This window comes from Castor canadensis, chromosome 4, assembly GCF_047511655.1.
Source record: "Castor canadensis chromosome 4, mCasCan1.hap1v2, whole genome shotgun sequence".
Lineage (NCBI taxonomy): Eukaryota > Metazoa > Chordata > Mammalia > Rodentia > Castoridae > Castor > Castor canadensis.
In genome coordinates, this window is record NC_133389.1 from 142638638 (window position 1) to 142782816 (window position 144179).

General features: G+C 37.3%; 1 protein-coding gene across 8 annotated transcripts; it reads left to right on the forward strand.

The window, feature by feature from the left end:
- The first annotated feature begins 9777 nt into the window (after nucleotides 1–9777).
- Nabp1 (nucleic acid binding protein 1) lies at nucleotides 9778–97028 on the forward strand. 8 transcript variants are annotated; one of them, XM_020158160.2, is made up of 6 exons: nucleotides 9778–9891; nucleotides 90356–90494; nucleotides 93201–93272; nucleotides 94821–94896; nucleotides 95299–95353; nucleotides 96066–97028. In XM_020158160.2, the coding sequence occupies exons 3-6, from the start codon at nucleotides 93211–93213 to the stop codon at nucleotides 96233–96235; spliced, it is 363 nt and encodes a 120-aa protein (XP_020013749.1). In that variant the 5' UTR covers nucleotides 9778–9891; nucleotides 90356–90494; nucleotides 93201–93210; the 3' UTR covers nucleotides 96236–97028. The 8 variants fall into 8 exon arrangements, with proteins under 8 accessions (XP_020013749.1, XP_073927404.1, XP_073927403.1 ...); XM_074071303.1 differs by lacking the exon at nucleotides 9778–9891 and adding an exon at nucleotides 53923–53947; XM_074071302.1 differs by lacking the exon at nucleotides 9778–9891 and adding an exon at nucleotides 56345–56456.
- Nucleotides 97029–144179: the final 47151 nt, after the last annotated feature.

Genomic DNA, 144179 nt, shown 5'->3' on the forward strand with positions numbered 1-144179 from the left:
AGGAATATAGCCCAGTATCATGGAGCACACTTGTAATCCCAGACCTTGGGAAGCTGAGTTAGGAGGATCTCAAGCTTAAGGCCAGCCTCAGTTACATAGGAAGAGCCTGTCTCAAAAAAAAAAAAAAAAGATTAGAATACAGTAGTTCTTCCTTATTCACAGTTTTGCTTTCAGGTATCTATGGTCAACTGTGGTCTCGAAATATTTCAGGAAGAAGTAATCATGAGTTTTAAATTTGATGCCAATCCATGTAGCATAATGAAATCTTGAATCATTTTGCACTTATCTGCCAGGGACATGAATCATCCCTTTGTTTGGTGTATCCCTATGGTATATGCTACCTGCCTACTTGTCACTTAGTGACCCTATTGGTTATCATGTCAAATGTCTCAGGATTGCAGTGCTTGTGTTCAACTGACCCTTATTTTACTTCATAATAGTCCCAAAGCACATGAAGAGAGATGCTGGAATTCGTAGATACCAAAGAGAAGCCAGAAAGTACTTCCTTTAAGTGAAATGAATTAAGGAAAGAAAAATACCATTTACTGAGGTTGTTAAGATCTATGGTGAGAACAAATCTTTTGTGAAATTATAAAGAAGTAAAAAAAAAATTCATGTTAACTTTGTTGCTTCACCTGAAACTGTAAAACTTATAGTCAAAGTTCTCAAGTGCTTAGTTCAGATGGAAAAGGTATTAAATTTGTGGGTGGAAGATATGAACAGAAAATGTGTTCTAACTGACAGCTACATCTTGTGCAGAAAGTACTAAGTCTCTGAAGAGTTCAGCAAGAGATCCCCTGAAGCGAGTGACACCAAGCCATTTATTCCAAGTAGGGAATGGTGGCAGAGATTCAGGAATAGGTTTTTATATTTGAAAAGTGTAAAAATTACTGAAGAGTAGCCAGGCGCCAGTGGCTCACACCTGTAATCCTAGCTACTTAGGAGACTGAGATATGGAGGATCGTGGTTGGAGGCCTGTCCAGGCAAATAGTTTGTGAGACCCCATCTCTAAAATAATCAGAGCAAAATGGACTGGAGATGTGTCTCAAGTGATAGAGTATCTGTTTTGCAAGTTGCAAAGTCCTGAGTTCAAATCTCAGGCCCACCAAAAAAAGAAAAAAGAAAAAAAGTTACTAAGGAAGCTGTTAGCTATTGTTTTTAAACCTTTTCTATGCCTACTTTATAAATTAAACATTATCATAAGTATGTCTGTGTCCAAAGAAACATACTATCCTCAGTTTCAGGCATTCACTGGAGGTCTTGGAACATATGGATAAAGGGGAAGTGGACTACTGTAACTAAAACACTATTCTGCTGGCTAATAGTCTTTGTCTTTGTAACTGATTATAAACTATGGATCTTGTTAATTCTTTATTTTGCATCCCCAATTCCCTTCTGAGCTTAGCATACAATGGGTACACAATAAAGGTTTTTTTTGGAAGAAATCATTGTTCTTAGACTTCGCTCTGCCTTGGAAACCCTGGAGTGCTTGTTGAAGTGCAGCTTTTTTGGGCCATCGCAGAGCTTCTGACTTGGGCAGCCTGGGAGGGACCCAGGAATGTACATTCTAACCTGTTCCCACCTGCTGCTGCTGGGGGTACCACACTCTGCCATCACTGGAATAAATAAAGTTTGAGTTGTTAAAGCTCAAATTCTTTTCTTCCAAAATGAAAAGTTTTATATATGTGGTTGGCAGATTTAAAACTTTTCCCAGGTTTTGAGTTGTCCTTACTTTTTCATCATTTCTCTTTTTTTCCCCTTTGAAAATGTTATCTTCTAGAAATTGAAAAAAGAAAATCATATTTCTCCAGTAATAGCTGTCCTATAATGTTTTATTGTTTATTCCTTCTCTATGTGAATTCTCTAGAGGCAAAACAATTGAAAAGATTTGGAGAGTTCCTGCTGACAAAAGAATGTCAAACTCTTGTCTTTGACATTGTGGCTACACAATCTAACAGTAAGTGATCTTCTTTCAGCCTGAAGTTACAGTTGGACTTGCAGTTTTGCTTCTTTGGTTATTTTCTTTTTCCTTTCATACTGCTTAAGGTGAGTGAAAATGTTAAAAACAAATACATTCATATATACATTATGAAGTCAGTCACTGCTGGAAACAGCAAAATTAAGAAGGGCAAATGCTACTGAGTTGATTTATCCTATTTACTTGAGACTTGGAAGTGGCTGATGCTTTTTATTATAAAAATAAATATAAAATTCATCCAGTGTATAGTTCTGAAAAATTGATTTCTTCAGAAGAAAAGCTGACTTACATTCAGAGGCTTTTATAAGAGCTGTCTATTCCTATCAGATTATATGTAGGAAATCAGACATAAACGGTCATATTGACACATAGAAATCAATGTGTCAATTAGCTTAGGGCATTGATAACTCTTATATGTACTTTTTCAACCTGAGTCCTTCTTGAGCTGGGGATGTGACTCAGGTGGTAGAGACTTGCCTTGCATGTTTGAGGCCCTGGGTTCAAGTGCCAATACCAAAAAAAAAAAAAAGGAAAAGAAATCCTTATTAAGATTTAAGGATAGATTTCCTTCTTCATTCAAAATATTAACAGGATTCTTTTCTGATAAGATACTCTCTAATATTTGGATCAGCCTTGTAGACAATCTTATGCTTTTGAATCTGGATGTAGCAATAGTTTCTGGTGGCAAAGTAATAAAAGGTACTGATTTTATTTATTGTACTCCCATGAAAAGGCTGTATAACTAGATTGATGGGATGGAGGATTACTAAAAATATTTTTATAGGACTGGGAACTTTTAATCTTGTATACATTGCTGAGTTTGACTATATTGCTGGGCCAAAAGGAGGCATCTTTTAAGCGAAGAAGCACTCTTTGTGATGAAGTAGCTCTCTTGCAGTGAGCTACTTTTGCATGGTTATTTGTCATAAATAGCATTTTTATTAAGTGCTTAAAATGAGCAGCACTGTGCTAGGTCATTTTCTATCTCATTTTTCTTTTTTTGTAGTTTACATACTTCTAAAAGATATAAATTGGTAAAATAAATTCTGTTATCATTACCCAAAATAAGCATAGTCAAGGTAAAAATTATGGTTTGAATTGCATACAATGATATGCATAGATCTCAATATACAATTAGATTGATTTTGGCAAAGACACGCATTCCTGTAGTGTGTACCCTTGCCAATCAAGACCTGGGCATTTTAATCATGTAGAACATTCGTTCCCTCATACAACTTTTGAATCAATCTGTCTCCCTTTCATTATTTGAGTGGTCTAACTTCCTTCAGTGCCCTGTGACTCCTTTCACCCAACATAGTGTTTTTGAGGTTCATCCCTGTGTGTGTGCCAGCAGTTAGTTTCTTTTATTATTGAGTAGTATTTCAACAAGCAAGGTGTAGGCAAATTTGCTATGTCCCACTGAAGTTTTCCCAACTGAGTGACAATGCAGACAAGATCTGTAATCTTTCAGCTGTTTCCTCTGCTTGTCATATTATAGGACTGAATGTTTAAGCCGTTTTTTCCTTTAAGTGCAAATGTTGGTCTTCCTTTAGCAGGAAGGAAGGACCCCACTATTAGATCTCATCTTAATAAATCAGAATTCAAATGTAGGGCAGATGATATTTCTGGCAGGCTCCCTTAGGATGGTTATAGATATTAACAATTGGCACTATCATGTTAAGCAAATATTTTGCAAATGTGAAGGGTTAAGGAAAGGGCTAGAAAAGTGAGAAAGTGGCCAAGTTGCTACAGGTATTTTTATTTTTTGCAATACTGGGGTTGGAACTCAGGGCCTCCTGCTTGCTAGGCAGGCACCCTGCCATTTGAGCCACAGATCAGCAACCAGTAATTAACACTGATGGATTGCAATGGGCAGCAGACTGTCTGGGTGAAAGGAGCAGGGTGCTGGGGGCTAGGCCTAATTAATTTGAGGGGAGCTAGAGAATGGAACTTGAACAAGTTAGTCACCTTCTTGTGCCCGAAAAGAGGTGTGTGCACAAAAACAGGAGAGGGAAAGGTAAGAGGAGAAGCAAGCAAACCTCTGTCAGACTGAGGTGTCTCAAGGAGGGAGAAACAGATTTCAATTTACCTAAAGAAGAACCAAAGCTTTTCTTACTTTCCTGATCACAGTCCTCCACCTGCTACCTCCCTGAGGGCTGCAGACCTTGCCTGTTTTCTGCTTGTTGCTTCCCAGTAGAAATGTGAGTACAGTTCAAAATTAATAGAGCAGCTTATCAGCACTCCTGAATCACAGGTTGAAAAACACAGCCATAAGAAATGGGATCTTTTCCCTCACATATGATGATAAGGTGCTTAAATGCCAGCATGATAAGAACAAGATAAATAATAGCTACAAGCTGTGTGATGCACCTAAGAATATCAGGCTGGTTCCCCAGCCTGCCCAGTGAAATGTCTTGGATGATCTGGCAGGGGGGAGGGAAGAATATACTTTTCATTTATACAATTTATTCTTTTTTAAGTGCCAAACTCCTGTGAAATATTTCTATCACTGTCTGGTTATCTCATGCTTGCAGTTGCTGTTAAGACACTGCACAGATAAACACACATCTTGTATTTCATCTGTCTTTGTTCTGTGTGTCTTGAGGCCCATCTCCTGGGCTGCCACCCAATGACTGTGAAGGGTGGGGTTCAGAGCTTCTCTGGCTAGGCAATGTCAGTAGGCTAGTGTGTCCCCACTCTTCACCTTGCGTCTTTCCCTCATCTCTTCTCAGGATTGAGGGAGGGGAGAGGAAATAAGGTAACTAAAATCAGTCACTCCTTTTCCCCTCCTCAAAGAAAAGCTTTTACCTCTTTTTAGGTCCATTGTGTAATTTTAGAATATAGGATGTATTACACATACTGAAATATAATCTAACAAAAATGCAAAGAAATCTTTGCTTTCATTCAGTGGCTTGTGTATTGGCAATAATATTGGCAGTTTTGCTTTTATATTCCATATTGATATAATTTTGAAACTATTGTGTGTATTATATTTATAAATAAGAAATCATAATGTCGTGATTGGTAGAAATCATAATTTTCACTGTAAAAGAGATAAGTATGAAAAGTAGGCTACTTCTTATTAAATTTGAATTTGAAGTATTTGAATAATTAAAAACCTGAAATTGAAATTTGATTTTTAGATATCAGATATAAAAATATCATTGAATTTGCAATATAATTATGAATTTATAATGTTTCAAAATATTTAAAAATACCTCGAAGCAAAGGCAACCCAGTAATAATGAGAATGGTCTCTGAGTACCATTCCCTACTAAATGGAACTGGCGATTACTGGAGGAATCAACGTTGTCAGGAATGGAGTGGGAAATGACAAACCAAGACCGGGTCATCCTGTTATGCTGGAAAGCAGGAAAGCTGATCACTGGCCAAAGGTAGACAATATGGCTATCTAAACTGGCAAGTGATTGGAATATATTAACTAAATAAAAATCCCATGAATTTGTAATGATACTCAAAAGAGAAACCAAGCAGCAAACCTAACCTAATTCATTGTTTCTCTAGGAGGCAGTCTATCAACTCTGTACTCTGAAAAGCAGCAATTAAAAGGAAAGAATTAAGTCTTGTTCTGCCTTTCTTGTGAAATTAAGTTACAAAATAGCCATAATTGATAAAAGACAACTTTCCGTACAGGCATGAAACAGAAAAAATAGCAGAATTAGAAAAATCACCATTTTACAACATGTAATGGAAAAATTGATTTAGTAAATAATATCAACAGATGCTAAAACAAAGAAATAAAGCGTCAATGAGGGAAATGGATGTTCCGAGGTCACCTGACAACTTTGCAACCAGGGATCAGGAAGTTACAACCTGAATCTACTGCTGAATTGTAGCATTGATAAAAGAAGGGCAAGTAGGTGTTGTACACTTCCTAATGTGACATAATGCAGTGTGAAACACCACCTGTTAAGCAGCCAGGCCCCAAATGTTAGACCTGAATCTAATCAAGTCTTTCTGTTGAAATTCTGGGTTACCCAAAAGGGGCTTGAAAAAGGATAGTGGGAGTGATAATCTTGATGGACAAAAACAACAACAACAACAACAAAAAAAACTTCATAGATACATCAACTTCAACAAGGCTGCAAAAACTCCCCTCTTTTAGTTTTATTTTGAATTTGCATGTGTATTCTCAGAAAAGAATGTGGCTAGTTTGTTGCTCATGAAGCAGGTAGCTATTCCTTCCCAAATTTCCTGCCCTCCCCTTCTCACCTCCACTGAAAGTCTGATGGGACAAGTTCTATCAACAAATATCCAGGACTATAAATAGCCAGAAGTTCAAGATAGAGCTTGTGTGAAGTAGTTGTAGATTCTGGGGGGTCACAGAGTCAAATGCTATTATAAAAACCGATAATTTTTGTGACCAATAATAAGTTACAGTTCCATCTACTGAGATAAAAGTAATCAGATCTCATGCTCTATAATGGAAATCAGTTGCCGTTCTATGCAGGGTTGTGCTGCAGGGGTCTAAAGGGGTATTTCCCCCTAACTGCGTACAGAATATTAGCAGTTGATTAGAGCTCACTCTATCAAATTTATCTATTTCTAATGGGAATAGTGGTTCAAAGTACAAATCTCATTTAATCAGGCTCTTCTGTTTAAAATTCAGAGCATGTTTATATATGTGTGTATATACTATATCCATTCATTTAACTTACAGTCATTCACTGTCAGAATTAGCCTGACTTCTTTTTATGAATTTTACATGAGTGAGTGTCTTAGTGAATCACAGCTAGTTGTGAACAATTCCAATTTAGTGGCGAAGGTTTGGAAATCCTTAAATCTTAATATTCCTTAAGTGGAATATTAGGGTATAAAATATATTTGACAGACTACAATTTACCTAGATCAAGGATTGTGTCTTTATTCTCTCTGCTCTTTCTTCCCCTCCCCCAGATCTCTTTGAGAATCTTATGAACAGTCAGGATTTCCTTCAGAGGAAGAGGTAAACAAGAGAAAAATTACTCCACAATTTCAGAGGGTTCCTGCCAACTTCCTCTCTGTGGCAGACGGTATTTTGGGAAGATGGCCACAATAAAACTTCCCATCCCACATGCTCTTCTGCAATGTGACTTGCTACTCTCTCAATGAGAGGCAGAGTCTAATTCTTCTCTTGCCTCTGGATAGCACTGACTGGTTAGTTGACCCAAAAAGAAAACAATAGAAGTAATATTCCGGGACTTCCAAGTTTATGTCATAAGAAGACTTACTGCTTCTATTTAGGACTTTTTTATAATACTCTTTCCTTGGTACATACACAAGATCACAGCTGCCATATTGTAGTGACTGCAAACTCCAAAGGGAAACCATGCATGACCATCCTGGTTAGCACACTCAGAGCTCCTAGTCCACAATGAGACCAATTACAGGTTGTGTGGAAGAGCCTCATTGGACAGTCAGCCCAGTGGAGCCTCCAGAGGACTTTGAGTCAACATCTTACTGCAGCTGCATGATGGACCCTATTTGAGAACTGTTCATCTTAGTGGAGTTAACCCCCAGTAGTATGAGACATTGAAACAAATCATGTAAAGATACCGAATTTGAGGGTGATTTGTCATGCAGCAATAAACTGTTGAGAGCCACTGCTCTACATGATTTGTAGAAAAGAGAAAAAGGTAAATAAATTTCAGCTAAAAATTCTTAAGCCTTATATTAGCTGCATATTTGTGTATCATATAAAATTACTCCCTAATTTTTACATTAGATAAGTTCTGATTTGAGGGTGTTATTTTGGTTCCTAGTTCATTTTCAAATCCATAAGAGTACAACTGACTGGTTGTATGCTTACAACCACATATGATCTTTTTGTAACTTCTGGGTATTATTGTTCATTATATTTGGATGACTCTCATATTAAATATTACAGATATAAAATAAATAATAAATAATGCATAACTCTGTATCTCTTCCTCTCTCCTCTCCTTCCTTTTCCTTTTTCCTCCCTTCCCTGTTCTTTTACATATATTTACATATATAAGCCACATATATTACTATATTACTTCTGTGTAGTCAATGTCCCCAATCTCCTTATCCTCCTCCAGCTACCTAATGTTGAATACCTTGATTTTAATACCAGAGAACATCGAGAAGGAAAACCTCTTATAAACAATATCTCATATACTTTGAACCAGAAATTCTTCTTTTAGATACTTTCCCCCTTAGAAATCAATGTTTAATTTAGGTAAAGATTAAGTTATGAGGATGTTTACCACAACGTTACAAATAGCAAAAGAAAACTGGAAATAACCTAAATGTACATCAGCGAGGGACTTAAGTAATGCTATTCCCATCCTACAGCACACTGTGTAAAAGTTAAAATTTGATAAATCTGTGCTATGGAAAGATATTCAGAAAATTTTGCTAAATGAAAGATGTTAAATTGCAAAATAGATATAATAGCATATTTTAATAATACCATACCATATACATATATACATAGAGAAAACTCTAGAATAAGGTAGCATGCTGTCAACAAAGGTTACCTCTGGGTGGTGGAACTATAGGGTGACTTCCTATAGTTTCTATTTTACACATTTTTATATCATACTGATGACGTTTGCCATACTAACAGTCTTAACTATAACTTTTATCTAAGTTGAAATTTACTGAGAAAGTAAATAACTGACCCCAAGCCCCATCTGCAAATTGGTCACCATGCATAGTGATTTGTTAATTTGATTGTTGTAATCATTTTACAATGTATACAGATGTCAAGCCAGCACTTTCCACACTTTGAATGTATATAATTTGTATTTGTCAATTAAATATTTAAAAAATATTATAGGAAAAGAAAAATTCACAAAATAAAATAGACTGTAGATTAGAACCCCTTACTTATTATTTCTAAATGATTTTTCCCTCTGTGTATGAAGAAGGGGTAATCTTTCAATGAATCCATGTCCTCACCTATAAAACATCTTCAAGGAGTTCTGTCATACTTATTTCTGAATAACTTCTTGGGTCTTCCCTTCTATCTTTGATGACTTAAGACTTGTGCTATTCACTATATATGTTATTTTTCAAAGATTCTTAAAAAGTTTTTACATGTATGTATTCTACATCCTCAGCTATATTGCCTTTTGTTCTAGTATTTCTATGATCAATAAATGGGAAGAGCTTTGCTGGCTCATGGGCTAATTCAGAGGTCATCAAACCATCGATTACAGATCAATCAAATTTGATCAAACACTTAAAGTATGTCTAATCTGAAAACTAAGAATAATTTTGACAATTTTAAATAACTAAAAAAAAATCGAAATAATAATAACATACTGTAATTTATGAAAATTACCTAAAATTCAAATTTCAGTGTCCTTATGCTGCAAGGTTTTATTGGAAGGCAGATACTTTCCTTTGCTTACATACTGTATATGACTGCTGTCATGCTACATCAGTGTCATAACAAAGACAATACAGCCCACAAAGCTTAAAGTATTGCCAGTTGGTTCGTTATAGAGAAAATTTGCCAGCCCCTGACTTAACATATTACATGTAAGTAGAACCAGAAAGCTTCTGCTATTGAGCAATGCCTTTTGTGGTACAGTACATGTTGTTCTCAAGTTCTTTCTGCTTCTGTGTAAGGGGATTACACATCCATGTCCTAGAGCACATGACATTGCAGTGTTACCCAGTAGACTAGACAAAATATGCATCCCTGCCCCAATGACTTCAGGCTTGGTCACTATGTGCTTTGGCCAATGGAATATTAACAGATGTGATGTGAGTGAGGCTTTAAATGTGCTTGCAGAGCTTGGCCTACATCCTGAGCTTCTCCTGATCTGCCATGAGGTAGCAGCCGTCTGTTCTGGTAGCCATTGGCCCCAGCGGGAGAGACATGTAGAGCAGATCTGAGCTTGAAGCAGAGTCAACCCAGCCAAGGCACAGGCCCGAGAGTGAGAAACGATGTTTGCTTTTGCGAATCACTGAGATTTGGGCATTGTTTGTTATGCAAAGGCCTAATACGGTGGGATTCATCTCTCATTAGTTATGGTGCTATTTGTGTAGCTCTTCTATGCTAAAAATATAGAAATTGGAAATCTCATTAAGTTTAGAAAAAAAAAGTGATATGGATTACCCCAGGTAACCTATAAATGTAATATATTTATGCTATTTTATGAGTACAGTCATAAATCTGAGAGAAGTCTATTTATCTTTCCCACAGAGCTATTCTAATGCCTTGAAATCACATTTTCAGTGGACTTAAACTGTTCTATATTATGAAAGTCAGTTGGTTGCTGTTAAAATGAATGAGCTGAACTATGCTTTTCCATTCCTCCCGCCTCTGGTCTGTGTTATGTGCAAATCTCTGTATGCATTTCTGTATGTGGTTTCTAAGTATTTAAATACAAATGTATTTCTACTTGTAAAGAGGAAATATTCTGTTGGTATAAAATTTTGTTGTAGTCAGTGTTTTAAACATATATTAAATTGGTACTATTTCCCAAGTATTTAGAATCTGATTGATAATAGTGAAGGTATATGATTTCTTTAATGGAAGACTTCTTAACAGTGACACTTTGATATTTTGGGCTGGATAACTGCTTGGTGTGGGGAGCTGTCCTGTGCTTTTTCTGATGCTTAGAAGCACTCCTGGACTCTACATACTAGATGTCAGTGTCACCTCTGCAGACTTCACTCCCCTCCAACTGTGCAGTCAAGATAATCAAAAATATCTGCAGATATTTCCAAGTGTACTCTATGAGGCAATATCACCCCCATTTGAGAAGCATTGTTTAATGAGGGATTTCTAACACAGTGGTTTTCATACCTGGTTACACCTTATAATAATTTATTAAGCTTTGTTATTTAAAATTGTATTAAAAAATAATTTCAAAATTTCTGAAAATTGCAATAATAGAACACAGAACTCTCATGTAACACTTGTTCATTTTGCCAGATATGTTAATTATTTCTCTATGTATACACATACTTTCTTTTTCCTGGATTATTTGGGGCTAAGTTGAATACAGGATTCTACCTTACTCCTTAATATTCAGGGTATATATTTTAAGACAAGGATATTGTCTTATATAATCCAAGTATGATTAACAAAAAAGAAAATTTAAGATTAATACATTATTATTATTTAATTCATAGTTCCTATTCAATCTTACCACTGATCACAAAAATGTCCTTTGTGACTCTTTTTTCAAAGTTCAGGTCCCAACAAGGGACATGCATTGTGTTGGGGTATCATGTCCCTTAGTGTACTTTAATCTCATTTACTATGACCTTAAGTTTTTCAAGAGTTATTTTTTTGTAGAATGGCTCTCAATTTTGATTTGTCTGATACCTCTTTACCATTAGCCATGTTCTGTAATTTTATCAGGAATGTTAGTAAGTAATATGGTGAGCTTATCAACACATCTCAGGAGTCACTTGATGAGATTCAATTCCTTTTTTGGTAACATTAACACTGTTTATATGGTTCTGGTGGTATGTTTGTTTCTGAGGTCTGTCATAACAGATTACCACCAACTGGGTGACTTACAACTATAGACATTTTTTTTTCTTGAGGTCTAGCGGTCAGAAGTCCAAAATCAAGGCATTGCCACAGCAGGTGTTGTTCCCTCTGGAACACATAGGAGAGGACCTTGCTTTGTGCTTTCTGGCTCCTGGTAGCTACCAGCATTCCTTGTGATTGTATCACTCCAATCTCTGCCTCTGTCTTTATATAGCTGTCCCTTCCTCTCTGTTCTTGTCTTCTTTTCTGTCTCTTTAAGGACTTTTGTCAGTGAATGTAGGGCCTAGCCAAGTAATCCAGGATGACCTCATCACAAGATACTTAGCTTACGTTTGCAAAAATCTTCTTTTCAAATATGGCCGCAATTGATAGTTCTTGGGATTTCAACAGGTATATACAATTTGTGGGCTGTCATTGAAACAAAGCCATGTTTTTCACTGTTAAGTTACTATTTTCCCTTTGCTATAAAGAAGTAATTTGTGGGGACAAATATTGGCGAGGATGCAGGGAAAAAGGAACCCTCATATACTGATGGTAGGAATGTAAGCTAGTACAACCACTATGGAAAACAATATGGAGGCTTCTTAAAAAACTAAAAATGGATCTGCCATACAATCCAGCAATACCACTCCTAGGGATATACCCAAAGGAGTGTGACTCAGGTTACTCCAGAGGCACCTGCACACCCATGTTTATTGCAGCACTATTCACAACAGTCAAGCTATGGAAACAGCCAAGATGCCCCACTACTGACAAATGGATTAAGAAAATGTGGTACTTTTACACAGTGAAATTTTATTCAGCCACAGCAAATGGATGGAACGGAGAATGTTATCTGAAGCAGTTAGTGAGGCTCAGAAGGCCAAAAATCGCGTTTTCCCTCGTAGGCAGATTATAGACCTAAAATAAATGCAGTAATATTATTGGACATGGATCACACTAAGGGAAGACTATGTATGGGAGGGATAGGGCAAGGGAAGAAAACCAAAAACTTGAATGTGGTTGATGTGCTCACTGTGTAGGATCAAATATAGAAATCTTAAACTGGCAGAGGCCACTATGGGAAGGGGACTAGGGAGTAGTGAAGAGGACTGGTAGAGATGAACCAATTTGAGTTGTAATACACATGTGCATGGTGTATTACTCAAGGAATCTCCCTTTATAGCTATCATTATCTCAAACTAGCAAAAACACCATGTTTTTTCCTTTTATGTTTTTTCTTCTACAAAATTGGAGAACAAGAGGGCAGAACCTCTTGTAGGGTGGGAGGAGGGTAGTGGTCCAAATAATGTATACACATGTAAGCAAATGCAAAAAATGATACCTGTTGAGAATTGGGGGAAGGAATGAAAGTGAGCAGCAGAGGGGGTGAATTCAAGTATGATATATTTGCTATATTTTAAGAACTTTTGCAAATACTCCAATGTACCCAACCCTGCAGAACAATAACAAAAGAAGTAATTTGTGGGAGATACTTTGAGGCTGTGTATATGTGATTTGTCATCAAACTCTCACCCATTAGTTTTAGCATCTATTGATTTCTTTTTTTTCAGTGCTGGGGATTGGGTCCAGGGCCTCATGCCTGGTAGGCAAGCACTGTACCCCTTGAGCCTTGTCCCCACTCAACCTGTGACTTTCTAATTCCATCAGTCCTTCTACGTTTATTAGTGGACATTCCTTCCTTCCCTCCCTCCTTCCCTTTCCCATATGTTGATTCTCATTTTATTCAACAGGTTATAATATTATTGTTTTTGTGTTTAGATTTTTCCCACATGTGGACAAAAGAGTGCCTTCAAGCAGACTTCTGTGTCCTTTGGAATCATCCCCATCATCCTTTGGATAGTTTGTTACATTTTGGTATAAGAAAAGAGTCTCAATTCATCTTATATCTTTCCTATCGAGCTCTAGAACTAGAACTTCCACCAAGGAGTGCTGATTTCTTTCAGTGGTATTTATTTTTGATAGTATCAGGGTTTGAACTCAGGACCTGTGTTTGCTAGGCAAGTACTCTACACTTGAGCCACACCCCAGTTATTTTTGCTTTAGTTATTTTTCAGATAAGGTCTTGAGCTTTCTGTCTGGGCCAGTCTTGTTCAGCAATCCTCCTACATTTGCCTCCCTCACAACTGGCATTATTAGTAAACACTACACACCCAGATTGTTTGTTGAGATGGGGTCTTGCTAACTTTTTGCTGGGGCTGGTTTGAACTTCCATCCTCTTCACCTTTGACTCCTGAATAGCTGGGATTAGCGGTATGTTGCATGGCACTTGACTGAGAAATGGTACTTAAAAAAAAAAGGTCTAGGTATCTGAGGAATTTTTTTATATAAAAACTTTGAGCCCATTTTCAGAGATTGTAATTAACAAGTCATAGGGTAGAATCCAGAGTTTTGTGCGTGTGTGTATATTAAGTTCCAGGTAGCTCTGTTACATAACAGTGTGTGAGAAATACTACTCTAGTATATTTAAATCATGATTTAGTTTACAGTAGTTTTTCAGGAGCACATTTTTACTTAATGGGACAAACACTGCCTCATATCTTAATTTCTGTATACCAGAAAACTAAACAAAATAAAACCAACTGTATTTGTCACAATTTCCTAGATACCAGATATGAGTGATGGCTATCTAAAATAGGCAATGTGCAACCAATAATATTTATTGGTTACAAAGCCAAGTCAAGTTAGATTCAAATCTAGATATAATCACAATCTCAATGAGAAGAAAAGTGGAATTTTCACTTTTAAATTGCATTTGTCTGATTATAATCCTCTCTATGTCTCTCTTGCACACTAAAGAACACATCACTTTGTGGGAAAGGATGTAGGGAACACACAGGTTTTCACAATGGAATAGAAAAATAATCTATTTCAATATCTGTTGCTTGAATATCTTTAATAATGGATAACTCAGTGAAGGAAAAAGTTGGTTCTTTGAAACCAACTGTACTATTGACTGACTATCACATTTGGTATTGAGTGTGAAAATGCATTTTTCCCATATGAAATTTAGGTTAATCTTTTTTTAATTTCTTTTTTAAAAAGAACATTCCAAGGGACTAAGATTCATATGTTTAGGAAAGTTTCTTATTTTAACTATAGATGATCAGAATATGTATTGCACCTTTGGTTCTATAAATTTACCCTTGTACAAAAAGGAATAATAAACCCCCTCTTTCAGAGAGCAGCACTTTTTCCCCTGAATATCCTCTGTAGGAGTGACAATTATAATTCTTAGCATTACAAATAATAATTGTCATTTTGAGTGTATATGAACAATTTCATATATTATCTTCATTTTACCAATAAATAAATGAGAGTTCAGAGAAAAGAAATAAACTTTCCAAGGTCACATAGTTAAGAAATGGCTAAAAAAGGACTTTAGACCAGCCAGGGTAGAAGGTTTACAGTACAGCAACAAATACACCTCAAATCTCGACTGCTTATAGCAAAGCTTATAGCTCTTGCTGCACGTGCATTGTGAGTCATGGCTCTACTCAATTTCAGCTTTGTTCTTGAACCTACACTGACAGTGAAGCCACTGTTTGCAGTTGTGGCAGAAGGGAAAGGGAGCATAGAAAACCACATACTGGTTCTGAACACTTCTGCCTGAGAGAAAGAACAAAATTGCTTTAGTGAAGCCAATTCTACTGTTCAATAATTTTATCACAACTTAGTATTGAACACTGGTATTTTGTATTTCAGTAGCCAGAGTAAGTTACAGCCAAACCTTTAACAGAGGTAGGGAAGTAGGATCCTCACACAATAAATATTGCCACAGACTGATATTAGAATGGTATAATTTAACCTGAAGTCAACATAGCTGTCTGTTAGCCTAAGCAATTGGTTGGTCCAATCAAGGAGAAGCAAAGAATGCTGCTTATGACTGGGCAAAATAACTGACTTTGCTCTTTTTCTAACCAATGTGGAGCTGCTAAGCCCATTTTTCTACCACAAGGGAGTAGTGTGACAAAAGCTAGACATACAGGAAGATAGAGTCAAGAGAAATGGAACTCACAACACTGAGGACCCCATGAATCTCTGGAAAGATTCACTGTATGGGTGATCCAACTTCTGACTTTCCAATGACATATCCCAATAAATTCTCTTAGGTTTAGCCCAATTTTTGTATAACCTTTTATTGTTACTGGAGTTTTAGGCCAGAGATCCAAATTAGGGGTTCCAACAGGTCTGGCCACTTGCCAATATGCCAAATAAAGAGATGGAGTGATGAAAGGCAGAGAAAGATTTATTATGTGGCATGGGGACACCATGGGAAGAAGCAAAGTAAGCATTTCAGTCCATTTTCTGGGTATAGGCATGGGCTTCTGGGTTTAAATAGAGGAAGAAATGGGGCAGGGAAAGAGGTATACAGAATTATGTTATTATCCACAGGTAGTCAAAGGTGTGGTCTGGTTGCTCATTTTCTCAGAATTGATCAGGCTGTGCATGGTCATGATAAGAAAGTCATTGTTGTCTATGGGGTAGCTTCAACTCTTGTCACAAGATGTTTATCCATCAGTACTGTTCCTCCAGGAGTCCAAGGTGGCTGCAAGGTGACCGTAGGAGAGAACAGCTCAGAGTAAAGAACACAGATACAAAATAGAGGCAGACATGCCAATTTTTATCATGTGTTTAGTTACATTCTGGACATTTGCAGGCTCAATAGGGAGTCAGTACTTTTTAGCAAAAGCAGTTTCTAAATACTTGTTATAGTACTCTAACAAATAATATGAAAAATACAAGACTTAGAAAAGTCCCAAACTGTCTTAGAAGAGGCGCATATGTGTATATGTACAATGTTCTTAATTATGTGTCAAAACAATGTAGCAACATGACAATTTCCAACAAATAAAAGGAGAAAATGACCTTTTCCCCTAAAACATCCACTACCAGGTTTTTTATACTCTTCTAGTTCCTCTCCCCCAACACCATGTGCATTTATTTTTACATAGATTGTATCATAGCATAGACATAATTTTGTATCCTGGCCTTTTCACTTAAATGTATATTTCAATGTAATATTTATTTATTTACTTTCGTATAGCCAGGGTCTCACTATGTAGCCCAGGCTTACTTCAAATTCACAATCCTATTGTCTCAGACTCTTTTTAAAAACTAGTTTTATCGTCTTTTTGTATTAGTATACATTAACATATGAAGGGGTTTCACTGTGGTAATTCCATACATGTGTACAGTTTACTTTGAACAAGTTCATCCTCTGTATTATATTCTCATTCCCCTCTTTTTTCTAATGGTGTTTGGTGGGTTTCATGTTCTCCCTGAGCATATATGTGCAGTATATTTCGATCTCTTCCCTCCTCAGTATCCTTTCATTTCCCCTTCCCTCTCTCTTTGATTCCTCCTGAGACTGTCCCCCTTTCACATTCATGTTCCCATCATCATCATCATTGCCACCACCATTTTAAGTCTAGGCCCTACAAATGAGCCATAATGTGATATCTGGCTTTTTGAGCTGTTTATCTTGCTCAACATAATAATCTCCAGTTCCATTCATTTTCCTTCAAATGACATTTTATTCTTCATTATGGCTGAGTAATATGACAAGGTATATATACCATGTTTTCTTTACCCATTCATTGGATGTTGGGCAGTTTGCTTCCAGTTTAGATATTGTGAACAGAGCTGCCATAAACATGGGTGTGCAGGTATGTCAGGTGTCTCTCTCTCTTGTATATTGTTAGTTCTTAAAAAGTCTGGCAGAATTCAGTACTGAACCCATCAGTGCCTGGGCTTTTCTTTTTTGGGTGCCCCAGTCTCTTGAGGATGAAATTATAAGCTTGTACCACCTTGCTCAACCCTCAACATATTTATAGGGATTATTGGACTATCTGCCAAAGTATTCTAGCAATGGGCTATAATATAGGATAGATGAAAAATTTCAAATTTTGTACATTTAGATTGTTTCTTCTTTTTTACATCATAGATAATAGTGCTAGGCATGTATAAATATATGTGCATGGAGAAAAATAAGAAGGATATACACTAAAACTGATACTAGTGGGCATTTCATTTAGTCCTTTGGACCGTTAGGTCATAAAAGGTGCAGAATTAGGAAATGATTTGATTCTGTCAACTGTAGATCACCCTTCTAGATATCCATGTGTGCAACTCTGGTGTTATTTATCATTCAAAGCTAAAAAATGGCATAAACATCTTGAAATTTTTACTAGAATAATGAATTCTGATTTGGAATAGTAGATTAAAATTAAGAGAATAATAGCTTTTGGATGGAAGCTGGTAGGATGGGAGATTTGTGGACATGTTGGTGATAACATGTCAGAAGGAAATGCGACTGGAATAGGTTAATAGCAATTAAAGGCAAAAAAATTATCTTTTTGTATTGGGATCCTCCACTGGTATGAGCTGCTTATGCAAATCTGTTTGTCTGATAAACTCCAAGGAGACAATGCTAAAGGGGTCCAACTCTTTACTGTGCTCTGAGAGTGTGTTTACAGCTCTGCCTGGCTTTCCTGCTCTGGGCCTGGTCACTGGCCACCAATGACTCTGTCTCTGGGCCAGCATTCCTTTGTAACTCCATAGCTTGAGCACTTTCCAGCAAACTTGAGATTTCCCTTGCTAGCTTGAGATTCATTTAGATTTATATCTACTTGTTATAAATGATTAAAAGGGGTTAATGTGGTTATTCAAGAGTAGTGTCCAGGTGGTTCTCCAAATCTAATTTATCTTTCTCAATCTCATTTAGGAATGAGAAGACTGGTGGGCCCTGGATTGGATGCTGAACTTTTGAGCCCTACTAATTTTGGTCTAGAGGTTCAGGGACATGGCTATTGATCATGTTACCTATTTCTAAGTTTAGGTCCCTAACATGATTTCTTGACAACCTATTAGTAAAAGCATTAACCTATGCCCACAGGAGCATTAAAAGCAGAGCCAGATTGTCTGTTTAGTGAATCTGAATCCCTAAATTAGGGAATTGTTTCTTGGCAGTGAATAGGCCGGTTGGGGACAAAGCTGTCATGTGTACTGGAGCCAAAAGGGTCTATCTATATAGTAACTTCTGAGCCAAGAACAACAAAAAAATGGGCCTAGCTCTTCTAAAGAAACCTAGTTATGAAGCATCTCCTGATAGTGAGGTTAGTAAAGCAAGTGTCAAGGGGATGTCACATGTCCTCAGAGACTATGAGAGTACTAGCTGGCCTAGAAGTCAGAGGATCTGTAGCATCTGCTCTCAGGAAGAGGGAGCAAGGATCAATGACTACTAATAAAAATTTGTTCCATCAGACAGCTGGACAAACTACAATCCCTACTTATAAACCTTACATAATTGCTGCACAAGTGAGCAATGGTACAATTACTTTGACTGAAATGACTTATTACTTTACATATATCTTTGACTAAATTTCATCCAAAGAATATAGAGATATAATGACTTATACTTTATTACCACTTTTAAAATGTTTTAATTTTTCAACCAGTGATCTTAGCATTATTTCATATACGAAGAGTCTTATTTTATAGAAATTATTTTCTTAAAAAAACTCCAGGATAATGCCAAGAGCATTTATCAACCATAATTCAAATTTGATACTATTCCAAAGCTTATTATAGGATTTCATTTTGCTACTTGATCTTGAATATGTAATGGAGACCAACATATCTTTATTTTTCCAACAAACACCAAGCTTCAAAGCAGCATTATACAAGTAAATTGTGTTATAAAGGCTTTGTTCCTCAGATCATCTCAAGAATAGAAGGCTTATGAGGGCAGGGCCAACCCTGGCATATTCAATAACTCTTCAAGCTTATTAAACAGTGTGCTAGCTCAAGGTAACAGGGGCTAATGAATTTCCTATATCTTATAGCTATATTTATGAAAAAAGTTATAATAATAAATAATACATCTTATGGGATGAAAGAACCTGAAGTTCCCATTTAGTGAAATATGTGCTGAGCACATAAACAAGGTGCTTACAGGGAGACAAGATGCAGAGAAATCTGTAGCCTATTTTCTTTTTTCAGAATTCTCTAACTATAGTGTATTATGTAAGATTTTCTTAAGGGTTTTTCTTGGCACTCTCTAATCACCTTTTGAAGACCATCAGTAATGGGTGAATGTGGCATTTCCACTTTCTGAACTAGTTCTAAAGATGAAATTCTCCAGCTTTTGGTTCCCATCTGATAACAACCTGTGTCCATTAAGTCTGGCTGGCCATTTATTGCTTTTGGCAGCAAGGTGAGGTCTGTGCACAGGGATGGCTAATAAGGGAAGCACTGTAGAAGGGTTCAGGTGTGAGAACAGCCTGGACTAGTTAGAGATGGCAGCTAAGGGAACTGGTGCAGTGGGCACTTGCCAACAAGGATAGTAACTCACAGAGTAGTGGATAACCCACTGGAATGTCCCCAAGCCCTACTCCTGAGAGAGCTGTTGTCCTCCACGTGCATTCTTTAGGTTGTCAATCCAGTGCTTGCTTAACAAGCATTCTGTAAAGGCAAAGCAGAGACTATGAGAATCATCCAGAGTATTTGGTAGAGAGAGAAAATCAGTCGTTATTATATAGCAATTAGCAAGCTAAGAGTCTGAGATCTTCAGGTTTCTTTCTGGACAAAAATTTTACTTTAAAGTAGAAATTATGAAGAAGGGTAAATATGGTTGGTGTGCTTTGTATATGTACATGAAATAAAACAATGAAACCTTTCTGCAAGTGTTTTAGGTGGGGTGGGAAAGGGCATGAGGGGGAGAGATGGTGGGGACGAACCTACCAATGTTCAATGTAAGGCTATTCAGAAATGTTATAATGAATTCCCCTGTACAATTAATGTGTGCTAATAAAAATGAAAAAAATAAATAAAATAGAAACTATACTTCAAAAACTAAAGTACAAAGCAGAAAAAATAAGGTAAAAATACATTTGACATGTTGGTTCACTATAAAATGGCCATAATTGCATGAACTTATGCCACGTAAGTTATAAAGATTAATAAATATTTTTAAGATATGGACTTCAAATCAAGAATATTTAAACTTGGACTAAATGAAAGACTCTTAAAATGACAGGCACATATACCTGCATATGAAAACACTAAAGAATTCCCTTTCTTTTTTCTCTAAAACTTAAAACCCCTAAACAATAGAATGGTTTCGGCCCTATGATGTAAGTATAGTCACTCACTGCAGAAACAATTCTCGTATAAATGAGACGGTGATTTCTTGCAGAATCTGATTCACCAGGGAAAAGTACACTTTGGCTATTTTAAGCACTTAGGTGCATTTTCTCTGAGTGTGCCTACTGCCATAGCAATTAGTTTACCACAGAAAAGCAAAGAAGTGCCTTAAACCAGGGGAGCTTTTCCTTCTCCCTTCATTTAGGAGTCTTTCCTTGGCTCTTAGAACTAAGCTTACTGACTTAAGACATCTGTCACGGAAAACTTCATTTAATGAATGATAATGTTGTGGCATTTTTCAAATTTCTAATGTGCCAGATTTAATGAATGTTCAGATGTTATGGTTTAACACCTAAGGTTTTGAGATCGTGCCAGAATACCTGAAAATCATGTAACAGATGAACAGTAAGATGAACACTGTGTGTCTGCATAAATGTATACAGAAAATTCAGATTGACTAAACCCACATCAGCTGGAAGTTTAAGGATCATATGGAACATCTCACTTTTTTTTAGTGGCACTGGGGTTTGAACTCAGGGCCTCACACTGGCTAGGCAGGCACTCTACCACTTGAGCCACTCCACCAGCCCTTTTTTGTGTTGAGTATTTTCAAAATAGGGTCTCAAGAACTATTTGCTTGAGCTGGCTTTGAACCTCCAACCTACTGATCTCTATGTCTGGAGTAGCTATGATTATAGGCATGAGCCACCAGTGCCCAGCTAGAACATCTCATATTTAATCACATCATAGTTAGTCTAACCTCATATGAGATTATAAAATACATATTCTAAAACAGTCAAATAAATAACCGGTGGCCTGAAAAGAAGTCTTCCACATTTAAACACTGTCTGAGCTAAAAAGAAAAAAAAAAAGGTCAATCCTTTGGAGTAAATGCTTTAGTGGCCCACAATCAATGAACAATGAAACAGTTGGCAGGATGTATTGTGTAAGGACTTATGTATAAGAATAGTGTTTTTAAAAAAAGATTGTGTTTCCAACATAGTGCTTGAATTTTCCAAAGTCACAAAATGTTTGTATAAAATGATCATAGACTATTCCATGAGAAAAGTATAAGGCTGGGAAAACAAGTATTAATTCTTAAAAAAAAAAAAATAAGGAGGAGGGTAAGGAAAGGAAATCACTTATCTGAAATCTTCCGGTCCCAAAAATGGTTCATAATTTAGAATTTTTTGGAACTTGCAGTGATAAAATAAATCTATCATATCATACATGGGACTCCAGTGGGATGTGGGCAGCACCCTATAATGAAACAAATTGAAATTGCTCCAGTGAAATGTGTGAACACTCACAATGACTGGGCCCAATGAAGACTAAAAATAGCTTCAAGTGCTGCCAGGGCAGGTTTTGTTGCCAAATGACTTATGAAAAGTCTTTCATTATCAAATCTCTTTGGACTTCAAAATTGGTGCAAAAGAGATTGTGATTCTATAGTGCTTTACACAGTAGCTAATATACTTCTCTCTCTGAAAATATGCACTTGTCCAAAAAAGAAAACAGATGGATTAAGAAGTAATGACGGTACAATAAGCTAGTAAAAGAAAACAGATATATTTGGAGCATCTGCCTTCTAGCAAAATATGCTTTCTGTTTTAAGCAAAAACAGGAAGTTGAATGGATCAAAAAACTGACCTGAGATCTATTGTGATGTTGGTACATAACTGGATAATTATAGGACAAAGTTTCACACAGTAATTGGATAAATAAGCAAAATAGGGAATAATGTTATATACATGCAATGTTTAGTAATAATAGGTATTGCTAGAAGAAAAATTTCAGACAGATTAAATTTAACAAAGTTTATTTGAGCAAAGAATTAAATCAGGCAGTACTCACAACCAGAAGAGGTTCAGAGAATTCTGCCCAGCAATGAGAGCACAGGGAAGAGAGGTCAAACACAAGGCAAGGTAGAAATATCCTGAATGGCTAGAAGTCTGCCTTATTTGGTCATGGCAGGATGAATTGGTTGCCTGTGATTGGCTGAAGCTCAGCTGTTTGTTATACTTCTAAATTAGGTTTTAGTTTATTTACATATAAAGTTAGGTTGCAGTTTGCTATTCAGGAGAACACTGTATGGAGAGTAATCCAGACTAAAGCCTCCTGCTTTTCAACAGTATGTTATGTGATAGACACAGTTGTAGAGAGGCAAAGAGTAAGGGATTTGGTATCAATTAATAACCTTATGAGTCAAATCCTGGCTCCTACACTTGCTTAACGTAGCCTCAGTATATCTATTTATGAAAGGGAGAGAGTTATATCATAGGGTTGTTGGGAGGCACAAATAAAAGTTCTGTAAAACACTTGGCATAGTGCATGCTACATGGTTAAAGAAAGGAAGACTGGAGGCGTGGTTCAAGTAGTAGAGTGCCTGCCTAGTAAGAGAAAGCCCCTGAGTTCAAACCCCAGAACTGCCCAAAAAAAAAAAAAAAAAAAGTAAGGAAGAAAAAAGTGAAACAAAAAGGAAAGGAAGGAAGAAAAAAACCTTACCTCTTGTTCCTAGTGGTAGAGAATCAACTACCTCATTCATCCACTATGCTTAGCCAACAGCAGTGGTGTCAATGTATTACATAGACATGGACAATTTCCTCTACAGCAATATGCCTCTGATGAGGCCTACTTGCTATAGTTTGGATCTGGAATGTCCCCTAAGGCTTGTATCTTAGAAGCTTGGTCCCAGCTTGGTGCTCTTGGCAGGTAGTAGAATCTTTAAGAGGTGGGGCCTAGTAATTATCTTTAGGTAATTAGAGATAGGCCTTTGAAGGTAATCCTGGGACCTTTTCTAGCAAGGCAGCACACATCATGGCAAAAGTGCATGGCCAGCAAAACCACCTACCTTATGACCAGGAAGCGAAAGAAGACAAGGAAGGGTCCCAGGTCCACCTCCAATACTGTCAGCAAAAATAAACCCTTTTCTATTCATAAATTGATTATCTCAGATTTTTCTTAAAGTTACAGAAAGTTGGCTAACATACCACTCTAAGGAGAAAAGCACACTTCAGTCAGAGATGTCTTTTGCATAGAAATTTTGTTTCAGTTATACTTATAATAAAGAATCTTGTTTGTCAAGATAACTAACTTTTCTACTCTGACCCCTACCCCCCAACCTGAACTTTGTACTTTATTTTGTGTGATAGTGAGCTAAAAATTGACCATCATATATACCCCAAGAATCCTTTCACATCTAGGTACAGAAAACTATTTATTTTCTTCTATAGCTTTCTGAATTAATCTTATTTCTTGGTTATCCTGTCTCATAAAAACTCACATTCCTCTATATAAAGAATTTGGGACTTTCTCTTTTCCCTTTAACATAAAGCAACATAACTGAAAGACAGCTTGCCCTTCCCTTTTGTTATTTTTCTTTACTTTCTACTGCAAAACTAATTTACATACTTTGTTAACTTCTTTAAAATTCAAAGTCAAATGTGTGTATCTGTACATGCATGTGTGAAGTAACAAAGGAAAATCTATTGTAAACTTTCAGAATCCCAGCACCTCAATTTCACTTTCTAGAAATAACTGATACTAATGTAAAGACTGTGTTCTTCCTAATAACTTTCTAGGTGTTCACATTTTATATGTTATATTTCTAGGTATTTGCATCTTATATGTTAGGGAGGAAATTACTGTCCATTTGGAAAAAGTAAAATAATTCTATACATACCATTCTGCAGCTTGTTTAATGGTTAATGTTAATGTTTAAAAACTCTCTTTAATGATGTACCATGGATATTTCAGAATATTACTGGTGCAACATTCTCTTTCTTTTATAGCAAGTTGAATTCTTTAAGCATAATTTTGTGTAGCATTGGATTATTCATTCTCTGAAGCAATATGTATTGATCATCAAAATGAGGAAAATATGACAGATTGCTATGGAAAATATAAAGTTAAAAAAGGGTCTAATTTTGCTCTCTGGATGCTTATTATGATCTAAAAAGATAATACAGGGTCACATAGAACAATGATCTAAGTGGGATAGAATATATAAACATAGGTCAGAAGAAATTGAATTAACTTTCTGAAAGAGGTAATTAGGAAAAGATTTTTCTTTAAGGAGATGTTAGATTTGAATTGGGACTAGAAAGATTGGTTGGATTTCAACCAATGTACAAGAGGAAAAAATACTTCAGCTAAATCTTGCAGATAGGAAAAAATAGGACTTGTTTAAAAGAGGGTCACCTTATTTCATCAAATCTTAATGCATGATCATAAAACTTTGTGATTTCAGATATCAAAAATGTATGAAGAAATGTTCAAGCTAAATCAGGAAAATACAATATTTAGTTAATTTGACTGGAGTAATATATTGCCAGAAGGTAGAACTGGTAACCAAGTCTAGGAAAGGAAGTAGGAGTCCCATCGTGGAGTTTTGAATGCCAGGGTAAATCTGAAATTTGCTCTTTTGAGGCTGAAGGCATAGCGCAAGTGGTAGAGCATTGCCTAGCAAGCATGAAGCCCTGGGTTCAATTCCCAGTACTACAAGAAAAAAAAAAAGAACTATATGAAATTTTCTACTCGATTATTTCACAGATCTTTATAGATGTTAGAAACTAGGATGAGGTCCGACAACCTAACCTTGGAACACTAAAGTCTGTATTCTGGAGTCATTCAGATAATGTCTTTAACTACTGCCCATTGCAGACTTTTTTCCTCATAAAGAAGTAAATGATAAAAAAAATCTATTACTTTACTCATATTTAATGTCATGTGCTCAGTACAATGCTAGTACTTCAGTATTGGTGGTGAACAAAATAGTTTTAGTCTCACAATACACGTGGCCTGCCTAATGTCTTACCTGTGTTTCTCCTCACCTTTCAGACACCATCAGTGTCAAATGTTGCTGGCCTATCAACCAATAAAATTAGATGTCACCTTCTGTCGCATTGACCTTGTTTCTAGTTTGTGGTTAGATTTCCTGTTCGCCTTGCTAAACTATGATTTGTTGAAATCCCCATGCCCTATCCTAACACACCATGCTTTCACATCAAGCAGAAATACTTACAAATGAACTTTTATTTGTTTTAGCATCTCCATAATTATTTCCTAAAACCCCCAAAATGTTGGTTTATGAATTCCCCCTGATGTTCAGATGTGGATGTGTAGTGACAAGTGTGTTAAATATCATATCATAACAGAAAATGTTCTGTTATAAACATGGGCCTTAGAATCAGGCACAAAAACTCATTTAGGATTCTTAAGTTTCTTGAGGAATAGGTCTCTTTAATGTCATGAATGTCTTCTTTATCTCTGATAATGTTCCTTCTTCTAGAATCTACATTGTCTCATATTAATACTGGTATTCTAACACTATCAGCCTCCAAAATGGTCTACAAGATCCATCTTCTAGTATATATGCCCTGTGTAGTCCTCTCTCACATGTGTCAAAGTTGGTCTGTATGACCAATAAAATAATGCAAAGGTGATGTTTCACTTCTGAGATTAGGTTATAAAAGACTATGGCTTCTGTCATAGGCTCTGTCTGTGTCTCTGTCTCTCATTACTTCCTCTCAGGGGAGTCATGTCGTGAGTAACCTTATGGAGAATCCAGGTGGCAAGAAACTGAAGCGTCCTGAAAACCACCACGTGGGCTTGGATGCAGATTTTCCAGACCAAGCCAAGCCTGCTTCCTAGATGGTGACATAGCCTGAGTCAGAAATACCCAGCTACAGTGCCCCAGATGCCTGACTCACAGAAAGGATGAGGTAATAAATGTTAGTTGGTATGCTAAATATGGGGTAATATGTTACATAACTATTGATAACTTACACATTTATCTCTCTTTTATTAGTATTTTTGTAGTGTTGTGAGACTCTCCCAAGTTCAGTGATTGGCTAAAAATACTCCTAAGACTCACAAGATGGTTATATTTGCAGCTAATGTTCACTATGGTGAAGGATACAGAGAAAATCAGCAGGACAGATATTTTTACTGAGCAAAGTCCAGGGAGGTCCAATGTAGGCTTAGAGTTCTTTATCAGAGGCGATGTAGGAAGTGCATTTTCTCTAGCAACAAATTACAAAGACACATGTGCCATGTCTCTACGCAAGAAATCCTGTTGGAGTCTTAGTGTACAAGGCTTTTGGTGTGCTGGTCACATAAGCATATCTTGCTATGCAATCAGCCATAGCAACTGAAATTTAAGACCCCAAAAATGAACCTGGTACCTAACATTAATCTTCATATTTGTGCAAAGCAACCTGACAAACTGCTGTGGCACAGCTCATTGCTCTAGTTGTACATGACAAAATCATCAATCCCTGACATTCAAGAACCATATTCCCAAGGTTGTACAAATGTCAATCATAGTTCCAGGTTGTCTTGAAGACATGCAAGGAATAAACAACCAGGCTGTTCTATTAACACCTTCCTCACAAAAGGTGGCTGATAGCCAGCATCAACTGCCAAATAGGTAGAGGAATGAGATTTCCGATAACTCCATCCCACAGACTTCAAACAAGTCTTCCAGCTTAGCCCTCAAACAATGTGAAGAAGAAGTATTCCCCTCTGTGTCCTGCCAGAATTCTTGACTTGCAGAAACCAGAAATGATTGCTGTTTGAAGCCACCAACTTTTGGGGTAGTTTGCTATATGGCAATAGGTAACACAGGGTAATATTTTCTTATTCTTTCTAAGTTTGGCAGTTTTTAATTGAATAACAACTGTAAATTTTATATCTTTGGGTACTGGATTTTTTTGTATTTTATTAAATAGTAGTAGGATCCTGTTGTCTTGCTAGCTAAGTTAGAAGGAATGCTATTAATTTTTAGGCTGGCCTCGGGACAGCCTTTATCATAGGGGTAATTTATTTCCTCTACTACTAAACTGATAACTTTCTTGAGACTATTTCAGGGATTGGCAAATAGTTTTTGTAAGGAAAGAGCAATAGTAAATATTACAGTCTTTGTAAACCACATACCATCCCTGTAGCATATATTTATTTGTTCTGACAGTCATTTAAAAATTTACAGATCAGTCTTGTGAGCTTTTTAAGAATAGTCTGTGGGCTGAATTTGACCTGTAAGATGTAGTTTGCCAGTGCATGATATACCTGATGTCCTTTGCATTAGTGGTTTTTCACTTTGGCTGACAGAACCAGGAACCATTCCCACCAAGCCTTGAGTTCCAAACAGTTTTCTGCCTACTGATTCTTATGTTCTTTCTCCAGTCTGGAGTGGGTTTCTCTCATGCTTGTGCCAAGTAGCACACATTCAAAGGCTTGAATGGACCTCACTGCAGATTTCCAGGACTCCATCTCTGTCTGTGCAGCTCCCTCCTCTCTGGTACTTAGAACTATAAATACTTGCTAACCTAGCTTCTCTGACTCCCATTATTCTAATTTTTACTCAGCTAGACTGCAGGTTCTGTTTAAATTTCCCCTTCTTATGGTATTATTTACTTGCCTATACTTACTCCTATGGGTTACTATCTCTATTGAACATAAGTTTGTAATAGAACTGTTCAGTCCTACTTAGTGTCTTCATTGTTAAATACAACACCACATCAACAAACAGGCAGACCATCATAAAATGCCATTAATGAAAGGTATGTCTCAATGGCCATAGACTCACAAAATTTCTAGTTGATTTTAGTCCAACTCTAATCCTTTAAAGAATTTCTCTCTTCAACTTTCCTGATAGTGAACATAAACTTTTGAGGGACATTCTCTACCTTTTAAGATGGCCTATTTCATTGTCAGACAGCAATAATTATCAGAGAATGTACTTTATAATGAGTTAAAATGTAAGTTCTCATCACATTGTCTTTCAGTTCTTACTGAATTTGTGGGTAGTCTAAATCTAGACAACTTTTCCTTATCAGTTCCTATTAACCTTGTTCTATGTAATTGATTCTGTTTACAAATATGTATTGAGTATGTACTGTGTGCTGGATTCTGTGCTGAGCTTGGGGTTGCAGAGGTGAGAAAAACAGGTGATGTGTGGGCTTCATGTACCTTCTGGCTTGGTGGGAGAGTTAGAGGGGAATGGAGTAAACATGGAGAAATGTGTGAAATTACAATGAGACATGGCCATGAAGAAGTATGATGTAATGACACTATGTATAAAGGGTTTGACCTGGTTTACAAAGTTAGGAGGCCATTCTTCAGGTGGTATGAGTTGAGATCTCAAAGCCATGTAGGAGATAATCAGAAAAGGAGATGGGGGCTTCTAGGACGATAAATCAGCCTAGGTAAATATATGGAGTAAAAGAGAGCAGCTGGTTTTAAATCTAAATGTAGAACTCTCAAATAGTCCTCTAGAATATTCTATTCACTCAATTCAATATACCTGATCTTAGAAGTATCACCATGTTACCAAAACTCTGTTTCTGACAATTTGTTAAATGTAACTTGCAGTGGAATTTGTATTGCTCTTTCCAGTGGTATTATTGTCCCTATCTCTGGTTTTCTGGGGCCAGAATCTTGGACATTTTGGGGCTCTCTTTAAGAAAAAATTACAAATGATAGAGCAAAATTGAGCACAGGGCTTAGAAAGGGCCCTTGGCAGTGAGGCACCCGCAAATGGGTATTTCACAAGTTTCAGGGTAAATAAATCTACATGCCTTCTGAGGTATTCAACCACAGGTATATGACTTTATGTTGGTAATGTTATCAAGAGATTTTATGTGTTGTGTAGAAATCTGGACTTGATAGACTTCTACATTTCTCTGAAGTCAAAGATTTCATGTTGAAGAAAATCTTGGCTTAGGTTTGAGAACTGAATAAATCAAAGTTTGAGTCTTTGTATCTTTACCCGCAAGCTGGCTTGTAGAATGAGTGGTGATAGCCATACAGTGATGTGGTGTCTGGGTCTGTGTGCATGGGAGTGAGCGGGTATATTATAAAGTTAAACCCCTGGCTTCAACCTCTAGTCAATTATTTTGTTCTAGCACTCAAAACTCAGTCATTGAATCAGAAATGAAAAGTCATGTGTATCAAAGTCTGGGTTTGAGCCTTTGCTAATCAAGGTGTAGACAGTGGTGGGCCAGAAATAGGACTCCACCCTGCCCTGACAATTCACCTCACACCTGAATCCTCTGCTCACAGAAGGCTGAGGAGAGAGTTTGGAGACTTAGGTTTTGCTTGCATCATTCCCACTTACACATGCCTGATGGTGCATTGTCTGGACCACTGTTCGGAGGTTGGTATATTAGAAATAAAGACTCCATACTCTACAAACAAAAACAAAAACAGAACCCTCAAAGGTAATTATGCTCTGACTCACTGTTATAAAACAGAAATGGTACTAACAACAAAATATTAACAGCAGCATTGAGAATGAACTCTTCTGCACCTCCAGAGTAATTGTCTGGGCAGATTATTAAGCTCTTAGCAAAATTTAAGTGGAGCTCAGGGGCAGGTGAGCTATATGGCTAAAATTCTTGCTAGTTCGGTCACCAGAAAAGTAAAATCAGGCCAGGTTAAGTGGTCAATTTATGGACACCTGGTCATGCTCATCTGTGGTTGCTTTTCCAGTCTGTCAGGATTTTTGGAATCTGACTTGTTAGCATCTCTGCCAGGCTCCATGCCCTTGCTTGCAGGTGCTCAGGTCTGGAGCAAATGTATTAGTAATGTCAGCTCATTGCCCTAAGGCTTGGCCATGCCAAGCTTGGACCTGCTGATTTGTTTTTGGATTCAGTCTACAAGGGAAAGATCTGGGTCTAGGGATAATAGTCCTGGAACCTAGTAGATTCCATCTGAGCACACAAGATAGGCATTGTGTGGAGTAATGCTTTTCTGTAGGAGGTAACTGACTTCAAAGGGGTGCAAGTTGGTTTAAGATTTTCTACTTTAATACATAAAGCAGTTAAAAATGTATTTTTGCTTTTAGTATATTCTTAGAAACTGATGCCATTTCTAAGAAGATAGAAAAATGTGGGGGATAGTAAGGAAGTTAAAAATAAAATCCCCTTGAGGATATATGAAGATTTGGAACTTCCCTGTCCTGTGTGTTCCCTACCTTCCCAGACTTCTAGGCATCTTGGTTCTGTGTACCATGGGTCACACATGAGCTATGTTTCAGGGAGGGCTCTGGTATCAATGGCGAAGGAGTTTGCTCATTCTGGATTCAGCTTCATATGTTTAGGCATTTCCAAAACCTTGACAATTTCCATTAATATTATCTAACCAGTAGTAACTTGATACAAATCTATTTTGTGTGTGTGTGTGTGTGTGTGTGTTGCATGTCTTTTGTCTGGCCAACAACTGGGAGGAGGGAAAATATAGTCTATTACTTACTTACTAGTCAGAGGTTGGCTGTCTTTTACCTATCCTAAGGAAATAACTTTCTTCTTTTTTTTTTTTACATTTTTCTTAAATTAGTCAACTCAGAATTTCCATATGTATCTGTCTTTTACTCTAGTTTTGTCCAACGATATTCTAATGATTTACATTTAGGCTTTAAGTTTTGAACATGTATAAAAATTCACAGCTTATGTTCCTTGTTTTGGTGTCAGCATGTAACTAGACTGATGTTTTTAGGAAAGTGTTAACAGTGACTCCTATTGCCTTTTTTTAGCTTTTAACTAAATAGCTCAGAACCCATGCTCCCACAGGAGAAACATCTTTTCCCTTAAATTTTTTATTATTCTGTACATCAAAGCACATAGCATTATTTTCTGAGTTCAGTGAGCTCTTCCTTTCCCTTTACTGAGTCCATAGCTCAGTACCTGGAGAACCTTACTGGTAGTAGTACTTACCAATAGGTTAAATAAAAAAGTTGTCCTGAGATGCAGGCATGGGGAGAGGAGCCTGTAGGAGAACTCACACTGTGCTTTACTCCAGGTGGATATAGTACCAGGCTGTGTGGGTAGTGTATTAATCCACTAGGATAGCAAAGGACTACAGACTAGGGGGCTAAACAAAAGAAAAAGATTTCCCTCACAATTGTGGAGGCTAGAAATCCATGATTAAGGGCTAGTTTCTCCTGAGGCCTCTCTGATTTACTGATGAGTCTCTTCTCCCTGGTCTTTACCTAGTCTTCCCTTTGTGTGTCTGTGTCTTAATCTCTTCTTGTAAGAACACTTGTCATTATTGGATCAGGGCCCACCCTCATGGCTCATTTTGGCTTAATCACCTTTTTAAAGACCCATTTGAATTACAGTCACATTCAAGGTACTGGGGACTAGGATTTCAATATGTATGTTTGGAGGGGATGGACACAGTTCAGCTCCTGACAATGTTAGCCTGTTAACTCCTCATATCGACTCCAGATTTCCAACAAAGCTTTATGGCATGGCCCAAGCCTACAAAGTCTGTGAAAAATCTGACTAAAGGGAGATTACGGAGCTCCGTTGTGGTTGGATGTTGCAAGCCTCTCTCTTTGCTTTACAGACTTTATAACAAATGTAAACAAGGGGGCTAATGTGATTTCCCAACTGCAGCAGACCAGGGTGTGGAGCAACTACCAACCAGAAGAAAGCCATGCTGCTGAAGGCAGAGGTGTGGTTGTGGGAGGAAGTGACTCCAGCACCCAGGGGGTGCAGCAAAATGACTGTAAATGGGCAAATCTGTGACAGGAAAACTGGATATCTGCATGAAGAAGACTGAAACTAGATACCTCACCTTGTACAAGTAACAACTCAAAGTGGATAAAAAACCTTATGTATAATTTAAAACTTTCCAACTACTATAGGAAAGAATAGGGAAAACACTGAAACACATAGGCATAGGCCATAACTTCCTCAATAGGATTCTAAGAGCTCAGCCAGCAATTAAGACAAATAGAATCGCATCAAACTAAAAAGCTTCTGCACAGCAAAGACTGAAAAGACAGCCCACAGAATGGGAGAAAACCTTTGCCAATTATCTGACATGGGATTAATGACAATTATTTACAAGGAGCTCAAAAACTAAACACCCAAAGAATCAACAACCCAATGAAGAAATGAGCAAATGAGCTGAACAATTTTCAAAGGAAGAAGTACAAAGTCTCTGGTCATAAAGAAAACACACACACACACACACACACATGACATGTTTGCAATAGTGGGAGCAATAGTTGACTGTGTCGAAGGGACTAAAGAGAGGAGGAAAAGAGTGATAAAGAATGAATAATATTGAAATACATTGTATCTGTGTAGGAAGATGGCATAATGAAATGCACTGAAAGATATAGGGAGAAAGGATAAAAGTAACGGGGGAACTGATCTGATTAAAGTATAATATATTCATGGGTGAAATACCACAGCAGAAAACCTATGAACAATGAATATACGCTTAAGAAATGAAGGGCAGGAATGTAAAACGGGTCCTGTTAGGGGTGAATACTAGTGGGAGGGTGAATGGAGAGGGTAAATGAAGATGAATATGGTCAATATACTTTATATAGTTGTATGAAAATAGAACAATGAAACCTGTTGAAACAGTTTTAAGTAGGGGGAGGGGGATGAGGGAGAATATGGTGGGGATGAATCGAACCAAGATGTAAGCATATATGGAAATGTCACAATGAATACCCTCTACCACTAACATATGCTAATAAAAATGTTAAGTAAAAAGGACAAGTCAATTCCCCTGAGAGCAGATAATAATAATGCTCTGAACTGTCAACAGCAGGTAACATTATTTTCAAAAACTTACAGGAGAAGGCTATAAGAAATTTCCCATTTATTATAGGTAAGATTGAGCACTGAAGGGAGGTTACACTTCCAAGCAATTAGGAAAACTGCTGAAAATTAAATGAAAAATTAAATCTCCCAGTTCTGCTGGATAAATGCTTCTTTCTTTATGTAACAGGCAAGGTACTGCTTGGAAGTCATGAAGACTTTGCTGTAATTTTACTCTGTTTGCAGAGGCTTTCCTGGCACAATAGTCCCTGAAATTCTCTAACAGTTTTCAAAGAAGATGTTCATCAGACTTTTAATTAAGCCACACTGTGTAGTGCACAGTGAGTTAATATTTCAGGAACTTATATGCTTTTATGATTACTGCAGTTGGATGACATTGTATTTTGTGGGCATATGTGTTAAAAGTAGTAATTTGTTTAGTGGAAAGATTTAAAATATATCACAATGTTTATAACCCTGTTTTGGCATTTCTTCATGTTTTGGTGAACCAGAAGCCTTAAAAATGCATGTGGCCTGCACCTTTCCCAGCATCGAGGGGCTGTACCCGAGTGCTGTGTGCTCAGCCTTGTATCCCTCTGAACAATCTCCTGGTTTGCACTTTGTACCTATTAACACCTTCTGTCTCATATCATAGTTATTTGTGAGGCTGATTTATCCATTTTCCAGGACTGTGAGCTTAGTTCTGTTGGCCACCTTCCACAGTAAATGTTAGCTGCTGTGTCAAATCCAGGGACACTCTATTGCTATCATTTTTCTAGCAAGAGAAGCCTAACTATTTCTGTCCTTCCCCCCCGCCCCCACCCCGTGGACTTGATGAACCATTTCAGTCTTTTGTAGTGCTGTGGCAGCTGCCTTCCAAAGTAACCCTCAGCCTTTTCTTTATGCTCAAATGAAGATCACCCAGAATGCCTTGCTGGAGAGTGTATACAATGCACTACAGTGCTGTGCTGAACATTTCTGGGTTGGGTTGTAAGGGGGTGAGCCCTTATTTCTAGTGTTTGTAGTGGGTGTTGTAGACTATACCCACTACAAAGCTAGGGGCTGATGCTGTGTGGTTAATCTTGATTGTCAATTTGATTGGATTGAAAAATTCCTAGGAGATTAGTAAAATACATCTTTAGGACTGTGAGGGAGTTTCCAGAATGGAGTAAGGAAAGAAGACCTACCCTGAATGCAGGTAGGTCTTATAGGCTGAAGGCCTGTATGGAAAAAAAAAAAAAAACACGAAAAGGAGAAAGCCAGCAAGCTCAGGCTCTGGCTCTTGCTCTCTTTCTCTCTCTGTGCTTCCTGGCTGCCATTGTGAGCTGCTCTGCTATGTCACTCCCTACCCATCATGGTGGACTGAACCTCTGAAATCATGAGCAAAAGTAAACCCCTCCATTAGTAGGTTGTTTTGTCAGGTATTTCCTCACAGTAACAAAAATCTGACCAATACAAACTGACATAATCATGTCTTGCTACTTGAACAGACTTCAGAGGGCTCTAGCATACCTCTGGTTCGCAGCTCAGGGACAGTAAGAAAGCTATTCTGTCAGAAAGAGAGGAACCAATTTTGAATCCTTCCCTACCTGTTCAAGGCAAGCACATAGTACTTACTTACAAAACATTCTTACATTCCACTTTGCCTCCTGTAAGCTCCCCCTCCCTCTTCCCCCCAACTAACTGCACAAGATGTTGACAAGCTCTGAAATAGCAATGAAGTCATGGGAAATGAGTCATAATGGGTCTGTTCAGAAGTTTCTTAAAGGGTCATTAATATGAATGCAGTTCAAAACTCTCAGAATTGATACATACAGGCTAACTTTGAGGTTATAATCATTAACCTTAAATTAATGTTTTTCAAGCATTTGCTCAATTTCCTACCCATTCACATACATACTCACTTCTCAGACACACATTGAGGTGACTATAACTCAGCAAGAAACAATAGCATGACCCCCTCCCCATCCTACTTCATTTTCCCACTTCTAAACATGAGTGAGAAGATTTTAAACTTTTTTCATAGAGATTTTGTTTTACTCTATCTCCCAACATGATGCTTTATTCATAACAGTGAAAAACTATTTGTTATGTTAAATTAAATCTTATTTCTGTAGTATGTGAGAAATACCCTTTGTGACTATAAGTGCTCATAAATCTAAAGGAAACTTGTAGTTCTTAGAAGAATTGGTGATCCTGCCTTAGATGATAAAGATTGGACAATGGATGTCTGGCTTTGCTCTACCCCTTCCTGTTGTAACAACAAACATTTAGTTTACTATATTCTACAACCACATTCTTCTCCAAATGACCACAGCCTCAAGACTCTCAGCCAGTTATGACTCAAGTCTTATTCTTAGCAATGCTGTTTTGTGGGTTTTGAAGGATGGGAAAAACTGAGACTTATACAACAAGAACCCAAACACTAAGTAACCCTATAGTAAAAGATGAAGGACAATAACAAGTGTGATTAAGGATGTGGAGAAATTGGACCCTTCATAAGTTGCTGGTGAAAATGTGAAATGGTACATCCATTTTGGTAGTCTAAAAAATTAGACATAAACTTGTCAGATGACCTGACAATTCTCCTTCTAGATATTTACCCAAGAGAAATGGAAATATATGTTCCTACAAACGTGTATAGGAATGTTCATAGTAGGTTTATTCACAATAAATAGCTTCTAAATGGAAATGATCCAAATGACTGGTGAGTAAAAAAGTAAAATGTAGTATTTCAATGCCATCACTCTTCAGCACTAAAAAGCAAAGAAGCAATGATGTACACTATAATGTCAAAGAACCTCAATAATGTTATGCTAACTCAAAGGAGCCAGGCACACAAAAACCCTACATAGTGTAAGATTCTATTTATGTGAAATTTCCAGGAAAGGAATATTCCAGAAAGCAGAATAGTGATTGTCTGGGGACTAGGGTAAGAACAGGGATTGACTGTAAATGAACACAGGGACTTTTGGGGGGTGATGGAAAGTTGGCAGATTTTATACAACTATAAATTACTAAATATCACTAAGTCATATTGTTGTAGGGTCATATGGTCTCTGATCAGAAGATTTCCAAATTCTTTGTGTCAAAAATGGAAGCATCCAGGCAAGAGAATGGATGTAGTAAGGAAGATAATAGAATTTATTAAAGGTCAAGGAAAGGCATCACAAAAAGCAATGGTGGTGCCTTCTGGTCAGTTGGGCCAGGTGGGGTGGAGGTAGGGAAAAGGAAGTAGACAGAGTGCGCTCTGTCTCAAGGTCTTTAAAAACAGCAATAACCTGTGGGAGGGGCAGTATTTGATCACCAATAATCTGCAAGTAGGGAGGGGTTGGAGTGGTCCTGGTGGGTTGGGCTAGGGTGATTGACAGATACTCTGAGGATGCACTTAAGCTAGCTCTTAGGTATTTTAACCAGATGTATGGGGTATGATCAATATTCATGTTATTTATTTTTATTACCATATTATTGTTCTACTGGGGGTACATTGTGACATTTAACAAAAGTACTTACAATATACTTTACTCAAATTTACCCCCTCTATCATTATCCTTTATCCCCTACCCAAGGTTTTTGTCTTACAACTTACAACAGCAAAGGATAGCATTGTGCTGAGATAGGGAGTTTAGCATGAAATATGCCAAGAATCTGTTACATGGGGTCTAAGGAGTCCCACGGCATCTTTTTCTATTTTCTAGCCTGCCTCAGTATGTTTTAAAATGGGTGGACTTTCTTCTTTGTCTGATTACAGATCACAAATGGACTACATGCACATGTCAATCAGACACAGTCACATCTTTTTTTTCATTTTCTTTTTTTAAGTACGTGAGGAGATTGTCTTACTGTGTTGTTGGAGAAGGAAGAGGTTATGCCCAACAAATCCAATGACATATTGCCAGATTTTTCATTAGCTGTAGGCACTCTAGTCACCAATCTGTAGAGATGTTCATGGCTTATTCATTGAGTTACAGTTTGTAGCAACCATCCTTCATGCAGTCAGCTGGGTGAGGGAATGGTCTCCTGTTGAAGTGTTTCTTTGTGTGCTCCCAATATCTTGTGCATACTTTGGGAACTGCATTGCATGTAGAGGATTGCATTCTCTTAATCCCATGAGACAAAGACAATCCTTGTTAGGCAGGAACCCTCTTAACTTAAAGGGAAGGTTAATTTCTTTCGTCACAGATCTATTCCTTACCAAAAGATATGTCAACCCTTTTTTTAAACCCAAAAAAGTAGGAAGCCCACAGGAAATCTTCTGGTCTTTTGATGTTACCTTTGAAAAGTGTCCTGGAACTGCTCTGAAACAGCCAGATATAAGACACTTGCCATATGAGAACCAGTCAGAAATTGGTACAGAAGGAATTTGGCATGGATCCTCTGATATTCTTCCAGGCTCAGGAAGAAAACAATATACTATTTTTTGCCTATCAGACTGGCAAACTGGCAAAAATAAGAATGTGCATACTGTTCTAATTTCAAGTACTTAGAAAATAATGGGTCCAAAAGTCTAATCTGGGTGTCTTGATTTGTTTCCAGCAAAACTTCTAGAGCCTATTCTATCCAGGTGATCTAATTCTTCTGCCTTACTTTTTTGTTTTCAAGTCCTTTGATGCCTTTTTGTGTACTTGTTGATTTTTTTAAATTTTAAATTTTCCTTTAAATTTTTTGGTAGTATTGTAGTTGAACACAAAGCCTCACATTTGATAGGCAGATACTCTATCACTTGAGCCAAGTCCACTGGTTTAGTTTTTTTAAGGTGTATTTACCTTCCCTTTTTTGGTTTAACTTCATTTTTTTTATTATGGTAAGTACACTTATGTACACTTAAGAGGTATAAAATTTTTGATTAAATTTTAAGTGAACAATCCAGTGTTATCAGTTATTAGGTGCTCTGCTATACAGCCATCTCTAGAACTTACTCACTTTGCATAACTGAAACTTTATACCCATTGAACTGTAACTCCCATTTCCCCTCCCCCAGATCTTGGCAACCAACATTCAACTTTCTGTTTCTGAGATATACTATTTTAGATACTTCATATAAATGGAATCATGTGGTATTTGTCCTTCTGTCACTGGCTTATTTCATGTAGTAGAATGTCTTCTATGTTCATCCATGTTGCCACAAATGGTAAGATTTTCTTCTTTTAAATGCTGATTAATATATTAAAATACATAATCATCATGTTTTCTTTATCCACATCCACTCATCCACTTAGTTTGCTTCTGTACATTGGCTATTATGAATAATGCTACAATGAACATGGGAGTGCAGATATCTATTTAAGATCCTGATTTTAATTTTTTTGGATGCATACACAGAAATGGGGTTGCTGGATCATATGGTACTTCTATTTTTAATTTTCTGAGAAACCTCCATACTTCTTTCCATAGCAGCCACACCATTCTACATTCCCACAAACAGTACAACAGGGTTGTACTTTCTACATATCTTTGCAAATACCTTTTTAAAAAGTAATATCTACATTAATAAGTGTGAATAAGGTAATGTCTTACTATGGTTTTGATTTGCATTTTCCTGATAATTTATATTCACCCTTTAATTACAAGGTTCCTGGCAACATCTAGAACACAGCAGATGGTCACTAAGTACTTGGCAAATGAGTGAATTAAACCTTAAGTACTTCAGTATAGCTACAAATGATGACCCAATGTGGGTTATCAGGGAGAAAAATGGGATGTCAGTGATACAAAAACAAGAGATTGCCATGCTAAGCTGGTGGGATTCTTATCCCTTTGTTTTTATATTAGAAGGCTGTTCAAAATGACTGGGACCTGGGGACTTGGATAAGTTCACCACAGTGGAAAGAGACATGTCTTTAGAAGAAATGAAATATTTTGCACAAACTTTAAAAAATTGTTATTCAATAATGATTTAAATAACAATTTAAATGAGTGTTTGCACAGTGGAGCCAAGCCCAGGAATGGTTTCTTTTCTATCCCTCTCATCCTTCAAGGCTCATCCAAAATTCCCTCTCTACATCTGCCTTCATTAAATCCCTGATTTCTTGTAGGTAATTTTTTTTTTTAGCTACTCATCTTGCCACATCCCCATCTCCAGTGACAGCTGTTGTGCTCATCTCTAGTCTCTACCTCTGCATTGTAATGTTTGTGAGCACAGTATCTTTGTGTCCTATGCAGAAACTAACAAGGTTTTAAACATTTGTTTACTTGAACCAAATAGAAAAAAATTAAATCATTTGATTACCCACAAAATACTTTGTTAGGCAAGGAAAGCAACTCTGATGAAATGGCTTATTTTAAATGCCATTTCATGCACTGTTTAAAATAGTTCTTCTAGAAACTGATATCTGAACATATGTGTTATGATTCAGTTTTAAAATAGAACAAGTTTTCTTTTCCTAAAAAACCTTCAACTTGATGGATATAGAAAGAATATTTTCAGTTGACCACAGTTATCAAAATAATGACTAATTCCAGGAAGGAAGGCAGAACTAATAGAGAAATTCTGCCTCTTTTTCAAATTGTTTCTGTAAAAATATGTAATTGATATTTCATACTTGTGAACAATATTTATGAGATGTTTTGCCCTATATCAATGTACCCTAATTAATATTTTTATATGGGCAAGGGAAGCCTTTTCTTTATAAAATCAACTTGGACTTTGTTAGTTTCAGAGTATCTGTAAATAATTTCAATGGAATGCTTTTCTAGTATCTTTTCACACTCTTGTTAGCACGAGTATTTCTGTACAGACAATGGTATACTCTCTTCCTCCATGTGGCATAAGGGAAGCACCAACACCAATTGGGTGATATTTGTGTGAGCTACATTCTAGTCTTAACTTGAGCAATAAACAAATGAGTGTTCTGGAATAAGTCACTTGGGATCTCAATTTCCTTATCTGAATCTGTATTATGAGAGAAGAGGACATCATGATCTATGACCAGCAGCGTGTAGGACTTCCTGTCCCCTCCTAATTTGCTAATACCTATGGCTGAGGACTTTTGGTTCACTTTCTATTTTCCTCCCATGTAGCAATTTCTCAACCACTTTTAAAAGAGCCAGGAGCAAGTTCTGGAGGCTTGAGTGATGCCCAGTCCAACTTCGTAGGGAGGCCTAGAAGGAAGAGACTTAAGCATGGGCAGGAGCAGAGACTGGAGAAATTGCACAAAGAATGCTGCATGCCCTGCATCTTGAGGCAAAGGGAAGATGAGGACAGAGAGAAGGACTTAGACTAGGAGATCTGTGCCCAGGGTGTCTGGAACTGAAGATCTAGGATTGTCACCAGGACACTTACATAATGTCCTATCACTTCCAATTCCCATAAACTTTGGAATTATCCTCTAACAGCCTCATTAAGGGCCAATTCTGGTTTAAAACCTCCTTCACACAAATAGGTAAGTAAACAGTGTTAAAAGAGGATTAGATCTCTTAAGGGTAAAAGGGCAGAACATTGTGTATCTAAGGTGGGAACAGGTCCTCTCTTCCCCAATTGCTCACCAGCGTTCGGTTCAAAGAATAGAATTGGGCCCAGGAAGGGAGACCTACTTTCTCTGTTTTCCTACTTGGAGCTCAGTAAGTCTGCCTAGGCCCACTGAACTGTGTTCCCTAAGGAGCTTACCTCTGTTCCTGGGCTCTAAGATTATATCCTAAGCATCCTTCCTTTAGACATGGCTTCCTTAGACAATCCTTTCTTTCAGCCAGGATACAACGTCCTTTGAAGTTGGGGAAGGAGAAAGATACAAGGAAGAGACAGATAGACAATATGCGTTATGCTAGCTTCTGAGTTTTGTTGGGAAACCTGAGCTTCCCCTTCACCTTTTAACAGGCTAAAATAAAGAAGTCAATCAATAAACAGTACAGGTGGTGTTGGCACCATGGGGTACATGCATTTGAAGTTGTGCATTTTAAGAGAACATCATTCTTCTCCAAGTCTGCTTTTTCAGCTTTGGCAAATACACGTGAAATTCTGATCTATTGCTTCACCTTCCCTTCCCTAATATTTAGTATTTTAAAGTCTTCCTGACAAGGAAGATGGAGTAGTATTTTCTGAAACATTCTTTACTCTATTTCTCCCCACAATTAGGCTTTTTTTTCTTTTAAAAAATTGTCTAAAGTAAATGCCTAGTGTCTCACTAAGATAAGTGTTTTGCCTTCCCTGCCTAACAATCCAGGGTCCTACATCCTGGATGCTTTACAGAACATTACTTTACTTTTATGTAGAGCTAGCATGTTGTTGAGTGTGTCAAACTCAGTATCACTTTATCTTCATGTTAGGAAACTCACAGGAAAATTTCTCTTATATCTAAGTGTAGGAAACCTTTTGCTCCTTCTCTTTAACCAGTATGTTTTTTGTTTTATCTTTTACAGATGATAAATGTGGTTCTTATAACAATCACATTTTTTTTATTTTAGCACAACCCAACTATAGGAGCTGTGTAAAACCCTAGATGATGTCCTGCTGAATACTAATTCTCATTAATCTTACTTCTGTCTCTCTAGTTTCAATTTATTTTTGTTTGTTTTTGCAGTGCCTTGCACATAGTAGGCAAGCACTCCACCACTGAGCTACATCCCCAGCCCATGATTCCTCTTAATCTGGGAAAAGGGTTTCTTTCTAATTTGTTTACATTTTATATTATGCTGTTTTTAAAACTAATTTTAGGATTACAAAGCATGGCAAACATAGAACAAGTTCTTGGGTACTTTTTACCCAATTTCCCTTATTTTTTATTTTGCTCTATTGGATATATTTGTGAAAGTCACCTGAAATTCTTTTTTAGGAAAAAGGCCCAAAATGTGTCACTAATTTGAACACCCAGATGTCGTATGGTTCAGGATAAATGGGTTGGAAATGAGTGATAGAGACATCTCAGGCAGGGTGACACTGGAAGAATGACCTAGCTGAAACCCAAACTGGCCCTCAATCTTCCAGTAGTTGGTTACAAGCTAATGGGAATTGAAGAAGATGGTCCAAAGAAAACTGGCCAATAGGTCAATTTAGTTGACACTCCAAATTGATGGAAATGGAATTTTTAAAATATTAGTAATTAGGATTAATCATGGGGTTGAGTTGCATTCCTTTGTATGACTTTAAACTTTTTGTCGATATCTCAGTTTTTTCCTACCACTTCTAACAATGCTTAGAATAGAATAGAATTTTTGCTGAAATTACCCAAAGGCCTAACAGATAATGTCTTGCATATATAGTTTACATTGGAGGATATGAATCATCATGATATAGGATCAGATGTGTGTGTGTGTCCACACACATGAATGGATATGCATGTGTATGTAAACACATTAAAAAGGCCTGGAAAGATAACTCAGGGTTTCCAGGTTTCCCCCTTTTTTACATGTCTATGTTCTCTATTTTTTTTATGTTGCATAAATTATTTTATACCAAGAGGAAAATTAACAAAAAGTTAAATAACAATGCACAGAGGAAAATATATGAAAATTCTCAGTTTTGATAAGACTCCCCTATTAATGAATATTTAGATTATTTAGCCAGTCCATTTTTGTTGCTGTTTAAGTTGTTCCAAATATTGCTGCACTTTTTTTGTTGTTTTTGGGGGCAGGGTTTTATTATGTAGCTCAGGCTGACCTTGAACTCACAATCATCCTGCCACAGCCTCTTGAGTACTGGGATTACAAGTGCAATTCATTTTTTCTATTTTTTCAGTAGGGTAAGAAGCAAAGAATATAAGTAATTGGCCAAAAGAGAACCAATTATAACAATCAGAAAAAAAATGAGTCACAGAGTTGCAAAGTGACCTCCTGATATATATTCACCAAAATTACCAACATTAAAAAGTAGCACAATGATTGTTTACTAATTTTATATAAGTGTTATTTGTACCAATTTTTCTATTGACCAATGACCAAATTACTTATTTTTTTTGGCAGCACTGGGGTTTGAATTTAGGGCTTAGAGTTTATTAGGCAGGTGCTCTACTACTTTGGCCTTGGCCAAGGTCCATAACAAATTAATTTTAATCTAAATTAAAATTAAACTAAACTAAAAACACTTTATACTTGGTCTAATTATATTTGGGGAAATTTATTTGGCCAAAATGTTTTCAGCCAAATTATCTGCTATAGTTTGTGAAAGTTGAACCATCTTGGCATTTCCGGCTAGGGCTTGATGTGCTGATGATCACAGAAGTCCCTGAAATGTAAGGCAAAAAATCATGCTTCATTAACCCTGGGGCCAGAGTGTCTTCTGGAATATGTCCACCATACTATAGAATGGTATCTTTCAGGGATGAGCAAAGCTACACTCTGCAGTATTTTCTATTGCCTAGGAGATAAATACAGGAATAAGAGGGTGGCTCTCAAATTTGTTCAGAAGGCAACTGGAACAGAGTAAGTCCTTTCCCCTTTAAGTGACCAGTTAGTACACTTACGTATAACGCACCTCGGGTGCGAGGGACTCCTGTGCTCTGACTGTAACTGAGTAAGACTGTCTGCCCAGTTCTAATCCAAGAAAAAAAGTGTATTACAATTTAACTTAAAACTGAAGCAACTCTGAAACTCCTTCTTAATGTGTTCCAAGAAGAGAGTATTGGTTGCTGGGACATTCTTGCCACTTGATGCTCTTGCCTGAAGCCATTTAAAGGAGTTTTGGCCTTCATGAAAAATGATTGCCACATCTACCGCTCTTCCCTCTCCACACTTTTTCCTTTTTCTTTTTCTGGACAAAAATATCATGATTTTATTAGGATTTTTTTGTTTTGTTTTATTGTATTTCTTAATATATTTTATCATTTTTGTATTTACTTACATGTATATACATTATTTGGGCCATCTCCCCCACCCTACCTCTGGGCAGAACCTGTTCTGCCCTCTTGTTCTCCAATTTTGTAGAAGAAAAAGCATAAAAGATAAGAAAAACATGGCATTTTTGCTAGTTTGAAATAAAGATAGCTATACAGGGAGATTCCTTGTGTTATTTCCATGCATATGTGTATTTCAACCCATAGTGGTTCATCTATGAGACCTCTTCACTACTTCCTGGTCCCCTTCCCATAGTGGCCTCTGCCAGTTTAAAATTACTATATTTGCTCCTGTACAGTGAGTACATCACATTCAAGTTTTGGTTTCCTTCCCTTTCCCTATCTTTCCTGTGCATAGTCTCCCCTTAGTGTGTGACCCGTGTCTAATAATGTGACTGCATGTATTTTAGGTCTATAGTCCACATATGAGTGAGACCATGTGACTTTTGGCCTTCTGATTAATTTCATTTATGGTAATGTTCTCCAGTTCCATCCATTTACCTGTAAATGACAAAATTTCATTCTTTTTTGTGGCTGAATAAAATTCTATTGTGTAAAAGTACCACATTTTCTTGATCCATTCATCAGTAGTGGGGCATCTTGGCTGTTTCCATAGTTTGGCTATTGTAAATAGTGCTGCAATAAACATGGGTGTGCAGGTGCCTTTGTAAGAAGCCTGGGTCAGATTCTTTTGGGTATATCCCTAGGAGTGTACTGCTGGATCATAAGGCAACCTATTTTTAGTTTTTAAAGAAGTTTCTATATTGTTTTCCATAGTGGTTGTACCAGCTTTCATTCCCACCAGCAGTGTATGAGGGTTCCTTCCCCTCCCCCCTCCTTGCCAACATTTGTTGCTGTTGGTGTTCTTGATGGTAACTTTTCTAACAGGAATGAGGTGGAACCTTAGTGTAGTTTTGATTTGTATTTCCTTTTTGGCCAGAGATGGTGAGCATTTTTTCATGTGGTTTTTAGCCATTTGAACTTTTTCCTTTGAGTAAGTTCTGCTTAGTTCAGGTGCCCATTTCTTTATTGGGTCATTGATTTCTGGGGAATTTAATTTTTTGAGCTCCCTGTATACTCTGGTTATCAGTCCCTTGTCAGATGTATAATCAGCAAAGATTTTTCCCCCATTCTGAGGGTTTCCTCTTCAATTTACAGACCATTCTTTTGTTGTGTAGAAGCTTTTTAATTTCTTATAGTTGCATTTGTCAATCCTTTTTCTTAGTTGCTGAGCCACTTAAGATCTTCTAAAGAAGTCCTTGCCTATACCTATTGTTTCCAGTGTATTCCCTGTTCTTTCCTATCCTAGCATCAAGGTTTCAGGTCTGATATTAAGGTCCTTAGTCCACTTTGAGTTGATACTAGTACAGGGTGACAGACATGGATCTAGTTTCAGTTTTCTGCAGGCAGATAACCACTTTTCCCAGCAACATTTGTTGAAGAGGCTGTCTTTTCTCCATCATATGTTTTTGGCACCTTTGTCAAAGATTAGGCGAGCGTAGTAGCATGGGTTCATATCCAGGTCCTCTATTCTGTTTCACTGGTATTCATGTCTGCTTTTGTGCCAGTACCATATTGTTTTTATTGCTATGGCTCAGTAGTATAGTTTGAAGTCGGGTATTGTGATTCTTCCTGTGTTGCTCTTTTTGCTCGGAATTGCCTTGTCTGTTTGTGGTCTTTTGTGTTTCTAAATAAACTTTAGGGTAGATATTTCAAATTTCTGTGATGAGATTTTAATAGGAATTACATTGAACATGTAGATTGCTTTTGGTAGTATAGCCATTTTTACTATGTTGATTCTATCAATCCATGAGCATGGGAGATCTTTCCACCTTCTGTAGTCTTTTTCAAAAATCTCTTTCTTCAGTGGTTTGTAGTTCTCCTTGTAGAGGTCTTTTACATCCTTTGTTAAGTTTATTCCTAGGTATCTGATTTTTTTTTGAGGCTATTGTAAATGGAATTATTTTCCTGTATTCTTTTTCAGTCTGTTCACTGTTGGTTTATAGAAAGGCTACTGATTTTTTAAGTTGATTTTGTATCCTGTTACTTTGCTGAAGCTGTTTATGGTGTCCAGGAGTTTTGGGATGGAGTTTTTTGGGTCTGTAAGGTATAAGATGAGGTCATCTGCAAATAGGGATAGTTTGACTACTTCTTTATCTATTTGTATTCCTTTTATTTCTGCTTCTTGCCTTATTGCTCTGGCTAGGAATTCCAGGACTATGTTGAATAGGAGTAGGGAGAGTGGGCACCCTTGTCTCATTACTGACTTTAGGGGAAATGGTTTCATTTTCTCCCCATTAAGTCGATGTTGGATATAGGTTTGTCATATATAGTCTTTATAATGTTGAGGGACATTCCTTCTTTTCCTAGTTTCCTCAGAGTTTTTATCATGAAATGGTATTGAATCTTATCGAAGACTTTTTCTGCATCTATTGAGATGACCAAGTTGTTTTTGTCTTTGCTTCTGTTAATGTGCTGTATTACATTTAATGATTTGTGTATGTTGAACCAATCCTGCATCTTGGGATGAAGTCAGGATGGTCATGGTGAATGATCTTTCTGATATGTTGTTTGATTCAATTTCCCATTATTTTATTGAGGATTTTTACATCAACATTCATTAAGGAGATTGGACTGTAGTTCTCCTTTTTGGATGTGTCCTTGTCCATTTTTGGGATGAGGGTAATACTGGCTTCATAGAAGGAATAAGGCAGGGTTCCTTCTCTCTCTATTTCATGGAAAAGTTTAAGGAGTGTTGGTATTAGTTCTTATTTAAAGGTCTGATAGAATTTAGCAGAAAATTGTTAGGTCCTGGACTTTTTCTTTATTGCTGCTTCAGTTTCATTATGTGTTACAGACCTGTTCAGGTGGATGATATCCTCTTGGTTCAGTTTTGGGTGGTCCTAATTATCTAGAAATAATTTGTCTATTATCTAGAAGAAATTTGTCCATTTCCTCAAGAGTTTACAATTTATTGGAATATAGATTCTCAAAGTAGTCCCTGTTGCTCCCCTGGATTTCCTTGGTGTTTGTTGTTATCTTCCTTTTTTTGTTTCTGATTTTACTAATTTGGGTCTTTTCCCTCCTCATTTTAGTCAGATTTCCCAGGAGCTTGTCAATCTTCTTTATTTTTTTCAAAGAACCAGCTTTTTGTTTCATTGACTCTTCGTATTTTTTTTTTTGGTATCTAGTTCATTGATTTTGGCCCTCATTTTTAATATTTCTCTCCTACTTGTTTTGGGTTTAGCTTGTTCTTGTTTTTCTAGGAGTTTGATATGTGGCATTAGGTTCTTTATCTGAGATATTTCTGTGTTTTTAATATATGCACTCATGGCTATAAACTTTCCTCTTAGATCTGCCTTTGCTGTGTCCCATAGGTTCTGATAGGTTGTGTTTTCATTTTCATTAAATTCCAGGAACTTTTTGATTTCCTCTCTTATTTCTTCTATGACCCACTGATTGTTGAGTAATGTGTTGTTTAGCCTCCCATTATTTGTGTTTCTTTTGCTGCTGCTTTGGTTGTTGAGTTCTAGTTTTATTGCATTGTGATCAGATAGTATGGAGAGGGTTATTTCAATTTTCTTATATTTGTTGAGACTTCCTTTGTGTCCTAGGATGTGGTCTATTTTGTAGAAAGTTCAGTGGGCTGTTGAGAATGTATATTGTGTTGTTGCAGGGTGAAATATTCTGTAAACATCAGTTAGGTCCATTTGATCTATGGTGTCATTTAGTTCTAGAATTTCTTTGTTGATTTTTTTGTTTGGATGACCTATCTATTGGAGATAGAGGCATATAAAAGTCTCTCACTACCACTGTGTTGGAGTCTATATGTGTTTTTAAGTCCTTTAGTGTATGTTTGGTAAAGTTGGTACACATAGGCTGATAATTGTTATTTCCTTTTGGTGTATTGTTCCTTTTATTAATATGTAGTGACCTTTGTCTCATTTGACTAATGTATGTATGAAGTCTACTTTGTCTAATATAAGTATTGCTACTCATGCATGTTTTCAGGGGCCATTAGCTTGGTAATCTTCTTTCAGCCTTTCACCCTAAGCCAGTGCTTATTTCTGTCAATAAGGTAGGTCTCTTGTAAACAACAGAGAGTTGGATCTTCCTTTTTAATCCAGTTTTCCAAATGGTGTCTTTTTATGGGTGAGTTGAGTGTGTTAATATTGATAGGTATGTGGTGATTCTTGCCATTTAGTTGTTTTTGTTGTTTAAGGATTTTAGTGTGTGTGCAGCTGAATCAATGCTACTTTCTGATTCCTTGTCTTTTCTTCTCCTGTGGTTTAATACTTCCTGTCCTCTCGTGGTTTTGTTTGCTTTCATTTTCTGTGTGCAGAATTCCTTGCAGAATATTTTGTAGTGGTGGCTTGGTGGTTATATACTGTTTTAGTTTCTGTTTATAATGGAAGAGTTTTATTCCTCTGTAAATTTTGAATGATAGTTTTGTTGGACAGAGTATGCTAGGGCTGAAATTATTTTTTTTCAGTGCCTGAAATACCTCACTCTATGCCCTTCCTGCTTTCAAGGTTTCTGTTGAGAAATCTGCTGTGATTTTGATGGGTTTACCTTAATAAGTTATTTGTTTTTTATCTCTTAAAGCCTTCAATATTCTTTCTCTGTTCTTTGTGCTAGTTGTTTTAATGATAATATGTTGTGGAGAGGTTCTATTTTGATAAAGTCTGTTTGGTGTCCTGGAGGCTTCCTGTACCTGAGTGGGCAATTCTTTCTTGAGATTTGGGAAATTTTCTTTTATTATTTTGTTGAATATATTATGTATCCCTTTGGTTTGCATCTCTTCTCTTTCTTCAATGCCCATGAGTCTCAGGTTTGGCCTTTTGTTGGAGTCACTGAGTTCTTGCATATTCCTTTCACAGCTCTTGAGTTGTTTGACTAAGAGTGCTTCTGTTTTTCTCTTTAATATCTATTTCATCTTCGAGCTCTGAGATTCTGTCTTCAACTTGTTCTAATCTGCTGGAGTGGCCTTCTGCTGTGTTTTTTGTTTGACTAAATGGACTTCTTATTTCCAGGATTTGTTTGATTCTTTTTCTGAGGTTTTCCATATCTTTGTTCAACAACTCTTTCATATCTTGTGTTGTCTTACTTTATATATCTTTTTTTTATAGTCTTGCTTCACTTGTTGTTTGTTGAAGTTCTGAGTTCATTTAGTTTTTTCTGTGTCTTCTCAAGTTATTTTGGTGTCTTGAAATTTCTTGAGTGCATCTTTCCCTTTCTGGTTAACCATGTTTTGTAGCTTCTCCATGAGTTTCTCAGTGATCTCTTCCATGATTTCCTCTTTGAAATATGTCACTAGGCTTGTTAGTGACATTTGTCATTGTTTTGTTGGGGTCAGGAACTGGATATCCATTTTCTTCATTTCCCACTAAAGCCTCTATTGAATTATTTTTTTGAGGAATAATGTAGTTTCCTTCTCTTCTTCTCCCCATTGTATTAATTGGTGCTATGCAACTATGTTTGTATTTGGCTAGTTTGTGGTTTTAATTGCCTGTTTCTTCCCCTTGATTTAATTTTTGTGTTGTGACTGGCTTGATTGTTAGCTAGGTTTATAGACTATTTCTGTTCTGGCCTGGAGGTATAAATTAGCAATAACAAATTCACAGGTTCAATGCCATGCCAGTTGTTTACATATTATATAGAAAACCCTTTGGTGATACTGTCTATAAACAGTGGGAGTTGGGGAGGGGATAATGGTTGTTAGGCTAGAGATAGAAACTTGGGTATTTGATAAACATAGTTCTAAAAGGGGATCTGGGTGGGGGAAGAGGTATGGGAGCTGCTGGATTTTGTGGTCCTTGTGTGTGTTTGGGTGTATTTCTACTTTTGTAGTACAGAATGCTGTGTCAGGGATTGCAGGGGGCTGTGGGTGTGTACAGTTGTTAAGTAGGCTAGTCAGCAGGTTGTGAATAAGTAGGAGGGAGGAGTAATGTTGTAACAGGCTGGGGAAGGATAGGAGGGGGAAGTGAAGATGGGGAGAGAGTGGATAAGAAGGGGCAGAAAGAGTAGTTGGGGGGGAGAACAATGGATTATAGCACAAGAAAATGACAGAAAGTGAAGGGGGTAAGGATAGGGATAAGAAAATAGCAAGGGTAAAATTAATAATACAAACAAAACAAAACAAAACCAGATACAAAAACAACAAAAAGTTCAGTCTGCTTGGTGAAAGTTCTGGACTTATTCCTTTGGTGTCCCATTCTGGTATTGGTGCTTCATATTCTGGGTTTTGTGAGAAAGGGTGCTGCCCCTCTTGTTAGACAGCTTGGGAGGAGACACAGTTGGAGGGTTGTTTTTTTTTTCCTTGCTTTCTTTGGACTTACGGGCCATCTGTTACAAGCAGGGGCTCTGAAGTGGTCTTATCAGGTGACTGGCTTGTGAGCAGTATTTGGTTCCTTCTGTCCACAGGGCAGGTTGCAATTGGGACATGAGGTAACTCACTGCCAGTTTGTGCAAGGTGGTGAAATCTGTTGTTGTTTTTGCCAGACAGCAGCTGCATTGCTCTACTGCTGCAACTCTGTCTGGTCAGCTCCTCCCCCAGTAAGGTGGGGCAATTCAGTTTTGAATCCCATGAGACTAACTCAGCCATCCACCACAGCCCTGCTTTGGGAGGTTGGCTTGTCGTCCCACCCCTGCTCTCAGCCTTTGTTCCTTGTCCCACCTTTGTTCCCTGAGAGTTTGGCTCCTTCAGCATTCCACCCCACCCTCACTGTTAGTGGTAGATTACAAATCACGGTTTATGTTTTTCAGTTTTGTTCAGAAGGGGGTTCAATCTTCCCAGGGGCTGTGCTGGATTATGTTCCCAGGGAGTGGGTAGGGAAATCACATGTGGTATGTCTTGCTCACTTGTTGGGTCTGCAGGTTTATGAGGCAGTTTTGAAACAGGCCAATGGGGAGAAATGGTGAGCCACTTTTCTTAAGGTAGACACTTACTGGGATTGGGTTCAGTGCAGTGGGGTGTATGTAGGCTTTCCACAGGTTAGGGGTCCAGGATGTTGCAGAGTTCGATTGTGACTGGTTATCTATCTTCTGCTTTTTTGAAGAAAAAAAAAGAAGAAGAAGAAAAAAAAGGGAGAAACAGCCAGGGGACTTTTTTCCTAGGGCAGACATGCCCTATTGGCTATGCCAGACATGCTCTATTGGCTATGCCATGCTGGGATTTTCCTGGCTGTTATATGCAGTTAAAAGTTGTTTTAAGGGTCAGTCCTTGAATATTATGTGCATATAATGTGTTGGTGGTTATTACTTTGGCTAGAAACAGTAGAATTACCCAAGTGTAGCTCCCACGTCTTGAAGTGGCTTCTGAAGTCATGGAGCTCAGGAATTCTGATTTCCTAACCTATCCCCCATCTTGTATCTCCTCCAACTTCTTCCTCCTCTGAATATTTCCTAGTAATAAACTGTGCAGTCTCTTACTCTGTTGAATTGTCAAGTGCTGTAACATTCACATAGAATCAATTTTCACTAAATGTCCTAGGTTACCATTTGATTTATCTTAAACAATACTTTACTTTTCTAAAAGTGATCTGTTCCCAACATGAACTAGTGGTAGACACAGATTCAAATCTAGAAAAATACTTTTATTTAAAAATCAAAGGCAAACAATCCAAATTTCTAACACAAACTATTGATTCCTTTCCGATGCCCACCTTTTCTCTTTTTTTCCCTAAGAGCATCTCACTTCATTGTAGGATGGATATTACTTAGCCTAAGCCAATTATGAGAATTTTATCCCCCTACCAGTGGTTGGCTTAGAAAGGGCAACCCTGGGCCCTGAGGGGGAAGTCAGCTGAGCAGCCTCTGAAAAATATTCCCTACTCCTCAAAGAGACACAAAACATTGTTCCTCCTTTGCATCTGGGTATGGCTCTGATGGCCATATTAGCACTAGCTGGAGGATGAAGCTGGTAGAATCACCCAGGACCCAAACAAAGCTGGAAGTACAGTGCCCAGATGGCACCTAGAGACAATAAGTTTATTTAAGCCATGAGGCACAAGATTTTCAGTTATTTGCAGCCCAGAGTATTTTAACTAATAGCCAAGATTTCGTTGAAATTTATGCCCTTCACTCATAAAACATAATGGCAGTCATTTAGTTCTGGGAAACCGGTTTGTCAGATTTTCCAGTTCTAAGAAAGGGGTTTATCTGATTTAGTAGTTTATGGCAGATTAGAACTAGCAAGTGAGAAGTGGAGAAAGAGACAGGCAGCCAGTCAGAAGAAGTGACACAAAAGCAGAAACTAGGATGCAAGATTTAGCACTAGGGGATTATTCAATGTTGAGGCAAATAGTTCTCCCTCTAGCCCTGTGGGTGTCAGAGCACATTTGATGACTAATCCCTAGTAATGGCACAAGGGAAGTGTGCTTTCTGCCTTAGAAGGAAGATGAGGCTGTAAAATATTTAATATTTCTTCATAAATAAAGATTAAATGATTAAAAGGATACATGTATCTGAAAAGACTCACAGAACAAACTCACTCCCCAGATAAACTTAATAAATGAGTTTGATGTATATTTGTAAGTAAAACCTGTTAAAATTTTGCTTCATCCAGAGAAAATTAGAGAAAAAGAATGAGGCATTAGTTTGATTGCCATAGAGAGAGGCTTATTTCAGGGTCCCCAATTCCTCAGTGAAGGAGAAAGAAAGGTGGTGAGGGAGAACATGGTTTTGCTCTTCTGCAAGTTACTTTGTTTTGGTTCAGTGGCTCAGCAAGCCTTCCTCAGCTGTTTCCTCAGAAACCTACCAGTAGGAAGTGAGTAAGCTGCTTGACTTTCTCTGTAGAAGGGAGCTGAGCACTCCTAATTAAAATGTAAATAATTCTCAGAGCCAACAGCTTGTAGACAAAAATGACTGGAAAGATCACAGGCACTAAAATTGCACCACGCAAAACATGTTCTAAGTCTTTTTCTGTACAAATGCTAAACCTATCAGTTGATAAAGTTACTTCTGTGAGAAATCACTCAAACCAAATCATTTGTGACCATGTGCAGGAAACCAGGTGATGGTTGTATCCACTAATGCCAGGTACTAAAATTGTGTGTGGTTTGTTTACCAAGATTATGGGGTATAGACAACTTGAAATGTGTTTAGATGAACTCAGGGCTCTTCTGCAATCAGTTGGGCAAGCTGTAGATTCTGAACAGACAGCTCTCACCTCACCAGTTGGTTGAGTGGCTCCAGCCCTGTCTTTCAGAAGCCTGCACAGGTCCTGGCAGACTCAGATGTGGGAGATGAGCTGTGTGAACAGCCTCCTTCCAACAGAGTGTGGCTTTGCTTTGAAATCACTCTTTAATTCAGAAGTACCCTGAAACAAATAATATGCAAATAAAGGTAAATAGAAAGGAGAAATGTGACACCTTTTCTGTTTAATTATTTAACAAATTCATAATGTGCCTTATACATAATTTAAAAACCAAATAAGTTATTTTTTAACCTGAGCAGTACAGAAGGAAACATACAAATAGTTTTATTACTGGTTTTTTCTTTACACAAGAGTATTGGTTTCCACACGGAGACGGTGTTATTAGTAAATTATTATTATCATTAGCCAACATTTTGTTGGCATTGTCCTAGACACTACATTATTTCATTTTATTCTCATAAAAGCATGGGTACAATTATTAAACCCATTTTACAGATGGAGGATATGAAGCTTAGAGATGTAATTTGCTTTGGAGACACAGGAGAAATTTATCAGGTCACCAGTCATAGATTTGGTCCCATGGTAAAGCCTTAATCACTTACAAAGTTCCTGACAATACTTGTACTGAAATTTTTGACAATTCCCTCCTCTCTTTCCTTCCTCCTTTTCCCTTTCCTTCCTCCCTCCCTTCCCTCCTTCCTTCCCACCTCCCTTCCTTCCTTTCCCTTTCCTCCCTCCCTCCCTCTCTTCTTTTCTTCCTTCATTTTCTAATAGAAGGTACTTGAGAATCTCTCCCCTGCTTTCTGCTATGTTGTTTGGATGAAGAAAGAAGGCAAGAACCACAAATGGAGAATGGTGAGAAATTATTTATGTTTATGAAGTGTCTCACATATTTATCAAGAGCAGAGAAAAGATCAAGACTTGGTTTTAGAGGTCTTGTTCAGGCAGCTCTCTTGAAACTGAGTTAGTCCCACGTTATGGGTTCTCTCATTTAAAGTTATAAATTTTTACTTCTTTTTTTCCATTTTTCTGATACTTACTTGATATTTCAGGTTGACTTAAAAAACCTAGACTTAAACTTTTCTGAACTCATCCACCCTCCATCCATCCATGAATGCATCAAGTTACTATTTACGGCCTCCCCAATGTCTAGACCAGATAATTTTGCAGCAGAAGGGTATGGTACCAGCAGCAATAACGTGTTTTGCATAGTACAATTTTAGTGTCAGTAATCTTCCTGTTTTCCATAGTCTTTCTTGAAAGGCCCACTTTCCTTCTTGATTATCTGATTGGGTTCATAAGATACAGGTTTGATTTTGGTGATGTCCAATTGGGTCCTGCTTGCACTGACTTCTGGATATTTAGTTTATATACTCATATTTTAGAGTACTGTTTTTCATTATTAATTAAAAAATATATATGTCCATTGTAACACCCATGTTGATATGTAACATGCCTATGTTACATGTTATAAAATGCTCGTATTCTATCAATACATGCTTGCTAGGAAAAAAAGTATTAAATACCAGGTTGTGTATAAAGTTAAAGTGAAAAAATTCAGAAATCATTTAAAAATGTTTAGTATTTGATTTTTCATACTTTGGAGTGACTTTTTTTGTGAACGTTCCCTTTCCTCACTTTGGTGTGGCTCTCTCCTTCATTTTTTATTGGCCCTGCTCAGCTCAGTTTGGTTCCATCTCCAGGAGTTTCTCCTCTGGCCGGCATCTGATCTTGTAAGAGAGCTGCTGTTCTCAAATCCACTATAGACATTCCCCAGCTTATGATGTTTCAACTTGCAGCCTTCTGTCTTTATGACAGTATGAAAGTAATATGCATTCAGTAGAAATCATACTTTCAGTTTTGAATTTTGATCTTAGCAATATGTGGTATGATGCTGAGCAGTAGGAATGAGTCACAATTCCCAGTAAATCATAGAATCACAGTGGTTAACAACCCATATTCTAGTGGGTGCTGTATTGTTAACCTGTGGTCTTAGGTAAGTTACATGTATTAAATGCATTTTTGAGATATGCTGGTTTCGATTTATGATGAGTTAACTGAGATATAACACCTTGTAAGTCATGAAGCATCTGTATTTGTGCATTGGTCTGTCTCATGTCCTTCACACACATTTGCTTTCTTTTGAATCCCCTGCATGGACATTGTTTGCCATCACCTGCTTTTATTTTGTGGTTTGTGGGTATATCTTGCACTCAGTTTGTTTGTCTGTGGGTTTTGGGCTTCTCCATTTAGTTGTTCCATCTGTTTTTATTTAGAAATACAGAAAGATTCAAAAGCTGTGTCACCACTACTTCATCTTCACAGAATCCTCCTCTACTGTCTGGCTTCTTACTTTGAATAACAAGTTAAAGCTGGTTATAGAACATGACAAATGTCATCCCTAATTGGCCTCAGACTAAGAAATACTATTGACTTAGAAATAACTATTCTACATAAGATGATTTTTGTTAACCTTGGATGTCCATGAATAATACCTTGGAATGACAAATTGCTGATTCCAGGGTCTGCTCTTGGGTGGTATGTTCCCGTGTGATTCTAATGGGTAGCCAAGGTTGACAACTGCTAATATGAAGAAAAAAGCATGTATTAAAGCATTTCTATTGAGATTGAACCAGTCAGCCAGGTCTGTTCAATTTGGACACAAGTGTGGTCCCTTCCCCCATTCTTATCCCTTATAACTAAAGTGAGGCTGACTCATTTCCCAGTCAAGTCATCTAAGCATGGCCAATCAGCGTGTTCCATTCCTGCCTGAGGACAGACACATGGCCCAGAAGAACCAATGAAAATTCTTCATAAAAGAGTCATTCTTTTTTTTTTTTTCCACAGAAACTTTGAGCATCAAGATCACTGTAAATCCAGAGCTTCTTTTTGTCATTTTTACTCTCAAATTAAAGAGAATCTGAGAATAACACTTAGGGAAGAAAGCATTGTTGAAAGAGGGAAAGAGTAAGAAACTATTTTGATAACAACAAATGAGAAAGAGACAGAAAGAGGAGGAGAGAGAGAGAGAGAGAGAGATGGACAAAGAGGTGCAGAAGTTATGTAATGGGAAAAAAATAGCTCTGTTACTGAGAAGCTGTTTGAATTCATGGCTTTGAATTGTTGCCCAAAAGAACTCTCTTAACACTGCTGCTTAGTTCATCTGATTTACAACTAGTCACTGGCATGACTGGAATGTTTGGACCTTGCCCTCCATTGCAGAGTACTTAACACAAAGCAGGAGGGCAGACTGGAAGACAGACAATCTGGTCACATAAAATGAAGGGCACTGGAAGAGCTGAACTGTATGCCTATGACACCTCCCTGACTTTCTCCCAAGCCCCAAGCTATGGTTCATGGTTTGGTGAGTTGAGCTTCTGCTTGCTGTGAACCCCTACCAGCCTCTCAGTACCAAGACCTAGAGGCCCAAATCACTCCTCCTCCTCTTGGAAGGGATGAGGGTGTGAAGGTTCTCCTCATGCTTGCTGATCTTTAGAGAGAAAGTGGGGAGTCAGTGTTCTCCATGTACTAACATTTGAGCCCCTAGACCCCACTACATTTAGGCGTGCTTTACTTCTAAGTTTCCTAGTGGTGATCAAACACATTTTCTTTCTTTGTTTAAACCAGTTTGGCTTAGACTTTTGTCTGTATTGACACACTAGTTTTCTTGTGTTTAATCAAATTAATGTCAAGAAAAGTGTATTGAGTGGCTATTAGGAACTGCCATATTTCTTTGCACTGTACCGGGCTTAGAATGCAGATTAGGCTCATTATGTTGGATTTGTATCTGATTGTTCTTTTAAGATCTTCCTAACATGGCCTTACCTACAGGCCTTCCACTGCCCCTTCACTCTTCCCTCAGGATCATTAATACTGATCCTGGTGTGCCATGCTATGCTTTGCCTTGCAGTTCCTACATCTGCCCACACCTTCTGCAAACAGTCCTTTGGTCAACCCTCCTCTAGTTATTCTATTTTTGAACTTTAAATATAGATCTTTTTCCATTGGCCTCCTGACCATTATGTTACAATGACACAGTCATACCTTATTAACACTAGAACATCTGTGGAAATGCTGATATCCTCACTTAAATCTACTGAACAAAAGTCAAAACCTGACCATTTTGCCCAAGAGTTTTTTTTCTCCCCCAACATACTCAATGTTTTGCTAGTTTACAGAAATTAGGTTTTTTTAAAAAAGGTCCTTTTCCCCTGGATCAGATTAACATTCAAAGTAAAATGTATGAACATCTAAATAGGAAGAAATATTTGCTCACCTCAGAATTCTTAAAATTGTAAGAAGTTTTTAAACTTTTTAAACAGTTCAAACTTTAAAATACGATGTTAAAGTATCCATGAAAATTTTGATAACAGAATTTTTTTGGGGAGGAGGTATAATGTCGAATGTATTTTTGTGTTTTATTCTTACATGAGTTCTTTCTACTCTCCCCTATCCCCTTTCTTTGACCAAGGGTGAAAGGACCTAAAATATTGTCTCTAATCTCCATTTTTTCCTTACTACCTATCCACTAACTTCATTTGATACTAAAAGTATACCATCCATAATTGAAATTGCTGTTCACTGGGGTAATTTCACTGCTAAGGTTCATTTAGTCACACAGTATAAATGAGTGCATACCTTTCACTCCATCCCCAAATAACCAATGAGAAAACGTCTTAGTACAAAAGTGCATAAAATATTTATGAGTAACCTTAACAAGAAATGTACATGGCCCAAATGAAGACAATTATATAAGTTTATTGAGAAAGTAAAGAAGATGAATGGTGATAATAACAGTTAGTGTGTCTGCATCCCTCATGCTGGGCTCTGCTGATGTCACCCCCTTGGCTGTGAAGCAGGACAGCACTGCAGCAGCCCTGGCCTCAGGACTTGGGCAACTTACGTAACTTCTCTGTGCTTTAGTCTCTGCATCTATAAAACCAGAAGAGGGACAATCAGTACTTCACAGGATTGTTGTGAGATTTAAATAAGTCTCTACCAATAGTGCCTGCGAATAGATAGTCCTTGCTGTATATTAGTTATTTTCACTATTACTTACAATCTCTCCCCAAACACAGGCACCATTATTTATTATAATCATGTTCCAGAAGAGGAAACTGATTATTAGAGAAGACAGTGGCTTGTCTACTGTCATCCTCCATGTAAGTCACTGGGATTTCTAAGCTGACTTAACTCAAGAGCTATTAATATATATATGTTAGTTAAGAAGGCAATAGTATTTGTTTTGAGTCATTGTAGAATGATTCTACAGTTCATCTGAAAGGATAAATAGTAAAGGTTTTCTTAAAAATAAAAAATAATGGGAGATAAGTCATATGATCACATCAAAAACACAAGTATTTCTGTTAAAAATAGAAGACAGAGTGATGGCAAGGTTCTTTATCTTGTTTGTGGTGCTGGCTGCACAATTGTAATCCTAGCCAATACTATTAAAACTTTACTTTAGAAAGGGGTGAATTTTATGTGTGAAAATTATACTCCAGTAATATTTGAGAAAAAGATAACTATAATTAAAAATTCAAGTTCTCAACTAGGAAGAAATATACACAAATCTGAAAGAGTCAGTATGTTTGCTATCAGACCAACCAAAGCTAGACAAGCATATAACCTATGACCTGGCAATTCCAGTCCTGAGTATGCAGCCATAATGAGTGCTTATCTCTGCCAAATTACTTGTAAAGAATGTTCTTAACTGCCTTATTCATAACAGCTCCAAATGACAAAGAACCCAAAGAATCCATCAATAATAAAATGGATAAATTGTTGTATATTCATACAATGGAAAATCACATAGAAATGAAAAAGAATGAACTGTATATGCAACACAGATGAATTTTCAAAACATAGAAAGAACCTTGACCCAAAAGAGCACACACAGGATGTCTGTATTTATGAGAAGCACAAAACAAGTTCAACTTGTCTCCAAGATAGAAATCAGAATAGTGATCACTGGGAGTGGTTACTGCTAACTAGGAGGAGGCAGAGGAGCCTTCGGGTGCTGGAAATGTTTTATATCTCAGTCTGGGAGTCGCTTCCATGGGTGTGTATATGTACATCTGTTGAGCTGTGTACTTATGATGTGTTCACTTTTCTGTCTGTGAATTATACATGAACAAGTCCTAACCTGATCAATAAGATGGGCAAAAGACTTGAGACCACAAATGAAAAAATCAATGGGCCTATTTATTATGGACATATAGACGCATGTCATTTCAGTAGTCAGACAAATGCAAAATTTCCTTAAAATTTGTATCTATAGATGAGAAAGATGAAGAAGATGCTGAAATGAAGAGTTGCAGGCAAATTTCTTTTTGTGGTGGTACTCTCAGGGCCTTGTACTTGCTAGGCAAGTGCACTACCACTTCAAGCCAGCCCCTTAGTCCTTTTTGCTTTCAGTTATTTATCAGATAGGGTCTCATGCTTTTTGCTGGGGGCTGGCCTTTGACTGTGATCTTCCTACTTACACCTCCCATATAGCTAGAATTATAGAGATGTGACACCACACTCTGCTTGTTTGTTGAGATGGAGTCTTCCTTTTTGCCAAGGCTGGCCATGAACTTCTGGGGTGACTGGGATTACAGGTATAATTTCCTTCATTAAAAATTATGGAAATTCTTAAATAAGAAACCAGAAAGGGAATGGGGGGAGATGGAACAGGAGGAGGAAGAAGTACAGCAAAAGTGCAATCACAGGCAAAGTTTTATTCTCAGGCTAATCCCATAGACACTGGATAGGCTATTCTGCATCAAGGCAAGGCACCCGAAGTTTCATACTTCTCTGCTACTCAGGGGCTGGCCATCTGTTGCCTTGGAGAGAGGACTTGGACATGAACTCTCCCCCACCAGTCTTCTAACTTTCCACACATCTTGCCTAAGGGTCTCCAAAGGTAGTTCACGGAAGAAGGGATTTGGCCAGTTAGGTAAGGAGTTGAGTGTGCTGACTCTGGGCGATGGGCACACAGCCACCATGAAGTGACCAGCTGAGAATCTGGTCAAAGCACTGACAGTGGCTGAACAATTGCAAGGTGTTGATGCAAGGTTGGAGATTAATAATCTTAATATATCACCCTGCAAGTGACTGGAATAACCAATTATGACAGTTCAGTAAATGAAGAAATAAAGTCAAGAATGAATGAATGGTCTCCCAAACAATCAGGTCTTTCCAATAACTTTCCCATACATTTTATATAAAATAGGTGCTTTGTTTCCAGGTTTAGCAGAAGGGAGACATGGGAGATTTATAGGCAGAGAGGTGATGAATTGATTTGTTCAGGAAACATTCAGATCCTATTTAAATCTCAGAATTTGATGAGTCACATATGTGTCACAGAGAAGCCTCTGGGTTGTGAAACTATGTGAGTGCTCTTTCTGGTAGGCCTACTTGGTTGCCCTCCATTCTTGTCCTCTCTTGCACTTTGCTGGAGACCTTTGCATTTTATTGCAGTTGATCTGAATGACATCTTGTGAGGCAGCCGGGTCAACTATTTTGCTGATATGGAAACTGAGGCCAGAAAAGTTACATTCTTCTTAAATTTAGTGTCTCATCACAGTCATTTGCAGGAGTTTTGTAAACTATTATTTAGATTGCTTAGCTGTGATGACCAATTGTTTTATGAATGCTCCCAAGATGAACCTGAAATTTAGTCAGATTTGGGAACAGAGGAATTAAGTGACATTCCCAGGGTCCTAAGGAAAGGAAGGAAATGCTCACTCCTGGGCTGCTAAATTATTTTTTCATTTGTCTACCAGGGAAGATACATAGTAACCCCAATTCTAGCTTGCTTTCCTAGACACAAACTATTATTAACACATACACAAATTATTTTCTCCATAAAGCTGGGTTCTTTATGTGTTCAAAAATTCGATGTATTTCTTCAAAATAACCTTAGCATATTTCCAGCAAGCCTCAAGATAGTTGTGAAGAATAATTTACATTTCCTAACACTATTGTTACAGGCACTTGTTTTTCTAATGGATTGAGTCATAGTGTCTTCTTTCATCTCTTTCTTCATGTTTTTTTGAGGTCATCAGAACCTCATGATAATCATGTAAATTTCTTAAATTCTTATCCTGTATCTTTCTCCCAAGTATCATTTATGATCTCATATTTTTTTTTGTAGGGAAGTGGGGGGAGAAGTACTGAAAGTGAACATAGTCAAGTGCTATGGTGTGCATGTATTCTCCAACATTCATATGTTGGAAACTTAATCCCCAAGGCAACAGTGTTGGGAGGTGGGGCCTAATGAAAGGTCAATAGGCCATGAGAGCTCTGTTCTCATGAATGGATTAGTGGCATTACTGAGAAAGTAAATTCCATATAAAAGGATGAGTTCAACCTCCCTTTCTGTTGCCTTCTCTTTGCCCCTGTGCCACGGAATGACACTCCAAGAAAGCCTTCACTGGATGCCAGCCCTGAATTTTGGACTTCCCAGGCTCCAGAATCATGAACCAATACATTTCTGTTCACTATAAATTACCTAGTCTCAGACATTCTGTTATAGCAGCACACAAGAACTAAGACATTAAGTTTGGGATTTCAAAGTGTTTCCCAGAAGACAGCATGATGCCAACAAAGCAAGTAATTAAACTAAGTAGGTGCTGACTGTGGATGAAAGTATGCCAAGTTAACACAGCAAGTCATTAAGCAAAGTGACTACTAAACTCAACAAAGCAACATTTGCCTTGGATAAACTGCCCTGCGATAATGAAGAGTTGACTACATTAGGCAAACTTTCAGCCAGGAATCGAGACAAAGATAACCATAAACAACCTTTCAGACTTGGAGAGCTGGAAGAGACTTCAGAAGATCATACGGTCCAAGTGCTGCCTTTAAAGACATCAGTGACTGGCCCTTCTGGGCTATGTGCCCATCCATTTTAGTTAATCAAAATAGAAATGCAATTTACTTTTAAAAGTAGCTCTTTCCAGTGTTTAATGCTTCTAAATGATTCTTCCTTTTGTCTACATGAAGGTTTTTGCAAATGGAAGGTCATTTTCTTTGGTGAAACTATCTGGCTTCTTGGAAAGAATTGCTTATCACTTTTCTCATTAAAGGGATTAAGTGCATCAGCTCAGGAGCCAGACTGCTTTGGGTGTTAACCCCAACTTAGCCACTTGGAACATAGCTTCTTAGCTACTGTTTTTTTCTTAGCCAGTTTCTTAACATCCTTGAGCTTCTTCACTGTAAAATGGAAAGCAGTTGGCTGCTTCAGGGGGTTTCTCTGAGAATTAAGTGAGATAATGCCAGCAGTAATAATAACATTTATTATTATTAAATATGCCTATGTTTGAAGGCAGTAATTTAATTAATAATTTCAGTCTTTTACTGAGCATTAAAAAATTTCAAGTTCCCTTATGAAAACTTCAAAATTATCTCATTTTCTACTCAATCAGCCTGAGGTTATTTAACGTAGTGGTTGATATCCGCATACTCTTAAATAAAACTAAGAAATGAATTTGTTATAGTATGTTTTTTATTTTATAACAACGACCTTGAATCAATAAAGGGAAAGCTGCAAGATGATCAGTATACAGAATTTAAGGAATATTTCAACCAAGATAGTATTTTTTAAAAAAACCAACTCTAAAAGAGATGATCAGCTGGGGATATAGCTCAGTGGTAGAGCACTTGCCTAGCACTTGTAAAGCCCTGGGTTTGATCCCTAGTACTGCAAAAGTAAGTCAGTAAGTAAGTAAATAAAATAATGAATAAACAAATAAATAAAATTTAAATAAAAAAGGTACAACCAGGAAATACGTAGGTCCTGAGAACAAAATGGTGAGAAATACAGGTACACTGTTTGCTCTCACAATGTTATTTATAGTCTGTGGGAGGGGGAGATATTAATCAAATAGTCATAAAAGTGAGGGCCTAATAAATAAATGAGATAAATGCTATAAAGAAATGTAACATGTTTCTATTGCAGTACACGACAAAGACTCCTGACCTCATGAGGCTTTCCTGAGGAGGCCTAAAGAATGAGTACACAATAAGCAGGCCAAGTGGAGTGGTCAGTCTGACTGTTTGGAGCAGCTATAAGAACAGCTCTATGGCCTGAAGGGGTCTTTGTGGGGTAAGGGGATCAGGAAAAGGAGGAGAGAGAGCAAGGCACCCTGAGCTGGGAGGAGTGGGACCAGTTAAGGAGGGAGAAGAAGCATGGTCAGGCCTCACAGGTCCCTTCAGGCCTTGCTAAAGATTGTCAACCTTAGCAGGAAACAATTGAAGGTTTAAAGCAGGCTGTGTAGAACAAGAATTGTCTTGCATTTTGCAAAGGTGGTGGTGACTGCAATGTGGAAAAGGGACAGGTAAGGGACTGAAGGTGTTTCAGGGAAATCAGCTAGGAGACTATTGGAGAAATCAGGGGGAGAGATCTGGGTGCTTGAACTAGGGTCTTCACCGAAAAGATGGAGGATAGTGGGCTCCTGTCATGAATAGTCATAGGCAAGACTTGATGGTTAAGATGTGAGGACCAGGAAACAGAAGGTGGTAGAATGACACCTAAGTTTCTGACGTAATTAAAAGATGGCAACCATGTATGAGAACATTGTAGCACCCATAGTTTGAATGGTAGGATATGAATTGTACTTTAAATGTATTGAGTTTCACATAATTAGAAGGTTCCAGAAGATTTCTGGTGAAACAAAAAACAGGGAGTCCCAATGGACATCTTACGCAAAATATGATTATGGTAGCTCAGTTAAAGCTGTCAGATTGAGAGCTGGGCATGCTGGCATACATCTGTAATCCTAGCACTTGGAAGCCTAAAGTAGGAAATTGTACTTTTGAAGCCAGCTTGGGCTACATAGTCAGATTCCATATCAAAAAATTACTAATAAAAATTAAAAACAAACCTGCCAGATTGAAAATAAGCCTTCAATTCTCTTCCGTCCTAAATCTAGCTAAGAAAACAATAAAATTATTACTTTTTTTTAAAGATTAATAATTATACTTTCTTTATTTTTTTATGATCATATTTAATTCTTTTTTTAAAAATTTTATTATTCATATGTGCATACAAGGCTTGGGTCATTTCTCCCCCCTAATTATTACCTTTTTTGTAAATCCTTTTTTTTGGTGGTATTGGAGTTTGATCTCAGGGCTTCATGCTTGCGAGCCAGGTACTCTGTCACTTGAGCCATGCCACCAACTCTCAACATTTCTTTCTTTCTTTTTATTTTTCTGATGGTACTGGTGTTTGAACTGGTGTTTGCTAGGCAAGTGCTATACAAATTGAGGTATGCCCATAGCCCTTTTAGCTTTTAGTTTGTTTTTCAGATAGGGTCTTATTCCTACGCTTGGACCTTGTTCCTCATACCTATGTCTTCTGTGTAGCTGGGATTACTGTTGAGTTTACTATACCCAGCTCATTTGTTGACATGGGGGTCTTGGTAACGTTTTGCCCAGGCTGGACTTGAGCCCTGATCCTCCCAATCTCTGCAGCCATACATGGTGATAAAATTATTTTTAACTAAATATAAATGTACAAGGACAAAAAGAATGGGATATAGAAGACAAGAGAAACAAAGTTTTAGAAAGTGGGAAGCAGAGAGAGGACAAGTGGTAAATGAAACAGGACACCTGAGAAAGCTGAGTCCTAAACTTGTTTATAACCACCTCTCCAACATGGAGGCCTGCAGCATGGGAGCAATAGACACCTCCTATTGGGAATGAGGGTGGTGTTTAAGCAGGGGATTCGTGGGGAGTCTTTGTAAGAAGCTGATGAAGTCCTAATCCCCCACACCTATTCTTCTCAGGTGGGGAGCTGCCTTTCCCCATCTCATCCTGGTGACAAGAACAAATGGACTCTGGCTTGGGGTCCTGGGAAGGGATGAGCAATGATACTGATGATCAGGGATGAAGGATAAATTTGTGAATTGTGTACCAAGGTTTCCTCAGTCTTTCACTTGCCTCCTAGACAGTGTTAGCCAGGCTTATGTTTTCTTGGCAGAAGGCTGGAGTATTGACATTGGCCCCACATTTGAGCCCATGTCACATCGTCCTGAGGCAAACCCAGTGAAGAGTCTTCTGATCACACAGAGCATCCTTTTCTCAATGCTTCTTTCTTAAAATAAAGCTACACAGCCAGGGATCACTAGATTTTTGAAAGAAGCCAATTAATGAAGGTTAGAGACCAAAACAAACAGAAAAAAAGCAACTTGAAGGAAACAAATCGCACCAATATAAAACTTTCAAAATAAATGATCTTATCCTCAGAGAGATAAGAGAAGATATGAAACATGAGAAATTCAATATAAGGTCCGAAAGATAAAGTTAAGAAACTCTCCTAGGAAGTAGAGCAAAAAGACTAATATAAGGATGGAGAGGAGACAAGATAGGAAAACTAGAGGAACAATCCAGGAGGTTCAATATCCTATAACAGGATTATTAAAAGAAAAGAATGTAAGATAGCAAATAATCAAAAAAAACAATGAAAGTATTTTACAATCTCAGTTTCCAGATTAAAGAGCCTATTAACTGCTTTCAGGGGGTAAAAATACATGCCTAACTGGAATGTTATAGTAAAACTTTCCCTGATCTCTTTCTAGCACCCAAAATAGTAGCTGGCATATGGTACACATTCTATAAATTTATATTGATGAATAAACAAAAAAAAATAGAAGAGGGACAAAGAGATAAAACTACAAGTTCCCAGAAAAAAACAGGTTAATATTTTTTAAATCAAGAATCAGAGTATCATCTGTCTTCTGAATAGCAAAACTCAAATCCAGAAGACAACAGAGAGATGTTTTCAAAATTCAACAGTAGACTTCTATGCCTTAAAAAGTCGTAAGTGCATTACGAAGGTATTTTCAGACGTACAAGATCTCTAAAAATTTACTTCCTTTGTACTCTTGCTCAGGAAGCTTCTGAGTTGTATCCTTTGCTACAACAAGAGAGCAAAACCTAGAAAGAGGAAGATTGCAATCAGGAAATAGGACCCAATATCAGGGAGAGGTGAAGGGAATCCCCAGTATGACCAAGAAGGGAGCCACAAGCCCTGAACTGGAGCTAAAGCTAGAAAGAGTCTGAGCTAGATTAGAGCAAGGCAGATTTTCCTCTAGAAGATGAAATTGTTAAGAGTTGCTAGAGCATTTGGATATAATGAAAGTAGAGCTACACAATTATGGGAGAGTTTAAATTAAGGTAAATATAAAAAAGCCTAAGTAGCCAACAATAAAATAATCAAGACAATAATTCCAGGGAAAGTAAGAGGTTGTATAGTAAAGTGAAAGTAGTCACTGTGATCCGCAGGGTTGGTCGTGAGTAGCATTTTCCTGTTCATAATAACCACTCACTCACTTTCAGATATAATGGCAGCCATGGTATAACTATACTGAGAGAACAGACAGAGGGATGGGTGCTCATGGTGGAGTGGGGAAGCATAGAGAAGGCAACTAACCTTCTAGAGTGATATGACAGCAGAGACTGCCTACAATGGAAAACACAGTTACAATTCAAGCACACTGTTAGAAAAATGGATGGAAGTGCCTTATAAATCAGCTGGGAGAAAGGTTGGTGGTGAATAAAGGGAGTTGCCTCTAGGGTATGAAAAGGAGGGTTGTTAAGATAGAGGCTAGGGATGGTTGTTTTCAAAACAAACCTTGTAGAACTGTTTGACTCTTTAAATTGTATGTACATGGAATTTCAGTAAAATAAAACAACATAAAATCAGGCTGTGGAAGTGTACTGCTGCCATATAGATGCACTTGCTAGCACTTAATAGTTGTGAGATGGTATGTATGTTATTTAGCTTCTTAGAGCTTTACTTTCCTCATCTGAAGAAAGAGGGGATGGTAATGTTGCCTGTGTGTAGGTGATAGCGAGGATTAAATACATTAATGCATATAAAGCCTCCACACTGGGCTTGGCCTACGTGCTGGTCTTTTGGGGGAATTCGTTTTGCTTTGCTGCTTGCTAATTGTTGTTTTTACCTACTATTTCCCTAATTTTTATCAAATTTTTCATCACATTTCTGATCATACCAGCTTCCCATATATTATACCAATTCACTTTGCTTAGAATTCTGAGTGCTCTCAAATACATTAAAAAAACTATAGTACCAATAACTGGCTAAGTGTCAAAAGTTGACATAGCATGTTCTCATCTGTGTGGATGTGACTACTTCTAGAGAACTTTGGAAATATATGTACCAAGAATTAGAAGTGATCTATATCTCATTTTTTCCTGCATTGTCTGGGTATTTTTGGTACAATGGATAGGTAGTACTTTTAGATCAGAAACAAAATACATCTATTTTAAAAACTCTTCCTTCATAAACTTCTAATTTCATGATTTATTTCTAAAGGTAGCTTTCTCAGCTATTATGTATGAATTTTACTAGCTGACTCTGTAAGAGACAATGCATTTCCAAATTTCTATGGACACTCCACTTTTCCTCTCCCGAACAGGCAATGTTCACAGACTGGGATATAAATTATTCCAATTTTCCACTATAGAGATTGAGGCTCTCTGGCTTATCTGAAAGTTATGACCAGAAAGTATCAGGGTTAAGACTCAAGTTCAAGTTTTGTCATTCTAATGATAGTGTCTTTAGAGCCAGGCATGGAGACACATAGCTGAAATCCCAGCTACTCAGAAGGTGGGTAGGAGGATCACAGCCTGACATTGGCCTAAGCAGAAGTACCAGACCTTATCCAAAAAGTTAAAGTAAAAAGCAAAAGGACTGAAGTGTGTCTCAAGTGGTAGAGTGCAGCCTGAGGTTCTGAGTTCAATTTCTAGTACCGCCACAAAAGGTAGTGTTCTTTCTACCACATGAGCTGAATGCCCATCAGTGAGTGACAGTCTCTCTGGGCTGAAATTTGTGATATGAAGGCATGGAATGGATAATCATTAAGTTTCCATGAGCCCTAACTTTCCACAAATTGCTGAGGTATAGGACAAAATTAAATCTGTACCATTACCAATATTTATTCATTGCATATAGGAAATGTGGATTCTAAGTGCCAAAAAGTCCATAGGATTATGAAGTACAGTTCTCCTGCATGCAATTTTTACTCCCTGACTTATTCATAAACACCAAGATTCAAAATGACTTTGGGTTTTATTTTCACTTTTGCAATCACTTGGGAATCTGATCGAGACTGAGCAAGAGATTTGGAAGTCCATTATGTATTTCCCAAGAAGCTGGAAAGATTGTGAAACTCACTGGGCTCTAAGCTTCCTGAGAGAATGAGCTCTGACTGGACAAGATAGCTCATTTCCAGTAATGCTTTGGGAATACTCTGGAAATAATGGAGGCTGTGGTAACTGCAGCCCAGTTGTGCGTTTCCAGTTAGGGCCTAAATCCAGTGCTGGAATGGGACATCTCACAGGATTTTCTTCTCCTTTAGCCCCAAATATTCACTCAGCAAGCTGTACTCAGTCACCTATAAAAGGCCATAAATAATACAGCCCAGCCCAGTACCCTGTGGGAGCTCAGAAGTATAAAACCAAGTGACTGCAAGTGATAGTTTCAAGCTAGGTATAGATCAGAGACAGAGTGAGATTGAGTTTTGCTCAACTCTTGGCTGAAGTGTATGTAATTAACTGTGTGACCCATTTTTTTCAGGCATTCCACTCTACATGCTGACCCTCACAGCAATTAGTTAAAGGTCTTCTTCAGTCTGAGTGGTTTTAGGCCTTGATAAATAATACTTCTGTGAGACAGAACTCTTATTTTATGCTTAAAGACCCAAGATGAAATCTAGAAAAAATTCTTTCGAAAATCAAATCTCTAGGAAACTGGTCTTAGAGCTAATTATATTTTAATAGGCACAATCCCAAACACCCTTCATAAGTACCCTTAAATCAACTTCTGAAGCCCGTCTAATTCACTGATTAGAAGTTACTGATCCTTGAACATGCTGCTACTTAATGAGTCATTTTAAAAAGTTAATTATTATCAATATATTGCAGGTTCAAGAAATCCATCCTGACCTTTGTTTTTTCATACATTCATTTAAAATTGGATTTAAATTGGGAGAGGGGTAATATGGTAATTATGTTCCAGGTAGGACAGTAAGGCAAACTAAACTTCTGCCATATGAACAGGAGTTTTGCTGTTTAGTGCCCCATCCTCAGTGGCGTTTAGTTTCTACCTGTAACACTTCTACAGAACACTTTCTTTCCTCTCCTCGTGAAAATGTCATCCTATAAAGAATGGAATAAAGTTAGTAAAAAAAAAGGGTGTGTAAAGACTGGTTCCATTTACTGTGTACCGTCTGGCAGGGATTTTTTCATTTTAGTTACTCTTAGCACAAATGAGAGCTATCCTCATAGTTAACTTTGGGAGAGGGGGTATAAAAGGAAGGAGTGAGTTCTCTGTGGATTCTGTTTTTTTTTTGGTGGTACTGGGGTTGAACTTGGGGCCTCACATTTGCTAGGCAGCTGCTCTACTACTTGAACCACTTGGCCAGCTCATTTTTGTGTTGGGTAATTTCAAGATAGGGTCTTATGAACTATTTGCTCAGGCTGGCTTCAAACCAGGATCCTCCTGATCTGTCTCTCAAGGAGCTAGGATTATAGGCGTGAGCCACTGGCACCCCACTTCCCTGTGGATTCTTCTTGTAGATTTGCAAATGGCTGAAATCTAAGAATACTTGTAAAGCTCTTAGCAGAGTGCTTGGCACATAGCAAGTGCTCATTAAGTGTTTGTATTTTCATCGTAATTTTATCACTTTGGATCCTACCATTTAGCTCCTGTGGGCTCAACTTGGTAAGTCTCAGGAGATAAGACAATCTACCTTCACTCATCTAATTGTTTGGAACTTGCTCAGATTAGGTTGGCTTTTGCTTTGGATTGGTAACTAGAAAAGAATGCATTTAGCTTTTCTTACCTGTACTAATGGGAGTCAGATGAAATATCCTAGGGATTATAATTTCAAGCACTCTGACAGGAAATGTTTATAAAATTCTGGATGTACACAGCTTCCTCAGCAGGGTTGGAATTTAGTGACTATGCTGAGATGTTAAGTTGAATTGAAAGAACTCAGGGCAGTGAGTAAGTTGTTGTGCTACAGAGCAGCCAACCACCTGGCGCATCTCATTTTCCTGGCATTGTTCTTGGCTCATTTCACACATAATCAATGGTATTACTATTCTACATGTTCTCCAACAGCTAGTTTGGGTAATACAATTGAAGCTCTAAGAAGTGATGATTCTGGCAATAGAATTTAGGCATAAATTATTGTGAATAATATAGAACTTGGAAATGGTTTCACTCTATGACATGAATGGTCCTTTTGTATTAAACAAACAAAAGATGTTAACATGTTTAATGAGTATTCCCATCCAGTGAAAAACTTGTCCTTGGAGTGAAAATGAAATTTTGGTGAAAGGTGAAAAGGTAGCAATTTATTTTTACAGATAACTTCCTACATTTATGAAATGACATTTGCCTCAGCTTATCCACTGCAGCATTGTTTGTATTATCAAGAGGTTGGAAGTAACTCCAATATTCATCAACAGGGGATTAATAAATTACAGTAAGTTCACCTATGGAATATCATAATGACACCCAAAAAAGAATGAGTAAACTCTCTGTATCACTATGGAAAGATTGGTAGCATATATTATAAAGGAAATAAAATCAAGGTGCAAAAAAGCACAGAAGTAGACCCTTGGTTTCTGTGGGTATAGGATTCCAAAGAGACTGTCAAGGAGGAAAACTGAATGCTCAGGATGCAGAGTTCAGTACTACAAAATTACCCAAATTTACCTACTCTGTACGTATAGTAGGTACCAATAGGCTACATTACTGTCACAAAAATTACTGTTCATTAAAACCTAGGTCTTATTTCATGCTCTTCATCTTAAATACTATGATGCTTGATTCATTTCTTTTCATAACTTTGCCCAGGTTTTGCTAAAGATACCCTGCCTTCAACAAATCTAAAATTTTCATTTATACTAAGCACTTTAAATTTTACCTTACTTTCTGGGCACACAAAAAAAAGAATAAGTAAACCCTGTATCACTATGGAAAGACTGCTAGGGTATATTATAAAGGAAAGAAAATCAAGGTGAAAAAAGAGTACAGTAGAAGTAGACCCTAGGTTCCCAGCCCTGCTGAGATAGCTTGTAATTTGCCCAGAATTTTGGCAAGCAGGCACTCTACTACTTTCACCATTCCCCAAGTCTTCCTACTATCTCTTTGTGGATGTTTCATCAGAAAATCATGCTTATGCAATGAATATGGTGACCGACCTATCAGTATCCATTCAACTCCACCCTTAGCTTAGTTGCCCTGTGGTTGGGCTACCAGTGGTTGGCCCAGATTAAATCAGTCATAGTCATATAATTCCCCTTGCCAACATTTATTTGGTTCAAGGGATGGACAGCTTAAACCAACCTACAAAGAACATTAGGTAAAAACTAAGGAAATATAACAAATGTTTCATGCTAATGTAGAATACTTATTAATAGGGGAAATCAGATGAGGAATGCATATATGGAAACTTCATATTATCTTTGCAATTTTTCTGTAAATACAAAACTGTCCTAAAGTAAAACACTTACTAAAAGTAAGTAAAATCAGGGGTGTTTATTATCACCAATTCCTCTATATTTTCAAGTTAAGAAAAAATGTTTACTTTTTAAGTTATGAAAATATTCATTACCTCTTAGAAGTTATTACTTTCAAGTTATTATAGTTTTATTCCTCTTTATAGTTCAACTTTGTTGAAAAGAAACTTTCTCTTTTTATTTTTTGCTATTCACTCAGAATTGCTTCTTCCATGTGATTTTGGAAATTGAGTGATTGATTTATAAGGGCAACCTAATCAGTTTGAATTGACTACCTTCTATCCCACAACTTATAATGAATTTTTAAAAAATTTCATGCAGAGTATCATGTTTTCTGTCCTATTTTGCTATAAGTACAGAAAAAATAAGGAACACAGTGTAAATATTATTGATGAAAAGGATGTAAGCCTTTTGTTTGTTAACATTTATTATTTGAACTCATTTGATACATGAAAGATGCTGATAAAATGATTCAGCCTGAGAGACTGGCTATCTAATTTCTCAAGGTGAATATTTCTCATTTTTCTGTCTTTTGGGTCAATATGAGTCCTAATTTTTTTATTTTTGTAGAGTTTATAAATTCAGTTTTATAGGTCTCTCAGTATGATCCAACCTTTATAGGAGGTTCATTAAAAACTAAATTCATAATATGGTGATTTTGAATCCAGAGTATCAAGTGACTAATTTATGATTTGGCTACATTTCACAGTAACTATATTACCTATGTTTTTATTTGTATGTATTTTCAGGGCAAGAGGGGTTGACTCATTTTATAAAATATTACTTCCAGCAGATACCTGTGTGCCTATAGAAAACTAGGTTTTCCTAGTTAGACCTTTGAGAGCACTGGGCATTGATTGACAAAGGTTCTATTCCAGAGGTCAGCACACTTTTTTGTAATAGGTCATGTAGTAATTATTTTGGGCTCTGCAGATCACATGGTCTCTATCACTACTCAGCTCTGTACTTGCAGTTTGAAAGCAGTTTTAGTTAATAGGGCCAAAAGATTTGGGGACACAATTTGCTGAGCTCTGTGAGCCCTGTTCAGTTAACTTAGTTTTTAAATTTAATCTCCAAGAAGCTCACTCCATTTGGGGAATAAGACCCAGGATAGCTTACACTTAATTAGAGCTGTTTGTATATTGTGATATGGTAACACGGTCTCTTAGGCTGAGTGGTAAAACACAGGCTGTGGAGCCAGAGAAATATGGTTGGAATTTCAGTTCTGCTCTTAACAATAGTTATGTAGCCTGGAGCCTCTCTCTAAGCTTCATTTTCCCATCTGTGGGAAATAAATCCTACCTTAGAGAATGTTGTAATGACCCGATGAGAATGTATGCCAAGTGCCCGACACACAGAAAATATTTAAAAAAAGAAAAAAAAACCTAGTTTCTGTCTCTGACCCTGTAACAACATCCTTCTCTCTGCACACAAGAACCTAATGAACACACACTTGCAGACTCTCTCTCATATCCTGAAATTTCAAAGTTAATCTAATGGTCTTCAATTTCAGATGATGCTATTTTAAAAAATCTGTTCTCAATTATTGGAGTTCATTTGCATATTTCTTGCAAACTCATACATGTTAACGACACCCTATAATCAAAGTGTTCAACCAAAGCCCTTGATTCTGATGATTCTTGGGAAATAAAGGGGCTCTAGAAAATATACTATCAGACTTTAAAGGGCCAAATACTTGAAAGAGATCTCATAGGAAGAGTAACAATTCAGATTTTATTTGATATTTACTATGACTAAGTCTAAGCTTTTTAGAGTTGGTTTTATTATAAAATTGCTTAGGGCGTTCACTTTCAGTATTGTAAGTAGTAGGTTATAAAAATGTTACTGCTTGCAATTATTCCCTTTTGAAAAGTTTAATTAAAAATATACATGCACATATGAAGCACCAGTGGTAGGAAGTACTTTCGTAGCTGTAGAGTGATTTGTTGCATTTGCTTGCTTGTGTAAACACACTTTGATATTATAGAATTGAGTATATTTAGCAGTGGATTTTTATAGTTGGGGAATATGTAAGTCCTTCCATAATTAAAAAAAAGAATTTGTTTCCTCACTTGGGAAATCATTACAATCATTGTTCAGTAGCATGTGTAAAGTAATAATATCTTTTAAAAAGTAGTGTAGTGCACAAGCAATACAATTTTGGGAAATAATAAGCAGCACACTAGCTGAGAGATGTTATTGCACAAGAATGAGATTTAAAAATTGGGTGTCTTGGTCAAGAAGTCTTGCCCTGGATTCCAGAAATCAGAACTCTTTGATATGACTCATTGCATTTGTTTCTTGGTTTATTTATTCATGTATTCAACCCATACTTATTAAAGAATTACCTTCTGGGTATGGTGGTGCATACCACCACTCAGGAGGTTAAAGCAGGAGCATCACAAGTTTCAGCCAGCCTGGACAACATAACAAGATCCTGTCTCAAAAAAAAAAAAAAAACAAGAAAGGAAGGATGAATTATCATTTATGAAGCACGATAAATGTCAGGAACATGATTTTTCAGAGATAAATAAATAAATAATTACAGTATGTTTTTAAGCACCACTGTAGAAATGTATAACAAGGCAAAAGAGCAGTGCAGAGGGAAGGATTCATTCTAAAGGGGCAAGCAAGCTCAAGGATGTGGTGAAATAGGAACCCTTTTACACATTGGTGAATATGCAAATTAGTACAACCATTATGGAAAGCAGTATGGAGATTACTCAAAAAGCTAAAGATAGAACTGCCATATGATCCAGTGATACCGCTTCTGGGCATCTATCCAGAGGAACATGAGACAGCATACAGTACAGACACCTATACACCGATGTTCATCACAGTACTATTCACAATACCCAAGCCATGGAAGCAACCCAGATGCCCTACAACTGATGAATGGATCAAGAAAATGTGGTATATATGCACAATGAAGTTTTACTCAGCCATAAGGAATAATAACATGTGTTTGGAAAGTAAATGGATGCAATTGGAGGACATCATGTTAAGTGAAGTAGGTCAGACTCAGAAAGACAAAGGCTGCATGTTTTCTCTCATATGTGGAAGATAGATCCAAAACATAAACATATACACAAAAACAAACATGAACATGTAGAAACTCATATGTGGAACATGTTTGTAATAGTGGGACTACTCTATGGAACTCAGGGAAGGAGAGAAAGAAGAAGAGAATGATAGAGCATCAACAATATCATAAACCATAACATCTGTGAAGGTAGAGGATATAAAGATATGTATTGAAAGCTATTGAAAAATGGGGGATGGGAGGTAAAAGGCTAAGGGAAAGCAATGGAAGAGGTTGTACAGACCAAAGTACAGTAGGCTCATATCGTGGAAACACTGAGAAACCCCTTGGGTCACTGACTTAAATATTAATAATGAAACACTGTAAAATAGGTACAGTGTGTGGGGGGGTACTTGTGGAAGGGAGGAAGGTGAACGAAGGAGATTAAGGCAAGGGTATGTGGTGGATGAATGTCATATACTTACATGAAATAGAACAAAGGAACCTCTTGAAAATGCTTTAAGTGGGGCAGGGTGGGGTAGTGGGGAAAGATTATGGGGGTGATCTAACCAATGTACAATATAAACCTATTTGGAATTATCACAATGAATTCCCCCTGTACAATGAATATATTCTAATAAAAAAATAATAAATGGGCCAGATAAGAGTGTAGGGAGGGAAGTGGTCACAGAGAATACAAATGACACTTTAGCTGGGTATAGAAGTCCTTAGTGATGTTTTGAGGATGACAAGACCAGGAACTGTAAAAAGGTGAACTACATGCTCCAAGTCAAAGATGAAGAAAAATATATTTATTATTATTTCTAACTATTAGCATTATTATTTTGGTGGGACTGGGGTTTGAACACAGGGCTTTGCACTTGCAAAGCAGGAACTCCAAACCAGGAACTCTACTGCTTGAGCCATACCTCCAGTTCATTTTGCTCTGGTTATTTCAGACATGGGGTCTTGCAAACCATTTGCCTGGACAGGCCTCAAATGGTGATCCTCCTGATCTCAGCTTCCCAAGTAGCTAGGATTATAGATGTGAGCCACTGGTGCCTGGCAAAGTATACTTTAAATTTGGGTATGTTTGTGAGTAGTTTAATGTGGCTAGAGTAGTGGTGGGTGAGGGAAGGTATCATGCCATACTATGAGTTTTGTCCCTTTATCTAGTTGAGCAGTGATCCCTTTTCCATACAAAGTCTTATATTTTCGATGGCTGAAAACTCAGATGTATACTGATGTATTTTTAAGCTTCAAGGAGCAGAGACATTCCTCTGGCCTTGGGTGTCTGAAGTTTATTATAAGAGTATAAGAGTAAGTTAGGAGGCATGTACAAGAAATATTTTAATGGAACAATCAGGCCTCATATAAAACCAGAACATTGTTCATTCATCTCTAGAATTATATAGCAACTCTGTTGTCTCAAAAGTAATACCAGCATGGTCATCATAGAGAAGATCCCTCATCTTTCCTGCAAAAATTACCCTTCCACTCACTTTATTCTACTTGACTCTTCTCTGCTTCTTCCTCCTTCTGTTAATATTGCCCTCTGTCTACTTTTCAGTTTATTTACTCATGTGTATACTAACTCATGGAGGTATTTACTCTCTGCTTAAGTTTCCTGGCTACTACTGCACTCTACTTTGTGCATCCCTTTCTGTGTACTTTTATGAAGAATTAACAGGAAGCTAAGGATTGCTATTCTGATCTGCTTGCAAGATTGGCCATTGACTGGCATCTGGGTACTTAGTTTTCAGGAGGGCTCTGGTCATTCCCTGAATGATAAAAGTAGCCCTCTGTGCTTAAACTGATTATATAAGCAATGTAGTTCATGCCAAGCACGTGCTTTCCTTCTGGTAGTTTGTTCCAGAAAGAGAGTGTCTATGTAACCAGCTCTCATTAGAACCTTGGGCACTGAGTGTGCCATGAGGTTCCCTCATAGTTTCTATCTGTTGTCGTACTCATTTCTGGAGGAATAAAGTGCCTTCTGTGTTACTCCACTGGAGAAGGACTCTTGGAAGTTTGTACCTGGTTTCCTGCAGACTTTTCCTCCTGCTGATTCTACTCTGTATCCTGTCACTGTTATAGCTATATGTAAGGCTATATGCTCAGTCCAAAGAGTCTTTCTAGCAAGGCTTTGAACCTAGGGGTTGATCTTGGGGATTCCCTAAAAAAGCTCCAATAGATACTTTGCTTCTGGACTCCTTTAGAAGCAATTACTTTTGGTGGTGGTGGGGGGTTGAACTCAGGGCTTTGCTCTCACTAAGCAGGCTGTACCACTTGAACTAACCCATTTTGTGTTGGTTACATCTCATTTTACACTCAGATCAGCTTGGATCATGATCCTACTATTCGTGCTTCCCTGCCCAGCTGTGATGACAGGCACAAATCACCATGCCTAGCCATTGGTTGACATGGGGGTCTCATAGACTTTTTGCCAGGATTGGCTCTAACCAACCACAGTCTGCCCTATCTCCACCTCCCAAGTTGCTAAGATTGCAGGCATGTGACACCATGCCCAGGCAAGAAAGAATATGTTATTCATAGTACACTACCTAGTGCTTATCATGGTCTGGTATATGGCTATCTCTTCATCTAGTATCACTCCCTCTTACCCTCATTCTAGCTATGCTAGATTCCTTGCTGTTCATCATACACTCTTAGAATGCCCTGTTTCAAGGCCTTTGTACTTGCATTTCCCTCTGCCCCTGCTTTTTCTCCTAGACATTTGCCTGGTTTGTTCTCTTACCTCATTCATGGCTCCATCCGTATCTACTCTGTACCTCTGCTGTGACTGAAGTCCTGGTTTCTGACTTGGCATATGACCATCAGAAGTAAAATGTAAATTTGTCAACCCCATTGCTCATGTATATGAACTTGTGACTAAGGTAATGGGATGTAAGAGGAAAGTGGGTATGAAATTTTGAGGAAGTATCCTTATTTGTAGTGGGTTCCATTTCTCCTCTCCTTTTTCTTCCTCGAGTGAAATAGGATGTTATGCTTGCAGTTTGGTAGCCATTTTGTACCATGAGGCAATCTTGAGAGTGGCATATAGTCAATACAGCAACAAGATCAATCTAACAGAACCTAACTCTGGACTCTAACAAGAGCCAGAAATAAACTTGTTTAAGCCCAGACATTTGGGGGTTTCTTTCACTTGAATTTGTCTGTAATCCTAATACAAACACTAATCTCTAGCCTGACTTTTCGAAGTCAGGTAGCATGGTAACATAGTACAAAACAAGGTACCATATGAAATATATTTTGTGGGCGTAACAGGAAGACTGACAGGAAGCATGTTATGCTGTGTAAATTTCAGCTGTGGAAAAGCATTATAGTAATGGTCCCTAATGGATCATACCTCCCTGTGTCCACCTGATTCTTTACAATGGGATGTTGGTATTCCTCCCAGCAAAAAGCAGAGGTAGTTGGCAAAATAAAATAAAGGCAGAGGTTACCTTTTCACTCCTTGAATCTGGCTTAGACTAGTGACTGGCTTTGACCTGAATGTTAAAAAGGTGATATCATGCTGGTTCTAGAGTCTGGTTCTAAAGAGACCTTGAAGCCTCAGTATCCTCTTAAAATCTTGAGATCACCATGCTATGTATAAAGCCTGGCATTGCTTACCAGATGTGCACAGTCAGCACCAGCTGCCAGTTATATGAATGTCTACAAGTACAAAGGCCTTGAAGCAGGACATTCTTGGGATGCTTGATGAACAGCAAGGAATCTAGCATAACTAGAATGGGGTAAGAGGGAGTGACAGTAGATGAGGATGAAATACAGGCCAATGCTAGAGCACAATAGATGAGCCATCTTTTGACTAACGCATGAGTGCTTGCAGGCAAGACCCCCAGAAGTTACTCCCAGATGGCCAAACAGAATCATGAAAGTAAACAGCTGCTGTTCTTAAGCCACAAAGTTTTGACAAGATTTGTTATACAAATATTCATACCTGAAAATTAATCTGAGTGAATTATCTGTTCCTTCCTGTAGAAAGAGCCTAAGACAAAGGCAAATATCAGTGAAAAGAAAGTTAATTAGGTTTGGTAACTTTTAAAGAGAAATATATAATATTCAGCTTATCCCCTTTAACATTAAAAATAAGTACAATATTTAATAACTACAATGAACATAAGAAAGGAGGTAGTGGAAGACTATATAAGAAATGTTTGATGAGAAGTTGGTAGAACTGGGTTTTGGTCCTCATTTCATTAACTAGTTTTATGACCTTAAAAAACTTACCCAACTCTTGGTGTTTCATTTCTTCAGATATTATATGAGGACCATTCTACAGCTCACTCATTCATTCAAGAAACATTAGTCACTCTTAACTGTTGAGAACTAGTGTCATGAAGGGTGAGGTGACAGGAGACTCTAACTTTCTACTTACACATTTCTGCATAATTTGCATTTAAAAACAGGTTACTTTTATAATAAAAAATAATAAAAATGTTGTTATGGGCTGTATGTCCACCAAAATTCATTATGTTGAAGCCCTAACCTTAATACCTCAAAAAATGACTGTATGTAGAGACATGGCCTTTAAAGATGTGATTAAGTTGATCTTGTTGAGGTGGATCCTAATGCAACATACCTAGTGGATTTCCTTATAAGAGGAAATTTGGACACCAAAAGAGACCAGGGATTCATGCACACAGAGGAAAGACCATGTGAGGACATAGTGAGAAGCAAGAGAGAAAGGGGTAAGAAACCAAGTCTGATGACACCTTGACTTAGACTTCTAGCCTACAGAAATAAATTTTTGTTGCTGAAGTCATCCAGTATTCAGCATCTTGCTGTGTGTCTTGGAAAACTAATGAAGACATTTTCATATTGAAAAACAGCAAATGTTCCTAATGAGTTTGTGGTCTTTATTCTTGAAGCATTCCAGTGGATGGAGGGAAACATTAACTTTTAGTATGATGCAATATGACAATGCTATGATGGAATGAAGGAGATGATGGGAGTCCAGAAGTAAGGGGGACCTATCCCATTATGGAAACGGAAATATTGGTTCAACAGGAGAGAGTTTAAGAAACCTATCCCGGGGTGGGAAGCCATCTTTAAAGGTGGAGGAGGAGGTTGTCAAATGGAACATTGATTTCCAGATAAGGATTTCAAGAATCAAATTTTTAACAAACACACATGTATAAATTGAGTGGTGAATATACCTTTGCCAATATTTTATATTACTTAAAATGTCATTTAAAATGCTATCTACCATCATCATTATTTCATTAAAGATCATAAAACACAAAAGTAGGAAGGATATTATCAGCTAATAAAGGACAGTCTTCTAAATTACATAAATTTAGCTTTAATTTCCTTCCATCATCCTTGGTTCTACCACTCTATGTGTACTATAGATCTTAGATCAGCATTGGATGACTTTTACCTGTTAGGTTAGGAACATAGTATTTGTTTTTCTTAGATAGCAAATACTTCTAGTCTTTCTCCAGAATTTATACTTTTCTCTTTTCCAAAGGAAAAAGGTACATGCTTTTTTCAGCTACAAACTACATATTTCGCCTCTTTCTCAGCTAGATGTAACTATGTGGCTCAGTTTGGGCTAATGAGATGTGAACTGAAGTAATGCGTAAGGTGAAGTTACACGTAATTTGAGTGATCTCTAACTTTAAAGATAAGTCACTTATCTTGGAATTTCATTTTCCCTTTCTATGAGTTGGAACATTGGTGCAAACACAACTCAACTTTGACCATGAGGTTGCCTTAGGAATGATGTAGAAAATGGAAGGAATCTGGGTCCTTGAGTGACTGCATGGAGTGGAGGCTCCCTGAGAACCTGTAGTGCCGACCTTGGGACTGTAACATGAGAAAGAAATGAACTTCTACCTTACTTAATGAATTTTCATCTTATTTAATCCTTTGCAGATAGATGTGTATCTTTTGATCTTTCTTTCTTTGGGCAGCCAAGCCTTTACCCTAATAAGCAATATCTATCTTTCTTTTACTTTCACAATGATTTTTGCCTTTAAAGTTTCCTTTCAAAAGTTCCATGCCACTCCTGTTTGTCCCACCCATATGGGACAGCTGAGCTACTAAGTCACCAGATGAAGGCATTTATGTAATGTTCTCCCAAACAGAGAAGGTCAGTAACTTTATTACTGCTCTTGCATAACTTCTCACACAGGTCTCTGCCTTGTTCCTTTTACCATACTTACAAGGAACCCTTCCCTTGGGGATTGACTGTTCAATGGATACAGCTTCAAAATTTTCCACGCTGCCTATCTCACTTCCCTTTTCTACCTACTGTGTACTACCTTTTTTTTTTTTAACAGATAATACATACCCCTTTTCAAATCATACAAAGACTTTAATAAGTAGTTATTGGACATGTATATAAGACAATAACTTTTCAGTATACTTGGAAGAAAAACACAAGTAAGCAATTATACATTAAAGTGAAAATTTCTGTAACTGGAATAAGTACAATGTATTAGGGAACTACTGAAGAGAGGTACCTGACCCACTAGTTGGATAGAAGGGAGTGTGGTCAACAGTGTTAAGTAAAACAAAGGCATGAGAAAAGGTGAAAGAATTATCTACAGTGGTAGCAAAAGACTGTATATCTATTAATTAATAATAAGACAATTAAAAAACTTCAAGTCATGTAAAGTATATACAATAGGAAATTAAAGTTCTTTCTCTTCTACATCTTAATCTTAACCCTGTAGTGACTTGTTAATGTGTGGGAAGTGTTCTTTCAGGTATATAGTACAAAAAAATGTAGTCATAGTATACATATTATTATACATCTTCCTTCCTTCCTTCCTTCCTTCTTTCCTTCCTTCCTTCCTTCCTTCCTTTCTTCCCTCCCTCCCTCCCTCTTTCCCTTTCTCTCTCCCTCTTTTCTGTGCTGGGTCTTGAACCACAGCCTCTGGCAGGTTAAGCAAGCATACTACTATTAACTTATAAACGGCCTTGCAGCTTCCTTTTTGCTTTGGGCTTCTTTCTTGATCAGGTATGCATATTTACTTCATTTAAAAAGTAGTTATATAGACTTCATTACTAACGGTACTTATTTAGTAAACCTCCTTTTCTTGACACTTAGGATTTAAAGTTTTTTTTCTTCTGAGCTGGCAGAGTGGCTCAAGTGGTAGAGTGCCTGCCTAGCAAGTGTGAGGCCCTGAGTTCAAACGCCAGTACCACCAAAAAAACAAAATCAAAAAAACCCAAAACCAACCAAACCAAATCAAAACCCCAGAAATAGCTAGATTTTTTTTAGAAAAATAGAGGAAATGAACCAATTTGGGCTATGATACATATATTCATGGAGGTGCCACAGGAAATTCCCTGTGTAGCCATCTTTCATTTCTTTTTTCTTTTACAAAAATCACAGAACAGGAGGGGGGAACAGGTCCTGCCTGGGAGAGGGGAGGTGTAGGAGAGTAAATATGGTGCAAATACTGTGTACACATGTATATAAATGGAAAAATGATACCTGTTGAAACTGTTCCAGGAATGGGAGCAAGGGAGGGGGTAAAGGAGAATAGTGGATGGACTGAATTCATGGATGGATATCATACTTGATATCAAATATATATTAATATATTTGATATATTGTATATATTTGATATATTGTAAAAAACTTTTGTATATGCCACAATGTACGCCACTCAGCACAATAAAGTTTTTTTTCTTCTGTATGCAGTACTTCAAGAAATATTTTACCCATTTGGCTTTATTAAATCCTTTTTGACTATGATTTAACATTCTTATACCTTCCCAAAATATGTGAGAAAAATTAGCCATTTTTGGATATGTAAGTATCAGATGTATCTTCCTTTTTTTTTTCTAAAAAACTGTAGGAGTCACTGTAGCAAAATCAAAGCAAAACTATGATTTGAAAGGTATTTAATGTGTATAAAAATATGAATGAAAAATTTAAAAGACTAAAATAGAGGATCCTAGCATGGTTCCTGAAAGGGGAACTTGAATATTATACAGAAAATGATACCTTCCAAATAATTTATAGGTTTCCCTCAATTTTAAAGAAATCCTGTGGGGGATTTTGAGTCATGACAAAATTTTCTGGGGAAAAAAAAAAGTAAGTTAGAAATGGTGAGAGAATGTTTACAAAAAGGGGGCTGGAGGTTGGTATTTGTCTTATTAGATGCTGAAAAAGTATACAGATATTAATAGTTAAAGCATGTCAAACACTGAGAATAGCCAGAAACCCAGTGACTTAGTAATTGGGCATAACATGGAACTAGAATTTATAAAATAAAGATAAAATATATTTTCAATAAATTGAAAATCTAAGGGTAAGAATTTTTCTTTAATAATACTGGAAAATAAAGTCACTTTTTGATGAACATTTTATTAGAGCTATGCATCAAAGCATACATTCAGATAGATTAAAGAATTAAATATTTGATTAGGCACCACTGGCTCATGCCTGTAATCCTAGCTAGTTGGGAAGCTGACTGAGATTAGGAGGATCATGGTTTGAGGCCAGTCCAGGCAAATTGTCTGGGAGACGCCATCACCAAAATAAGCAGACAAAATGGGCTGGAGGTATGACTCAAGCAGTAGAGCACTTGCTTTGCAAGTGTGAAGTCCTGAGTTCAAACCCCAGGCCCACCAAAAAAAAAATTAAAAATTCGTATTACAGATGGCATAGAAGGAAGTTTACATAAATCCTTTATGAGGAAGGACTACCTCAAGCAAAAAAAAAAAACATGGAAAATTAAAACATAGGAAAAGAACAGATTTGACCACATAAAAAGTAAAATGTTTCTGTACTTCAAATACAGAAGAAAGAAAAAGGCAAATCACCAACTGGAAGTGATTTGTACAACATGAGTTACAAAAAATTGTGTTACTATCATTTGTCAAGATTCCAATACTGGCTATATTCAACTCTCAGCCTGTTGGTCCTAAACCCTCACAGAATGTGTCTGGTGAAAAATATAAAACCACGTCACTGGTCTAACTTTAAATTGGCTGTTAACTGCCTTCAAGTGGAACTTCAGCCCTCTTCTAAAGCTGTAATACATTTCTCTAGTTCACTCACTCTCCCACATTCCCCAAGGACTATTTCATACCCCCTCCTCACACTTCAAACTTCAGTACCTCCTCCCCATCCACACTCTAAAGTGATGATCTTGCTTATTTCACTCAGAATAGTAGCAACCAGAAGAGAGTTTCCACAGACTCCTACCACATCAGCACACCCTCTTCTTCCTGAAGAAGATCCTACCATCCACCCCTCCCTAAGTACTATAGTTGCAATCCCCACTCAGCTCAAGGACAAGGATGTACCTCCAGTGACCCAATCCCCCTAACCCTCTCAACTGAGTCAAGCCCTTCACCTTATAGTCATATTTTTCACATCTTAAAAATAACTTTTTTCTACCTTCCCAGCCTCCCAAGCCTCTGAACTTCTTTGCTACAAACTCCCTTGAGGCAAATAGATAGATAGATAGACAGACAGATAGATAGATAGATAGACAGACAGATAGATAGAGATATATCTACTTTGCCATTTCCAGTTCTTGGACTTTTCCCTCTTGAACTCAACCCATTAAGGCTTTTGTCATCCACTAATTTTGATGAAACTACTCTTGTCAAGGTCACCAATGACCTTCATTTTTTGCAAATCCCTATAATCACTTCTCATTTTATCTCACTTGGTCTAGCAGCAGTGTTTGATGCAGTGATCACTCCCTCTTTCCAGAGACATGTGATTCGTTGATCATTCATCACACCACTCCTCTTACTATGTTCTTCCCAACTCACTGTTTTTTGATGTCTGAAATGCACCTCCTTATCTGCAGTTGGCATCTTCCCTATTTCAGTTAACAACAACTCCATCTGTCTAGTTGCTTAGGCCCCAGATTTGGAAGTCAGATTTGACTCATCCCATCCTTTCATATTCCATTTTAGCTAGACAGTGATCTGATGCCATCTTCTACATAGCATCACATGCTGATCCCACTGAACCATAGTTACTGCTATCACCCTGACAGTGGCTACCCCACATCTCGAGTAGACTAATACAACAACCTCCGGATTCTCCTCCTTCCACCTTTGCTGCTTGTGTTCTGCAGCAGAGTCACTCTCTAGAATGACTCTGTAATATCAGGTTAAATGTCAGGTCCTTGCTCAAATCATCCCAGTAGAGTCCTGTCTCAGTAAAATCTAAACTACACACAAAAGTCTTCATATATGATATACCCACTCCTCCCTGCCTCAGCTTCTAGATTCTCTCTTCATTCATTGCTTCAGCCACAGCTTATTTCTTACAGTTCCTGGAAAAAGATGCTGTGTCTTTTCAGTGGTTCTGGCTCTGTCCAGACTGTCTCAACCCAGATATCCACCTGGCTCCCTATTTTGTCTCTTGACTCAAATACCACCTTTCCCATCCAATCTGCAGGTCTACTTGTGAAATATCCCTTCCCTTGCTTTATTTTCCACCTTAGTACCCATCATCTACTATATAATATACTCTACTATATAATTTCCTTTATTTTTGTCTGTCTACTGTCCAGAATGAAAGCTCTGTGAAGTCAGAGATGTTTGTATTATTTTTTACTGATGCAGTCCCAGTGCTGGCACATTATTAGTTGTTCAAGAAATCTGGCGAATAAATTACTGAGTTATATTTAGTGACTATACAAAGGACACAATGGAGTATAATCTCTTCAAATTCCCAATATATAATTTGATAATATGTATCAGAAATCTTACTCAGTAATTTCACTCCTAAAACTGATCAACGCAGGGTTTCCATAATTATTATAAGGAAACACTCCCCCAGTCTACAGCATACCATCCTGAACGCACCTGATCTTGTCTGATCTCGGAAGCTAAGCAGGGTCAAACCTGGTTAGTACTTGGATGAGAGGAAACATTGTCCCTACAGTATCAAGTATGTGGAAAACAAAGAAAATTATTCTGACAAGATAAACCTCTTAACCTATGGTTCTTAGACTTGGTTGTACATTGTAATAACCTGTGGGGTTTTAAAATATGTTGATGCAAATATGTTGGTTTAGAGTCCTATCTTGGGAGATGCTAATTTAACTGGTGTGGACTGGTTGCCTCTCTTTTTGTAATATTAGCAGCCTTCATGATTATGACTGAGATCCATTCATTCATTAGGAGCTATAGGTGGTGATCCTGTTAATATTTCCTGGCTTATATTTTTTCATACACAAAATGAAGGGTTATAGTATATTATCTGTAAGCATTCTTCCAATTGGGACACTGCTCACATGGGAGATGTTCTTAGTTAGGGTTTGTATGGAAGCATTTACTGTTTTTTCTTGGTAATTTACTGGTATATGTTTGTGTGCATGTGTGTGAGCCTGACAGTGGTCCAAAATAAGAGCAGCTGTTTTTATTATACAGAAAATGAAAATTTCAATCCACCTGCCACAGCCTCCCCAGAGCTGGGGTTACAAACATGCCCCATGACTCCTGACTTCTAAGTCAGAATCCCATTTTAGGGATGCATTTTTTTTTTTCCCAAGAGAAACTATGAAGTTTTTTTTCACAGGCAGAATTCACTGCCTGCCCACAATCAGACATTGGAGATCAGATGTTGCTATACTTATCACCCTGAGTTACAAAGCCTTTGAACAATCCAATTACCCATTTAGGTAATTAAAGAAATGTATACCTTGTTTGATAGAAGAAGTTTTTACATATTATGTTAGTTTTAAAGACCAGCTCCATAACTGGGAAAAATCACTTCACATATGTTAGCTATTAAGTAATATATCAAATCTAAAGTATTTATAAGGACAAAATGCCTGGCACACAGCAGGTGCTCAGTGTGTGGTACCATTTACCATTATGATTTGTGTGGCCATTACACATTAATTCTGAGCCTTTTGGTTAAATCTTTTTTAAGAAGATTAAGACCTTTTGTTGACCTTGCCAATTATGTCACAAAGTGGATTATCTCTATAATGTTAGAACACCATGGTCCTTAATTCTTCATTGTTATATATATTAGTGTCATCATGCAACAAACAATGTAGTATCAAACAGTCCTTGGCGAGCTGTTTTGTTGATGTCATAATAATTTTAAATGGGTGTATAGTGCAAACAAAGTGAAAATGATTGTGGTAATCCCTAAACCAAAACCTGGAGTGAGCATGGGTACTGGTGATGGACAAGAGTTACAGGAAGACTTTACCAATGAAGATCTAGAGAACCCGAACTTTCTACATACAGATACAGCATTCTAGTGGATGACCTTCTGTAACGTACTTGGGTCTCACTAAGCAATACCTTTATGCAGCATTGTGGTGTTCACCAAAGTTCTGGGCATAAAGAAAGAGTTTGTCATCTGAGAATCAGTTTATGTTTTAGTTATGACAAATGAAGAGTGCTGGAGAACAAACAGCTTTTTGAAGGACAATGACCAGAGAATAATCTTGTGACTATGCTAAAGAATCAGCAAAATAATCATTATAAATTAACTGGGTGAGTTGAGTGACAGATCTTATTTAACTGAACTGTAATATTAGAGAAGATTATTGGCGTAGCAATAGTTCTTGATAGCCCCTTTTATTTTTATCAACCATAACCTTTGGGGAGTTGATTTGGGAGTTGTTATAATCAACTAACCTAAGCTAAAGAGTTCCTGTACTGTCCACCAGCCTATGTCGTTTCTCAAGGCTGCCTTTAGTTTTGGTTAATGAGAAAGCATGTGGTTGTCATTTCCTTTCTGAGAACTGCTGAGTTACGGAAGAAGTAGATGTTCAGCTGAGTTTTGTCCTGGGGGAGAAGAATTGGGAAGGGGTGGACCACTGTTCTGAGAACTAGCTTCTGCTTCTGCAAGGTATGGTTCCTCTTTAGAAAATGTCAACACAATTAGTATCACCAGCCATATTTAGTCCTTTTTATGGGGGCAACTGGTTGAGAATTCAGGGAGTGACTTACTTTGTCTAAACTCTTGGCCACAACTTTGCTCAACATGCTTACTATGGTTTGCTATTTTCCTTAATCTTTTAAAAGAGTTCATCAAATCTCAAAAAAAAAGAAGTCTGATTTACATATTGCTTCAATGAGAATGTTTTACCTGCATTAAAAAATATAGCTTTGAGCACAGTCCAACTGAAGTAACTGTCACATAGCCATGGATCATGGTAGAATTGGGATGTTCTTACCTGGATTAGGGTGTGTTTGGGGGTCCTGAGGTTGGATCCTGGTTCTAACGTAACTGGAATGTTCTTGTTTTATCTGATGTTGAAATAATGCTTGTACTATTATTTGACACCACTTTCCAATATTCTATCAGTGCCTTTGGCACCCTGGGCCTTATTTATGAAATCAAAGCTTCTACTTCCTTAGGGAGGTCTTGACTTTCTTGCTAATGTGGTAATTATTTTTGAAATTGTTTTCTAGGGCAGTAACATATCTATGCTTCTTGTTTGCAGATATTTGGGAAGTGATGGGTTATCTTTTTCTTCCTTTTTTTGTCTTTATTTTTGTTTTTTAAGTGATTGCTGTTCTAAAAATATTCAGAAAAATTGTGCATGCTTCTGACATTTCTGTTAATGGTTAACTCAATGATTCTGTAAAGCCCTACAATACAGCCTACTGCTACTCCCTTATTTCTCACTCTATTTTGGACTTATAATTCTCCTTGAGTTTAAACCTAAAAGTTACCTCTAGACTAGAAAACTCAAGTTTGCCTAGATTCAAAATCAGTTTGGCCATTCTACAGCTATGTAGTCTCTGTTGAGTTTCATCACCCATGAAATGGGGGTTTAAATTATCACTCACTACTTAGGGTTGATGAGAGGATTAAAAAATCATTTAAGCTTAAGTGAAAATTAGCTTAAGCTAATTATTAATAAAAACTGGTGAGGGAAAAATATTGCACATCTATCTATTATTTGCTAGGCACTAGTTTGGGCAATGTATTTATAATCGTTTTTCGTCCTCTATGAGGCAGGGGTCCTAGTTTTATTTTTCAGATTATTGAATTAGGGCAAGGAAGCTTAACCAATTGTTCTAAAGGTCACATGCTAGTTTCAACTATCAGTTAAAACCCAGATTTCTTCCTAAAGCACATGCTCTTTTGTGTTGTTTTCCTTCAGGTTACAATGTTTCAGGGTTTCCTGTTGCTGTTGCATGATTAATTCCTTTTAGTTGTATTTTAAAAAAGTGCAAATTAAAAGAAAAGTCAAATGGGGAAGGGTTAAAGAAAGATGAGTCGTTTGCAACAGGATTTAACTTTTTAATATTACAGTGAAAAGTGGAAAACTAGACCATTTGTTGAAGCCTTGCCTGTTTACAAGTTGCTGGGTGTCGAGTCAACACCCCCATTTTTCCGGATTTCAATTTAAACGCGCCTAAAATGCTGAGGCTGAGTTGATCAAGTTTCCTCCTGGTCCGAAAACTCTGGTCTCGCAGCGGCGGAACCTTCACCATCCCAGCGTATTTTTCTTTATTCCTATCAGCCAGCTCTGCCCGAGCCACGTTCTCACTCAACTGCACACTTTTTGCACCCACTGCGTCCTAAACTGAATCTTTAGACCGAACCCGAAGTTAGAAAACAGAAATCCCTCGCCTCCACCAGTGAGCAGCAGCAGCCTGCAACCAGCAGGCCAGGCGGGGCAGAACTGACGTTATGCTGTGACGACGGGAAGAGGGCGGAGCCAAGAGAGGATTGGGGGGCTGGGGGCGGGGCCTGCGCTGACAGCGCCCCCCCCTCCGGGGGCGGAGCTAGAGAGGCTGCGCTGGCGTAGCTGGTCCGCTCCCGCCGCTTGGTTTCCTCGACCCTGCGCCAGGCGGGTGTGGCGGCGGGCGTGCCGACGCTGCGTGACGTCACAAGGGGTGGGGCTGTCTAGGAGTCCTGGGGGCGCGCGGGCGCGTTCGGCAGTCGCTGTTTGGGACGCGGCGTGTGTGGTTGCAGTGTTTTCCGCTCCGCTTTCGCAGTAACAGCCTGTCCCTTCCCGGAGCCTGGGACAGACTGGGCGCGCACCCGTATGTGTGCGAGCGCGACTTAGGGCAGAGGTGTCCTCTCACTGCGTTTTTCCCCCGCTTTTTATCCGAAGGGGGCAGTTCGCACGCCTGTTTTCCTGTCGCCCAGTTAGGAGCGGGGTGGGTGCACGGCGTAGTTCGTCGATTTTTCTTTTGAACTTGTGAGCGCTTTTTTCTCCCCGCTGTTTTTGGTGCTTTATTTATTTATTTTGGCTCAGTGCCTTCCGGGCTGTTTTCCCCGGCCTCTAAATAACTGCTTTCGGTCCCTTCTCTCGCCACCCCCTGCCCAAGGTCGCCCCTCCGCCCAGCCCCTACCCGGGAGGGTGGGAAGCCTTTGCCCCGCCCTGCCCATCCGCGTCTCCGCAGCCGTAACCGCACCTGCCTCAGTATGAATGGGGTCAGCGACCCACCTCTTTTTATAAAAGATATTAAGGCCGGACTGAAAAACTTAAATGTCGTCTTTATTGTCCTGGAGATAGGTAAGTGGGGTCCGCAGCCCAGCCTACCGACCCCTGCCCCGGGGTCGACGAGGGGCGCCGCCGCCGCGAGCCGGGGCTCCCTCCCCTCCCCCGCCCCCGCCCACGTGGTCCCAGCGGCCCCCGCCCGGGCTCGCCGGGTCCCACCTTCCAGATGTATTAACGTTCTGTAGGCGGAATAGATCCTATCTGGATAACCTCGTTATCTAACCCCTCCTCCCCCTTTTGATTCTTAAATCTTAACAGGACGCGTGACCAAAACCAAAGACGGCCATGAAGTGAGATCGTGCAAAGTAGCAGATAAAACCGGCAGCATCACTATTTCCGTGTGGGATGAGATCGGAAGTCTTATACAGACGGGGGATATTATTCGGTTGACCAGAGGGTAGGTGTTCATAAAAGGGGTCGGGGTGTAATAGTGCAGAATCAGAGTTGGCTGACTCCCAGGATCCTGCCAAGTTCCTGTCTTTTCTGTGGGCCACGCCAAGAAGTTTAGAACCCCTTTGGTGTTAACTTTGGTGAGCATCATTGAGATGCAACACATCTTTGCAGTAAAGACAGTGGGCTTCAGGCAGGAAACTCACTCCCCCACATTCCCCAATATTACAAGTTAGTTATATCTAAAAAACGATTCTGGAGTCATTCTTTGTAGTGGATGCACATAGTCCACGTTTTATCTTCTTAATAGGTCATTTAATTCTGTATATTTATACAGATATACACCTCCTCCCTTAATAACATGAATTCCTCTTGATATTTTAGTTACGTTTACATTTAGTTACATGAACGTAAAGTAAAACTAGTTGAGGAATTTGGCTTTTGTTATCACATTTGCATTCTGAAAAAGTGAAGACAAATCTGGAAGACTCATTCTTGTAAATGATTTCTTTTGTTTTCTGTTGTAAGAGCATTGTATAAAACCAAAATGATACACAGAAATTGTGTGGCAGGACATCTATGATACTTATGTTCAGGAAGTTAATTTGGCAAATTGGTGGCTTTAAAAAATTTAGCATATGTGCTTTTGATAGACTACTTTAAAAAATATACCAAATCTTAGGAAAGGATAAAAGTCCAGGAAAGGATGTTAAAAATAGAATCTGAAAGCTTTGGTGGTCAATAGTATTGTAATGGTTTTATTGGTCATAACTATAGGGAAAGTAGGTAGAAACTGATGTTGGTTTAATAAAAAGAATCTAAGAGAAGTACTGGAGTGCTTTGAGTGTAGGAACCCTGAGCTCTTTGATACTATCTTACAGGCCTTACAACATCTGCAGGAAGTGAGGCAGAGTATCAAAGCAGGAAGTGAGAGTCAGGACTTAGACATTTTATTTCCCTACACTGACTCATTATGACCCTAATTATATCTTTTAAACTTCCACGTCTTTAACTTCCACAAAAGAGAATTTCTACGTGGGACGGTGTGGTGAGAATTAGCATAATTGAAATATTTTGGGTCCCAAAATATTTTTCACCCAGTGATTAAGTGTTTCACACACATATTTCATATTCTGTAATGATAGTCATAGATGGTCCCATCAAAATATTTGTCAAAAAATTAAACTCAGAACTATAATATTTAAGGAGGGCAATTACCATGGGGGTTCAACTTAAAGGAAAATTCAAACCTGAATCTCTACTACTTCAGTGTGACATTGGGAAGTTAATACACTTTCATATTTTAGCTTCCTCTTCTGTAAAATGGGAATAATTATACATTACTTAAAACACTCTCTTCAGAATGTGGTCTATTGTAAGACCCTTAAATTCTGGTTATATCTAAGAAAAGTAGCTTTTGATAAAAGGCATACCTGACACCTAAAAATGGCTAATTTGAATATAAGAATATATATTATAAAACCCTGCACAATTATCTGAGTGTTCTCATTACTTAAACAAGTGAAAGTTAAATGTTTTCATTGTAATTGTTAAAAGTATTTTTCTCAAAATATCCATTAATTTTTCTCATTTTATAAGGTGAAATGTTAATGTACATTAACATCTGAGTGGTGAGTGTAGTCTTTAATAAGCAGCTCTTGTTAAAATGAATTATATAATATGCAACTTTCAAATTTTTGTTAACCTGTAAAAATAGATTCATCTCTAGATTTGGTTAAGCAATATGTAGTTGGAAGTCATTTTTAAAGTCATGAAGTTACCATAGTAGTTGTACAAAGACAGACTGAAAACCCACACCTTGAGTCTGGGGAGTGGCTTAAGTGGTAGGGCACCTGCCTAGGAAGTTGAAGCCCTGAGTTCAAACTCCAGTACTGCAAACAAAACAAAACAAACAAACTGGCCGATTTTTAAAATTGATTAAATTTATATTTTCCTTAGATTTATATGTAAAATTAGTGATGCCATGTGCATTCCCAACTGTTCAGAGTAAACAATCTTTTTGCCAGGTTGGTACAAAAAGTTGCAAATTTGGAAAGGCAGGTGGGAGAAAGATTTACAACCTGAGTTATTTTAGCACTTTAAGTTCTTCCAAACTGTCAGTAGCTTGTGTCTTAAGGATATAGAAGAAAAACTGTTAAGAGCGGTATGTGAGTGAACCATGCTAATCAGTGTAAAAATAAACACCAGAGTGTTTATTTTATATATCTTGAGGCTAAAAATTAAAATTCTGTTTAAATTTCTGCAGTTAAAAGGCTTTTTGTTAATTAAAGATATGATTATGAAGGGATAACAATGCTTGCTTTGCACAAAGACTTTTTGTTTGTTTTGAGACAAAATCTCACTGAGCTTATGCTGGCCTTGAACTCACTGTGCAGTCCAGGCTGGCTCCAAACTTGAGATCCTGCTGTCTTAGCCTCCTGAGTACTGGGATTACAGTTGTATGTAAAACTTTCCCTACTATTTTCTAGGATTATAGTTTAGGTAGTTACATCATAATTTGGCATTAGAATTTTCTTTGTATTATTCCTTCATAAGTAGCAAGTTAATCAAAATTAGATTTGGTGTATTTGATTTGCCATACTAGATAGAGGGCTTTCCACCTTTTCCCTCAACACAAAAATTATAGTATATTTACTTGACTTAAATAGAAAAAAATACGTATTTCTGAAGACCTATGTTTTTCTCTCTCTAGGTATGCATCCATGTGGAAAGGATGCCTGACACTTTATACTGGAAGGGGTGGTGAACTTCAAAAAATTGGGGAGTAAGTATTAAAATGAATAGATTATATGTCTAACTGGTAGGTATAAACCATAAACCACTCTCTTGCCCTTTTTTTTTGATGAGTCCACTTCTTTGGACGCTTTGTATTGTATGTAGGTACTAGTTTAACAGCTATTAGTACTGTTGTCTGTGGTTGAGAATATCAGTTTGTCCTGGCAAAGAGCAGTAAGAAGCAGCTGTGGAGACCAGTCCCCGTGGGACCATTTCTGTAGACTTTAGAAAAATGCATCTTTCAGGTGTCATTTGAGGTAAATTCTCTGCTTGAGATTCACCAAAATAGAAGCTAGGTATGAGTTTGAAGCTGTAAGTTTAAATTTTCTTTTTCTCTGTGTATGGTGAATTTGTGTTCATGTTAAAAGGACTTGCAGCAATGAAAACTGAAGTCCTGTATTTATCCACAGTCTAGGTACGGTGCAGGCAGCCGCAATGCGAGCTTCCATACACTGCTACCCTGGTAATGATCTCCACCCTGACCTGGAGGAACCATCCTCTCTAGGGGTGTAAAGGTAATTCAGCCTCCATGCTGGCCTAGACGTTTGGGTTGTACTCATAAAGTATGGTATATTCAGTGAGCCAAATCATTAGTTCATTCTGTTTGGTTAATACTAAAACATCTACTTAATGCCCATCAAATTGGAGGGTAGTTAAAAAGAGAAGCCACAAATGGCAACAAAACAAAACAAAAAATCCCAGAAAACTCACACTGAGAGTTTATTTGGAGAGCATTGTTGGTAATGAAAAAAAGAAAAAAAAAAACTTTTAAAGATCAGAAACTGATCTAACACTTTGCCTTCACCAGAAGGAAAATTAGGATCCACTCATATTTATAGAGTAGTGCTATTAAATCTCTGTGTTATGAAAGGCTTCAGGGTCAGTAGTACAGGACCTATCTAGACCTTCATGTTTACAATAATGGAGATCAGTTAGGTGAAGAACCACAGGGTGTCACTCAATTCCTAATGGCTGCTCTTTGTCAGAGTCTGTTTAGGATTTCCCCATACAGGTTCTGATTTCTTTTTAATGAGTTGAGGAGCTCTGAAAATGTTTATGTCATGACTTAGTGCATGTCATGTTGTCATAAAAAAACTTGGATGATTATTTTTGCAGATTCACAGTGGTTGGTTAAAAGAGGGATTGGATGAGAGTGTGTGGGCAAATGCAAATTTGTTACCACTACTGGAGAAACCACACAGAAGCCTTAAACATGGGTCACACATCAGCTTATGTGGAAAAACCAGACAGTGATGTGTTTCGGTGTCCTTTATCTTTGACATGATTAAGTTTTTATAATACAGAAAATTTTAAATACAGATAGAGCTATGTGTTAGAGATAGTCACATATTTGATGTTTTTATGGGATGTAATGATTTAGGAAGTTTCTGTTTTACATGAGTAGCATTGCTTGCCATGTTGGTATTAAGGTAATTCATTTGACACCTAAGTTCTTCATTCCTATAACTTAGGGATGTTATTCAAAAAGGTTGATTATTTTCAGGACTCATTTAATTTATCCTTTATTTTCTTCCAGATTTTGTATGGTTTATTCAGAAGTGCCAAATTTCAGTGAGCCCAACCCAGATTATCGAGGACAGCAGAACAAAGGGGTAATTAAAGTACATAGTATGTTTTTATGCCTGGGCAAATTTGACTGTACTGTAGTTTTATAGCTAGGCTAACTTTGGGATATCCAGAATGTAATGAAAAGAATGATAGAAATAATCCTGAAAGTAGTTTTTATTACATCTTTTGTGATATTACAGATACATGTTCCATTTAGCACTTTGAAGAGTGAGGAGTAATGTTAGCAAATGTAGGCTCTAATAGAAGCTATGAAAGATTTGGGGTATATTCCTGAGTGCTTTAACACTGATTGGAAGTAGATCTTTTTTAAAAATTGTCAAAAATAAGCTTTTAAAAAAGCCTTAAAATTAAAGAAAGATACAGTAGTTTTACAATAATGTACTATTTTTATCTTCATTTGGTTAACTTAAAAACTTTTTTTGTAGGCACACAATGATCAGAAAAATAGTAACATGAGTACAGGTACATTTGAACCAGTGGGTAAGATTTTCTTTTTTTTGGGGCGGGGGGTGGCAAGAGGTCTGTTATTTTTCTATTTACTTCTATAAAATGGCTATCATCTAGTGGTTATTTATAATAGATGCGGAATTAATGGTTGTTTTGGTACACTGAAAACCTATCTTTAGAATAATTTCTCTTAAAGTAGTAGTAAATTTAATACCTTATGTTTTCACATATTGTTAACTGCCTCTTTAAAAGATTAGCCTTTAGCCCTAAAATTTGCTGTTAATGATCCCTAGAGTCCTGTTCAAGGCCTTTTGAAGTCTTTTGTGATTTGAGTTGATTAGGGTAGCCGATGTTTCATTTGAGCTGTTGACATGTTTTGGCACAATTGATCACAGTCACGTGGAAAACGTTAGGATTACATTATCTGTAATAACCATAAATAAGTCAAATGCCAGTATTCAGACACTTGTATGCCTGTTCTTTTTTCCTTAACTCTTAGGGTATAGGCAGTGTATATCGTTTTTATTATTTTTTTTAACTCTGTCCCTATACATTTTTAAAACCCTTCAGCCTGTTTTTTTAAAAAAAAAAAAGAAAAAAGAAAAAAATACAGGAAAAAAAGATGTTTCTTCCCCCTAATACGTATAAGCATTAATAGTGTGTTTTGGAACTTCTGTTTTTCTATGGTTTATTATAGGCCACTTCAGAAAATATTCAAAATTTTCTGTTTTGTATTCTTTTTTAGGAAATGGTGTTCAGACTGGCCCGGAATCAAGGGGATACCAACTTTCATATGCTGGTAGAAACAATGGCCGGGGACCTATCAATCCACAGCTTCCAGGAGCAGCTAATAATCAAGCAGTCATGACCACAATGAGTAATGGCAGAGACCCTCGGAGAGCCTTTAAAAGATGACCTATGCCAAATAATCAAATGTAGTTTTTTAAACTACATGCAGTACTTGAACACTTAATTGCACTTTTATTTATAGTTAACTGTGAAAAATGTCATTTATTGATTTCCTTTTACATTTTTGGTTTGTTAAAGAGTGCTTGGTTTTTATAGCAAAACCATTAAGCTGCTCAAGTATCCTGTTGAAGAATAGGAACACTGTAAAGTAGGGGCATTTATTTGTAGAGCAAAAAGTTAATGGATATCCTCTAAAAAACCTGCACCCATTTCAGGGTGAGTTACTTAAGACATCATCTTTATAGCCTCTGTGAGTCTATCTTCTGTATAAATTTTGTAATATTTGACATAAAGTTTAGTGGAAGATGTTCTTTTGTCTTAAATTCAGATCTTTGCCAACTAAAGCAATAACCATCAAGCCCCCAAGAAACTTGGTAAATGGTAATAGCAATTTTTACAGGAATGACTGACTTCATTAGGTGACTGCTATTAAGATTTTTCCAAGGACTGAATCATCTTAAATTCTTATTTTATTACCAAAAAGCAGATTCTTTATCAGAATTACAGGATAGAATGTGATCTGTATTGTAACAACCAATTTTTAGAAGAAAGCTACATTTACTTTGTTCTAGGATAGAATTCTTAACATTTGTTATTAACACTGTGGATTACATTGAAGAAAAATTTAAAACTGAGGCCTTGAATATTTATTTTTGAAACTACCATGTTAAATATTAAAGTATAATTTGAAGGAGTTGTAATGCCATAATAAACATTGATCTGATTATTTAAAAAATAATTGGAGTAGATAAATATTAGAACGCAGATGATTTAAATTGAATTCATGTAGCAATATGCTGTCTTAAGTTATACTGGTACTTAGGCACATAGCCTACAGTGAAATAGTTAAATACTTCCTTTAGTTGAGGTGTATGTGTGTGTTGTCAAAGTTTCTGAACACAGTTCATCTAGTTTCATTAGCAAAAGTTAAATGACTAAGAGAAGTGATTGCAGCTTTATTCAGAAATGTTAAGTTAGAATCTATATGTCATAAATGATACCCACTTCTTTTTACTGTAGGGTGGATAACTGGTAAATTTTTCATTTGTTAGAATTCATCTCTTCTAAAAATATTACCTCTTGAATAAAACTTGTGTTAATGTTAACAGATCTACCAAACTTTTGCTCTTTCAGTGATGTAACAGTGGAAAGCCCAGTACATCTTATTGCAGTTATGATAGCTTGAACCTGGAAATCACTTAGCTTTATATTTGTTGCCTTGGTTTTTTTTTCTTCCTTCAAATCATAAAAGAAGTAGATTTTGTTTTCTTTAAGTTAGATAGCATTTGAATATAATTTGTGCCAGGTTTTTTTTTGCTCTAATTCAGTTTAACAAATATTTCAGTACATGATATGTATTAGGCAGTGGGTGGAGATTAAGGGTAATCTCAAGGAGTTTACTTATGGTCTACAGTTTTGGAGTTTTGATATTAGAGAAAAAGTGTTTATATATCCATATGTGAAATTATAGTTAATTTGGCTTTGTGACTGTTTTCTTTAGAGTTTTTACATTTTAGAATGCCCCAGAAGTTATCTAAGGATCGAGATAGCTTATATTTTATGATTACATATATTTTGAAAAAAACAGTACGAATTAGTATCTTTTAAAATCTTGGAGGTAAGAACAGTAAAGTTATTTGTGTCATAATACAGTGTTAAAGGTGCTTCTGACTAGTTTTGAGAAATTAAATTACTGTCAGTTGTGGATTGCTGGACTTTCAGTTCTGGCCTCATTTTCTCCTTACCTGTGATGCAGGATACTTGAAAACTCTCTAAGCCTTAGATTCTGTAGCTCTAAAAACAAGTAATATCACTCATTTCTGGAGTTAAGACTCCATGTAGATAATTAGAATGGTGTCTGGTAAATAGTGAAATGTTTGTTGCCAGTCGTCATGTCCAGCATAGACAAAAATGCAAAATTACATGTGGAAGTGTTACCCTTTAGCATGGTGAGATTGAATAGAAAAAGACCTAAGCCTTAACTTTTATGATTGACACTTAACCTCAATAACCTTGTTCTGTGGTTTTATTGTTTATTAACAAGTTTCTTTTTTCTTAAGGGAAGCCTCCAAAACCAAAGCAAAGGGAATTGCAGTCTGTAATGAGTATTTGCCTTGCCAACCTACTTGGACAACACTCCTCAAGAAGTTAAATCTTCTACTTTCTGCCTTCCTGGTGCTTTCACCTATCAACTTTGAAATATTTAAAACAACACCCTAGTGAAACAAAAAACATTTGGTATAGAAATACACTTCTGTTAGCATTGGGCCCCCATATTCTTCCTATGAAACAGTTCTGAAGTAGATCAGAGTCTGTTCAGACCAGTTTGTCTCTGTGGTCTGGGCAGGTTGGGATGGAGTTAGTTGCCACTGAATAGAAACTGAAAAATGAAATTCCTTAGGGCAGATGCTGGTACTTAACAGAAGGCTACAGTGTGCTTTTCCAGAGGCACTTCAACATCCAGGTTTCCTATAATGTACTAACCCTGATTTTGACTTTTCCCTTAGTTCATAATAGTTTTGTTTTAAAATCTTAGGATGTTAATTTGAGGATGTCCTGTATAGGTACAGTTCTGAGTATTTGTCACGTGTATCTTTATCATTCAGCATTTTAAGTGACTTTAATTTGCATGGTTATTAATGCCAAGAGAATGATACTGAAAACAAATCAATACAAATAGAAAATTAAGGTTATAATTTATGATACGACAGATTTATTTTATTGAAGTACTGGGGTTTGAACCCAGGGCTTTGCACTTGCTAGCCAAGTATTCTACCACTGTGCTGTGTCCCCAGCCCTTGATAAGAAAATTCTTAAAATACAGGGTGGGGGTTAACTTACCCTTGAAATTTTTCTCTTACAGTATTTATTGGTGTTTTATTTAGGTCAGTCTAAGTCACACTAGCTGTTGGCTAGTTCACAATTTATATAGGGATTTGATATTTCAACTTGGTTACTGAGATGATTTCCCTTTTCTTATGACATTAACATAATGGCTGTTTGCTTCAAGCCATTTTAGGCTGTGTGTGAACCTCTAATGTATTTGGAAGTGTTCTAGAGACAACAAACTGGACAATTTTTTTTAAAGATCTTGTTTTCCTTTATCTCTTACCTTAAGAGAGTCTTTTTGATAAGTTGGCTTCAGTCATTCTTTAGTATGGTTGCTATGAGGGGATTAGGGACAGAGGTACTTGGTCATAGTGCAAACCTGTATGTTGAAGTTCCAGACAGTGATTACATGTTGGAATGATTAAGTAGTCCCACATTTCACAAAATAATCTTAGTGATTAACAGTTCAAGTATGCTTCTGAGGAAATCTAATTGTGACCTTTGAAAACAGCACTCTCATTAATAGTGTATTCACCCTGAGGGAGAAGCTAGAAAAACATTTTACTTTCTAGGTATATTTGACTTCTCTCCAGATGCTTCAAAGTTTGCTTTATTGGGAATGTACCAGAATTTGGATTCAAATATAATCAAATTAATCCAGGTTTCTGAATTAACAGGGTCTGTTTATGTTTCTCAAAGCACTGATCACCAGACTAAGGAACACACTAGAGAAAATCAAATCCAACTATCTGACAAGCCATTACTTTTTTTTTTTTTGCATGTTAACATTAGACCTAAAGATTCTAAAAGCTTTTTAGAGTATGATAATAAGAAAATGAACATTTTAATACTTCCAACTGGGTAAACATTTCATTTAAGCCTTATGTAAAGTCATGGTAGACAAACCACAATTTTATTGACACCCAAATTCTGAGAACACCAACTCAGGGCCATGATTCATGTTTCTATTGTTAAATGATTCTCTCTTGTCTAGCCTAACCTAGAAGGACTAGACGTATTTTTAAAAGGTCATTTTTACCATTTCCAACTAGAAATTCAAGACATACGAAGTCTCTTCATACATCAAATTTATGTAATTGGATGTAGGATAAACCAGTTTCTTGGTCCATATATTGAAATAGGATAAGTAACATTAAGTACATGTTGAATAAATTCTTGTAGTTTATAAACCACCTACGTGAAATGCCTCAGGAAGTTGTTAGAAGCATATGTCCTACTAGAAGAGAATTTGTAATTGTAGGTCTGGGGGATCTGCATTTGAAATACCCTGGAGATTTTTTGTTTGCTGTGCTCAAGATCTCCCTTTAAGGAGGTGACTTTGTTTTGAAAGCACATATGTATGTCAGTTTACCTTCATGAAGCTTAATATACTAAATTTTGGGTTCAGGGAAAAATTGTACTTACAAGGATGATCTTCCAAATTGCAGAATTAGTGGGTGAAGCAGTTTTGAGCAAAATAAGAGGTTGAATGTGACCTGTAGATGTAAGTACTGCAGATTCTGGGTTGGGTTCAGATAGGATTATTCATATTATATCAACACTAAGATCAGATGTGTAGTGGAGTCACAAGGCTTCACATGAGCCTGTTGTAAATCAAGTTGTCACTTTTTCACCCTAACCTTTGGTTAAAAAATTTTAAAGCACGTTTTGCTGTTGCATATCTCATCACGTACATCTTTAAAACATCTTCTATCTCACTGCTCTCAGTTCCATATTAGGAAAAGGAAGTTTGACCAAGTTGAAAAGTAGTGGAGTTTAGAGACATGATAAAATATTTCTGAAGACTTTAGAGCACACCTTTCATCCTCTATTTACAGATCTCAGCCCTGTATGGAGCTTGTAATATTTCTCACAAGTAATCTTGAAGGCATGATTCAGTTGCCCTGTGGGGTTAGTAGAAGACTTAAGATTCCTGGCAAATTGCTAGACCACTTAATAACTAAAAACAGGGTATCAGCCCTAGTGCCATCTACTGGATGATTACTACATAGTTTCTGTAGTTTAGGAATCTGGCTTAATTTAACATGTGGAGAAAAGGTTCCATTACTTAACTGGATAACAATTTTTGGTGGTTTTTAAAAGCATGATGTGGAAGATCATTAAAGGGTAGTGAAGTCATTTAATTCTACTTTGTGAATAAGCAGTACTCGGTACATCAAAAGTAAATTTCATTGAAGCAGATTAAATGTAAACTGCCCTCTATAACTATAGGAAATAAGGAGAAGTTGCCAAGTTTTGTATTCTCATGTTTGTCAATATCACTTGGAAAGTGAAAACTTTAAAAAAATGTCTTTTGGCAAGTGATTTGGTGCAAAAGAAAAAAGAATATGAAGCTGCCCTTAGAAATTTGATTCCTATATCCAGTGGTAGTTCATAAAATCTTGGCCAAAAGACTGCTGTTTTTTTTTTTATGTGAGTTTTGCAGAACATAACCTATTTTAAATGTGAGAATGTGCTTTGATGGAAAAAAAAAAAACATGGTTTTGAGCTGAGGAGATCTTTCCTTGAACCTTGAATCTGCTGTTTACTAGCTCAGTGACCATGTGCCTCATAGGGACAATAGGGTTACATACTGGCAATGTTAGGATGACTATGTGAGAGGTACGCAAAGGTGTGCAAAACATCTCCATACCTAAGGCTCAATACTAAGTTGTTTTTTCATGACCAACAAGAATAAGACAAATACTGGTCATTTCTCCATGCCAGTTAGAATTGAAGAATTTAGTTACGGCAATAAAAAATATTTAAACAGTTGGCCATGCTTTTGCAATTGTCTCTGGACAAAGAAGCATTTATGTTGATAGTATATAGGCTGGATTTTTCATTACAAAGATGCCCACTAACTGAGCACCCTGTGCAGTCCAGAGGATAAGGACCTCATTATGAAAGTTTAGAGGAAAGGGAGGACTTTTGCTTTACAAAGAAGGTCAGTGTCCGAGGGGAAGGCAGAGAGTGCACTGGAAGGAATTCTTTCTTCCCAGTGGCAACCTTAAGGTTGTGGTGCACCCAGAAGTGCAGAGTAATTTGCTTCTGATTACTAAGGCATTTGATAGCTTTTTCCAACATCTTGAAAATTTGAATTCAAAGAGCAATGTTGAAAGGATTTTGGTTAAACACTGATGTATTCACCACCTAGATTTTGCTTTACTGTAAAAAATCTATCACATATCCATCCAAGTGCCTAAGCAAACCCATGAAACTTACACCCTTATCAGGATCTAGACTATTACTATACCTCTAGAAATTTTCCTCTTGGGCTTTCCCAGGTCACATGGCCCCAGGTAGCCACCACTTACAATATTTTGAAAACTATCTTTAGCTTAACTAAGGGAAAAAATTTTATACATACCAAAGTCATCTCTAGATTTCTTCACATTTTAGGTTGAACCATGTCAGAGTACAGCCAAGCCTATCCCTCGTGTCTAAAAATTCAGTTCCAAAGACACACATTTTAAAATTAGATCCCTCTCTTTCTGTTCTCCCCCCCCTTGCCTTCAATATTTGTGTCCAGCAACTCTGATTCTTGGGGGCAAAGTGCTGAAATGACCAACTGAGTTGGAGGACTTGCAGTCCTACGACTGACTGGGGAGTGAGCGTGGTTCCTGGGTTGCACCATCACTCTGTTATCTCTAAGCAAGTGGTGAGAGCCTATAGAAAGACATAATATGAAATCTGTTTGGGATGGACAGCCAGGAACAGAGCAGAGTACACTGGAACTCCAGTTTTCAAGTCAGGTTCTTGACTTGTCAGCAGATGTTGGTCAGACACTCAACATTTTTTTCAAGTATAAGCTGACCAGAACTGCCTTCTGCTTCTTGAAATTTTGTTCTACTAGTAGGTTGGGATTCAGAGTTGACACACAGAATGTGTAAGTTGCTTGCTAAGCACAGATCCCCCTCCTCTTAGTCTACAGAGACGATCCCTGAATGAAACACACCAAAAAAATTTGTTCTTAGTGCATGCACACATCCCTGTGTGTGCATAGAGTGATACACATAGTCACTTCCAATAGAGCTGTTTCTGTATTGAATATGTTTTTCATTCACATATCAGGTATTTTCCTTATAACTTGGGATTTGAGGGTCCTCCCAGTTTAAAGGACTACCTATAATTTATGGAGCACTAGTGATAGGCCAAATATAGTGAGTTACATACATTATCTCATAAGAATCCTAAGTAGGATTGAATAGTTTGCCTGTCATACAACTAGAAAGTGACAAAATTCCACACAACAAAACCTGTGACATTGATGCTTTGAGGCTCCTGCTGACACCACTTAGACAGGGCTTCGGAAGAGAAGACTGGAGTTGGTCATAAAATGACATGTAGATTTAGCCACAGCCAGACGGGAAGATAGAAAATAGAAATACAGAATTTGGCTAACATTTTTATCCAGGATTACTTTTACTTTAAATGCTAATACAGACCTGAGTAGTTAAAAGAAATTTATAATCCAGGATGTACTTTAGACGTGGACTTTTGGGTGTTGGGATAAATGGCCACTTCAGCTAATCCTCAAATAGGAAAAAATAGAATTCCCAATTTGAGAATAGAGAAAAAAATTGCTAACTGGCTCAAAATCCAGAAAGATTAAAGAAAAGATTGATAAATTTGATTACATTTATATGATGAAAAAGACAAACGATAATAAGGAAAGTATATAATTCATATTACTTATTCAGTTAATATTCCTAATACATAAGGAGCTTATAAAAGTATAGAAGACCAATTGTTTTGGAAAAATGGACAAGAAATAAGCACAGTTAACAGCTCTTGCCTTTTTAAGTGTATAATAGGTTGCTCAACCTCTCTCATACTAAGATATCATTCATTTTTAGATTGGGAAAAAAGTTTGAAAACACTTGGTGACAGTATGAGGAAACAGGCACTTTGATTCATAATTGGAAGGAATGCACAGCTGTGGATGTAGAGGGATTGGTTTTACATTTGAATTTGCCCTGTGACTAAACAATACTGCCTTTGGGCAAATAGCCAATGGAAAACTTCTGTTTGCATGTCTGTGAGTAGTCTTCACTGACATAGGGCTCATCTAAGTGACCTGCTTTACAGCAAACTTGATGCCTGTAGAAAATTGAAAAGTACTTGTCCATTGGTATTTGCTCTCTTGATATGCTTGGAACCCTGAGATTTCCATGAGAACATACTAATGAGTAGTGCTTGTTAGTCTACCAAAGAATGACAGGCCACATGAGAACCTTGACAGCCTGCTAATCCCTGGATACATAAATGAGCATCTTGGACTATCCAAATCCAGCTGAGTTGCCAGCTGACTTAGGTCACATGAGTGAGAGCAGAACATAACTACCCAAATTGCTGACCTATAGAAACTTGAGGTAATAGCTCTTTATGCTAAGTTTTGAGGTAGTGTGCTATACATTGCAAAACCTAACATACAATACTAAAGATACAGTGACAAAAATATGAAGACTGTTTGCCAAAGCATTGCCTATAATAAAGTCTGGAAACAGCTCTGATGTCCACCAATTCAGGTTTGGTTGAATATGCTACAATGTGTTCATCTAGTGGAATACTGACCAAGCAGCTGCAACATGGGTGGGAGAAATCTCTACATTTATGAAGTGATCTTTAGGGTATGTTGTTAGGTAAAACACAGAAATAGTATATGTAGTATTCTTGCTTTTATTTAATAAAGGGGAATATTATGTATTTTACTTTTTAAAAAATAGAATTAATGATTTGTTGGAAAGGGAAGGGAAACAAGCTAGACTTCTCTATATAAAAATTTAAAACTATTTTATACACACACTGAAGATAAAAAGTAGTTACATAAAGTAAAAGCAAAATAGAATGAAACTGTGTTGGTGTCTTAACTGTACAGAGAGGGATTGTTTCAATTATTTTTAAAAGTTATTTGTCTATGCATTCTTAGTTGGAATGTGTTAAGGTAAAAAAGAAGCATTAATGTTGCTAATACAGAGTTTACATACATTTTGTAGGTTAAATAAAATAGACATTTTGTTAACAGGAATCAACAAAAGATGTAATATCAAGGATGCTATGTAAATTTATAAGTTGTAATCAAAATTACAAAATTGAATAGGAAATATTACTATGAAATATTACTATGATTTCATAGTAATATTCTTTTAAAAAACACATTTTCTAGCCCTGTTCTGTGAAGTGCAGTAACAAGCCCCTAGGACTAGATTTTAAATGCATTTCCCATTAAAAGGAATAAGGACACCTTGGAGAAATGACAAGAAACGTACAAGATAAGCTGCAAACATCTGGTTGAACCTGAAAGAAAGGAAGCTATTAAAGAATACTAGGGTCATTTAAAAGGGATGCAGAGGCCAATTTGAAGGGATTTGTTCTTGTCAAAGATGAAAAATATTGTATATTAAGATAATTCCAATAAATTGAAACATTGAAGCCTGTGTATGTAGTATACACAGTATGTATATACAAAGTATATACATACTTTGCAGGATGTTAGGAAGCTCATCAACTGGAAAGCAGATAAATTTAAAAACAAAGCAATTTATACTGACTTTCCTATTTAAAAAAAAACATGCCTTGGGGTAATGTAATAGTTGATATAGAAATTTATAAGGAATTTGAGTTAAAGAAGAAGTAAGTGCCATAATATCACCATTTTACTACCTCAAATGGAACAGTGAACCAAGGAAATGATTACCAATGTCTTCTAAAATCATTTTGAAAAAGTTGATGAAATTATAGTGGATTGAGCTGAGAATTCAGGACTCCCATGACCATCACAAAACACAGTTATCCTTCCATATCCTTGGGTTTCATATCCTTGTGTTCTGCATCTGTGGATTGAACCAACCACAAGTCTGTATTGAGCATGTACAGACTTTTTCTTGTCCCCTAAGCAATACAACATAACAACTATTTATATAGCATTTACATTTTATTAGATATTAAAGTAGAGATGATTTAAAATACACAGAAGGATGTGTATACATTAAATGCAAACACTATGTCATTTTTTAGTAAGGAACTTTAGCATCTGTGGATTTGGGTATCTGTGAAGAGTCCTGGAACAAATCCCCTGGATACCAAGGGATGACTAGTAGGACACCAGACATTCATTATGCACCTCCTAAAACAAAGCAACAGGGAGTACTTACCCTAGTATTTTATAAACCCAGTTGAGACAAAATCCATTCAGGTCCCTAGAACTACCAGCTTACATGAAGGACAAGATATAGAGAACAAGTTAAACAATACCATGCCACACTGTGTGTGAAACCCTACAAGACCAAAAGGAGTGATTCTTCAACAAGTGGAAGAAAATATAAGAGGGAATAGTTGTGTGAAAGACACAAGAAACAAATACATGAAGACCTTATTAGAATTTTGACTGGAAAAAAGTTTTCATGAATGAAATATTCATCAGACATTTGGAAAAATTTGAGCAATGATATTACTATTAAAGAATTAGTCATTTTTAGGTTTTTTAGGCTTTGTTAGAAGAGTGTTTATTTTTCTATTGAGTTATCCCTTATAACTGGTTTCATTTTCCAGTCCAACTTTTAAGAAGCTTAGGCATGTCCACTGCATCCTAACAACTCACTAAAAAGCTGAATAAACTGAAAAAATCAATTTCTTTTTAGATCTATAAGAGTGGTGAGGTCACAGGGAAAGCCAATGTCCCTCTTAGTAGGGAGAAAGGCAAATACAGAGAAACACAATTTAACTGGAGCAGAACTCTCCATAGGAATCAAGGCTCAGGAAGGGGCAATCCCAACTGTAATTGATGAAAAATTGGAGATTCACAGTGCACAAGTCTGAGAGAAAAACAACAGTGGGCTTTAGTCACTGGGGACTCCACCTTGCCCTTATGAGTTTTATTTCTTAGGGCCCTACTGGGTTCTCACAGTGAATACCAAAGAAGGGAAAAGTAATCATTTAAAAATACACCATAACCTTCTTTTTAATATGATCTACCTTCAGAAGAAACAATTTAACCAGAGCCTAACTTTCTGGGGTTTTATCAGTACCTAACTGTCACCATCTTGTAGCATATAAGGAAGCATTTGGGAAGTCCACTGTCCTGGACAAAGGTACTAAAAAAGACTGAGTCTTAGTTATAGGAATATAGAATATGTCCCAAAAATTTCCCCAGTACTTTTCCAACTGCATTATTAAATGCCTGTCTATAGTAGTTCCTTTTACCCATACATCATACCTGTATGTTGTGAAAAAATGAGACATGCTAAAGGTTAAACACACACACACACACACACACATACACACACACAAGTTTAAGAGACAGAACATGCATCAGAACAAGACCCAGAAATGGTCAGATGTTGGATTTATGAAGCCCAGAATTTAAGATGGCTGTGATTAACATGCTAAGGTCTCTAATGAATACAGTAGACAATATGAAAGAACAAATGGACAATATAAACAGAAATTCTAAGAAGGGACCAAAAAAGAAATGCTAGAGATAAAAAACAATGTAACAGGAATGAAGAATGCTTTAGATAGGCTTTTCAGTAGATTGGACATGACTGAAGAAAGGATTTCTGAGTCTGAGGATATTTCAATAGAAACTCCAACACTGAAATAGGAAAAAAAAAAAAAAAGACTGCAAGGAAAACAAAGTAATAACCAAGAAGTGTGGGACATCTATAAATCCATTAAAGGTCTAAATATACATAATGGGGCTGTTTTGTTTGTTTTCTCAGACAAAAAAAATGTAGGGAACTCGAGGCATGTTTCAAATGGTAAAGTGCTTGTCTAGCAAGCGCAGGACCCTGAATTTAAATAAATAAATAAATAAATAAATAAATAAATAAATAAATAAATATTAGGGAATTTGTTCCCAGGAGAGCTACCTTGTAAGAAATAAATGTTAAGTTCTCTAGAGAAAAACAAAATTACACTGGACAGAAACCTAGATCTACATTAAGAAAGGAAGAACATTGAAGAAGAAAAAATGAAAGTAAAAATAAAAACTTATGTTTCTTATTTTAAATCTAACATAAGCATGTTCAAAATAATATTAGCAATAATGTATTTGGGTATGTACATATTGTGTATATAAACATATATAGATTATAAGTTAAATGGATGATAGCAATGATAAAGTGACAAGAGGGAGGGATAGGGATTATTTTGTTATTATAAGGTACTTGCACTATCCATGAAGCCATACATTGTTGTTTAAAAGTGGATTTGGGGACTCGGGTTTGGCTCAATGGTAGAGCACCTGCCTAGCAAGTGTGAGGCTCTGAGTTCAAACCCTAGTACCTCTAAAAATTTAAAAATGTAAAAGTGGATTTGTTTTAGTTGTAAATGTGTATCGCAATCTCCAGGGTAACCACTAGAAATAAAAGTTTTAAAAAAGTGAACTGATATACTAAGAAAGGTGAGAAAATGGAATAATATTGGATCACAATCAAAACCTCCTCTATCAGTTGGGGTCCAGTAAGGAGACAGAAACCACGCAGTACTTTACACAGTGAAAGTTTAAAATGAAGTACTATTACTTAGTAATAAGGAATTAACTACCAAGAGGTAAAATGAACAGAAGTATAGAAAAATAGCAGGTAAAGGAGAAGCTGCTGCCTCTAGGATCGAGGCAGACCATCTAAGGGAAGAGCCAAGCTAGAGAAGTCCTTCCCTAACCTCCGGGGCTGAGATCCGGACCTCCTGGAGGGGTTGTGTTGTGGCCCAGTGGATGGCAGAGTTCAGTGAGGTGGCACAGACTCAGGGAGGGTTGCACATGGGTACTTGTAGCTGTAGAGACACCGCCGGGCCACCTCTAAGACTCACTAGGAAGCTGGATGAGTCACTAGAACTGACTGGGAATCTCCTACCCGGGTGCTGCTGAAACTCACTGAGAGGCAAATACCACTGCATCTCCTGAGCTGTAGCCTCTGCACTATAGGAACAAGTAAGGAAGAGCTAGGAAAATACCTGCTTCCTACAAAGTCCCTCTGGTGCCCTCTACCGACAAAGTTTGACATCCTGCCGGTTGGTTAAAAAATGTTTATGTGGTCTAGCTCCAGTGTCACACATTGGAGCAAAGAAGGATAGATTGATTTGGAGCTGAAGCTTAACAAATTGGTAAATGGGCTGAAGTATTTATAGATGAAATAAAATAATAGAACACGTGTGATTTGCTTCCAAACAATCCTGTAGGTAGATATAGAAGCAAACTTATTCATGAGATGATAACTGTTGAGGATGAGGGACTGGTATAAAAGGGTTTGTTATACTTTTCAGTTTTCTATTCCTTTCCACTATAAAAAGTTTATTTTTACCACTTTATTTATCATTATCATATTATTGCTGTACTGGGGGTACATTGTGACATTTACAAAAGTTCTTACAATATATCATAGTTGAATTCACCTCCTCCATTATTCTCCTTTATCCACCCATCCCCATTCCTGGAATAGTTTCAATAGGTCTCATTTTTCCATTTTCATACACGAGCACGTAATTTTTCTACTACATTCAGCCTGCAACACCCTTTCTCTATACCTCCCCTCTCCCACTGGTACCAGTCCCCATATAGGGTCTGTTTTACCTTCCTATTCTTTGTTTTATAAAAAGATTAAAATGTTAATTGACACATTATCTTCCTGAGGAAGTTAAAGCTTTATACTATAACAATCTTGGACTGACTGCTCAGAATTTGGGGGAAGCCAGGTATCAACCTCATATAGCATGACTATTCCCTGACTGGAAAGATGGAACCATCACTCTGGCTGATTCTGAGAAACAAAGGGATTTCATTCCTGTTGGAAAGTCTGGAACTGGGAACAGGAAAACAACATAGGTACAGTATGATCTTAACATTGAAAGAGGCTAGCAAAATAACTGCTTTAAATAAATACATCAAGCACTTAAACCAGTGCCCAGATATTCTAAGTACTGTATAAGTGTTTGTGGTTATTGTTTCATATTAACGATTTCTCTATCAATGAACCTGAAATCAACACTGCTGTTAACCAGGCTGCCTCCTTCCCTCACAGTGTAGTATTACCGAGACATTGGGATAAGCCAGTAATTCAGACTTTGGACTCTAACCAGAGCGAGTAGACTAGTACCTAAGAGTGTCCTCTGTTTTCTTCTTGGTTTTTATTTTTCCAAGGTAGAACAACAGTGGCAGCCTTGGGTTTCTCAGCTCATTCAGCAGTAATAGAGGCTCTGCCACAGTGCTGGAGGCAGAAATGTGGTGACAGTAAAGGTGGTGGTAACCAGGTCAGCAGGGTGCATAGCAAGGCCCTGAGTAGAGGCCACCACTCAGATGGAGCCTTGGAAGTGCCCAGGGTCAGCACAGCACTTGGTCTCCACATAGCCACCCACAGGAGACACATCTTGCTGCATGGTGAGGGGTAAGGTGGGGTCTCAGACACCAAGGAGCTTTGCAACTAATGGGAGGGAATTGATTGAGAGGTGACTGGAAGTTTTGGAGGGAGGTGTTGGTGTTTGTGTGGGATTGAGTGTGAATGTGTGTGCCACATGTGTGCAGATGTGAAGATGTATATAGACATCTCTTCATTTGGCACCAGGCAGACTCGATCACCTGGGGAAAATGATCCAAACTTCATGTTTAGATTAAATATTTGAGTAAGTGAACATTTCTGGGTAATCAATGTGATATATGATTTTCCCATTATAGTGAAGTTGCGTTTCATACGCATTCAATTTATGGCAAACAAACAAGTCAACAAAAAACCCAATTAAAAGAAAAGTGAGGGAGAATACTGAAGCATTCATGCTAATAAGTGTACTCACCATGACACCAACAACTGGTGCCCCCTGGTTTTCTCATTTCTCACACAGTGTCAGCATCTTGCTGCTCTGTAGGATTCTAGTCTTTTTTTTTTTTTTTTGAGATAGTCTCACCCAGGCTGGTGATCCTTCTCTCTCAGCCTCCCTAGGGCTGGGATTAGAGAACATGCCACCACACCCAGTTTAAAAATTGGTTTTTTTAAATGCAAAGCAACTGTCTTATCCAAAACTCAGTGAAGAGCACCCAAATTTCATTCTTTTTTCTTAGGAAAATAAAATTTTGAATATGATATTTTGTATGTCTCTGTTATATTAAGTGGAATCATTGTCAATGATAACTTTTATGGTATTCACAAAATTATGCATTCTGAACTAGTTTAAGGGGAATTTTCAACAAATTTATGTGATACATGGTTTCAAGTGTTGACTTTAGGCTCTATCCCTACAAAAAATTTGACTTCTTTGTACGATTTTTGAAAATACACATTGACTCAAAGCCTATGCCTCATTTGAATCAATTTTATACAGAGGTGCAAAATTCAGTGCTAATCGTTTTGTTTCATATAAATAAAACTAAAGTAGCTTCTTAAGATCAGGATAGGGAAAGGACTTAAAAGTGAAAATGAATCTTAATGTAACTGCTGGGGGAGGAAATGGAGAGGGATGCAGAAAAGCAATCTTGGTCAGTATCTCAAAGGGAATAAACAGTAACCAGCAGAGGCAGAAATGTGATTGTTACATAATACTTGGCTATGAACTTGTGAAGTGTAAGCCTGGCTTTACCTACCCTTACGTGATAATGCGAACATTTATAATTTGTTTCACAATCCGAGCCATCTAAGCAGTCCCCATTCCTCATTTTGGATGTTTTAGCCATGCTGTGAAATGGTATGAAGCACCCATTCTTCCAAAGCTATCTTGTGGTCACTTTTCAATAGGAGTGAAAGTGCTCTTGATTCTGCCCCTTATCTTCCCTTTTTTTTTTTCTCCTCCAACTGGGTCCTGTTTGGAATTATCAACACTGCTGAGGTTTCCAACTTGTCTGTGTTCAGTGTGACTGGAGGCAGAAGAGCCTCCCTGGGAAGAGAAGTGAAGCTGGGCCCATCACTGGTGTGCAGAGACATCTGGCCATGCAGGACTAGGTGGAGAGACTGCCTAACACATATGATTTCAGGTGGAGGGGAACATGGTGGAAAAGGGTGAGAAATGTCCCGGGAGGAAGCGATCTGGGCATGTGGCACTTGAACCTGAAGAAAGCCTCAGTTATTAGGGCGAGAGGAGGTGCAGAGCACAGTGCAGGGACTGTTCTGGATCTCTCTTTGGCACTGCATGCTGTCTGGATCCTGGGGGAAGGGGACAGCTGCAGACATAGAGGGACAGTGCTGATGCACAGAGCTGTGTAGTACATAAGAGCACAAGGTCTTCCTCACTTTCTTCTAGGGCATGATCAAACAGCACTGGGTCCCAAGGAGAGACACATTCTTCATCCATCTGCAGTCTGGGATTCCCCTGAGAATCTGGGGAAGTGGCAGCTAGGGTATTCACTGCTGGTTCTGTGGGAGCAGCAGGACTGTTGCTGGGCTAGGGGGCTAGTGAAGAAGAGGGGCACATTGAAATGAGAATGTGGGACCCCTGGATTAGGAGAAAACTTTGTAGGGAGCTGTTATGCCCAAATCAGCCCACAAGTCTGGGATAAATTCAATATTAACTTTTTTGGTTTTACATTTTTCTGGAAGTTCAAATAATTTCCTTACACACAGCATGGGATTATGCAACTTTATAAAAAGTTGTTTCAAATGTATTAATGTAAAATAAATTTATTATTTCCTAAAAGTTGAACTTGTCTTATTGGTGGGTGATTTAAACTTCTTGTGTGCATAAGTTTGAGTATCTTGGTTTTCCTGTAGCATTTTTTTTAGACTTCAGAATGTTATTAATGAAACAAATGTTTTAAAATAAGAAAATACATGGGAAGATTCCCCAATACTTTTCAAGAGCAGTTTGGGAAGAAAATTAGTTTTCTGTTTGTTTTATGTGAGTTCCAGACGAACCTCCTAAAGCAAAATCAATATGCAATAAAATCTGGGTGCTGGAGCTATTGCTGTCAGTTTCCCACTAATAAGAACACTAGATCAAATCCCCTGTCCTACTCATGAGCTTTCTCCATATTTTGTGTCCAGGTTCACTTTGAGAAAATCAAACGTAAAAATGTCTTGCTGCATGCTGATTTTCTCTCTGTATCCACCTTGCTTCCTGTACTTTTTTTTCTTTTTTCTTTTTTCTGCTTCCAGTAGAAGCTTCACAAAGTGGCATAATAACTAAAAAACCAAAACTTTTCAGGAAGGAAGGAGAGCAAGTCAGTTTACAAGACTAGCTGGCTCCTTTTCCTGACAGTGGAGGAGGGAGGAAAACAGAAGGCAGTAAACAGGGTACCATTCTCCATTGTTTATTTCTTACCTCCATCCTTCCCCTTTGAGGTTGGGGTCAAGGCTAACTTCAATTCCAGAGGAGGCCGTCCTGACCTACAGCTGGGCTGCTACAAGGGCTGGTCCTTCCTCATACCAACAGGGTTTGGGCACAGTTCTAAAACCTACCATGCAAACTCTGCTGGCTAATCACTGGCAGATCATGTCTACTGACTTCTCTTTTTCTTTCTTCCACAATCACACACAGAGCCTTGCTTCAAGCTTCCAGGAATTAATAAAGGAAAAGACAAACAGACTACCAAGATTCTAATTAACTTTGATATGGATTTATGTAAAAAGTTGGATGAGTCACTGATTTTTAATAAACGGGAGAGAAAATCTTAAAGATTAATGTAATAGCTGAGAACACAGGAACCAGAACTTTGATGCTTGCTTAATTCTTTCTCCCAACCCATGTCATTTGGAGAAAAAAAAAAAAAAATCAAAGACTGTTATGAAGGGGGAAAAGAGAAGGGATTATGCAAATTAAAAGTGCACAGGACTAAGTCATTACCCTTGTGCAAATGAGCTGCTTCATGCACTTTCAGAAGTATTTTAGGGCTCTATTTGCTGAGGATACATTCCTAAAGATAATGAGAAATGGAGGCATGATGAAAAAGGGCCTGATTATAAACCAATTTATCTTTCTATGTATAACAAGAGGTTAGAGAAAAGAGGGAAAAAACCCAATAAAATCTGAGGGACAGTAAGAACCTGACCCTGTTAACATTAATTGCTATCTTGTAAAGAAAGTACAATAATGAATTAGTTCCCCCACCCCCACTTAGTCCAGGCAGTGTGTCAGAAGCCTACACTATGGCTACTTTTCTAGCTGTTCTTACCAGTGGTCTAAGTTCCTTATTAGCTCCAGGGCTTCCTCCATCCTGCTGCCTTTTTTTGCCCTGAGTTGAGGACCAAGGCCAGAGCATAGGTTTCTGATCTCTAGTAGAAGCTTCTCAGTGTTAAGTGCATTGGCTAAAATCGTCAGTTCTCTGGGCTCTCTGGCCACTTACTTTCTCTTTTAATGGAATGTTCCAGCATTGAGTATCATCAAGGTTAAATCATTTAGACTATAGCATCCTTTGGCCTCACAATAGACAGCTAATACATATAAAGATTTATTTTGAGTTGTTGTATAGATTAAGTATTCATTTTTTCCCTAAACGAAAAACTGGCATCCTGATAGATTTGAAGTGATGCATAGGCCCATTGTGTTTGATTAACCTTGACTGTGGATGCTTTTGTAGCTTAGGCAGCTGGTTTGAACAAACTTGTAATTTCACAGCCTTACGATAAAAGTCATTAATCTTTTATCAGTTTATAAAGTAGGAACTTAGTATGTCTTTACTGATAATGAAGGGACATATGTAGGTTGACATAATTTATTGATACTTATTTCACACTTGAGCTCTGTGGACAAATACTTATAAATAATGTCTTGGAATATACATCTTTCCTCACCTGTAGTACTTTTTCTTAGAATAAATCCTTGAGACTATATTGTCACTGAGCCTTCTTAGATAAGTAATAGTGGCTAAAACTTTGGAGGCTGAATTCTAGTTTTGCCTTTTAGCTGTGCCACCTTGTGTAAATCACTGAACTTCACTAAACTCAATTAAGTTTTCTCTTTTTCTATCTTTTCCTTTTATTTCGCAGAAGCTTTATATTTTTAACAATTTTTATTAGCATATATTAGTGGTACAGGGGATTCTTTGTGACATTTATGTGTATGCTTACAATGGTTTTCATTTTTACTTTTTTGGAGACAGAATCTTACTATGTAGCCCAAGCTGGCTTTGAACCTGGAATCTGCAATCCCACAACTCAGCCTCCTGAGTGCTATGATTACAGGCATGAGCTACCACACCTGACTTTCCTGAGCTAAAAAATGAAGACAGTGTCACTTGCATCCTAGGTTTATTCTGTATTAAATGAAATAATATATGCAAATTGCTTAGGTCAAACAGTAAAACTCTTAATGGCATAGCTATTATTATTCCTAGAAATAGAATTGTTAGGTTTAGTGTATATATATATATTAAGACATTGATGCACATTGCCAAAGTTCATCTTAAATTTTTAATATAAAGTTGTGGAATTCATTAACAAGTGTATTATAGTGAGAAGTATTAAGCATGCCCACGAATGCAAGAAGCTGTTCCTAATACTCATTTCTTGATTTTGTCTATTCTCCCTCCTTCTGATCACAGCACCTTCATTTTCCTTTGGAGAGCTACCTTTCTGTCATTGTCAGTCCAGGTAATTCAATGGGGTTTATCCCATCCTCTTTCTTCAGAAGGGAGCAGGAATGTATGAGATAGTGCTGGATAGTCAAAACATCATACTCCTGCATAGAAAGAATCTACTAGAAAATGAAGTATAGAGAAATAGAGCTAAAATATGGAGGTACTTCTGAGGACCACATTTAAACAGTAGGAAATAGATGTGGACTTTTGAGAGCATCAATATTCTCTTATTGCTCAGTTCACTTTGTATTTGGTCCTTATTTAAAGTTGGTCAAATTGGTCAAAATTGGTTTCCCAAGGTCATCTCTGCATAAGGAATAACAAGGATTTCTGTAAAAATGTCAGAGACATTTACATTCTAGGATATTTCTAAAAGATTGTAGTACCAGTCAATATGCTTATCTGATGTTGTCATTGGATTGAGACCTTTACTGGACAGATTTAGATTTCCCTCAAAACTATGACTGAAGTGATGGATGCCTATAACCAAACACTGCTTTATGAACACATGCACCTGTGAAAATAAACACAGGAAAAGAAAATCTGAATGAGCTATGAAAATGAGAATCTGTATTTTGTACTCATTGTTACCAATTTCTAAGAGTTCTTTCCTATTGGCACATAAAGCAGTATCAGTATTTGATTTTTAAGCTTTTCCATAGTAAATATGTAAGGGCTAACATAGAGGGTTATAGAAAGTAACCACAAAATATAACATAAGCAAATACAAATTTGGGAGATCTTTGAGCTCTGGCCCAAGGTATTTGCACTTAATTTTCTGTGTAATGAAGAACCTTAAATGTTTTGAGTGAGAAAGCTTCTAGAAAATTAAAGGGGCAACAATATGCAGATGAGAGTGGAAGGGAAGAAACAGAAGGTGAGGGAATTGTTACTGGACTATTGCAATAATTCAGGCTGACATGAAGAAGTGAGAAATAGAATTGGAAAGAAGGTGATGGATGGGAGGGACGTTGAGAAGGAAAAGTTTTTTAAGACTTGGCTTCCCCAAGACTATGGAGCTATAACAGAGGAGTCAAAGGCAAGGATACATTTAATTTAAAAAATTAGATTGGGATACTGGTTTGACTGAGTATAGCAGCTATAGGCAAGATAATGAGTTTAGTTTTATTCTTACTTGAGCCTTTTTCTATTTTGCTATCTTAGAAATTGAATGCAGTATTTAGAGTGGGAGGTAAATATGAGTTGACCCTGAAACTTGAAAAGTCTTCTCCTTGACCTGTACTTATAAAAAGACATATGGAAACTAACTTTAAGAGCAATAACCCTCACCATTGCCTGTGATGGTATTAACATATCTGAAAAAGAATGTCTAATTAGAAAAGGAATTGTTTGGTAATGGAATAACGAAAATGGTGAGTCATGGAGACAAAGTTTGACAGGTCCCCCAAGGCCCTGCTTGGAGTAGCATGAGATCTGGTGAGACTTAGATATGGTGAGCTTTAGATCTGGTGAGATTTGCAGACGTGGCACAGTATGTTGAGGAATGGATGCATCAGGCTATTTTAACCTGATGAAACTTAATGTTTTGTTCTAGTTTTATGCTCACCAAATCAACCTTCTAAGTATATTTTGAATCTCTATATAGTTTCTCTGCCAGAAGAAAAATTCCACATAGCAGGTCCCTTTACATTAAATTGTTGCTTCTGAGTTTCCATGGTGCTGAGTCATCATCTTCACCATCTGTCGAACTCTAGGGCACAGGCAAGACTGGGTTTTTCTGTCTGTGAGGATGACAGCCAGTCTCTGCCTGGTGGTGACATGTCAGGTTAAGGCTCCCTGGAAAGACATCATCATGATCGATAGAAAGATGACCTTTCCCTTGGTACAACCTGATTTTTCTATGTACTCTTCTCAAGTGTGTATACTGCTTAAGTCAGAATATACCAGGCAACCAAGAATTCAACAACAGTGGCCCCCAGTCTGCTAGGAGAGCTGTCACAGACTATAAGGATTAATAGCTGGGACATTTTTCCCCTTGGGAAACTTGAAGGCATCATTCAAATCTTGTTTACTTTGGTTTTGCAGGTGTGTATGTGTGATCACAAAATTACACTTAATTATAATAGAAAAAAATGGGAAAGCAAAAAAAAAGTTAGCATCCCTATCCAGAAGCAACCATGGTTTGCATTTTGACATAATTCTTCCCAGGCAATTTAGTTTTTACTCTTAAATCGTACACAATTTTAAATGCTTCATTATCTGATTCCCAATTCCACTGTAGATAAAAAGTAGCAATTTAGAGAAAGGGAAGAGAAAGAAAAATCATAAAATGTAGATACAATTTGTTAAATGGCATCCAGCTCTGGAGTCATTTAATGGGACAGACAGGCACAGATCAATAACTCCTGGGATCAGTCACAGTATTATAATTAGTACAATAATAAATTTAATGTTTAGATGACCTCAAGTCATCATTAAAGGATTACATTTTGTTTGCTATACTTCTTTCAGATATACAAAGAATATACTTCTGAACTACATCATTCAAACTGCTTAAGATACATTGAGTGAACTCTTAGCTGCCTGGGAAACTTGGATTAAATGGGATTGTTCCTATTCTCTGGGTTTCAAGTAGACAGATATACTTCAAATATAGTTAAAACTGGTTGCCTCCCAGCATCCATTGCACTTCTCTTACTGGGTAGCAGCCTTTGTGGGACTGATTCTCTCTCCTCCTCCTAAGAAAGGCTCTGCTTTTCATGATAATCTTAACAATTCACAGTGTGAATTGCCATAGTAGCTGGTTCAGGAATGAGCCTATAGCTATGCCCTAAACGTCATAACATTTTCTGACTGCAGTGACAACACAGAGATAGGTGCTGAGCCCAAGAAACTAGCCAGAGTAAAGCCCTTCAATGGCAGTGGAAGAAAGGCTACATTCTTTTGTAATCTTAGATGTACATTTGAATCTTGGAACTGCTGAGAGCATTTTGTTAACATGTGCTGTGGTCTGAATGTTTGTGTCCCTCCAAAATTCATGTTGAAACTTAATTCCTAATGCGATAATACTAAAAGGTAGGGTTTTTAGGGGGTGATTGGGTCATGAGATTGCCATCCTCAGAAATGAGAGCAGTGCTCTTATAAAAGGACTCAAGGGAACTAGCTTTTTCTTTTTGCCCCTTTCTGTGAAGATGTAGCAAGAGGTGCCATCTTGGAAACAGAAAGCTGCTCTCAGCAAACAATGAAACCTGCTAGCCTTGGACTTCCTAGCCTCTAGAACTTTGATAAATAAATTTCTATTATTTATAAGTTATCCACTCTAAAGTGTTTTGTTTTAGTAGCACTAACAGAACAAGATATCATGAAAAAGCCTGCCTGAGGATTAATGCCGTGGAAGAAGGCAGAGTTGGGGGAGTAACAAAAAGAAGGTAGAACTCAGGTGTTGTGATATATGCCTGTATGTCTGTCATCCCAGAATTTAGGAAGCTGAGGCAGGAGGATCATGAGTTTGAGGCCAGTCTAAGCTACATAGTGAGAGCCTGGAGAGAGAGAGAGAGAGAAAAAAAACAAAAACAGAAGGAGAGACAGAATTCTGAAAGTCACTCTACAGCTGAGTAAATAATTTTCATCTGTACCGAGGCTGCTTTGATTCATGTATCCTGTTACTTGCAATAAAAGGTACCAGTGCTTTCCTGTGTTGTGTTGGAGTGATGGTAGGCCAAGTAAACGTTTAGCAGTCCTATCGTGTGTGTGTATCTAAAGTTCAGAACACTAGTCTGGGCTGGCTTGAGTCATGTGAAGAGTGATGGTGGAGTACCAAGCAGGAGCTGCTCAGTAAATACTGGCCCAGTGTGTTCTGGGGTAGTCATGAGACTAGGTTGGGACCTGTTAGGAGAAAAAAGACCAGAGACCAGAAGACTGAAACTCCAGTTGGTATCAGGAGGAGAAATTTGAACTAGTAAAGGGGCCACTGAAGAGATAGGGAGAAAGGAAGAATATTGTCATGTCACTGTGCGTATTGAGAGAAGAGTTTTCATGAAGAGCTTGCGACCTGCAATGCCAAATGCTTCAAATAGACTGAGAGACTCAATGAAGAAGATACGCTTAGTAATTTGGAGTCAATTGGTGACTTGGTGAAATGCACAGAAACAAATAGTAAATGATTTGAATGTTATTAGATTTATAATAAATACGATATAAACAAAGTTTCTCAGAGACACTGGCCGAACAGAATAGTCACAGTGACAGACACTAATTGAATTTCTTTCTGCTTCTGCTTCTATTTGCTCTGCAGAAAAAAATCCAGAGTTAAAAAATTTCTCACACATTTCTGGGGATTCCAGGATATTTCTTGCTTTCATTACAAGCTACTTTTTGTCCACCATTTTCCTCCTCTGGCTCTAGGGAGACAGACCACTGGTGACTACAGTCCAGGGCAAGGTAGAGAAGTCACTTTTGGAAGGCTGGCTAGTCAATGGCCACTTTCTATGGCTTGTGGCATTTATGTTGGGAGTATGACCTCCATCAGGGTATAGCCAATCCTCAGCCTGGGAGCTCAGGAATCTCATTTTTCCAGCACATTGAGACAACACCATTATTTTCAGTGGCCTAGCATTATCCATGCTCTCAGAAACTTGTCTTCTGTAGACCCGTTTATCAAATTTTAGAGAGTAATAATAATAATAATAATAATAATAATAATAAAGAAATGAGAATGCCTGGATTGGCAGAAGTTTGGTAAGCAAGGAATCCCTAGCATTAGAAGTGAGTCCAATTCAAGAAGTGCTTCCCAGAGAGGACAGATTGAGCTACTCTAGGGATGGTGCTGTCAAAAAAATCAAAATGTTAGTGTTTAGTCACAATTTCTTTTCCTCTAGGCAACACTTGCATAATTGCTTGTCAACATTTTCCTCCTCTGGGATCCTGTTTTTTCCCTAGCTTCTGTGGCTGATCATCTTCTATTTATGCATTTTTTTTCTTTCAAACATGAGTCTGATGTACTTGATTAGGATTCTACTTACAATCAAATGCCTGTTTTGCCTCCTTTGGTCTGTTCTCAGTCACCTTGATTGGAGTTTTATGTGTTCACAAACATTACCTTCATACACTTTTAAAAGCAAACTTTGGAGTTTATTTCCATCATTGAAAAGGTGACATAGATATTTTCTAAGTCATTTATTCCATAAATATTTAATGTATACCTACTGTGTGCCAGATACTATGTTAGATGCTGGGATAACAATGAGTAGTAGGACTGACTCTTAGCTTCTAATGGTGAACACTAAGAGATAGTTTCCTCTAGTGCTTGATATTGTGATATTTCCTGCTGCTGCTGGAGCTCAGCAGAACCTCAGCCTCTTTCACTATCTCTTTTTTGCTTCCTGTCCTTGAGGTGTGCACTTTTGACCTGCACATTCTCCCAACACAATTTTTTGCCTCACTATAGCCAAAAGCAACAGGGCCAATGGATTATGGACTGGATCCTCCAAAACTGTGAGCTAAACTAAATCTTTTCTTTTTATAAGTTAATTATCCCAGATATATTTTGCCATAATGACAGAAAGTGGACTAACACATCAATGATGGTTGGTTTTCCTAGTTGATGGTTCCATTGACCTATGTACTTTCCTTTCAGAAGGTGATAGTTGGCCAGCAAAGCCTGGACTAAGGGCAGGCAGGCCTTGAAGCCCAAAGATGACATCTTCTGTTTCCTCTGAGCTGATACCTTCAATGCCAACCACTCTGCTCATACAACTTTCTGGCTACTTTTAGCATGTCTTACTTTTTAAATGTAGTCATTTTGTTTAGGACCTCTTACTCCCAATCCTCTAACTGAAATGTACATCTTGATTCTTTCTTTCTTTAGCATGAGTTGTTTCTTAGGAAATTCTTTTTCCCTGCTGCAAATAGACCTCTTGCTTGCCTACTCCATAATTCCTCCAGATATATGAAGATACCTTAGATACCTCAGTAAACAAACCTTGGGTCAAATCAATGCACCTGCAACAGATTGATTGAGTCTTATCAACAAAATGTTTATATTCATACTACAGAAAATGAATCCAGGACCTAGAAAGGACCTTGCGCAATAAGAAAGACATCCAAGAGGGAGGGAATAGAAAAGGGAGAGATATGAAGGAGGAGAAGCAGAATAAAGAATAAACACTAGTGTAGAACTCAAGAAGTCAAGTGTGCCATAAAAGGTTAATAATTAAATGTAGAGGAATGGATGGAAGCAAAGTAACGACTTACAGTTTTCTCGTGATTCTGATATATTTTTTAGTGTGTGTATGTTATAAAAGCATAACATATATTCTAGAATGAGTGAAGAAAAATAAGCCTATTAATTGCCAATCAACACAATGTAGCTGGAATATGGAACATAATATTTAAAGCAATATTTAAATCATACTAGTAAAGCATAATATTTAAATACAATTACAAATTTATTTTGTAATTCATTCATTCATTCATTTGTAGGAGATGGAAATATCACTTTTTCAGATATTTCAAATAGCTAGGTTGAGCTAAATTCATATTAACCATGTCTGTAATTCATTTGAGAAAATAACTGTAGAGAAATTGCTTATCCAGAACGTCAGAGACTGCAGCATCAGCAGGAAAGTCAGTAGTGACAGGCTTTTCACATCATTGAGAGGCAGAGCGCATGCTGTGAGATGCGGAGGCTCCTGCTGTGAAATGGTGTACTGCACATTTGCTGGGTTGTTGTATTGCTGGGCTCTCTGTGTTTTGTGATTCAAGCAATAACCAGCAGAATATGTGAAATGAGGACAGATATATTAAAGATATCTTGTAGCTTTTGGTGCACATATTTAAACTACTTAGAAACAGTAGCTCCAGGTTCATACCTTCTGTCTTTTATAAGTGCTTAATCAGTTACAAAGCCATTTTCTGCCTTGTAAAGCAATAACTAGGAGGCTGATCTTTGTGTTCAGAAAAAAAGGGGGGCACGTCAGAACCACTGTTATAAGAAGTCTTATACATATGGAATGGTATCTAGTGGATAGAAAGAAAATAGATCTGGAAAGGCTATTTCTTCCTGAGCTGAAATCCTTACTGTAAGTTTAATTGCATGCCCTCAAGCAAGACCTTCTTGTCTAACCACAGAGGTAAAAACATTTCAAGAAAAAGTGATGTTTATGGACTTCTCCTCTGAGCTCTCTCTAGGGAGAACAAGATTTGAACATTTCCCATTCTGTTCTTCCTCTATCTCAAAACTTTGATCCAGATGAAGTGAGATGAGAGTGACCAGGAAGACAGAAACAATCCTATGACAGTGGAATCATGCTGTACCTGGAATTCCAAAGTGATAAAAAAAATTTGTATTAGTCATATTGCCTCTTTCACTTGTAAGTAATAAAAAGTTCATCTTGAACTTGTACAAGCAAAGAAAATAAATGTGTTCACTCCAGGGAATGCGATCAGGCAAAGCTGGATCCAGTATGCAAAGACTGTTATCAGGAGTTTGACTCACTCTATCACTTGACTTGCTTTAAGAAAAAGTAAGTGTTGGATTTGCTTTCTGGCTCTTCCTAAAAACAGCTGCAGGCTTATACTACCACTTTCATGACACCAGAAGAGTTTTTCTTTTCTAATGGATCCAGAAGCTCTTCTCAAATTGATGCTCAGTGATCCAGATGGCGGACACATATCCATTCCTGAACCCAACATAATTTATTGACAGGGACTAGAATAGGTTCCCATTCTTCCCCCTCAATCAAATCAATGATCTGAGAATGAGAGAGGGATGGCCCTGTGGACTCTTTTAAAAAAAGCACAAAAATAAAAATAGAAAGACATTCTATATTCTTGGACAGATGGCTTAACCTCATTAAAAGGTCAATTCTCTTAAATTATTATATCAATTTAAGAGTAGTCCAAACCCCTACTCTCAATGAATCCTACCCTGGAGCTAACTGAATCTAAATATAATTTGAAAAATAAAACAAGAACTGGGAAAATGTTAAAATGAAGAGCAATGAAAGAAACCATGCTTTATTCCCCCATTAATATTTTTAATATTACCTGTTATAAATAACAGCAAAGAATGTTCTCTGTACATATTCTAGTCAACTGTTTGAAATTTTTCTTTAAGTGTCTCCTTAGAAAGGTAATAGGGTGTGGGATATGTGCATTTACTCAACAGTTCTCTCTTTTTCAAATTCTAAAGGTTTAAAAACTTAACTACGGTGTGACATATATATTTCTATATAGCCCTTTTCCAAGGACAGTTTACAGAGTTATCAGAAGCACTGGGGATGATAGGACCCACTTTAGAGAATAAGAGTTAATTGACAGTTGACTTTACTCAACAATTAGTGTAAGCAAAGTCTGAAAGTAATAGGCATTGTGATGCTGTTAATTGAACATCCAGCCTCTTTACAGCAGGGAAGTCTCACAATTCTTGGCTGTTTGTATTTTTTGGTTGTCTTAGTTTTTTGTGGCCCATGGCTTTCATACTGGTCCTCCTCCCATCCTTGAATTGATCAGTCCCTTGTATCAATCCTTTAATACTTAAAAAGAGTTCTTAGACTCTGAGTTTTCTTAAAATGTACATTTGAGTTTTCCGTTTCAAGAATCTAGCACAGCTCTTGGCAAATAGGAGGCCTTCTGTTCAACTGAAGTCTTCATCAATTATAGTTTATAGTTTTAACTATCCCTGACCTTATTTGCATAGCTCCATGCAAAGTTCCATACTGGAGCTTCCAATGCATGTTTGGAAATAGTATTGCCAGATGGTTCCAACAAAAATACTAGGATCACTTGAAAGGAAAAAAATGACCACAAACCAAAAATATACATGCCATGAAGAGCTGTTTGTTGCTAACAATGCATATTATGTCTTATGCTTGCCATTAGGTAGGTTTTAATCAAATATTTATTTTTCCAGAGTACTCTTTTTTCAAACAAGTGAATAATACATTTCAGGAGAGCTAGATTTTGGGTATAACTCTTAATATGCTGTGCTAATTGGTTCACATATTAACTATGACTAGCACTGATTTTGTAGAGGAACTTTTTTGAAGTTCATTTCAGAACATTTTCCTGAGTTTTATGCAAGCCAGGACAGCATTTTATAGCTGAATTTATATTTTCCAGTGAATCTTAATGTTCACATATCTTTATATGTGAATGTTATTTTTACTGTGAAACAAATTACCCCAATCTTGTGGCTTTAAAAAACAATAAGCATTTATTACCTCTTGCAGTGTTTGCTATTGTGTGTGTGTGTGTGTGTGTGTGTGTGGTATTGGGGACTGAACTCAATCCTCTACCACTGGGCCACACCCCAAACCTTTTTACTTTATTTTTCAGATAGATAGGGTTTCACACTTTTGCTTGGACTGTACTGGGATTATAGTCTCTTACCTCTGCCTCTTGAGCAGCCAGAATCTTAGGTGTACACCACCAAGTCTGGCTTGTCTTTGAGACAGGGTCTTGTCAGTGCTCATTATTCTTTGTGGTTGTGTGGTTCTGCCTCAGGGTTTCTTATGAAATAAGGTCAGTTGTCCAGTAGGGCAGCTGCTATGTAGAGACTTAGCTAGTGCTGGATGATTCACTTGCAATGTGGCTCAGTCACACAGTTGGAAAGTTGGTCCCAGATGTTGGTTTCTTGCCATGTGAGACCCTCCATAAAACTGCTAGATAAATGGTCTTTAGGAGCATAGTCTGGCGAAGACACCAGACTTCATGTGGCAAAATATCACCTCCTGTCTTGAAATTCTGATAAGTTATTTACTCATACTCATAGATGAATTTAGAACTAATGATTTATGTAACAAAAGGAATTACTTCTATAGCATGATTCTTTGAAATTAGAGTCATTACCAATTTTTGTGTCTCATCTCAGACCCATCCTCATGACAATCCAATGAAGTGAGCATTATTTTTTCAATTAACAGATTAGAAAACTGAAAAAGAGTTTGCCAGGTGATGACTCATATTTTTTTCATACTGAGTTTTAAGAATTCTTCAAGTTCTTTAAATGTCAAAAAACACCTCATCTTTGATATATGCTTCACAAATATTTTTCTCTGATTTTTTGTTCATCTGGTTTTTTTAGTGGGGTTTCATTGTGATAATGACACAGATGAATACAGAGTACTCTGATCATTTGTCATTTAATACTTTTTTTGCTACAAAATTAAAAATTTGTGTACAATCAAATTAATTAATGTTTTCTACTATGAATGCTGGGTTTGGCATCTTGCTTAGAGACTCTCTCCATGTCAATAAAAATAATCACTTATGTATATTTCTAGCACACTCATTTTTTAATTTATTTAAATAACATTTTATTTTCTTGAGTTTATTTCAGTGTAAGTGGTCTACTTTTACTTTTTCAAATTCCTGACAGTGACTCTCCCCTGTTTTCCCTAATGACTTGATATGTCCAATTAATGTCATTAAATTCCCATAATATTCACCTCTTGTCATACCCTGTTTGTCTTGCTATTTATTTGTTTAAAAAACTGGGCTTTACAACTGAGGCCAATAGGAAAAGGGGACCAGGAATTAGAGAAAAAGTGAGCTCAAAAAGAATTAACCTAGAAGGTAACCACACACACAGGAAATCAATGTGAGTCAACTCCCTGTATAGCTATCCTTATCTCAACCAGCAAAAACCCTTGTTCCTTCCTATAATTGCTTATACTCTCTCTACAACAAAATTAGAAATAAGGGCAAAATAGTTTCTGCTGGGTATTGAGGGGGTGGGGGGGAGAGGGAGGGGGCGGAGTGGGTGGTAAGGGAGGGGGTGGGGGCAGGGGGGAGAAATGACCCAAGCCTTGTATGCACATATGAATAATAAAATTAAAAAAAAATAAAAAACTGGGCTTTAGAGTTTCCCTAAACTGTATTTGCTGGTTGCATTCCTATGGTACCTTTTAACATGTTCTGTTGTCTTCTATCTTTCTTAAAAATGCTGGTTGGATCTTGAAGGTTGATTGACTTCATGGGGTTTTTTTTTTTTTTGACAAGATTACTTCATAGATAGTATATTCTTTTGTCACAGGAAGATAGTGTCTGAATCTCTTCTTTCTGTCTCCCTGTCTTTCTCTCTCTGGTCATGGCCGCAGTTTTCAAAATAAGGACTGAATATCCAGAAGATGACCCATTAGATTTTTGAGCATCATTGGGAACACAGGGATTACAACATATTGAGATATCTCAACCCACTAAATTATGCTGAAATTGCCCATTTTTGGCATATGAAAATCTTTTTAAGTTATCTCCAGAACCTTTTGGTATGATTTTAATAGTTTTTAAGAGATTTCCCTCCCCCTCTAATTTGTTATGAAAAAGTATTCTGAACTTATCTTGTATATCTTTTGCCCTATATTTGGACTCAGACATTTTTCTAAGGGTGCTACAATGAACTAACAGGAAATCAGGGAGAGACTTTCAATTTTTGAGTAAAGCACAGCAATATTCTGCATCCACTGGAGAGACATAAGCTACTGGTGCAAGGCAGCTCTCATTTTCAGCATTATGCAGCATTATCAATGATGGCATGTGTTTTATAATGCCAAATTTTTGTGGTAGTTAGAATAAACTGCAGGTCCTCCCAAAATCAATGTAAAACAGGAAATGGAAAAATTGGACACACAAATTTGATTGTAAAAAACATCTATCCACTCTTCCACACATACATACATTCTACCGGTAAGTCAGTTCTATTGTTAAAGAAAAAAATTAAAATATTTTAAATTTATGTGTATCATTTTTTCAAGTGTCTACTAAGTTATTAGGAAATAGCAATTCAATAGTAATTTGTACTCTTTGGACCTAACTACTCTGTAATTAAAACTCTTGGGTATTTAAAAAAATTTTTTTTTGTCTAGAGGTTTTATGAAAAGAACTATTAAGACACTAAAAACATTGTGAACTGAGAAAGTTGGGAAACTCTGGATTAGTGTGTCTTTGTTTTTATCTGTATGTGGCTATCAGGTCTCATAAAATGTCACTGCTGCCATCTTTTCATTTACTTTTACTTGCCTTCTTAGTATCATCTTTAATCTGTGTTTACTTTGTAGAACTCCTTTCATTTATTTGTCCAACATTTAAGGGTTCTTTTAGTTAAAACAAGATAACATAATACAATAAAAAGTGGTCACAGTGCTAGTCAGGTAAAACATCAGGATTTACCCAGTTGTTGAGACATTAGCTAGCTTTCTCTGATGGTTGATATATGGTGCTACATTAATTTGCAAGGGCTGATATCCTCTTTGAAAAGCCACATCAGCAAATTTAATTTTAGATGAACTTGGCTGCTCTACCAGATACAGGTTAACTACAATGTATTACAATATGCTGAAGGCAAACGAATGAGTGCAGGAGCCACTGCTAACTTCATGGTCCTCCAACCTTCCCTCAAGACACATTAGGAATTTAATGTACACAGGGCTTCTTGACACACAGAATGAGGCATGGTGCCAAGTCAATTGGGATATGAAATAATAATAAAGCTTAACTACTATTTATCTTTTGATAGAATAGAAAACAAAATAATAAAGCTAATATATTTTGTAAAGAACTCCTGGACTGTGTGTCCCCTCTTTGGAGACCATTACTCTGCAGTACTCAGTACTGTGTGATCACATTTTCCTTGCTATATCTTTTCCCGAGATAAACCTAGGAAGCTTTGTACTAGCTCCCATTGCCGTAGGCCAGGCAGCCTTAGCCAGTTTTGCTCATGTCCTGATGCAAAGCCTGGTATACAAGAAATCTTTTTGGCTGCTTTGTTTAGAAATTAGTCTGGTGACTTGCACATCTGAGCTTTTATAAAAAAAAAAATTGGGGCAGAGCGTTTTGGGTAGCAGAACACATTTAAGAATGAATAGGGTAGCTTTTGTTTATCTGGGTTTGCTCTGCCTCCCAAGCACCCCTCCCCTTCACGGAGCCAGTGTCCTTCAAGGAATTCATTTACTCCAAATGTGGTCAGACACAGAAGAGTGAGGAGAGAAGAAAAAATTATTGACATTTCTAAATACATTGGAAAATATATAGTAGAAAGATATCTGCAAAGCATGGATATTTTAGAGTCTCTTGAGAAAGAAAATTTCCTTTTTTATTCCTGGAATTCCATAATCTTCACTTTGAATGTCATATTTCAAAGGAAGTCTTCTTATGTAAAGTTTATCCATTAACCACAAGTGTGAGCGAATGCCACCCTAGTCCCATACACAGAGAAGAGATTTATCAATTTTCCTTATCTGAAAGGAGGAAAGAAATTTTAAGAATTGATTATGTCCTTAACTACGTTTTCCTCAAGACAGAGAGCTTGACAACAGGCCCAGGTAAAGTTCAGAGGATCTTAGAGAGAAGATTTGTGAATCCTTTTCAAGGATGTAGCCCAGGAGACTGTCAGCTGCTCTGTGAACACCCTGGCTTGCTTGGTGACCCAGCAGTGCACAGGCAAATGCACTGCCAGGAAGCTTCAGGTGTGCAGTGGCAGCACATTCCTTGTCTTGAGAGATGTTGGGAGTTGGGATTGAGGATGAGAGAATCTGAAGGGACATCACAGTGAGGTGAGGAGGATACAGACAGCATGGACTAGTCAGTTGGAAATCACAGTGGATGCAGAGATATTTACTGTTATTTTTTTCTGCTGCCTCATCCCTATCATCTTTGACAACCATGGACGAGATGCCTTATCCCCTGTTGTCATGACCCTACATGTCCAGGTAGATCACAGATGTAGACTCTAGGGAAAAGTGAGGAAGACATAGAACTTTGAAATAACTAAGATCTTGAAAAGAAAAAAATTGACTTCATGAACCTGCATTTCCTTGCTTTCAGAAGAGCTCATAGTCTTGAGGGGGAAACTAGACAATAAAAAGATAAATAAGCAAAACACATAGGTTGTTTGATGATATGTTATGAAAAAGATTAACTCGGGAAAGTGGAATAGTGTTGAGGAGGAAGGCGACAGGCAGTAATGGCAAAGGGAGGACTGAAATTTTAAATAGGTTTGCTAGAGAAGGCTTCTTTAAGAGTGTAACATTTCAGCTTTGAATTTGCAAATCTGTTTTATTGACATTCAAAAACCTCAATAACTCTCTCATGTACCCACATGCTGGGCATGTGCAGGCATCAGGAAGGGGGACTGCAGCATATATGCAGGGTACCATAGTCCATTCGCTGTAAGAAGGCAGACCTAATGGGCTGGGTACGTGATCCTAGTGGTAAAACATCTGCCTAGCAAGGGCCAGGCCCTGAATTTGAACGCTAGAACCACAAAAAAATGCCAGACCTGAGACTTCGAATGTTACTAAGAATGATAAAGGAAATTAATAACAAGCTTGCAGCAGAATAGCATGATCCAAATTAGGTTTAACATCACTCTGGCAGCTGTGTGAGAATGTGCTGGAGAATGGTGTGAGTAGAGCAAGGAGACTAGTACAGAGGCTCTTTTGTAACCCAGGAGAGAGATGATGGTGGTTTGGAGCCAGTGGGGTGGATAAGAGAGGGTAAGGTCCTGCACGAATGGATGGATAGATGAGAGGATGAATGGTAGATGTAAAGTATGAATAACAAGAAGTGTGGAATTATCATTGGATGAGATAGGAAGAATGAATGGGACACAGTGGAAAGTTCAGAAGTTCTGATTTGGACTTGTTAGACAGGATGCCTGTTAGATATCCAAGTAGAGATTAGGAGGAAGAATAGAATAGATCTGGAGTTCAGGGGAGAAGTCTGTCCTGGAACTATAAATCCAGGAATCATTAGATGTTATTGAAAACCAAGAGACCAGATGAGATACCCAAAGAAATAAATGCTATAGGTCCAAAAACTTAGGAGAAAAAAACCCAAAAGAATGAGATCATGTCAAACAAAATAGCAGCTAAGGAGCTGAAACAATTTGAGTAATAAAACAAATAATATAATATTGTATCATAACCCAAAGTATAAAATAAGCATACATGGATATATACTGATAGAAACAAATGAGTGAATGAATAGATGAGTAAATAAATAAATACGTAAATGGAGAAAAGGCGGATCTTTCTCATTTAGTATGTATGAATTCTCCAGGAGGTGGCGCTCTCTCAACCTTGAGGGTTGGCTGGACCTAGTGATTTTGTTCAGAAAAATAGACTGCGAAGAGAGAAACAGTAGCTTTGTAGTGGAGAAACCTAGCAAACACTCCTTAGCCAAATAATGGTTATGTGAATAGAGGTGTGTGGATACGGCACATTCTCTGATAAGGTGAAATGGAAGGTCACTTCATCTGTCTGCCATTCTTTCTGAAAACTTATAACCCTAGCCTAATTCTGAGAAAAACAAGACTGGGAGACATTCTACAGGACCCTAGGATAGAACTTCTCAAGTCTATAAAGATAATGACAAACAAGGTAATACTAGGATATCGTCATAGAATGGCATCCTAAATTGGATCCTGGAATAAAATGAATATAATAATAGAAAAACTAGTGAAATTCTAATAAATCTGTAGATTAGTCAATAATAATGTAACAGTGTTGATTTTAAAAGCCTTGACAAATATACTATGGTAATGTAAGATATTAATGATGAGTGGGAGGTATCCTGAAATCCTGTGTTATCTTTTCAACTTTACTGTAGATCCAAAATTACTCTAAATAGAAACTTTAATTTAAAAAAAAAAAAAGATCTAGGAGAATGCACGTATCTCCTCTTATGTTTGGAGCTCTGACATAATCAAGGATGTCCATTATGACTGCAGATATAACCTTGGACAGCATGCCAATATGGAATAGGTAACCAAATCAATGCCAGTTGCCTTGGTTACAAGGATTTGCTGTTTACAATGACAAAAAATATCTAGTGGATTCAAGCTTGACTTTTCTGTCTGTGAACTACAAAAAAGGAAAACACCAACCCTTCTCTGGGAATAAAACAGCATAGAACTATTGAGCTCAGAAGGAGGAGGCTGGGAAAATGAGGTATGGATAGCTGGCTACTCTCTACTTTCCACTTCTTCCCTCTTGATCCTATGTTTTTCTTGATGTGGGCCTATTTTTTTCATAGCTAGACTTTAAACATGTTTTATATGATTTATTTAATATTTTGAACATGTGCTATCAATATTGCAGTAGGTTATACTCATTAATTTATCAATTATATCACATATAAAATGTTTCCATTCATTAAAATAACAATAGAAACTACTATAATGAGAATGAATATCATTTATGAACCCAGGACTTCTAGAATTTATTAGAGTATGCTAGCAAATTTAATTTCTAACTTTGCCATTGACTGATTTTAAATTTATTTCTCCTATTTCCTCAATGTCTTTATTCTCAAATTATTTTTGTTTTCATTAGAAATGGTAACTTTAGGGCATGTTATGTTTGCAATATATTTGCTAAATTTTATCATTAAGCATAACATTTTTCAACCTTGCTTAGATATACAATGCACATATAATGTTCTAATCTAAAATCCCTAAGGGCATGTATACCCTGGGAAATTGCATTAACTCTTGAGATTGTGATATTTCATTTTTTAAAAATCACATAAACATATTTTTATGTAATTCCATTTGAAAAAACACAGTCTCTGTTGATAGTAAGGTGAAACATGGTGAATTCACCCCTGGCTTTTGAATGTCTCAATGACTTAGGTTATCTTTGATATTTCTGGTTTAGGGTTTTTTTCTTTATCTAATGAAAAACACTTTTACTTGCCCTTTCTATCCTACCACTTCTTTGTGTTGCAGTGGGACAAACAATCCTTCAAAGGTAGCATTTAGCTAGCATCTTTCATGTCCTGGGCACAAAATCACAATGCTTTCCACCAATTTTTATATTTAAATCTATATGAATACCACTTGACATAGGAAGTTGAAGGTGTACAGGAGAGACTAGCATTCTATAGTCATCTCAATTTATCAGTTCATTAGAGGACGTCCAATCATGGCTGTGATGACTCTGTGCCTGATTTCTGGTAATGGATTTTATTTTCAAAATGATCATTATTGCTGAAGATACAAATTTCTAGTAACTTTAACAGAATCTAAAGGAAAAAAAAAAATCTCATTTGGCACACAGACATCATTCAATGACCAAAGGACATTTTTGAACCTGTGACTTTCATTTAACAAAATAAGTTTCTGGATTTCAGTATCATGGGGAATTTCCATTCCCTGTTTTCTCCTGGCAAACCTCTACATACAGATTTAATTCAAAGACTTATGAAAAAAAACACCAATGAAAAAACCTGAACAGATTCATTGTCCATGTGACATAGTTTTAAGAACAATTAGAAACTCTGAGCTGGGTATGATGACTCACAAGTGTAATCCCAGGAGTCAGAAGGCTGAGACTGGAGGATCATGAGTTCAAGGACAGCCTAGGATATATAGCAAAGAACTTCTTCTAGGAAAAAAAAAAAGAAAGAAAAGAAAAGAAAGGAAACTTTGTTTATTCATTTGTTCTAAGGGAATGGAGGAAGAGATACTGAAACTTTCCCAATTTAGAAGAAAAACACAATTTTGATTAGTAACAAAATTTTCCAGAGACATTTCCATTTTCTGGGATGACAAGAAGTAACTAAGATCTCTTTACCTAACCATTCATAGAAGAAAAAAGTTTTCAGGGATGGCTTAGGTCCTTTGAGGGTTGGATTCTCAGAAGGATCCTTGCCTTTTGAAGGCTCTGACTTGTCATATGGTAGACTAGAGTTGCCACTAAGACCCCCAATTGTGGTCTCTCACTTACTTCAAATCACTAATTCTTCTTTTTAGTTTACATTTACCCAAAATGAAGAAGAAAATAAAGTCATTTGTATGTGCCAGGAAAACTATTAAGAAATACTGCTGCGGACAACTTAAACTGCTCAAATTTTATTAAAATATCTGTTCGTTATTGACTACTCCAGATTGGGCAGTAAGTATTAGGCCTGCCCTTAGGATTGAAGATAATTACAGGATAATGTCTGCTTAAAACCTGAAATATAATTAAAAAATATATTCTTGATACTACTACCCCTAAACTTTTCAGAATTTTGACATTTCCTTTGGTTTATCCTGTTATTCTGACAGCTTTTCTCTGTTTCCATCAAAATAAAAGTGCCATGTGGCATGCACATATATTTTAAATTAATGTAGATTTGAATTAATTTAAAACTCAATGAAGTCTATTATTCAGAGATACTTTAGGGATTGTAGAATCAAGGTGGTAGTTAGCAACCACTTCTGAACACTCATTGAGCCTCATCTTCCAATGTAAAATACTCAGTTTTAAGTGAATAATTTTAGGTACTGTGATAGAAGAATCAGTATTCCACAAATTCACGATAAAGAATACTATTGCCCAAATATAATTACTGTGACTGACATAAATACTTTAAAATAAGTATCAAAATTCTTTTTCAACACTATCAGCCCATCCTGCATTCAAAACTCAATTTGTAGAGAAGAATTAAAAAGATGTGAAATAACACACATTCTAATCTGTTGTCAAATGCATGTTTTTGCTTCATAATTTACTTTATCTCTTTTAAAACTGGATTATTTTAACAACACAGTCTTATTTTCTAAAATAAAAGTAATTTTCTTTCTCAAGGAGGAAGATTTCTCATTGGGAAAAACAAACTTGGAAGAAAAAAAATTAGGAGAGAAGACGGTAAGTTTAAAGATGAAAAAATTTCAGTCCAGTCAACTTAATCTAATCTAGATCAAGTGCTAATTAGATCTAGTGCTAGATCTAATTTTTAATCTTTCCTCCTCCTGTTCTTCTTCTCTTTCTCTCGTTCTTCTTTCCTGTAGTTGAGTTAAGCTATTTCATTTGCAGTGCATGTATTTTATTAAAGAAAATTACTATTAGTGCTCAAAACATGAAACCCCCAAAGTATGGCATTTTTGGTATACTGAGTATTTTAAGCAGAAGGAAACTGAAAACAAGAACAAAAACAAAAAACAACCAGAATAAGGAAGTTACTCTCTGACCTTTCTTCCTCCCTTCCTCAGCTCCCCAAGGAGCTCATATAATAGATGCTCTTCCTTATACTTGGAGTAAAAGAATGAAGTCAGAATGGAGGAGAAGCTGAGCAAAAATCTTTGCTAAGTTTTCCCCAGTTTATTATCCTTAGAGCACACCCTTTTTATCTAATCATACTTTTATGAAACTGTCTACTTGTTGTTAAATTTACACGTAAAAATACAGTTTACCCTGGGTCTTCATTTCTGAAGGCTCCTATGTCACACAGAGGATATATCAAATGAATTTGTGATGCCTTTCTGTTGTTATCCTGTTGTTTGTTATAGGAGTGCTAAACATGAACCTTCTAATGAATGAGGAACAGATACCATGTTTTCTCCCCTACATTAGTAATAGCTAAACATTCCTTCATGGTTGTAAACCCTGAGCTACTTGCTACGCAGCTTTACATTCTGACCGATCACCACTCCTTTAGGGTTGTGGGCTCACAGTTGTTCATAGACCACCTGCAGGAAGTTGGAATTTTGACAGTGCCATATATTTTTCTGTCTTTACTTGAAGTTCCTGTATAAGCTCTGTTTCAGACTCACAATGTGACCTTGGACAAATTGCTTAACCTTTTTTGGATGTCATTTCACTTCAAGATTCCTCACAAGGTGCTTTTCTTTTCTAAAATATAGCTCTCAAAAAGAGAAGGTCCTATTTTAGCTCATTAAAAAATTTGGAAATCTGGCAAAGAGGTAGTTATGTGTCCTTTCTTAACAGGCCACCAAAGGAGTACTTAATTTGGGGGTGAATATCTTTTTGTTTAGAGACCAAAATCTGTGCTGTTACATATTTCTACATGGATTTTATCCAGTAAAGATACAAATGATTTCTGCTTAGTAGAAAAATATAACCCCAAAGGTTATGGTTTTATTATACTTCAGATTACTAACCAGTTTTGTGTCTACCCTTGCATCCTTATCCTAACATTCTTCCTTCAGCTTCTATAATTCCTCAGTTCTCCAAATTCTCTTTGAAGCACCTTATCATCCTGCTGCTCCCCTCATTAAAGAGTTATGTAAATTCTGACACATTTATGTTTCTAAGGATCATAATTGTAACACTTAAAAAATTTTGACTGTTTTTATCATTTTTACTACCTACCTACTGCCACCAACTGGAAGAGTAGAGGGCTGCCCAATGTAGGAAAAAAAAAAATCACTCTAAATACTGAATTCCTAGATTTGGATTTCCATAAATTTTTCTTCTTCATCTATGTCCTACCACCTACTTAATGACATCTGTTGTAATAATTGAGTCTAATTACAATGGATTATTGGAATTTGAGGTTTAAACATTTGTAGTTTTGACTATTTTCAAGCAACTTCATATATAGTGATTTGCAATTTTGCTGAGGAATGAATTTGGTTGCAGGCTTTGTAATACTGAATGTGCTGGAAGGACTAACAAGCAGGGAGGGGTTCAGCAGCAGCCTCTGAATTTAAACTTGGCTGTTTTTCTATACTCATTATCATGCGAACTAGCTCTCCTGAAGTGATAAAAACTTGTTTTCTTTTTTTGTGTAAAATGGGCTATAAAAGGAATCATTTGCTAGTGTGGCTATTGGTAGTAAGGAGAAAGTAAAGAGGTCTAGGCCAGCAATGATTCTGAGTCACAAGGCAGAAGGTTTGGAGGCACAAACTACAGCATCAATTTACAGTTAATATGCAAAGAACTGTGAAAAATGTTTATCTGTACTAATAATAGGTAACTTAATTAAAATAATATACTTATTTTCAAGTTAAAATTTTAAAAATAATATTGGTGTTCCAAGGGTTTGAGGAGGAGTCATTCTCATCTGCAAATTGGAATAATATAGTGAATTAATCATAGAGTGCCTGTGTTCAAATTTTAGTTAGCTCTTGTATGAATTAGCCATAGAACCTTGGGTAATACATAAGCCTGTGGGCTGTAAATTCCAGGAGGACATTGTTTGATGGTTCATTGAACATGTTACAAGCACTTGTAGGTTTGAGATAGGCCAGGGAATATTAGAGATTCCCATTCTTAAAGAGCTTTAGTTTTGCCTTGAGGAGGGAGAGGTAGAGAGAAGGGGAAGACAGTAAATAGACAACAAAAGAATAAGTAAATTATCAACTATCTTAGGAGAAGATAAATGATAGAAAATAAAAAGAAAAGGAAAAAGGTTAAGTGGGGACTAGTGTGTGTGTGTGTGTGTGTATCTGTGTCTGTGTCAGTGTGCAGTTGTGTCATTCAGTAAACAAGTAATGAAGATGTGCATTATGATATGGTGGCATTTTCACAAGGAATGGAAAAAGGGTGTGGGATGGGCTGATGGAGTGGCTTAAGTGGTAGAATGTTTGCTTATCAAGTGTGAGGCCCTGAGTTCAAACCCCAGTGCTGCCAATAATAGTAATAATAATAATGATAAAAGGGCAAGGGAGTTAATGAAACTGGAAATATGGAAATAACATCCAGGAAATGGAAATAGCTAAAGCATAGGTCCCTGTTCTAGGAATAGATAGGGACAGGTATGGCTGGCATGAAGTGATTGAGGTGAAGAGTAGTTGGAGACGATGTTAGTGAGAAAAGTGAAGTGCTCTTGTCAGTCCTGTTAGTCTTGTAGGCCACTGTCTTTTTCTCTGTGGGAATGGGGAGACAGTGGGAAACTGAGCATTAGAGTGGTATGAATGTTTTGAAGGGATCACTCTGGCTGCCATGCTGGGAGTAACTTGCAAAGGGGTAAAGGAGGCTGTGGGAGAATTGTTAGGACCCAGGTGAGAGATAATGGTTTAGACAAGGTAACAGGAGAAGGGTAAGGAAAAGCATTCAGATTAGGCATCACATTGGAGGTAGAGCCAGTGAGATTTGTAGTTAGATTGGATTTGGGCTGTGAGTTTTGAAAGAAGGAGCAAAGTTAAAGATGATATCCTGTTTTTTCATCTGATAAATGGAAAGGTAGAGGTGCTATTAACTGAAATAGAAGAGGCTGAGGGTAGAATAGGCTTTGGTGGTAGGATCAGGTGTTTGAATTTGGACAAGCTGTGTTTGAGATGTTTATTTTATATCCCAGGACATAAAAATTTGGAATTTTTCAGTGGGATCTGAGTGAAGATATACATTTGGAGGTTAACAGCATCACCAGTATTTAAGGCAATGATTCTGCTGTGGTCTCCAAGAGAATCAATATAGTTAAAGAACAGGACTGAAATTTGGAGCATCATAACATTAAAGGGTCAGAGAGAAGAACAGCCAGGAAGAGACTGAAAAGCAGCAGCCAGTAAGATAGGAGAGAAGGAGAAGAATGTGGCATCCTGGAGGCCAAGTGAAGAAAGTGATCAGCTGCGCCAAAATCTGCCCATAGGGCAAGCAAGGCAAGGACTGGGCAACATGGTGGGTATTGCTCACATTGTTCAGAGTGGTTTTAGTTGTAAGGCAAAACTCGGCTGACTTGGTTTTAAGAGAATAGCAGGAAAGAATATATAGAAAGCATATGTAGAGGGGTTTTTACTTAAAAAGGAGGAAAGAAATGAGACAATAGTTAAGGGCATAAGTGGAATCAAGAGAAACTAATTTTTTATTTATTTAAAAAATTAAAGATGAAGAAAAACATTTAAATTGCATTTGAATGGAAATGGTCTACTAAAGAGTAAAAAATTGATAAGAGAGAAAGGTGAGAGTTTTGGGTGATGAAAAATGATGTCCTTGAGGTTACAAGGATGGGATTTAGTGCATCATAGGAGGGGTTGACTTTGGATAGAATCATGGGTAGCAATAGGCCTGGAGGCAGAGCACATGGAGGAAGATGCTGATAGATAGATGAATATGTTGGTGGAAGTATGTGGAAGGTCTCTTCTGATTGCTTTAATTTTGTCAGTGAATTAAGGGCGTGAAGGCAGGAACAAAGTTTGGGGTATCTAAAAAGAGTGAGAGTACGGAAAAGTGTAGGAAAGTAGAAAAGTGAATGGTCTTAGAACATTAAATATGATATCTCCAGAAGCATTAATAGTATATGTGAAAATTTGTCCATAAACTGAAAGTGAGACCATTCAGCATGATGGCATGTTTTTCTCCAGTCATATTCAGTTGTTTGGTAGAGGTTTGGCATAGGTTGAGAGTTGGATTTTAACCAAGATTCTAGTCTTCCAAATAAGTATGGTAAACATGAAGAGTCCAAGAATTCCAGAGCTTATGTAAAAGAATAATCATAAAGATTGGCCGTAGAAATTAGGCTTGGTTATTCAGGGTTGATAACATAAAAGGGTGAGGGACAGTGCAATGGGGATAGATCAATAACTTGGAGGAACCAGTGAGTCTGAAAGATCACTGGGGTTAGAATAGTAGAAGGAATGAGCAGAAAAGATTGGAGGTAACAGCCAGAGGGTGAAAGCATAAAATTAACATTAAGAGTTGTATATGTGGCCAATGATATAGTCTAGGGTGATGGCCTCTGGGATTAGATGGTATGGAGAATGCTTAACATGATCAATGATGAAGAGAACTTGAGGGAATTAGGAGGACTGGGTGTGGGTGTGATGGTCTGCTTGTGTGACCATGGTTCTAGGCATTCAGACAGGAGTAGTATTGGAGAGAATGACTATGAGCCATGAGCTAGAGTCCAGAGAACTGAGGGGTAAGGCCAGGGCATCCTAATATGTGGCTTCATCTGATGATGTAAGAATTAAAGCTGACACTTTTTTAGGGATGAAGGAGAGAAACATGTTCAAATATGATCAGGAGCAATGATGGGTAGTTGTCCTTATCTCAAGGCTCAAAGATCTGAGAGCTACCAAAAGAACATCAATCTCCAGTTGGGAAGCTGATAGACTGTTCTTAAAGATCAGGTTATGAAGAAAAGAACAAGGTGAAAGGAATGTTTGGAGAATGGTTTGTGAAAATCTGAGTGTGGCATTCAGTCATCAAGATGACACCCCAAAATTCTTGTCTCCTGGTATATAAGTCTCTTTTTAGTCCCCTTACTTACCAAATCAGGGCTGACTTGTGTGACCAATAGAGTATGGAAGATATGATAGCATGTACTTTCTAAGGCAAGGTCATTAAAGTTCTGTAGCTTCTGCTTTGCTCTTTTAGGCCACTGGTTCTTGGTGAATCAGCCACCAGGCCATGAATTCTCTCAAGCTAACTAGTGGAGAGGTCCTTTTGGAGATGGAGAGAGGCCTCCTCCCAAATATCAGCACTAATTGCTGATATAAATAAACTAATTACCATATAAGTAAACTGTGGTGGAAAGAGAATCCTTTATTCTCAGTCAAACCTTCCGATGACCACAGCTCGGCTGACATCTGAATACCATCTCATGAGGGACTCTATGCCATGATTGTCTAATCAAGCTTTACCTAATTTACAATTTCTGAAAAATATGATGTATAATACACAGTTGCTTTTGTTTCAAGCCACATGGTTTTGGAGTTACTATTCAGCAAATCTATTAACTATGCAGTAAACTTATTGCTAACCAATACAATTTATTTGTAAATAATAGCTATGGATTTCAGAAGACACAGTACATAAGATTCAGAACTGGTGGGTGGGAAGAAGTGACAGAAGAGGGCATGTAGAGAACTTTAAAGGGATTACAGTGTGGGAGAAGGAAGAGAATATGGGAATTCTCTGGTGATTGACATCAACAGGGATCAATGGAAAAATGAGATAGTTATCCAGATAGATAATGGTGGTGAGGTGTTTGGTGAGTTTGTTTGGTGAGAAAGAGAATGTGGTTTTTTCACCTTTGATGATAGGGTAGAAGGTCTGGGGAAGATGACCTTAGTTCTTGGCTACTGGTCTTACATGTATGCTTTGTGAACCCTGTTGATTGTATATATTGTTTATTTCTTGTCAAAACCTTTCGTTTTCTTGTTGTTATCCTCATTTCACATAAAAGAAAATTGAGAAATGAAGAGTTTAGTTAATTGATTTGATGTACGACTGAGTCAGAATTTGAATTTATGTTCTCTGACTTAAGATCCTGACCTCATTCCACATTTTGCCTATAGGCAATAACATTTTGAAGCCAGAGTATTGTAACTTTTTGCATGTTGGATGGGAGTTAATCATCTCAGACATGGATTTGCATACAGTAATTATAAATACTCTCTTAAAACCCCCAGCAGAATATGTGTGTGCAATGACAGAAAAAAAATCCAATACCAGAGCCATTGATGCATGATCAGAATATCTCCAAGAACCTGGAAGAAACCAGTGAATTGAAAAATAGGTGATAATCAGATGTGCAAAATTGACACTTAAATTCATTGCTTTTTGTTTTTCACCATAGTTAGAATGTAATTTCTCAGAGGAAAGAACTTGGCTAGCTCTTGATACTCAGTAGGTACTCAGTAAATATTATTTGTTGAATGGATGAGGAAATGGGACTCAGTCAAAGGAAAATAGAGCTGGATGAAAATATCCTAAGTGAAACATTCAGTATGGTGGGAGGTGGGGGTTACAAGTCAAGGGTGGAGATGTGAGGTTGAAGAAATTCATCTTCATGATTTCTTTCTTCGCCGCTCTGCTTTGCTGATCCAAACTCTAGGACATGTTCACATCCAAGGACCTTTCTCTACATGTTTCCTGTTGTTTTTCTCACCTGTAGGCCCTTTAGAAGTATTGACAAACCAATGGTTCTAGAAAAATATTAGATCGTCTGGAAGCTTAAAAACAAAATTTAAAAAACAATGTCGTAGGTTCTCCTTTCTCACAGAGTCTAATTTAATTGACTTGAGGTGGGACCCAGACATTAGTAGCTCTTAAAAGTCCACTGTAGCTAAGATTGAGAAGCAAATAACAACTTGAACTATTATTTTGTCAGGGAGATTTGAAGGCTGAGAGATCTAAGCTTCATGGGGAAGGAATGCTGTTTTTACTAGTTCAATTTCATACATCTGTGTGTAGGGAAGGCCCCAGAAATCATTCCAAGCTAGACCTAGCATGCACTTGAAGAGGAGGTGCTCAAGAAATGTCTGCTGAAGGGACAAGTGAATCCTCCTGCGGAAGATGTTTGTTGGTCTTCATGTTCTACAGGCTGTCCTCTATACCTGGGGAAGATGGGCTATTAAGACTTCTCAGACAATGGAGTAGTCAGAGAAATCAAAATTCTAGATCAGTTGTTTCTAGCTTGTGGGTCAAAGGAAGAGGAGATACTATGGAAGGATGGCTGTGAATCCATATGAGATGAAACATAAATATGTCTTGCATGCATATTCTACTTTTTTCAAAAGTGTACTGATAATATCATGGTAAGTCAAATAGTTTTCTTTGTAAACATAGTATTACACTCACAGAAGCCTTTGTTTTCTGTATTTTCTTATACTATAGATACCAAAATTCAATGATTGTCATGTGGGAGGCTACACTTTTCTTTTATATCTTGAAAATAAATCTTTATGTTTAAAAATGATAGCTTCAGATGTAGCCTAGATGAAAAGAAGTTTGGGAGAAATAAGGATATGGGAAAGTGAGAGAGGTTAGTGGAGGATTTTATTTTGCTCTGGAAGAAGCTAGAGTTAATATGAGTCCTGGGTGCCCAGGTATGGTGTACAATACAACACCCCATCCTCATCTTGTCCTTCTCACAGTGTGGACCCAAATCATTTTTAATTTAAGTAAGCACAAAAAGTCGATAATTCTTCAGACCCTTTTGGGACTTCTAGAATAGGTAGTTTATCTATGATTTCTTGAACAAAACTGTGGCCCTGATTCCTGTAAAGAGGGACAATATCTCCCAATGTCATGATAATTAATAGTCAGAAGAGTCATCCATTTCTTTGTCAGCCCTAAAGAAGAAATTGTTAATGATGAAGTAGTATCTTTGCCTTACGTGAATGAATATAATGGCTAAATGCTTATCTTTATAGTGATTCACTACTTTGAGCTGACCCCTAAATTGAGTATACGTAGGCCACTTGTACATTCTCTATCAAATCATTAAGAAGTGAAATGACAATGACTAACTACTGGCTTCAACATTCATTATATACAAAAGGCATTTAGGAGATGTAAAGACCAGGCAGTCATGAAACAACTATAAAGACACAAGACTGAAAGTGTCAACAGTGACATTCAGCTGCTCAGTTATGCCAGCAAAATTGTGAGTGCCCTTTACTTTGAGACTTTAATTCTAATGTAGGCTGAAGCCAGGAAAAGGCCATCATGAAATAGTGGTGGAATATATGACTTAAAGTCATATGTCCTGGTTCTGAGTCCCTGCTTTGACATTTAAAACTTGTTGATCCTGAGCAAGTCACCTCACCTCTCAGAGTCTCAATTTCCCTACCTATAAATAGGAAATAACAAGAATTTGTGCTCTTCTACTTTAGAAGTTGTGTGGTTCAAATAATATAAGCATTGTAAAAATATTTCATAAATATAAAACACCTTTCAGATATTTGTTATGATAATTACATTTTATCATGACCTTATTCAGTTCAAAACAGGGCCACCTAGATCATAGCTTTACAACCTCTGAGTTCTGAGTATAGAGCATGCCGTAACTTCATTCACAGTAAACATTTATTGCATGGTTCAATAGTAATCATGTGACTTTAGGTTAATGGTGATTGTAAATACAACTCTGTTGATGTTCATAAACATAAACTGTTGGGAGAAAAATAGCCCAAAACTTGGGTAGAGTCAAGTCTCATTGACCTTGAGGTAAGGTCAATAATAAAGAGTTTTGAAAAGTTACGGAGAAAAAGGAGAGATTGGAACCCCAGGAAGTTGTCACCAGGAGAGAAGAACTACTCAAGGTATACACTAACAAGGACCAGCAGGTGCCAAATGTGAGTGCCATTAGGAGCTGCCTGGTGCTGCAAGTTTGTCAACTGTGCGCATGGATGTTCCTCTTGTTTCCCAGTACAGTATGGCATAGATGATCCAAAGTCCCATAAAAGGTAGGAGAATATTAGTGTTAGAATGGAGGTTTTTCTGCTTTAGCATCTTTTATTGCTTTCAGAATACTCACAATAGAGATTGCAGACACCATAAATAGTTCTTGAAGACTCTCATCTCTTGTATCTGTTTTGCTTTGCTCCATGCATGAGTCCTTTTTCATTCCAGGTTTAATATTTGCATTTTGCTTTCTGGTACTCAGATCACAACACCAAAACTGCTGCTTTGCAGTGCTTGGGTTTCCTGAATTGCAATTAGGAACACAAAGCCTCAGTTTAAACCTCCCCATTTCCCCCAGGCCTACAGCAATTTCCTCCCACCGTCACCACCACCATCACCACCACATCCTGCTTACCTGGGAAGGGAGCTCATAGAGAAATATTTATGGAGTCAACAAAAATATTTAATTTTTGTCTTCCTGACAGTCAAAGCAAGAGGAACACTTAATGGGTTATGTCATACTCATCTGGCCTTAAGGAACTGCAGGATCTCTATATCTGAAACTTGTTTGGTTTTTAACTTATTTTCATTGCTGATCACATCTACTGGCCTCCAGTGTGCCTCATCTGGTACTGTTTGGTTGGTGAGGCTCAAGTTTTGCCTTTTCTCTTGGTGTGCTAATGCCAGCCTCTTACTTAATACATCTGTTTTCTTGACACAAGATCCTAGAAAGTAAGTGGCTGAGTGTGTCTAACTTGCAGGAAATTCAATTTTATTTTTGTTTTTCAAGGCTTAACAGGGCACA

What these genes read in the sequence shown, in the direction of transcription:
- Nabp1 (XM_020158155.2), top strand. Translation starts at nt 90,022, where the DNA reads ATGAATGGGGTCAGCGACCCACCTCTTTTTATAAAAGATATTAAGGCC. An exon ending in ATTATTCGGTTGACCAGAGG is followed by an intron (nt 90,495 to 93,200) that starts GTAGGTGTTCAT and finishes TTCTCTCTCTAG; the next exon opens with GTATGCATCCATGTGGAAAG. An exon ending in GAGGACAGCAGAACAAAGGG is followed by an intron (nt 94,897 to 95,298) that starts GTAATTAAAGTA and finishes CTTTTTTTGTAG; the next exon opens with GCACACAATGATCAGAAAAA.